At 39.7% G+C, this 144,179-nt stretch overlaps 1 protein-coding gene across 2 annotated transcripts; it reads left to right on the top strand.

The window, feature by feature from the left end:
• The first annotated feature begins 55,415 nt into the window (after window positions 1-55,415).
• RMDN2 (regulator of microtubule dynamics 2) lies at window positions 55,416-138,414 on the top strand. 2 transcript variants are annotated; one of them, XM_057743263.1, is made up of 12 exons: window positions 55,416-55,662; window positions 71,923-72,390; window positions 84,076-84,777; window positions 104,656-104,830; window positions 105,888-105,990; window positions 109,493-109,553; window positions 115,659-115,734; window positions 116,607-116,684; window positions 120,636-120,734; window positions 127,051-127,104; window positions 127,194-127,274; window positions 138,339-138,414. In XM_057743263.1, the coding sequence occupies exons 2-12, from the start codon at window positions 71,939-71,941 to the stop codon at window positions 138,390-138,392; spliced, it is 1,935 nt and encodes a 644-aa protein (XP_057599246.1). In that variant the 5' UTR covers window positions 55,416-55,662; window positions 71,923-71,938; the 3' UTR covers window positions 138,393-138,414. The 2 variants fall into 2 exon arrangements, with proteins under 2 accessions (XP_057599246.1, XP_057599247.1); XM_057743264.1 differs by lacking the exon at window positions 84,076-84,777 and having other exon boundaries at window positions 55,533-55,662.
• Window positions 138,415-144,179: the final 5,765 nt, after the last annotated feature.

Below are 144,179 nucleotides of genomic sequence, written 5' to 3'. Positions count from 1 at the left end.
AATCAAGCCTGAGGTCTCAAGGCAAGCTCCTGAGGGAAGGCACTGCGCCTTTCATCCATGTATTTCCCCACCAAGAGCATGGAGTTAGTGACCAATAAATGCTGCTCAGTGACCAAGTGGATAGGCATTGGCTCGGCAGTTAATACCATCTGCCTTAGAGCCGGTGAAATGGGGATTCAAAAGAGACAAAAGAATTGCATTTGGGAACAGACTTAAAAACTCTTCATACACAGAAACCCCCGAGAGGCTGAGCCCTCCAGACCCCACAAGACCCACAGCATTCTCGCCTATGTCACCCTGTCTTTCTCAGCACTCTCTGACCATTACAGCCAGTGCCACACAGTCCAGGACTGGATTACAGCCTTATCCTGCTTAAGTCAGCAATGCAAGTCTTATGCCCCAGGTAGGGCAAACCTCCAGGAATGCAACAGGCTTGCTGTGGATTACAGAGCTCTCGTCTGCCCTGCGCCTCCTGCCTGGGATGCGGGAGCCACGGGTGTTGCCCTCCAGGATTTGGGCCAGCTTTCTTTGGCAGGAATGATGCCTATTGTTGGAACTGCCGGGCTGCTCAGGGGCAGGAGCCGGTGACGGGGCTCCCGAGGCTGAGTTAGCCTGAGATCCCACACACAAGGTAGCAGGGGATCCTGGAGTCCGTCCGTCCCTGGGACCCCCAAGGCTGTTTGTCCACTTCCATCATTTGCACCTGAACCGTCATTATGCAAAGGAGGCATTTTCTGGTCAAGTCTCACTGGTAAATAGACTGTTTATAAAAGGAAATATTGGTTTACAGCTGGGCGGTGGAGCCAAAGGCCAGGAAAGGCTTTGCAGCTCCAGCTTGTGGCGTCCAGCGCGTGGCTCCTGAGACACAGCCCGGACACACATCAGGATAGGACGGCAGGCAGCCTCTCTGAGGGTGGACGCCTCGGAGGGGAAAGCACTTGCCTTGGGTCCAAGGAGGGCAGATGGCAGAGCCAGGGGGCAAAAGTGTTTCCTCCTTCAGAGTCTGAAACAGGAAAGCAAACCTCTTGGACAAAAACCCTCCATGTTTTATTCACTCTGTTTACAGGCATCTTAAGCCAACAGAGGGATGTGGAAGGTGGGTCAGGATGGTCAGCACAGCCTTCCTTCCCCTAAGCCAGCACCGACAGTGGCCTTACTGGCCGCCTTCCTCCCGTTCCTCCCCATCAGGGGGCATTAATGTCCCCGAGCCCTAGGACCACCTCTCTGTGTAGACGCTCTGCGGATAATTTATAGACAAGTCTCTACTATCTCTGGAAGAGGAAGGGGTCCACGCAAGTTCAATTACTTGGCCAAGGTGTCATGGCCAGGGAGTGCCTGAGGCTAGCAGGAGACCCTGACAGCCGCCAGGACCATCAGGTCAGCGAGCAGCCCTTTCAGACACAGCAAAGGCTATTCTGCCATGCTGGACACTGAGCATCTGTGAAATTTCAAACTCATTTCCTGAGATAAGAATGACATTTAGGAAGGCAGCCTGGAGATGGAAAACAAGCTGCAGGAGCCTCGCCACCCATCAGCCCCCAGGGCTGTCTGCCAAAGCCTGGTGAGCACGGCCCTTTGGGGAAACTCCTCTGCTCCTCTCTCCACTCCTCTCGCTTCCCCCTCTCTGCTCCAAGCCCCCAACCCTGCCCAGGCCCAGAGGAGGTCACAGAACATCTCACCATGATTTGACCACTCCCAGCAGTGGGAGTGATGGCCTGGCCGTGGAGCACCCAGGAGGCCAGCTGGACTCAAGCAGCAGGGAGTCAGGTGAGTGGCACCAGCAGCTGCCTGGAGCCCAGTTTCTCCCACCCATGCTCTCCTCCAGATGCTGCGCGCCCTTCCTAGCCAGTCTGCTGGCCTCCACTCCCAGCCTCCCCCAACCCAGCTTCCATTCTGCAGCCAGAAGAGGCACTTCCAGGCACAAATGCAATCACATGGCTCCTCACCTGAAACCTACAATGGTTCCCTAAGGCCCTCAGACTCAGCCTGTCTTTGAAGTCCTCCTGATCAATCTCCTAGCTCTCTCGAGTCTCTCCCCACGCCTGCCACCTTGCGGCCCAGGCCCCAGGCTTACCCAGCTCTTGGAATCCATTCCACTTCCTCCTCTCTGCCGGGGGCTGCCTGAGCTTGCTCAGAACACCCTCATCAGCATCTTCTCCTCACCCAAACCTGCGGGTTGCCTGACCAAGCCCTACTCATCCTTCCGTCTGTCCTCCCCCATCCTGTCCCCAGGCAGAGTGAGGCCGGGTGCCCCTCTGACAGCACTCTGAGCCCCAACTCACTGCAATGCAGACCAATCACCCAATGCTCATCTCTGTTCCCAGCTAGACACTGAGCTCCCTGAGGCACCATGTTATTTTTTGTTTTTTGTTTTTTTACCATTGCACCGGTACTTAAATGACCAACAAATATTTATTAGATGAAAGATATTTTGAATCGATTAATTAACCAACTGCCCAGAAAACAATTTGGACAAATGCCCCAGATCAACCATGCCAACCTTTTTCTCCCCTCAAGTCTCCCTGCAACCATTACTGGGGGGCAGGGGTGATGCTCCGTCCTGCCACCGCCCACTGTACACCTTCAGGCAGGTCACTGCCCCTCTGACCCTCCTTTTCTCTATCTGTTCTACTCTTCCCGAAACCAAAGCAAACAAAGGCAGCTTGATTGACTGACTCCTTTCTTTACAATGTTTGTTTCATCGTGGTAAGAACACAACATGAGCTCTACCCCCTTAACAAGGGTTTACAGGTACAACATGGTATTGTTAACTCTGTACATGTTGCATGGTTGCCTCCCTTCTGGCTGCTGACTGCTCTGCGCTCTGCTTGTCCTCCTGGGTCCTGGTCTGAGCAGCTGCATTACATGGGGCAGGGGTTCGAAGGCTGGGTGTGCAACAGCTTGATCCAGGGAGAAAGTGTGTGCTGGAAAACAGCCTGGGGCCAGGGGCCAGGGAAGTTTCCCCAGATTCTTTGGAGATGTTGTACTTCTCTGGGGAGCAATCAACCATTTCTGATGGTCCCAAGGATACAGAAAACAGACACCGTGCCCCGCACAAATGCCCTTACAGGACCTGGGGACCAAGGCAGAGGGCTCACCTAGGACAAAAGCAAGACAAGAAGATGGCAGAAGAGATGAGACATTTAGCTGGGGGGCCTGTGATCCAACAAACCGCACCTTTTCCCATCTGGCTTCAGGACAAATAGCGCCGTGCCCTGCCTTCCTGCTCCTCACCCCTCCTAACCTGCTAGTCGCCACAAAACTGCAACCAAGAGACCAGCACCTGTGTGTCTTTGAGCCTCCGTGTGAAAATATATAGGTGCTCATTTTAGATCCAACAGCCAAAAATGGGTTCATGAATCAAAATTCCATTTTAAATTCTACCATCAATGATAATTATTGGCCGGTATTGCCTGAGCCTGGGTCTCTCACACCAAAGGAAAATCAAACCCGTTGTTATTGGCTTATTTGCATTGATGACCTGAAAGTGAATCATCTATCACAGGCTATGAATGGACCTGGAATTCAGGAAGCTACAAATGTTCTTTCCTGATGCTTTCAATAGATATAAATGCACTCATGGAGCTTCCTAGGTGGTGCAGTGGTTAAGAATCCGCCTGCCAATGCAGGGGACACGGGTTCGATCCCTGCTCCGGGAAGATCCCACGTGCCACGGAGCAACTAAGCCCGTGCGCCACAACTATTGAGCCTGCGCTTTAGAGCCCGTGAGCCACAACTACTGAGCCCATGTGCTGCAACTACCGAAGCCCACACACCTAGAGCTCGTGCTCCACAACAAGAGCAGCCATGGCAATGAGGAGCCCGTGCAGCACAACAAAGAGTAGCCCCCACTCACTGCAACTAAAGAAAGCCTGTGCACAGCAAAAAAAAAAAAAAAAAAAGATAAATGCACTCATGGTCAGAAGGTAAACCAAATGAGTTTTAGGGAATAAAAGTCCCCTCTGCCTTGGATGAGGGGGTGATCAGAGCTCTGGGCAGAGAGAAAACCTGCATCGCTTCCTTTCCAGGCTGTGGGGCAAGATTAGCTCAGCCCCCTCTTTGGAACATGCCTTTTTCTCCTCCTGCATTCTTGGCTTTCCAGGCTAGCTGAGCTTCCTAATTTGGAAGTTGCCACAGAGCAAACCCTGACAGTACGTGGGTGTCCCGCTATGAACTCCCTGAGAGGCAGTGGTCCTGGTTACATAACAGGCACCTCGGTTAACCCCTCTAAAGGCCTCCCAAGGCTTCTAAGCTGAGTGGGAGATGAGGTTCCGGGCCCAGCCCACCCCCATTCCCTGAAGCGGTGACAGCCAAGCCCAGGCTCTACACCCATCAGTGGTCTGCTAGCCTTGCCCTCTGCCCACCCTTTCTGCCTCTACCACCCTCTCACAGCGCTGGCTGTGCCTGGAATCTCGCTTCAGGGCACCCCTGAAAGGCAGGGACTTCATTTCCCTTGCATCTGGCCTGATGCTTAACGCACTGCTGGGCTTATCAAGGGCAGACAAGCAGCAAATGTGCAAAGACAGAGAGTGAGCTACAGACAGACAGAGGGAGGTGGAAGAGGTGGAAGAAAGAAGCTTTGTCACTCACCGTTTTTGAGCCCCCTCTGGGGGCTCCTGCAGTTGAGTCCAGGCATGTAGCTGTCCCCAGAGGGGTGACAGATGATGTCCCCAGCTCCTGCTTGGAGGTCTGATCTCATCGGCAGACATCTCTATCAGATGTGGCAGATGGGTCATAGGGTTGCTGGTCACAGTGGATATTATCCAAAACTTATTTTTGAATTTATCTATAAATATTCTTTTATCATTAAAGGAAGTTTTAAATAAGAACATAAACCATCCCTGATCCCCAAAACACGACTGATTTTACTCTTGCCAAATCCTTCTGATAGGCTTCAAGTATTTTATTTTGGGATTGGACTGAGAGCAGCAAATTCTTATCCACATCAACAGGGATTCTTGTAGCTAGCGTGTGCTTGTGCGTTATGATTTTCTGTCTCTTCCAGCCTGAGGGCTCCTTGAGGAAGAGGACATGACTTTCATTTTGGTATCTCAGCATTTAGCCCAGTACCTGATACTTAGTAGTTGCTCACTACACATTTGTTAAAAAAAAAAAAACCAAATTGCCCCCCCAATACTAGGACCTACCCAGAAGTGTATGTATAAATCAAGAGGAGGGCAATGTATTATTTTACTTTTGAATAAATGAAAAATTCTCATAAAAATAGAGAGCATGGCCAGAGTGGGGCATCGGAATGTCAACCAGTGGCACCCAAGTCAACGTTGGGAGGGAACATTGTGCATTGAGTCCTGTGGGAGGAAGGACAGAAGTGGGAGGAAGGACAGAAATGGGAGAAGGAAACTGATGACCTGGACACTCAAAAGCAGGACAGGAAGAAGGAAAATCATGGGTCGAGGCAGGTGCTTGAGAACTCTGCTGGGGGGTTTTCAGTGTTGTGGGGATAAGTGTGGTAGCTTGTAGGAAACTCGCCAGGCTGAAGTAACTGCTGCTCATAGATCTTTAGCTGCTTTATATGCTTAAAATAGAAATCCTGCTTTTGAGGGTAGAGTCATAATTCCTAGTGGGGAAATTATTCTCTGGGGAAAAATAGCAATGACTATGTGATCATAGCATTATTACTTACACAGGGCACAAAAGAAAATCTTTCATCAAGGCAATAGAGTTTCTGTTGCTTTGCACAGATTGGATCAAACTATGGTTCTCTTTCATTGTCACTTATATTGTCTATTTCTTAATACATCCTTACATTATACACACAATATGATCTATTTAATTCACACTTGAAATCTAAATGCCTTGATTGAACCTCAGAGGAACATTCTAGGAAGGGCTCTATTTACCACCAAATTATCTACAGAATAACCATTTCTTTAGTGACGGGATGGCCTTCTTTTCTGGCAGATACCACCCTCCTCTGTATTGCAAGGACAACTTGGATTGCACTGGAGTGATTCCTGGATAAGGCACCTGGGCTTGGAGCTGTCACACACCTTGAGCTGGCCTGCAGAGCAGTGTAGTCTGTCTTTCAGTTGGGCAAACTAAGTTAATATTTAGTTCCCAGTTCTGAGCTTCTCTAGTAATTCTTGACCAAGCCTGTATTGGGGAGTTTGGGGATTCTGTAAGTCTTGGTTTAAAAAAATTAATTACATGTTGTCGTGATCTAAAGACTTTCTTAAAGGGTCAGGCTGATCTATTTGTGAAGACATATAGAGGAGGAGTGAATCTGTGTGATGGATAAAGTGGATGTGAATCTCCAGATTGTAAATGACTTGCGTAATGACACTGGAGAAGTCATAAATATCTGTGAATAAGTAATAAAGTGACATTTTGGAAGTACTTCCAAGTCAACCTTGTTTTGAATCTCATCCATCTCCTAGAACCCTCCTGATCTAATGGAATCCTACCCGATTTAAGCCTAATCCTAAGGAACAGTCCTTCCTAATGTCTCTCACGTCTTTTGTTTCCTTGGGCCCCTGCCACTCCTCCAGTTCAGGTCCTCATCACATCACGCCTGGAATATTGCAACAGCCTCCTCATCGGTCTTCCTGTCCCTGATTTCTCTCTGCCTGTTATCCATTCCCCACGCCCACCAGGCTCAGAGCTGGTTTTTTTTCCTAACATGCTCGGGCTCTGCTCAGAAATCTCTGACTGGTTCCCGTTGCCTTCTGAGTGAAGTCTCCATCCACAGTACAAAGGTCGAGGTCCTCCAGGTTCCAGCCCACCTGTCCAAGCTTCTGCCATTGCTCAAAGGGCCAGCCAGGCAGAGGTGGCCACTGTCTCTCCCCAGCAGACCTGTGCCTCTCTATTCACTGATTCCCGTGGACACCTCCACTTGACGCATCCCTTCCTCTCGGCCCCTTCAGACCCAGACATTCTAAGAGGGTTCCATCCCCTAACACTTCCCCCAACCTTTCCAGTCCATCCTGGTCTAACTGAGTGGCTCTCTTGTGTTACTCATTCCATTTCAATGGAAGCTTCCTGGGGGTGCAGAATAACTTGATTCAAAGTTAAAAAACATAGAGAAATTTCAGGTACCAAGACCTATGGTTGAGGAGCTACTTTAGTGCCAGAGAGGCCTATAGATGACCACAGACTCACCCCTGGCTCTGTGTCCACACTGCCTTTAACTAAGAAAGGTGCCAGGGAAGCTTGTGCCGGCTCCTCCGTTTACCCAAGGCCATGATGCCCCTCCTTTTCCCCACTCGGTAGACATTTATGTCCATGTGTGCACGCTCCTTTATTATGCTTCATTGGATAATTTTAAAACCATCTATTGTTCCTTACTTGTTTTGAGGCAAAGGGATAAGAAGGAGATGGGAACACGTATTTTTTCTTATACAATTCTACTCCAGTGTATTGGTGAAAGTCTACTTAGGAAGACAGAAACCACTCTAGATAGTATTTCAACCAGTGGAGCAGTTCGCAGGTTATAGAGATAGGACTGGAGGAACAGTAGGGGGAAGCAGCTTAACCAGTCCAGAAACTAGGGCCCTCAGGCAGGGGCTACTTAGGGGGAGCTGGGACCATGGAGGGTGGGCTTTCCTGTAGGACCTGGAGCCAAAGAGGAAACACAACCACTGCCAGTGATGCCACAGAAAGGGGGGAGGAGAGTTAGGAATGACCTTACGTCTCCCATTCTTATACCCCGCAGGATTCCACCAGTACCTCTGCTGGTATGAATGCCCCGAAAGCTGGAGGGCGAGGGAGCCTGGAAAGAATGGGAAGGGATCTGAGAGCACCTGGGAGCTCATCTGCTCACAGCCTCCTCAACTCCCATCCCTCCTTCCTCCTCAGCCTGCACATCGCGCTCCCCACACCTGTCAGACCCTCAGCCCTTTCCTGCTGCCAGGCCTCGCTACCTTCAGACGATCATCAGACATCTCTGTGATGTCCTCATGACCTTGGCTTCTGCCGCACCAGCCTTGACCTCTCTGCCCTCCTTCCTAAGCTGTTAGCACCGACAGCAGACAGTCGCAGGGCTGAGCTCCGTGAAGTCACCAGACACAGACCGTTGAGCCTCCGTGTGGCCCTCACAGATATGGGATGATCCTTTGAACACCTTTTACTGATTTTCAGCATCTCTCATCTTGGGTCTCCCAAGTCTTTCCTCAAACCCCCAACCAAAACTCACACCGCCATACACATGAACATATGCGATATTAAAATGTGGTTCCCAGCCTGTGTGCTTGAGACACCTAGGAGACTACAGTGAAATCACAGGAGCACCACAGGATAGCTTAAATTTTCAAGGGCCACCACACAATCTGCTACTTTGGAGTTAGTTGGAGTTTAATAAACAATACTGTTAGGTATTTGGTTTTGTCTCAGGACACTGACAAATTCTCTGAGACATTAAAAGCACTTTGAACTGGGCTTGTGAACCTCTGATACACAGGGTTTCAAAGAAATATATTATAACCACCCATGTGCCTCCAACACAGCACAAGGAATAGAGCATTTCAATACTGCTTGAATGAAGCAAGGGAGGATCCCCGATGGTGACACAGGAGGCTCCTAAACTTTCCTGCTTCCACAGACGCACCAAATGTACGACTGTATAAGGAACAATTTCCTCTGAGAGAAATCCAAAAACCAGCCAAATGGTATCTGCACGCCAGGCGACTGAGAAAATGCCCACACTGAAATAAGTATAAAAGGCTGGACACACACTCATTGTAAACCCCAACCCTGGTGCAGTGCCGTGCAATCGGGAGTGCCACTGGGGGCTGGGAGTTGAGGATTCCCTGCTTCTCCCTGAGAAGCAGAGGGTTTAGACTCCACATCTAGTGCCAAAACTTTTAAGGCTCCCACCCGAGATGGGATGCCAGAACACCTAGCTCTGAAAGCCAATGGTGCTTTCATCCTGAGACCCACTGGACTATAGCAAACAAAGGTAAGAGTCTCTATGGGTTCCCGAGCACTGCCTGAGGCTATCCACCCAGGGCCCAGCACAGAGGGAGCAGGCAAAAATGCCCATCTGCCAGACCTGGAAGGGGACTGACTGCCCGCTTTACTGCCTGAGGGCCCAGCTTCTAATCTGCAGGCATGGAGAGGCTAGCTACGATCCTCCGAGGAATCCAGAGGAGCTGGTGGGCACTTCTACCACCTTCTCCCTCTAACTCATCCCAACTATGAGACCGGGTGCCAACATCTCTCTGCAAGGAGCTCATATACATGCTTGATGCCCTGGCTTTCGTGGCTGCCGTTCAAGGGATACTGTATTATACAATGAAAATTTGCTGAGTAGAACTTGTATTTCCACAAAAAAAAAAAAAAAAAAAAGGGAATATATAAAGTGAAGGATGCGTTAATTAACTTAATTCACTTGATGGTGGGAATCCTTTCACCATGTGTACGTATATCAAGTCATCAGACTATAGGCTTCAAATATATTAGAATTTTATTTGTTGATCATACCTCAATAAAGTTGAAAAATAAAATAAATAAGATAAAAATAAATACTGTTTAAACCCACTGAAATTTCATCCCTAATTACCTCATCCCCCTCTTTCTGTCCATCCTTCCCAGAAGTAACTATTGGCCTGAATTGTTGCCTTGGTGATTCTCTAGCTATTCTTTATAGTTTTTGTTACAGATGATGACTGTTTAAAATATATATATCTATGCACATATTTTTTAGATTTGCATGTCAACCTTCATCACATCTTCCACCAAATGCCAACCCGTCTCCTGGCTGGTTTTCCTACCTCTTGATTTATCCTATCACCATTCCATTTACTTCTTTAGTCTCTGGTCAGGTCATTTCACTGCTCAACAACCTTCAGGGACTCCCCATTCACCACTGCATCAATTCCCTTCGTAACTTTAATATTCTAAGCTTCACAAGTCTTTTAATTTCTCTGAGCCTCAGTTTCATAATCTGTAAAACAGGAATAAAAACACTCATCTTGCAGGATTGTTTTGAGAATCAAATGAGACCACTATGCAAAGTGCATACCATGGACCTGACACATAGTAGGAATACAATTCACTGGAGCCGATCTTGTTTTTATGACTCCTCCCTAGGCTGTTCTTTTTGTAATGACCATTGTCACTCCTCTGTGAACTCCTCCCAGAGCTGTAGCACATAGCCCCGCACAGTGAGCGCTCATGTTTGCCGAGTGTGAAATAAACTAGTCTCAGGCGACTCACACCCAAGTTGATAATACCCGGAGCGGGGATTTCTATTTGTTGGTCTTTGAAGAACCCCAAAGGGAGGTCGAGATTGCCTATTCTGAAAGGAGGAGGGCACTGACAGCTTCTCCTGCTAAGGAGAGTAAATAAGATGTTATAAAATCTTCACGACATTTGCAGCAGCAGTGTGTGTGTACAGGCTTGGGCCAGGCTGCTCCTCCAGCTGGCTTTTGTCAAGCGTTAGCTGGCTGCCCTCAAAGCAGAGCTGCCTGCTCGGGAAGACCGCAGGAGGAGCTGGGCCCCAGCCGGAGGGAGGGAACCCATTCCTCTCATGTGCACGGTTGCCTTGGGGCCTGGAACCCATTCCTTGCTGAGTTGTCAAAGGACTATTTTAGATCCCGTAGAGTTGGCAGGAGTCCCTGGTACACCCATGTCTTTGTGTGTGAACTGCTTGTCACTTGCCTCTTCTCTCGGGCGTTTTCAAAGAGCACAGAAGACATTAATGGCTGTAAATGACGGAGATCCTCTAGTTACGGTTTTATTTATGCATAATTCTGACAGGTTGTCTCCTTACTGAGGAAGGGCATGTTTCTTATCTTTTGAAAAAGATTGTTCTCATTAACCTGAGAAGCAATACTCTGCGTGATGCTGGAGCCGTGCAATGTGTAATCAGTCGTAGCAAAAATACACCCCAAGTGGCCTGTGGTCCCTACACAACCACTTCATCTTTAATTTGGTTTGTTTCCCCAGTAGGTCCTCCTCTTCCCACCCTATCCATCACTACTGCCTGACCCTCAGATTTGTTAAGGGAAGTCACCATTTGTTCTCCAAGGAGTGCCATGTTTTAAAAACTATGTATATACTAAACCAGAAAGGTTTGCATACACGTGCAATTATTTGAACTGAACTGCCTATGTATATATTTCTATACATCATATCAACAAAATAGAATAGTGTTCTATCATAAGAAATATATATTAACTACTCAAAAATGATACAAGTTTATCTTCCTTCTTGGGTAGTACAGAGTGACTTATCAAATGCCAATGGTTATGCTAACATTTACTTTAGCAAAGAGGTAATTACAAGGGTTGAAAAGCCTATTGAACCCATCAGATTGTCCACACATCAGCTGGTTTTCATCCAAACCAGTTTATAATCTAAAACAGCAAAGTCTTTACTTTAGATGCAACCAAGGTCATAACCTTTTGGGGTTTTTTATTCTTAAAAAGGTTCCCTGGCCTGAGTGACCCCAACCAAGTTTCATGCTGTCTCTGAACTTCTGAGTGTGGCTCTGATACTAATGTCAGCAGGGTGAGGGTGCGCGCTGACCAATTGTTCTCTTTGCAGTTTCCACCTGTGGAAATGCGTCTGTGGAGGAAGACCCAGCCTCTCGTGGCTTCCAAGCTCACTGACTTGTAAATTACATTTGTATAGCCAATTCATAGGGTCCAGGTTATCTCTGCTTTTGCATATTTTGTTTGAAAGTCCAGGTAACTCACAAAATAACCCTTTTCTTAAAGATCTTAGCTACTATTTGTGATTTGACCTTGAAAATATAGACAAGTTAGATGATTTGAAACTTCTTGCTGACTTTTGTGAAAAATAACCAAATATCGCTCAGATGGGTTTCACTTTACACAAAAATGTCAATAGTTGGATGCAGAGCCTATGTTCTCTTTCCTCCTGGCACTCATCTCTGAGGGGCTTTGTTTTAATCTCAGACAGAACTCCACTTGGCAGTGACCTCTATCACTGAGGCTGAGCCCTGCCCACACTTGGAATTAGTAAGTAAATAATCGCTGATAGCAACTGGACAACTTCCTATTTAAATAAAACTTTTTTTTTTTTTTTTGTGAGACAATTCTTTGGTGTGCCTAAACATCTTTTGTAAAATACTCTTACTTACCCATTATGTAATCTTGAACTCTTTTTTTTTTTTTTTAACTTTCTTAAAATAGTTTCCTTAAAGCCTGCCTAGGACACCTGTGTAGGTTTGCGGCATAATCATGTTCAGTTTCAGGTTTGGACTTTCGTGCTTTCAGCCAAACTTATTTCCTGGAAAGGGTAGGTGGTGCTTCCATCCTTCATCATCGCTTCATTCATCCATTCGGCTGACATTTGTTGAGGTGCCCCTGTGTGCTGGTCACCACACCGGACTTTGTCGATCTCAAAGTGAAAAAGACCGTCAGTGGAGAAGGTGACTTTGTAAGCAAATCATAGCAACACGGTCAGACAACTGCCAACAGAGAGGCATCAGGAGAAGGGACTGACCACCTTGCTTGAAGGATTCAGAGAAGATTCCACAAAGAGGTGACATTTGAGCTTGATCTTGTAATAGTACGTCAGGCAAAAGAGAAGGAGTGAAGGACTTTGAGGTAAAAAAATATATTTATCAGCAGGAAAATGCAGGGATGATATGAGGGGTGTTTGGTGGTACAAGGTGGGGAGTGACAATTCACGAAACATACATGCACACACAACACACGTAATCAAACGCCAAATACACTGCAAGCAGTGCGCCAGGTGCGTGTTCCTTCATTATCTCAGTTAATTTGCATAACCATGCTACGAGGTTGGAATTTTTTAATCACAATTTTATGAATGAGGAAGGTGTTGTTGCTACTTTACAAATGAGACTGTATGTGGTGAAGGGACTTACCTGAGGTCCTAGAGTTCATTCAGTGTCACTAACACCCAAGCTTTTACTCTTAGTGACTGTGTGAGTAGGTTCAAGCAAGGAGATGAGGGTCCTTCCATGCCATGTAAAGACTCTGGCATTTATTCTGTTGGCAATGGGACGCCATCAATGTGTTTGCAATAGGGCAATAAAGTACAATTAAATTAAGCTGCAAAAAGATAAAAATATAACACTGTGGAGGAAGGGTTGACGTGGGAAGAGACCAGAGACAGGGAAACCGGTTAAGAGGGCAGGAAAATCATCCAGGTAAGGAATAGTGAGGACCTGGACTAAGGCAGGAGGGATAGAGCAGCAAAGATGGAGTTGAGAGACAATTCAGAAATAAAGTAGAAAGGATATATGCAGAGTGATGGGTGGCCAGGGTTACCGGGTTCTTTGTTGAAAGCCATGGAACCTATATATGCCATCTGATTTAAGAAGAAAATGAATTTGCTAAACGATATAAGACAGGGACTTCCAAGGTGGCACAGTGGTTAAGAATCCGCCTGCCAATGCAGGGGACACGGGTTCGAGCCCTGATCTGGGAAGATTCCACATGCCACAGAGCAACTAAGCACGTGTGCCACAACTATTGAGCCTGTGCTCTAGAGCCCGTGAGCCACAACTATTGAGCCCATGTGCCGCAACTATTGAAGCCCATGTGCCTAGAGCCTGTGCTCTGCAACAAGAGAAACCACTACAATGAGGAGCCCGTGCACCACAATGAAGAGTAGCCCCTGCTCTCAGCAACTAGAGAAAGCCCGTGTGCAGCAACGAAGACCCAATGCAGCCAATAAATAAAGTAAATAAATAAATAAATTTATAAATGATATAAGACAGCCTACAGAGTCTTGAGGGGTGGGGGGTTGGGGGGGGCACAGAGAATCAGGTTTACAAGTGCTGCAGCTGAGAGAAGTGCCTGAATTGCATCAAACTGTTCTAGTGGAGACCTTGCTACTGCTGTCACTGGACTTAAGTACTTAGGCACCAATTGCTGCTGTAACAATCTACCACACATTTATAGTCTAAGACAACACAAATTTATTCTCTTCTAGTTCTGAAAGTCAGAAGTCCAAAATGGGTCTCACTGGGCTAAACTCAAGGTGTCGGCATGGTTGCGTTCCTTTCTGGAGGGTGTGGGTGGGGAGGTTTTTTTTTTTTTTTCTTCTTTTTTTTTGCCTTTTCCAGCGTCTAGAGGCCACCTCACTCCTTGGTTCATGGCCTCTTCCTCCATCTCAAAGCCAGCAGAGTGACATCATCAAATCTCTCTGCTTTTGTCATCACATCTCTCCCTCAGCTCCTATCATCACATCACCTTCTCTGACACTGACCCTCCCACCTCCCTCTTATAAGGACTCTGTGGATTACATCAGACCTACCCAGACAATCCAGGATAATCTCCCATCTCAGGATTCTGAGCACGATCACACCTGCCACGGGAGGTCACATACTCATATTCAGGTTCTGTAGATTCAAACATGGATGTCTTTGGAAGGCCATTATTCTGCCTTCCACAGTAGCTTTTCCCTCAAATTCTGGGCTCAGGTCTCTACCCGAAGGACCTCAGCACCCCTGTCTGTGAAATGCTGGATGTCACCTCATCCACCCTTATCAGAATGCCCTCAGCACAGGCCTTCTTTGTGCCCTAAGCTTTCAAATCAGGGTGGGACATGATCAGGGGAGTCTGGACCACGAGCCCAAACCTCCGCTGCAAGAGAGGCTTGGAGAGCAGGTTCTGATTCCTTCTTGGGGACAAGCAGACTCCTAAGGCGGGGCAAGGGGGGAGGTTCAAAAAAAGTTGCTAGGAGGTTGAAAATATGACAGATGCTTACTAAACCCAGCCAAACCTCAGACTGTGGCTTGGGTTGTGTTTCGGGTACCACCCTGAAGAGGAGCATTTGCAGACTGGAACCAGGACAGCAGGGATGGAGAGGGAGCCCGACGCCGTGACTCAGGAGTATTCCTAGACTTGGGACATAAGGCCGGTTGCAAAAGGCAACGATTGAGGTTTCCTGATGGTAAAGGAAGGGCTTGCACATGAGAGGGATGGGACTTGTGTGTCTTCAAAGGCAACGCCAGGACAACAGGGTGATGTAGCAGCAGGGTGCTCTGCCTCTCATCAGTGTGCTCCGAGACAGGTGGATGCGCTGCCCCGACAAGTGATGGGTTTGCTTCCACTTAGAGTTTTAAGGCAGAAGCAGGATGACAAGATATTGGGCCACAAGGAGAGAATTCAAACAGCAGCTGAGAATTGCACTAACTGGCTTCTAAGTGTCCATCATTTTGTTCTTACCCAATAACCCAGTTATTGAGGGGACTAAGGGCCAAATCACAATTTTACATAGAAGTAGTATTTTCGAGAAGAAAATTCTTGATTTTTTGAAATCTTGACCTTAAAGTTAATTTTCTGGTTCCCAATTCCTTACTTTTTTTTTTTTTTTTTAACAGTAAGTAAGTAACATTTTAAAACTGCGTAACATGTTCCCACTGTGACTCCAAAGTCTGGCTTTTATCTCGGGCCTGCTGCCGTGCTGGAGGACTTGACGGGCCTTTTGTGTTTGGTAATATCTTCATCTGAACAACAGGCCTGGAAAGATTGATCCCCTGGTGCTGAAGCCAAACATTGCCTGGATAGAAGTTGATGAATTTATATAGGAACTAAGTGATTTCGATCTGTTTTCCTTTTTCTCTGTATGCAATTCCCGTCTGCATTCCAGCCTTGGTGGAGAGGCCCTGGTTGGCCACCCCAAGTTATCGCCTCTGTACAGAGATGGTGGAGGCTGAGCGTGGGAGCCGTGTTGACCTGCTTCTTCCCAAACCGCTCCAAGGGTTACACGTTTACACACACCCACAAGATGCGTTTTGCAAAGTTACTTTGCAAAACTGAATCTCATGCAGGGAACTACGTGCATTTCTAAGCTAACGGTCAAGATGTTTCTCCTTGGATTTAACATGACCTTCTTTTGTTCTGATCCAAGCTCCACATGGCTTGATAGGAGGCGGATTTTCTGAGTGACCCAGGCATCATGAGTAACAGGCACTTAGGGTTTTGTATTCTTTCCTGTAAAATGGGAGAAACAATTTCTGTTCATCTGCAAAGCAGCACAATGGATAGTGTTTCTGAAGCTGTCACAGATCCTGTGTTCAGAGTGGGTTGCACACATGTACATGTGCACGTGCTTGTGTGCGTGTGTGTGTGTGTATGTGTGTGTGTGAGATGCTGGTGGAGATGAGGGGATGGGAGCATAAGAAACTGCAAAAAAAGATTCTTAGTGCTTTGTTGACCTTCTACCAACCAGCCTTCACCCTCAAATAACAAAAAGCAATGGCATATTTATAAGCATTTTCCCCCTTTGTTCTTAGAAAGCATTCCTTCTGGATTGTTTTGTTTTAGTCCCAAGCAGGCAGTTCTGCTGCATGAGAACAGAGGGACTCTTCATAAGCAGGTGTCGCAATAGAATAAAATTTACAACAAAAGATACTCTGACAGATAATTACGATACGGGTAATACAGCCTGTGCAGTGATTAGCTAGAATGCTGTGCAGCCACTCCCATAAATGACTGTCATTAGTAATCCTTTAACCAACTCCCGGCATCTCTTCGCAGCCGTGCTCTAGAATCTATACATAGGATGTGTTAAGCATTCCGCCACATCACGTTCTCCCTGCCGAGGGTCCTCCCCCTTGTTGCTCTTCCTCCACTCTCCACTCCCTTCCTCTCTTCGTCCTCCACCCAGCCCTCTCCGGCAGGCAATCCAGCCCACACTACTTTTCACTCTCAATTTTTCTCTCCTTTTCATTAGAAGAGAAACGCGCTTTGCATCTGACTGCCCCACCACCACCACCAAGTGGTCAAAGTTCCACGAGTCCTCCTTCTTAAAGACTCCTTGAGGGGCACCCGAGCTGTCCCTTCCCTCCACCTCCCCCCCTCCCCCGCCCTGCAGGAGTCCAGGAGTCCAGGGTGGGAGGTACCACGATGCCTAAACTCTAGTAGGGGGTGAGGGAGGCAGGAAGGGAGGAGGCTGAGCTGGGGATGGAAAACAGAGGGAACCTGCTGCCCGGGAGGCATATGTCCCATCGTCCCATTGTGGCAGTAACCCCATGGCCCCGACGCCTGCTCCAGGACGGTAAGGCTGCAGCCAAGGCAAGTGACCCTGTGCTCTCACAGCACACCTGCTCCACCCATAGCTCCCCCAGGGCTACCTCAGGACAAACAAGCCAGCCGTTCCCATCCCCAATTACATGCAGTTTCAAAATGTTGAAAGGTTTAGAGGGAGGATGAAGTCACTGAGCAATTGAAGTACAGCCCACGGAAGGGTAAGCAGACTGCCTTGCTCCCCCTGGGCAGTGCGGGAGTCTCATCTCCTCCCCTCCACTCCACCTGACATGCCCTTGCTCTCCCCAACCAGCCACAGACACACACACACACACAGACGTGTGAGCACACACACTCAGACACTTCAGATCCCAGAGGTCACATGTCAGAGGCAGTCCTGGGGCTTGGAAAACAATAGGCAGTTTCTGAAACCCAAGGAGGTGGAATAGGGACTTTTCCAGCAGGCTTGCTGTTTACTTGTTTACCGCTCCTGGCCCTGCAGCCACTACACTCCAGCCTCCCACAACCCACCCTCCCTCAGGTTCCCTGAGCCTGAAAGCACAGGGTAGCTAAAGGAGCTTTAAATTCCTGGGACTCTGCCCTCTTCTCTTCGAGGAAGTTGTTTACAGGATAGGGCTTTCTCATCATCCTGGAAATCTCACTTGCTTACACCCTGGCCCTTATCCCTGATTCACCCTCACCTCCCTTGTTGAAATTCCCTAGGATCCTCTTTTGTCGCTGCTGACTTCCTGTCCCTGGTACAGAGCATCTGGCCCTGGGACACCTGTCCGCTTTCTAGCCTTATTAGGCTAGCCTGGCTTGCTTTTGCTTTAGGGGCCGGGGGAGAGGGAGAGGCCTGAAGAGGGGCCAGGAACATCAACCACCAAAACGAAGAAAAATAACACCAACCAGACTATTTAATCTTTACATTTGCCAGCACTTTCAACACAGTATCTGATATTCATTCAACACATAGTTATGGGGAGGGGGTCACCTCTGTGCAGTCACTGTTCTGGGCTCTGGGGAAACAGACAGAAAAAGGCAAAGTCCCCTGACCTCGTGGAGCTTCCATTCTAGTGGAGGAGATAAGCAATAGACAAGTAAACATAGACTAGAAGCCAGCTAGTGCAGTGGACATCTCATTCTTTTTAGCCGCCTAGAATCTGAACGTCCATCCTATGTCTGGAGACTCCCTACCTGATGGAGTCTTGTGGGTATGCAGAGCCCATGGCCCACTACATAGAAATGTAAAATGCCAGATAGGAGTCTGATCAGCCTCCTTTGTAGAACAAGCCAAGACCTGTGGCCAGAGCTTGACCAATCGGACACACTGGCTCATATTTGGGGTCACGAGCTGGTGATTCAAGGATACATGGCTTGCAGAAAATTCTCCCTGATGGTGGCACCACCTGCAGTGAGACGGGGATTCCAGGGCACCAGAGCCAGCGGGTAAAGCAGAACCAGTGCCCAGCTCGGTGGCCTTGGTGATGTAACCTGCCGCAGCAGGGACAACAGAGTTCTCACCGGTTGGTGGGATTCATACACTGTTCTTGGCTACGAGCCATGGAACCTTCCCAACTATTTCTTGAGCTCTCAGAGTCTATGACGAGATCCCTTCTGGACTTAAATTAGCCAGGGTTTCTCACGCTTTCACCTAAAGATAGGTAATACCGGACACAGGTAGTTACAAGTACAGTGATTAAAAACAAATCCACGTGAGACGTTTTCGATGATGGAGGCTATTTTAAGTGATCAAGCACAGCTTCTCTCGAGATAAGACTTCTAAGTCTCTCCAGAAAGCAAAGCCACATAAAGGCCTGGGGAAAATGTATCCCAGAGAGAGGACAGCAGGACAAATGTGAGGCAGTAACAAGCTTGTGAGTCTGAGGAATTCCAAGAGGGCCTGTGTGGATGGAGCAGAGATAGGAGTTGAAGTCAGAAGGATAGATGGGGGCCAGAGCCAATGAAGTTGGCTAGACCATTGCGTGGAGTTTGCATTTTACTCCATGTGTAAGGGAAGCCCTTGGGTGGTTTCAAGCAGGGGGAGGCCTGCTCTGATAGCTAAAAAGATCACTCTGACTGCTGTATGGAGAACTGCGTGTAGCAGGACAAGAATGGAAGCAGAAAGATCGGAGGCTATTGTGATGGCCCAGGAGTGAGGGGTGCAGCTTGGTCTTCATCAACACCTAAGATTTTCGAGGAGGGGGTGACAAGAAGAGGTCAGATGAGGGACACATTTTGAAGGTGGAACTAACAGGCCTACTGTGGATTAGAGGTAGGCTAGGAAGGAAAGAGAGGAGTCAAGGGTGACTGCCCCTTTTGGGGACTGAGCCACTTACTGAGGTGGGGAACATTAAGAGAAAGGCCAACAGGTGCATAGGGAGGACAGAATTAAGAGTTTAGTTTTAGAGAATTCCGTGGCAGCCAAGTGGTTAGGACTCTGCATTTTTACTGCCTAGGGCCTGGGTTCCATTCCTGGTCAGGCAACTAGGATCCTGCAAGCTGCTCAGCCACAAAAAAGAAAAAAAGGAGTTCAACTTTATCTTCTGTAACATTGTGCATAATGCTGTATGAGCTCCTTACTTTTTGATGCACTATAGTTTATTTAGTCAGTCCACTACTGTCCATCACTTGGGTTGTTTTCAGCATTTCCTCTTATCAAAATTTTGCTTTTTATATATCCATGATGATGGCTACATTCTTAGAATATATTTCTAGAAGTGAAATTTCTGGGTCAAAGAGGGCTTAAGGATTTTGAGCATACTGTCAAATTGTCCTCAGGAAAATCACAACTAGTGACGTTCTACCAACAAAGTAGGGGTGAGACAGTTTCTTCACAGCTTATCAATGCTGACAATATTTTAGAAAAAGTTTATAATTTGACTAGCCATATATGTCTCTGCTTTAATTTGCACTTCCTTGATTACGAACGATGCCAAACATTTTTAACAGACTTGTAGACAATTTTTCTTTTGTGAATTGTTTACCCTTTGTCAGTTTTTAATTGGAATTCCACCTTTTCCTTATTTATTTGTAAGAACTATTTATGCATTAGAGATATGAAAATTTGATTTGTTGTATATTTGCAAAGTCTTTTCCTAATTTGTCATTTGCTCTTTTTTTAAAAAATAAATTTATTTATTTATTTATTTTTGGCTGTGTTGGGTCTTCACTGCTGCACACGGGCTTCCTCTAGTTGCAGCAAGCAGGGTCCACTCTTCGTTGCGGTGCACAGGCTTCTCAGTGCAGTGGCTTCTCTTATTGTGGAGCACAGGCTCTAGAGCGCAGGCTCAGTAGTTGTGGCACACAGGCTTAGTTGCTCTGAGGCATATGGGATCTTCCCGGCCCAGGGATCAAACCCGTGTCCCCTGCATTGGCAGGTGGATTCTTAAGCACTGCACTGCCAGGGAAGTCCCTGTCATTTGCTCTTAAGTATAGTTTATATTTAATTTCTTTAATATACATGTTATACTTTTTGAGAAGTTGGTTCTGTGGTGTCACATATTTTTAAAATATCTACTCGTATGGGATCTTTTAATTATATTTTGAATTTGTTACTGCTTAAACAGGGTATTAATATATGTATATTTATTTTCTGAGTATTATTTGATATCTCTTTTATATTATTTTATTTTTCAATAGATTTTCTTTGGTTTACAGTGAAGATAATGATATCATTTGCAAATAATAATTTTCATTCTCCTTGCTTCTACCCCCTCCCTTCACTTTACTTAGTTGGCTGGCACCTCCTGCTCACTGTTCAGGTAGCATTAAGATGGCCAGCTCCTTGCAGTCTTCCTGATCTTTAATATGAAGGCCCCTATTTTTCCACTACTGCACATGCTATAGACTGCACAGGTCTACGTTACTGTTCTGCCACTTACTAAAGAAGTGTCCTTCTAAAAAAAAAGAAAGAAAGAGTTCAGCTTTAGCTCCAGTGATCATGAAACACCTATTGCAAATCCCAGTGGGGAATGTCAAGTTGGCAATTGGTTATAAGATCTGGAGTTCAGGACAAAGCCAGAGCTGGAACTAGGCATGTGGATTTCCTCAGCGCCCAGAGCAAACTCAGGGTGCTCACCCAGGAGTGAGTGTGGCTGGAGAAAAGGGGCCTCAGGACGGAGCTCTGGGGAACCCTGGATGACAGGATGACGAGATTACAAAGAGGAAGAGGATCCAGGAAGGGGACCACAAAGTTGGAAGAAAACCCAGACTGCTGTGTCCTGGAAGCCAAGAAAAGAGAAAGATTCACGATGACCCCAGGGCCTTCCAGAGGATGCTTATAAGCAGCAGGTGAAGGGACCGGGGCCCCGAGACACCAGGCCACCTCGTTTCAGGGCTCAGGCTGCTGCCTATTCCAGAAGAGGAGGCCCTGGAGTCCAGCATGTGCTTCTCGCGGCACAGGGCAGACAGCAGTGTGGCCACACACAGGCCCGGCCCCTGCTCTGTGAAAAGAGCCCTTTGTAACGTCTTTAAGAAGGAAGCCCCTCCATCAGGGGAGGAACACGATTCACTTCCTGTTAGAACAGACTGACTCAGGATCAAGCTTGGTGCCAGCCCCGTGTCCACAGGGAGCAAGGCAGGAAAGAGGGGGAAGGGGCCAGCAGGCGCCTGGCTGGGGGGACTGGGTCAGCAGGAAGGCTCCGGGGAGCTTAGCGCGTGGGGCGCCGCCGGCCACAAACCCGGCCTCTCTCAACTAGAAACTCTCCTCTGCCCTCCATAGGTCTACCCGCTTGAAGGGCTGAGAATGGCATAAGGGCAGCCCGTCTGGGCACTTAGTGGCTGGGTTAGTTTAACCCTTAGATGCCTACCAGCCCTTTGCAGGGGAGGTTAAAGCCAATCATTCTTTCACTCTTTCAGCAACTCCTTGCTGCGTACCTACCTTGTGCTAGGCTTGTGGGACACGGTGGTCAAAAAGACAGACCTGTTACACATCCCCTCCTCCTCCCCGGAACTTAGAGTCTACTGGGAGAAATTAACAACCACACAAACACCTCTATGATCACAAGTTCTATAGGCCTGTATATTCCCAGGGGCATATGCTGGCAGCCCTGATGGACACCAGGCAGACATTCCTGCCTCAGGATGTGCTAGAATCTGTAAAAGCAGGAGGGGGGGGTCAGGGAACAGGAATCTGCCCCCTGTGCTTTTAGAAGCTGGCCAGTGAGTTATGCCAGGGCAGTGGTGCTTTAGGTCCCCAAAGCCCAGATCAAATAGTGGAGCATGGAGGCGGGACGGTTGCTCCTGTCAGGAGCGGAGCAGCTGCATCTGGCCGCCTAGAGCTGCTGGTGTGGACGGCGTTGGCCCCTTGGGGCAGCAACTTGGGGCCCAGCAGACACTGCCATGAGGTGACCAGGGTTCCTGAGGCAGAAATGACGATACTTACATCATCAGCAAAAATGTGTGACTCTTTTGTTAAAAGAAGAGCAGAGGATCATATGGTAGTTCTATTTTTTGAGGAACCTCCATACTGGTTTCCACAGTGGCTGCAGCAATTTACGTTCCCACCAGCATTGCACAGGATTCTCTTTCTCCACAATCTCACCAACACCTGTTATCTTTTGTCTTTTTGATAATAACCACCTTGACAGGTGTAGGGTAGCATCTCCTTGCGGTTTTTATTTGCATTTCCCTGACTATGAGAGATGCTGAACACCTGTTAGCCGTCTGAATTTCTTCTTTTGAGAAGTGTCCATTTTTATACATATTGAGTATATTTCAATAAGCTGTTTTAAAAAAAGGCAGAGGAGCAAAGGGAATGCTTTTGCCTCTCATGAAAGTCAAGGGAGACATTCCACATAGGTTTCTCCAGGGTTGCAACCATCTCTGAAGCTTAAGTATACTCAGCTAGTCAGCTGGATCGGTACCTCACAAACACACACCCCACGGACACGCACCCCTGAAGCTTCCATCCACGGCACACACACTCCTACAGAGAGGACAGTGAAAACAGTTAGGCTACCTCAATTCATTTATATGCTTTGGATTCAAGTGTTCTTTTATTTAATTTTCTGGTTACTGAATATTAAGCTAAACTTTCCTTTGATGGTTGAAAATACCCTAGTCTCTTTTCTTACATAAATCTCAACACTGAATGTTAGTATATTGTTTGTGAACAAATGAGGAAATTGAACCCTCAAGTCTTTTGTTCTGAATTTCAGTTTTCACGGTGTTATGACTGTACCTACAGGAGGTTGCAGTGAATGTATGGAAAAGATAAATAAAGACTTATTTGGATATAGGACACTATCATTCCCAAGGTGTTTACACTACGTTGCTGCATTTGATCCATGCAGCTGTCCTGTGAATTAGGCAAAAAATATTTCACTTTTACAGATGAGGAAATTTATGTCCTGAGATGTTAAGTAACGTACTCAAAGGTCAGATATTTAATTTGTTTGTTTTTCATCTTGGCCACAATATTCCTCTGCACTAGTTTTATGGTTCTGGAATGAAAGTTATGTATATTTTAAGCTAAATTCATAGCTGTCTTAATATTCATCTCTTCCTAAAATTATAGGCAGGAAATAAAATCTGTCTAACGAAGAACTCTAAATTTATTGTTTCTCTGGCTAATTAAATTTTACCGTATTTTGTTTTAATCTTGCTAATGAAATTTTGCAAATAGCCCAGGAGATTTCCCCTAGAGTCCCAAATAAAACACAGATGGATCATATACACATCCAGCTCAATTACATGGCAGTTCCAATCTCTTAATTTCAACCTTTCATTGGAATGAAAATTTAACTTTCTTTTCACATTTTTTTTCTGTTAGTTTCTTTGTTTCTTGTTTTTTTTGTTTTTAGGGCTAAGGAAAGGAGTGGGGGTGGGGAGTATGGTGGCATCTTTGTCTCTTTGGACAATCAGCAGCGCCATCTACTGTCAGTAAACTAAATAATGAAGCATTACAACATAATGAAAATTAAGACTTAATGAAGAAAAGATAATTTTATAACCCCTGGGACTTAACCGATAAAGATTTATATATACACATTTTTTAATTTTAGATTATGACATCCTTAAGCAACTTACAGAAAGAACCAGATGAAATTAAAATGTAGTTATTTATGTAATGCTTAAAAGGACTAACTTTGGAAAAGAATAAAATTGGTGAGTCTCAGCTAAACTACTGAGTAGATATGTGACTTCTCTTACCCTTAGTCTTTTCATCTGGAAAATATGAGCAACTATAAGGTTATTTTGTTCATTAAATGATATATATAAAATTTCCCCCCGAGCTAGCAGAATAAGGTAGCTATTGTTATATGACATTTATTGAGCACATGCTTAGTATCAGACTGTGCTAGAAACTTTCTTCCCAGCAATCCTGTGCGATGGAGAGATTCTGAGATAGGAGGTACCATCCCCAAGATTACACAGCTAAGTGGGAGCCAAGTTTAAATCCAATGTTTCTTCTGGTTCCAAAATTGTTCTCCTTCCTATTAACTCACAAAACACGGCTTCGAACCCCCCCACCAATATATTTCTGTGGATGTTCGCTTTCGGGCCCTCAGTGAGAATCTGCTTTTCAGGTATAGACATGGGTGCCATCCTTGTGGTCTGATTCATGTGTACATGCATTAGGTCTGATGCATTGTATAAATGTGCCGAGTCTGCCTAACCATGCTGTATGTGTGCGTATAAAATATATATATATATATATATATATATATATATATATTTAAGAAAGCAATTTCAGGAAGACTCTTAGAGAGTTTGATATGCAACCTTGGTCCTAACCAAGGATGAGAAGGATGATGAACCTACAATTCCACAAGTCCTCAGAGCATCTTGTACAAACGTCTCTGTTACTATCATCTCACTGTGTTATTAATGGATTTTTCACAGAGCTGTTTTTCTCTCTGCAATAGAATTTCTCAAGGGCAGAACTCATGCTTATTAAATGAATGAATGAATGAATGAATGAATGAAAATGATTACATATCATTTCTCCCAGGATGAAGGGGTGGGACGGGGACCTTAAATTCTCCCCCTCCAGCACATAGTAATCACTCATTTGAGATTTATTGACTTGAGTTGAATCCGGTTGGCTAAAAATGGTCCTCAGGGTATATCCTTACAGACAAATGACTTTACGGTTGCTATCCTTTCCTCTTTTCAATAACTAAATCCAAAGAGGATCTCTTTTAATTTGAATTTCTTCTGTAGGGAATGTGAGATGATTTTACTGAGATACAAAAATATCAACAATTAGAAACTGATAAAATGCATATACAAATCACAAAATTATATTGCCAAAGTGGCATTTAAAACTAAAGGTGTTTTGACACTTATCTGAGAAGAGGAAGGAGGAGGAGGAAGAGAAAGAGGAGACGGAGGAGGGGAGAGGGGGCTGGGGGGAGGTGGGGGAGAGAGAAGAAGCTCACTGCATAGGAGTGTTTTCAGTGAAATAATATATAGAGCAACTAGCACGTACTACTCACTTCATTCTCACTCACTTCATGCTTTCACTTAAAAACGTATTTCCTGAGCTCCTACTGTGTGTTGCATAGACAGTGTTCTAGGCCGTGATGGTACGAGAGTAAACAAAAAAGACAAAATCCTACGGTCATGAAGCTTTCATGGGAGGTGGGGGTGGAATGGCAGGCTGGGAATCTGACAAATAATCGAATGAAGTGCTGTGGAGGAAAGCAAAGCGGGGGCAGGAGGCCAGAGGGCCAGGAAGTGCTGGGCTAGATAGCATAGGCACTGCAGGCATCGCTGAGCGGTGCTGCGTGAACTGATGCAGTCTTATGAAGATCTCTGGGGGAAAGCATTTCAGACAAGAGGACAGGGGCGATAAGGGGCCCTAAGATAGACATACGCTTGGCTCAGGAAACACCACGAGGTGTTCCTTCCCACCCCTGCTCCCACGCCTGAGTGCTTTGGTTCTCCCAGTGGTGGCTCCTGTGATCATATTGATTTAAGGTGCGTGAGGACTGGCCACATCTGTGTACGCAGATGTAACGGCATCATTGACAAAGACTAGTCCTTGCAGGATGCCCCAAAGGTCATAAAGAAAAACAGCCAAGTTGAAGTGCTCTGTGGCAAGACCATTCCTGCATTAGAACTATGTGATTTACCATGCTATAAAGGGTGATGGGTTTCCAGGCTAGACCACAGGACCCTACTTAACGTCTAACGTAGATGGAATGTGGGATATTTGTATTAGAATACAGTGGAAAACAGCTCTGTTACCAGTGTATAGCACAGTGTTCTAAATTCCATTTCAGCTCTGACATTCTGTCCGGCTATGATATATAATAGGAGCAAAGGGAAAATTCATTACCTGTACTAGGGGTTGAATGGGCCTTTGTGGGTTGACCTGGAGACCCAACAAACACTTCTAACATTCTCTCTGCAGAAAAATGAGTTCTGGGTTTCAAATGCTACACTTACAGACCATTCACAAACTGGAGACTTCCTGTGGTGGGTCAGAGCATCCCTGGTGGCAACGGACAGGAAGAGATTAAAAAGCAAAGCCCAGAACTACTGTAGCTGGAGCATGATGGGGGAAACACTAATCATGACAGAGAACCCAGACAGAATCCTCAGAGAGCCACAAGCTGCAGCGCTGCACAGCTAGTGCTGGTAAAACATCAGTCAGGCAAACCACGGTTTGTAGAATACACTGCAAAGCCTTCTGTAGAAGTCAACTGGTCAATCTCTGTAAAGAAAGGGACTGAAAGATGTTAGTGTGTTTTCTCTTCACATGTTGCAGGTACTTGCCCTTCTCCCTAGGCATCCTGAGGCAGCATCTGTCTCTAAGATTAAGATTGTTACAGCAGGGGGACTTCTCTAGTGGTCCAGCAGTTAGGACTCCAAGCTTCCACTGCAGGGGGCATGGGTTCAATCCCTGCTCAGGGAACTAAGATCCCATATGCCACAAGGCATGACCAAAAAACAAAATTAAATTAAATTAAAAAAAGAAAAAAAAAGATTGTTACACTAGGAATGCCAAGTAGGAAAAAATGATATTTGAATAATAGCTTTAGCTTTAGTTATTTAAAATAGAATTTTGCAGCACAACACTAAACTTGAAAACTAGGCCTAATTAATAGCAAGAGAAACTGTTCCAAATTCTTTTTTTTTTTCCTTCTTTCACACATGAAAGTCCATACAGGACCATTAAAGTCCATATAGGAAACTAAAAAAGAGGAGAGGAAAGTCTTTCTCTTAGACCCAGGGGAGGGTAGGAAAGAGAAAAGAGAAAGACGCTGGTTGAGTAGGTTAGACAACAAGTGTGTTCATATCTCCTTGGGCAAAAAAGCACCAAGAAGTTTGCACCAGTGAATGTGAGTCAACTCTCCACTCTATTCATCAAGAAAATTTTATAAAATCTTTTAAAAGTTGGCTGAACTAACACATTGTACTTAATGATACTGTGAAAATAGAATGACATCAAGGTTGATATGTTTGCTTCAAGTCCTTGTCTTTATTATGCGCAAATATGGGTCTGATCCATGACTAACATTGTTTCTTGATGAGGTGTGATGGTTACTGAGGGAAAAAGTTCTATCAAGTCAAGAATGTTTGGCCTATGAAATAAACTCATCATGTTTCTGCAAGATAAGAAACCAGTTTTGTCCCAGCTTTTGTAGATGAAAATTGGACGGCCAGACTTGCTTATGTTTTGATGTCCTCGATATTTTTAATGATCAAAATATGTCCACTCAAGGAAGGCAGCGTGTTCTTCAATGGTAATAACATCCAAGGGCAAACACAAAAGTTGGGAAGCTTAGAAGCACAGTTTTTACATATTGTGATGACAAGCGTTACTGAGGTAGGTGATAATCTTAATAGAGCACTCTGGAGAAAAGTTATCACCAGACACCTTATGCATTTGCACCTTAGAATGTTTTGAATTTTTCCACTGAAAGAAGATTCACGTCTAGGAAATTTATGGATACAGAAGCCATTTCTTTCATTAAAAGATCATTTAGATATTCCACTGTAATGAGTAGGAAAATACTAGAATTTTTCCTTTCATCTTAAATTATTTTTTTAATGTTTAATATTCAAAATATCAGTAGAAGTTCCCATAATTCATAAATATACATGTACCATGTATATAGGCTCCCACAGTTTTTGCTGATTGGGGTACACAATAAAGTTCAAAGTCCACTGGATTAGAAGATAGAAATATCAGGGTATTTTAGCTTGATGAAATTAAAGATTTGATTTCTTTAGTTCTCCCTGTACTGATTCCTTCTGCTTATGTCCTACCAGGTGTGTGTGTCTATATGGAAAGAGAATGTTGATGATACAGACTTTGAATATTTCCAAACCTGTGGCCATGTTTTCTTACACTAAAGCCATAAAGTGGTTTCTGATTATGATTTAGTTTGTCGCGTCGTTTAACTACAGTGAAAATACGTAAATAGTCCAGCCCATTTTTCTCGTGGAGAACCGAGTAGCTGACATTTTGGTGTTTCCTTAAGTCTCTTGAAGTTAGTCTCTCCCTGAGTTAATCTCCCAGCGTCTGAGGAGTCTGAGGCCTTCCTGGTGGGGATCCTTGAATGCGGTGCAGGAGCTATTCGGCAAGATCCCCCAGCCCCCCAAGGGCCTTCTTTTTCCCAGTGGCTTCCAAACTGTGCTCCGGGAGCCCTGCCCTTCCACGGTGTTCTCTGTCCTACCCCATCCCCACTTCACAGCTCTGCTTTAATCCATTTTATATTTTTTCAGCTTCTCATAAGATTTGCTTCTAAGAAAAGTTGGAGAACTGCTGCCAGCATTTGTATCTGCTCTCAATGCTGAATTCTCTGGTTTCATCCAATTTAACCCATAAACCCACAGGAACGTCTTTTCTGGGCTGAGCATTTCTTTCCAGGCTCCGTCTGTTGGCCTCCATATTGGTCCAGGTGCTCTGGGGGGTGCCGGCTCCTCCCCGCTCTCAGCTCAGTGTTTCAGGGATTTCTGGGCCCCCGCCGGTGACACCTCTGTCCACTTCTGCCTGTGGTCCTCTGTAGCTCCTGTGGAACCTAGCCCCATCTGCTGCTTAATAAAGTTTTCTTGATGTGAATTATTGATGAAGGAACAAGAGAAAGTATTAGGAGATCAAATTCCAGGTGCCAATGAAAAGACTTTACTTGATGAAATACGGGGTTGTCCCAGCATAACATCTGTTTATGGTTGCCATAGAAACCAGGCTGCTCTTCATGCTTTGAAGCCCAGATGATTATGGACAATTGGCCAGAGAGGATGCAGGGAAGAGGCCATTCCTGGTAAAGAGGCACCTTGGCCCAGTTACTCAATTTCCTTATCTATGAACCCAGGGGGACAAACTGGATGATGTCTCAGTCTCTGGGCTGGTATTCAGCCTGTGTACCCCTATAAGTGCATTCCAGGTATTCATATATCTAAATACTTTCCTATAGGGTGGTAAATAGCTGTTGGCCCAACTCCCCTAAGGGCTCCCTTTCAACCTCCTCCTCCCTACCCTCACTGTCCAGACTCTCTGTCCTTCTCCATTCCCCCTGGATCTAGCAACTAAAGGGCGAATGCCTGACCCAGCAGGGGACTTCCAGATCCAATACCACCCACCCTGTGGCCTTGGTAAAATACTTCTGTGCTCACCCTCATCAGGCTCCTACCAAGTCTGGCAATCAAGCCCCCTGGAGTCCACAAAAGGAACATGGGCTAGACCCTCCTTGGGGGGTTTGGTTGGATCACTGGTTTGATTTGCTTGGGTCTGAAGGACCCAGCCTGGCTGTCCAGATTGCGTCTCATTCTACACACTAAAACACCACTCAGGCAAGGCCGAAAAAGAAGAAAAAGGAACAACCTACAGGAGTAGGCGTGGAGCCTGCAGCCCCAGAAAGGCAAGCAGATCACTCCTGGACAATCCATGACTCAGTAGGACCTCCCTCCATGAGGGCTGAGTTTAAGCTGTTTGCTCTGATTTATCCCATTGACCCAGGCCACAGCCAATGCATCGCAAACCCAAGGGTACTGCGGGAGATAAAGGAAAGGTTTGTATGAAAAACTGAGCTGGAGCAAGGGATTTGAGGGTCACGTCTACAGAAATGCACCTAAAGACTCAGAGAATTGCCTGGGTCCATGTTTCTTTCCTTTCACATCCTATGAGGTGTGTTGATGGCTAAACCCTGGCTTGATATGTCAATATTGTAAAATGTTTTGCAGTCTGCACAGAAATTTAATATGACCAATCGTATTTGATTCTCACAACAGCCTTAGGCTGGGCAGTAATTATTATTATTCATTTTTACAAACAAGGAAACCAAAGAAACTCAGAGAGTTTCAATAACCTGCCCACACCCATTTTGAAGCCAGGCCCTTAGACTTTAATCCCAATGTTTCTTATTACATCATGTTGCTTCTTAAAGTCCTTTGAATCAAGACAGTGCCCTCTTTTGTGTGACGTAGTAGGAAGCAGCCCGGTGAAGCTTAGTGATTTATGTTCACTTCTAAAGCAAGTAGATGGCAGCATGCTAGATTAGGTGAAGATCGAAAGGAAATATAAGATAGGGTCCTGGGAGCTTGCTGCCTTGTCAGTAAGCAAAAACACATGTACACATGAAACTCTTCAAGAAAAATATAAGAATCCATCTTACTTTTTGTTGTAAGAACTTATTGATTTCTCGACATAGGGTATATCAGATGAGTACGGTTCATTGCAACGTTGCCTTTTCAACAGCAAGTGAAATAAATACAAAACCTAGCAGTATAAATTTTACTTTTTGGATGTGTTCCTATAAACAAGGAGAAAGAATAGAACGATGGATTTAATTAATGGGGAAGAAGGATTTCCCAGGATTGGAAAAGAATGCAGAAGAAAAGCAACCCATTCTGATTGTAGTATTGGGAGAGGCACCTACTTGGATTGCAGCACTGGAAGAGGCACAAAATTCAGGTGATACATGTTTGCTGAACCTGCTAAGGGAAGGAGTTGGTTATGAAGAGAAACCTTTATATGCCCTCACATCGGTCCTCACCTGTCTATCTGGGTTTCTCTGGTGGATTTTTTTCTGTGGAAGATGAGACTAAATACCATTTCCAGTAGTTTTGTGATTTGATGATCATTTTACCTGCCATATATGTAAGGAGATGAAGATATTTTTATTCTTTCAGCGGCTAGTAGGTGAATTCCTCTTCAAAAGAGTCCCATCCTTGTTGGGAAAATACTCGATAGGGCCTCTCAGAGCAGGTCAGTCTCGGGGAGGGGGAGAGCATGGGGGCGGTGACTGGTGTCAAGGCCATGCGGGAAGGGCATGGAGAGCAAGGAGGTGGGATTGTCTGCTCCCTAGGGGAGGGTGGGGGTGGATTAGCAAGTGGAAGAGGGGAGGAGGGGAGGGAGGATGCAGGAGACCGCAGAGTATGGAGTGGTGTCGCACGACCCCCACACGATCCTTCTGTGACATCATTAACTTTGAGAGATGATTGAGGAGAACGGGCAGTTCCAGAAACCTCCAAGGGCCTGAGCGTTCAGGATGAGGGAAGGCAAAACAGAGAAACGTTCATGAATGCGGGAGCTTAGCCGAGCTCCATCAGAAAGTTTTCTAAATCCCCAAAGGGCAAGGAGGTCTCAGCTGACATCTGGGCCCCATAGTTAATCACTTTAAGACATTCTTTATATCTGAACCAATACAAATTGCTTGCTTTACCAGTTTTTAAATTTGGGGGGAGGTTGTACCAGTGTCTTTGCAATCCTCAACTCAAGACATCATGATTCCTTTTATGCTCTAAATTACAGTTTCTGAAAATCTGGCCTTTGAAAGCCCTCCAGGTGGTCTGTGGTTGCCCAAATGCCATGAGTAGGTTTTTTGTGAAGAGTATTTTCTGCTAGAGATTTGAATTCTCCATAAAAGGGTACAAAAATAGATATCTGAAAAATTATAACCACAGAGATGGTCATATGCTAGGCAAACACTTCAAATGGTGTGGGGTGTGTGTGTGTGTGTGTGTGTGTGTGTGTGTCCTGTGGTTGCAAGTAGAAGCTTTGAGATAGGTGGTCCAAGGGATTCCGTCAGTGTGGTTTACAGTCTAAAAATCTCATTTGGGATGAAGTTAAGCCAAACACTTTCAAGACAGTAAGAAATCAAGCCACTTTGTTTGAAAATCTTTAAAACTGATATTTCAACTGAGAAAATATCTTGACCCTAAACATTTGCAATTTCATTTCTGACCATAATGGAGGGTATCTTGGCCACATCACCCTCATATTCAATTTTATTTCTAGTAGTGTAAATAACTACTCAGCTTTGAAGTTCAGTGCTGAGTCACATTTTTAGAGAATGGTTTGTGAAGAGATTGACTAGGAAATCCATTCTTAGAGAGGGTCTTTTGAAAACCTTCATTAATTTTTATCATTGTACTTGTTTTTTTAACTTCAATATTAAAAATGCTGTTCTATCCTTTCATTCAAAATTGTGACGAGTGCAGATCATTCAGATAGCAAGAATTTGGTGACAGTATAGTTTTATTAATCTCCCCAAATCGTAGTAGCAGACTAGAATGATAAAAGAAAAACATCGAGGACATCTTCAACAAAGCTAAGTGAAAACGAATTCCCATAAGTCCAGAATATGGGTGGATGTTTCAAAATATGAGATAGCAGCAGGGCCTGAGAGAGAAAGCAAAGTCCAGCAAGGTCTTAACGAGTAGGGGATCCATAAGTTACCAGCACAACTCACCCCTGAAAGGAGAGGGTTGTACATTGTGTGAGAACCTAGGTGAGCGAATTGAAAAACCTCCAGTGAGAAAGATGCCCAGTTTGGTGGGAGAAGGTTGCTGCATGGTGTGGGGGTGGTAGGCTGAGTCACAACCCCCCAAACACATCAGGTTCTAATCCCTGGAACCTGTGAATATGCTTCCTTATGTGGCAAGGAGTCTTGGCGATGTAATTAAGGATCAATGAGGATGTCATCCTGGATTTTCTAGGTGGGCCTAATATAATCACCCTCCTCATAGGAGGGAGGCAGGAGGATCAGAATCAGGAAGGAGATGTGATGACAGAAGCAGAGGTTGGAGTGATGTGCTTTGAAGAGGGAGAAAGGGGCCACAAGCCAAGAAAGCAGGCAGCCTCTGGATGCTGGGAAAGGCAAGGAGAGGGATTCTCCCCGAGAGTCTCCAGAGGGAGTCAGGTTCTGCCAATACCTTGCTTTCAGCCAACTGAAAATCATGGTGGACTTCTGACCTCCAGAACAGCAAGGAAATAAATTTGCTTTGTTTTAAACCACTAAGTTTGTTAGCGTAGTAATGGGAAATTAATACAGATGGAAATTACGTTTCCCAGAATCCCCTTTACTGTAAGTCCCAGTTAGAGTTGGCCAAGAGAGGAACTTAGACAAGATTTGGGATGTAGGAATGAGTGAAGCAGGAGCCATTCCTCTCTTCGGGTCTTTATGATGAGATAAGGTGCCCTATAGGGTCCTCACTTTCCTCTGCTCCATGTCTGGCTCTTATTCCAGACTGCAGGCCCCACTGGTCCATGGCAGCCCCAGGCCTCCCATCAGATGCTTGGCTGTGAACCTGCAGAGGCCATAGCCCACCTCAGTGCCAGACACTGGGCTTCTCAGATTCCACTGCATTCTTCAACCTGTTCCCTAATGCCGGAGCCTCGAGAGGATTAGTTAGACATTGTTGGAGTGTCTCAAGTGATTATACCATTGACTTTGCAATGAGTGGAAGTTTCTATTGTCCCACAACCTCACACTTGTCATTAGCAGGTTCTTAAATGTTGACCAATCTATAAGCTATGTGTTGATATAAACTTGTGGCCTTCATCTGCATTTCCCTGGTAACTAATGAGGTTGGACATCTTTTAATATTTGTAGTGTCCTTCTGGATTTGCTGATTTGTAAGGTGTATGTGACTGTTGCAAATTTTTCTACTAGGTTATCTTCCTTTTTCTTCTTGATTCACAGTTCTTTACATACTCTGGGTATTCATCATTTATCAATTATATGTATTGCAAAAATCTTGTCCCAGTTTGTGGCTTGTCTTTTCACTATCTTTAAAAAAATTCCCAATTTTGATGTGATCAAATTTTATCAGTGTTTTTTTTTACGGTAAGTGCTTACTTGTGCATACATTAAAACCCAGCAGCTCTACTCCTAGCTATATGCCCTAGAAACACTTGTGCAAAATTCTCCAGTGTAGAAATATTCATAGCAGCATTGTTCTTTTTTTTTTTTAAGAACATTTATTGAGATACAGTTAACAGACAATAAACAGCATATATTTAGAGTGTACAATTTGGTATCCCAATCTCCCAATTCATTCCCCTCCAACCCTCCCCGCTTTCCCCACTTAGTGTCCATGTGTTTGTTCTCTACACCTGTGTCTCTATTTCTGCCTTGCATTTCCTCTTTCATAGTTGTTAGCATTTGCCTTATGTATTGAGGTGCTCCTATGTTGGGTGCATATATATTTATAATTGTTATCTCCTCTTCTTGGATGGATCCCTTGATCTTTATGTAATGTCCTTTCTTGTCTCTTGTAACATTTTTTATTTTAAAGTCTATTTTATCTGATATGAGTATCAGTACTCCAGCTTTCTTTTGATTTCCATTTGCATGGAATATCTTTTTCCATCCCCCCACTTTCAGTCTGTATGTGTCCCTAGGTCTGAAGTGGGTCTCTTGGAGACAGCATATATATATATGGGTCCTGTTTTTGTATCCATTCAGCCAGTCTGTATCTTCTGGTTGGTGCATTTAGTCCATTTACATTCAAGGTAATTATCCATATGTATGTTCCTATTACCATTTTCTTAATTGTTTTGTTTTTGTTTTTGTAGGTCCTTTTCTTCTCTTATGTTTCCCACTTAGAGAAGTTCCTTTAGCATTTGTTGTAGGGCTGGTTTGGTGGTGCTGAATTCTCTTAGCTGTTGCTTGTCTGTAAAGCTTTTGATTTCTCATCGAATCTGAATGAGATCCTTGCTGGGTAGAGTATTCTTGGTTGTAGGTTCTTCCCTTTCATCACTTGAAATATATCATGCCACTCCCTTCTGGCTTGCAGGGTTTCTGCTGAGAAATCAGCTGTTAACCTGATGGGAGTTCCCTTGTATGTTATTTGTCGTGTTTCCCTTGTTGCTTTTAATAATATTTCTCTGGCTTTAATTTTTGTCAATTTGATTACTATATGTCTTGCCATGTTTCTCCTTGGATTTATCCTGCCTGGGACTCTCTGTGCTTCCTGGACTTGGGTAGCTATTTCCTTTCCCATGTTAGGGAAGTTTTCAACTATAATCTCTTCCAATATTTTCTCAGGTCCTTTCTCTCTCTCGTCTCCTTCTGGGACCCCTATAATGCGAATGTTGGTGCATTTAACATTGTCCCAGAGGAAAAAAAACAAAAACAAAAACATTGTCCCAGAGGTATCTTAGGCTGTCTTCAGTTCTTTTCATTCTTTTTTCTTTATTCTTTTCCGCATCAGTGATTATCACCATTCTGTCTTCCAGGTCACTTATTCGCCCTTCTGCCTCAGTTAATCTGCTATTGGTTCCTTCTAGTGTATTGTTCATTTCAGTTATTGTGTTGCATATCTCTGTTTGTTTGTTCTTTAATTCTTCTAGGTCTTTGGTAAACTTTTCAATCTTTGCATCCAGTCTTTTTTCAAAGTCCTGGATCATCTTCACTATCATTATTCTGAATTCTTTTTCTGGAAGGGTGCCTATCTCCTCTTCATTTAGTTGTTTTTCTGGTATTTTATCTTGTCCCTTCATCTGGTACAAAGTCCTCTGCTTTTTCATTTTCTCTGTCTTTCTGTGGCTGTGGTTTTCAGTTCCACAAGACGAAATACTGCTGATACTGCTTGATTCTGCTGTCTGCCCTCTTGCAGAGGAAGCTATCTGGGAGCCTCCTGTGTGCTTCCTGATGGGAGGGACTGATGGTGGGTAGGGCTGGGTGGGCGGAGCTCAGTAAAGCTTTAATCTGCTTGCCTGCTAATGGGTGGGGCTGTGTTCACACCTTGTTGGCTGTTTGGCCTGAGGCCACCTAGTGCTGGAGCCCACAGGCTCTTTGGTGGGGCTAATGGCGGACTCTGGGGGGGCTCACACCAATAAGTACTTCCCAAAACCCCTGCTGCCAGTGCCCCTGCCTCCTCAGTGAGCCACAGCTGCACCCCCCCCCCCCACCTCTGCAGGCAACCCTCCAACACCAGCAGGTAGGTCTGGTCCAATTTCCTATGGGGTCACTGCTCCTTCCCCCTGGGTCCTGGTGAGCACATTTTTTTTGTGTTCCCTCTAAGAGTGAAGTCTCTGTTTCCACCAGTCCTGTGGAGGTCCTGCAATCAAATCCTGCTGGCTTTCAGAGTCTGATTCTCTGGGGATTCCTCCTCCCGTTGCTGGACTCCCAGGTTGGGAAGCCTGATGTGGGGCTCAGAACCCTCACTTTAGTGGGTGGACTTCTGCAGTATAACTGTTCTCCAGTTTGTGAGTCACCCACCCAGCATTTATGGGATTTGATTTTAACGCAGTTGCACCCCTCCTACCATCTCATTGCAGCTTCTCCTTTGTCTCTGGATGTGGGGTGTCTTCTTTGGTGAGTGCCAGTGTCTTTCTGTCAATGATTGTTCAGCAGTTAGTTGTAATTCTGGTGCTCTTGCAAGAGGGAGTGAGCGCATGTCCTCCTACTCCGCTATCTTAATCCTATCTGAGCAGCATTGTTCTTAATAAGAAAAAAATAAAAAACCCAAACCTAGATGCTCCCTAAATGTCCATCAAGAAAGGAGATAAATCCATGTGGCCATATCCGTATCCATACAAGGTAATGAACTACAAACACACACATCCACATGTATTTATTTCACAAACATACTGTGAATGGGGAAAAAAATTATTAAAATCCAAAATCAGCCCAAGTTAAAAAAATATATTATTTGAGGATAAAAACAGAAGTACGAAGCTTTAAAGAAAAGGAAGGGGGCCATTCTCACAATCTCAGGATTAAGGTTACCTCTGGGGAGAAGGAGGGAACCTGAGATGAGAGGGGCACACAGTGCTGGGGCTTCTAAAGTTCTTTTTATCCTGAGAAACGTTTGCATACCTCTCTGCTTTATTATCTTCCTTAAAATGAGAATATGCTTTATATACTCAGTGTTATATTTTTCCAGTAAAATATATTCACAGATATTATTCTCCTAACAACAGTATTTGTCATTTAGTTTAAGGGAGCTGAGTAGAAGATTCTGAGTATTTTAGGGGAGCAGTTCCCCAAAGCCAGCTATGGAGCTGTTGCATCAGAATCACGTGGGCTGTGTATTAAAACTATAGACTGCCAGACCCCACCCAGGCTACAGAATCAGAATGTCCAGGCTGGGGCTGCTTTGACCAGGTAACCTTGTACCTAGGTATTCTGGGCCACCCTGAGCACTTAGTCCTTGGCAATAATCTAAGGGCAACTGTGGCTCCCTACTGCCCTCTCATGGCCAGTTTTCCCACCCAAACTGAGCAGCGTAAGTCAGCCAAAAGGAGCAAGGGAGCAGATCCCGTCCTGGATCCGTGAGTGGTGTGTCCAGGGCTGGTGGTGGCTCTGAGGACCTTGCGCAGTTGGGCTAGATGCCAAAACACAGCACCTAGAACCCACTAGCTTGTCTAGTCCTTCTGCTGAAGTCCTAAGTGCTCTCATCTGGCTTACTTTTCTGAAACGTATCTGTGCTCCTTCTGACAGAGATGACCTCAGGGACCCACAGACTCCTCCTACATGCTCCAGACCCGCCTGCCCACGGAGATGCTCTGACTCTGGATCCTGCTTCCCCACCTGCACCCACCATCCACACACACCTGCCCTGTGTTACCTGGTCGCCTTTTCTGCCTGAACAATCACCTGTGGTCTAACTAGATCCCGGGGGCCTGTGCTCTCCTGCAGGATCCTCTCCTGCCATGACTTCTACCAGACCAGGGCTTTAAAGAAGGTAAGACCCAAAGCCACAGAGAACTGCAGCCCTGAGGCAGGTGAAGGCTCTGAGGCTGCATTGAACATGCTCAGTACCTGCTGCCTCTCCCACCTCCAGCTGCCTTCTTCCTCCTTTTTCCTCTCTTCCTTCCTCAAATGGTCAGTTTCTGATTCCTGACATTGAGCTTGGAATGGGCAGGTTGGCTCAGAAAAAATCATGGAATTGGTGTAACTCAAAGGAGGATCCTGGACCAGACCCCAGGGGCATATTCTAAGTGTATGGAGTCCCTACCAATTTTGCCCCACCTCTGTCTCCAGCTCAGACCCTGTAAGAATCCTGAATTTAGACTCTGTTATTGTACATGCGTGCTGACCTCTCTTGAGTGACTAAGTCCCTGCTTCCTCCCCGGGAGGTTATAACCCACCCAGTAGAAGGGAGTAAAGTATGATGATTAAAAATGGGAATTTAGAATAAGAATTAGATTTGGAATCTCTGCTTGCTTATATGCTGGGTGGTCTTGGGACATTATTTTAATGTCTCTAAACCTCAATTTCCTCATCTGTAAAATGGGGTTAACAATATTTAACTCAAAGTTTGTTGTGGTTATGAAATGAGACAGAATATGAAAAAAAAATCACTTCTGTATCACATTCAACAGAAGCATTTAATAAATATTTGCTATTATTTATGATGAAGTCTAGACCTTTTAGGGCTCAAAGGGCTATATCTTTGGGGTGGAGTTACTAAGAGCCCTGGGCAGCACCTGTTGCCCAAAGGCTCTTTTCTAAGCTGCCAGCTCCCCAGGAACTCTCTAGAGAATGCTCCAGCTTGACTCCCTTCTGTCTCCAAACTCCATCATGACTCTGACCCAGCAGCTGGAATCTTCAAGCAGGGATCACACCTGTCAGTCAAATCAGGCAAGAGCCCTGCTTAGTCTACTCTCCTTCTGCCCTTCTTCCCCTCCTCCTGGCTCTTCCTCTCATACTTTCATGAGATATTGTTTTACCCACATCCATCTACTGTCACTCAGAGTCTGGGAGTTGAGGCTTCTTGGTTCAGAGACCACTGTTTTCTAATAAGGTGTCACATAGTTACAAGCTTCAAATGTAATGGTTGAATCCCTGAAAGAAACTCTTCAGGGTACCCCAGGAAAACAAAGCAAAACAAACAAAACATAAGAAACATGTGACGGGCTTGATATCGCTTTGCTGTGAAACCCTCTTTGTACTTGCTCCGCACCCCACTGCCTCCAGGCCTCTGCTCCTACGTTTGACCCTGACTTGCTTACTCAATGCTGCCCTTCCTAGTCAGTCTCAGTGGTGCGGAGCATGCACCACTCCTTGGACCACGTCCTGCTTGAAGGCAGCAGCCCCGGGCTGCCGCAATGGTTCGTTCCCAGGGACCGCAGATGGACAAATCAACCTTTGCCTGACTCACTGGGGAACGTTCCCTTAAGTCATCCCTCTGTTCTCTAGGACATAGAGCCTGGAGTGTTACTGAGAGTACTGTGAGCATGCTCGCCTTGCATTTAACCATAAAACAAACTCTTTATTCATAATTAGACATTGGAGAAAATGAAAACCTCACAGTAACCTAAGACCTGAGTTATGAGCCCAACTCTGACTCATTGGCTATGTGGCCTTGCCAAGAATTATTTTCCTCCTCCTGGGCTCCTCATGGGCTGGGCTGGATGGTCTAAGAGGCCTCTTCCAGCTCTAATGGGTCAACACCAGATTCATGAGTGCACGAGAAAGTCACGTGAGCTCTTTCTGCAGCAGCGCCCTTCTGAGAAGCTCCAGTCATTCAGCCAACACGTCTTTCTGCTTTACTCCTCAGTGAATGTCAAGGATAGGTCCTTGACTCACTATGACAAAAGTCCTTTAAAGTGACTTGCTTGAGGTCACAGAGTAAATCAATTTCAAAGGCTGAAGCAGCAGCCCAAGTCTCCCTTCCAGGTTTATTCCATCAAGACAATCCAAGGCTAAAACCATCCCAGCCACCACGACCCATAGAAAAAATCTTAATAGGTCGATATCCGTGGAAATTTCTTTTTAACTTAAATGTTAACTTGCAAAACAGTGGGTATTGAAACATGTAGATTGTCATCATTCAAAACCTCCTTTAAACTGCATGAAACATTTAAAAATTGTGGTGAAACTATATCAGTCGCCTTTTTCTTTCCATGTATTTTTTTTAAAAGCAAGAAATGTCAGTTTCATTCCACAGCGCCCATGCCACTCAGGGCCCGCAGCACTGATTAGGTGTGGGGGTACTTAGCATCTCACGGCTCTTCATTTCAGAAGCTGAATGCTTTATACATGAAGCTTATTGGCATAGAAACCCATGCAGAAGTTCAGCTCTGAGTATCGAATCCCCAAAGACCAGTCAGGTTCCCAGGAGGAAAACCACTGAAAGCAAACATCCCCTACCCCTAGCTGCCCAGGCAACATTATCTTATCTCTGACTTTGTTCCCTTATCTAAGAAGAGAGGATCGAATTCTTCCTGCTTTCCCAGAGCAGTTCTTGTCTGTGTGAAGCAATGCTCATTTATTTTCCTCTATCTATATCGCAACTTTCATGCACATTTGCAAAAGGAAATTAGAGATTTTGTAGAATCTCGTGGTCAGGAAGTCTCTTTTGAGATATGTATGCTTAATCGTGTCACCATTATTTTTTATGAATAGGCCAGTTTGTCTCAGAAAGTTCTGCTACCCCACCCAGGTAGAAAAGCAGGCAAGAGTTTCTGAAACCCCTAGGGATGGAGTAGGAGGGGGGAAGCTGAGAGCTGAGAGGGTCAGAGACCAGAAAATGCTTATAATCGGGCCACAAAAGAAACAAAATGCTAGACCTTGAAACTAAAGGCCATGGAAATAACCCAAAACACCAGCTGCTGAAGCCAGAGTATGAATCCAGAGAAAGTGAACAGGGATGGGAAGAATCCCAGACTTAAAATCTGGAAATAACTGAGTTACCCTGAGTAGGCAATTTTGATTTCTCCCATCGCATTGCTAACCTAGATTGAGGGATTAAGGATTCTTGACCTCTTATACTTTTTAGGTCTCTGTTAATGATGTTTCTGGCAATGTAATATGTTGCTGGAACACATCCTCTTTTTTAATACAGGCATTATTCCTTAAAGTGCTAAAGTATTAGTAGAAGAGCTAGCTCAGGCTCATGACCAGTGTTCTATTTTCTGAATGCAGTGAATTATTTAGAATTACTCTCAGAAGATAGGAAATACCTGAGACTGAACTATTCTGATTTGAGGTCAAGTTCAGAAATCTGACTCACCTTTATTGAAACATCTAAGGGAAGATACCAAATCTGTTAATGAAGTAATTTTGTTTTCTTACCCACGAGGTTCTCTGAACAATAGCCATTCCCCTCCCTATTCTTGCTGTTTGACAGAGACTCCCCTACCCCCACAACAGAGGTGCAAATAACAGTTACTAATTTTTCTAAAATAGCTCCCTTTCAGCTATTGCACCAGGATGATCAGTTAAGGCCATTGAGACATAAGGAACATCTGGGGTTATCTTTCTCACTCATAGAAAAAAAGAGATGCATAAGGAGAGATGCCTTCTCTCCTGCCTTTGGAAGCAGTTGTGAGAGGGCGTGATTCCTAGAGATGTGGCAGCCATCTTAAAGCCATGAGGATACAAGCCTAGGATGAAAGTCAATATGCTGTGGGTAGCAGCATGGAAATATGGAAAATATCTGGGCTACAAATGATAGTGTTGGGATGCTGAATCAATCTAACCTCCAGACATTTTAAGATGTGAGGTAATAAAAACCTTGAGTGTTTAAGGCCCTTCAAGTTGGTTTTCTGTTATTGGCAGCGAGAGATGTCCAAGTAATACATTAAAAGTCATAGAGGGCAGAACTAATTCCCATAAGCTGTGAAGATGAAATAAAAATGTCTTAGTTTATGTTCTAATTCTCCTGCTGTGATTCTTTGGATCTAGAAAAATTGTTCAGGGAAAATCAGGCAGATGAGAAACCACACAGTGTGATTAGACATTCATTACAATTATTTTAAACATTTAAAGATAAAAAATAAATTTTAGTTTACCTTTAATGATTGCTAATGCTTTAACTTTCTAGTTTTAAAAATTATATTTCCCCTTTTTCTCAAAAATCATACTCTGCAGGCCCAATTTCTTTCCTTACAGCTTAATTGCACATACCTTCTATAACACCTCCAAGACAATATTCCTGAGAGCGTTCTTTTTTGAAAGTGTTCCTTGTTACTATTTTCTCCTGTTCTTTTTCTTCCAGTCCACCTCTTCCATCCAGCTGAAGGCATCTCAAACCATAGGCTTTAACCTAAACCACGGAATACATAAGAATTCCTATTTCAGAAAGAAATTTTGCCTGCGTCTGCCAGCAATTGGCAGTTTGTATAAAGACATTCTTAGAATCCATAGTGCATGAAAATTGAGCATTACATTGCACTTGAAAATTAGGATACTGTGATTGAAGAGACAATGATATTGCTTCAAAACTCTTCAGTGCAAGAGATCTCTCAGTAGTTGCATTTGTATGTTTTCATATGATATGAAATACAGAGACAGGATTGTACCAAGACAAGGGAGAGCCTGAGAAGACAGCCAGTGTATACAGTAGGAATTTAGATCCCCTGTTGTGTACTGCAGAGACCCCCATTTGGATCTTGACCCCCACGTGGTCAGAGTGGCAGACCCTGTTGGCCAATTTACCCAAAACCATTTGCAGTCTCCTTCACTCTTTCATTCTTCTACTCTGGAGGTTTGGAAAATCCCTTTCCCAGCTTCTCTTGCAACTAGAAATGGCTACATGGGTTCCATTTCCAGCCAGTGAGTTACACACATAAGTTTCAAGAGATGGCTTTTCTTTCCTGACAACTGGCACCATGTCTCTCTCTCCTTTCTTCCCACCTTGAGCAAGACAAGCATTAGGACCAAGAGCCAATGCTGTGGGTGACAGAGCAGAAAGATGGAGTCTGGCCTTTGATGGCATCATTCACTGGTGAATCAATGCCAGTAACTACTTGCCTTTTTTTCTTTTTTTTTAAGCTTCTGTTGGTTGGATTAATTTTGCTGTTGTTACCTCTGGTGAAAAGCATTTTTTTCACCAAGTATGTACTTTCCACTTTTTTCCTTCAGGCAAAAATTCTCAGAGCTCATTACATTTAGGGCATGTGGCCAAACAAACCCACGAAAGCATCAAATACATTCTTTGTTATCACCCTTACACACCCCTTCCTATGCACCCCTTTCCTTCTAGTATCACCACCCTTTATCTAGAGATTTACAACTACTATTGGTGAGCATGTACCTTTCACCAGTGAAATTTCCTGCATATGCAGAATTTAAAGGTGGAAGAAAAAGTACTCTAACCACTGGACTTAGAAGTAGTCAGTCCCACAGGCTGGGAAAAATACATCATTATCTGAACTTTAAGGCACTGGCAGACCTGGTAGGTCCATACAGACAATGAAGTAGATCTATTGACTCAATAATAGCCCAAATATAACCCAAATTTCACCAAGTTACTGCAGAGAGTGAGTACAAGTAACATCACATTAATATTAGCACTCATTTGATAGTTCACTATCCCCAGTTGTTGACATAGGATCTTTTTTTTTTTTTAAAGGAAACACCCCTTGCTTTTTTTTTTTTTTAAATACATTTATTTATTTATTTATTATTTATTTATTTATTTATTTATTTATTTATTTATTTATTTTATTGGCTGTGTTGGGTCTTCGTTGCTGCACATGGGCTTTCTCTAGTTGCAGTGAGTGGGGGCTACTCTTCATTTTGTGGTGCGCAGGCTTCTCATTGCAGTGGCCTCTCTTGTTGCAGAGCACAGGCTCTAGGCACGTGGGCTTCAGTAGTTGCGGCACATGGGCTCAATAGTTGAGGCTCACGGGCTCTAGAGCGCAGGCCCAATAGCTGTGGCACACGGGCTTAGTTGCTCCGCGGCATGTGGTATCTTCCTGGGGCAGGGATCGAACCCGTGTGCCCTGCATTGGCAGGCAGATTCTTACCCGCTGTGCCACCTAGGAAGTCCCGACATAGGATCTTGATTCCCTAAAAATGAGGATGCCTGGAAGACCCCACAAGGCATCTTATATGTTCTCACAAACACATCAGTTCTTCTTTTAGAAAAAGCCACCTCTGAGTATGACCACGTCCACTGATCATCTGCTATTTTCAGCAGACACCCAGGTCTCCCCTAGGACTCAGCCCTGGGTCCTCTGGACCTCACATTACATTCATTAGAGTCTTGGTGGCAAAGTAATCTTCATGCCCTTCATCCAGCATCTCACTTGTCAGCCAGGACAAAAGAATGCTGCTTATGCCTCTTTTACATGAAACCCTTCACTAGAGAGATCTTATTGGGACATCAGGCCACGCTATTCATCTCATTTTCTTTCTCTAGTTCCCTAACCTCATCCCTCTTACTTTGCATGAACAGAATTTTGTAATATTCAAGGCCTGTCCTTTTAGTTCACAAAATGAGCCAAGCCATGCCCAAATCCCAGCACACTCTCTTCATATCACCTGTTTCTTCCCCTGTCCATACCACCATCGCCTCTCCACTGGATGAACTAAAACCCCTCCCAGCTGGACTCTCTGCTTCTACATTTGTCCCCTACTCCATGCCCAGAGTATCCAGGCCAATCTTTTAAAAATGAAAACCAGATCCTTGCACTTTCCTACTTCCCACTGTACTGAGATTGAAATCCAAACTCCTTACATGGTCTCCATCATGTGGCCCCTGCCTACGCCTCCAGTCCGTCCTGTACCACTGTCTCTCCGTCACTGTGGTACAGCTACACCAGCCTTCTCGTTCATCTAGCACACCTAGCTCATCCCCACCTTACCACCTTTGCCCAGCTGTTCCCTCTGTTTGTATTGTCTCACTTGGATCTCAGCTTAGAGTGCTCTTCTCCATAAGGTTTTCCCTGACTATCCAGTCTAAACTTGCCCTTCTGTCACATTCCCCAGTTTCAACCTACCATAGCCCTTAGCTCTGCCAGTATATTTTAAAGTTGCTGGTTTGTCTGTCTTCTCTCCTCGATGAGAATATCATTGCCCTGAGTCACGCTGCGTGTCTTGTTCACTGCATTCCCAGACTCCAGAACCATGCCAAACACACAGTAGGTGCACAGTGGACCCTTGGATGTAGCCTAGGTTATAAACAGACAGCCTCAGTTCATAGCCTTGCAGCAAAATCTTTTAGGTCACATAAACATGCCTTTTTCCTTTCAAGACCCCCTCAAAGGTATCTATAGAACATGTTTATATAAAGTCTTCAGAAAGAAATCAGGAAATGATTTCCATGAACAGAATCCAGTAGTAAGTGACGCTAGATGTAAAGAAAAATGTAAGTAGGTGCCTAAATGATACGATTTCAGGGGTTATGATATGGCCTCTTACCCCTAAAATTCATCTAGGACAGAATTCCTCAACCTCAGCACTATGACACTTGGAACTGACAATTCTTTGTTATGGAGGGCTGTCTTGAACATTGGAAGAAGTTTGGCAGCCTCCCTGTCCTGTGCCTCCTAGATGTTTTTGTTTGTTTGTTTGTCTGTTGTTGTTGTTTATAAATTTATTTACTTTTATTTATTGGCTGGGTTTGGTCTTCATTGCTATGTGCAGGCTTCAGTAGCTGTGGAGCGTGGGCTCATTAGCTGTGGTTCACAGGCTCTAGAGTGCCGGCTCAGTAGCGGTGGCCCGCGGACTTAGTTGCTCCGAGGCATGTGGGATCTTCCCGGACCAGGGATCGAAACAGTGTCTCCTGCATTGGCAGGCAGATTCTTAACCCCTGTGCTACCAGGGAAGTCCCCTGTGCCTCCTAGATGTTAATAGCTTCTCCCCAGGCGTAATAACCAAACTGTCTCCAGAAATGGCCAAATTTCTCCTGGGGGTCAAACTTGTGACTGGGTTGAGAATCACAGGGCTTATTGAGGTGAAAGCCCATAGTCAGGGTTAATTACGTTATTCCTGCGCTGGTTCTGTGCTGTTGTGTCCATTTTATAGTAAACATTAATAATTGGCAACGCTGGTCTAATTTCATTCTTATTGTTCAGTTTTTTTTTTTTTTTTGATTGTTCATACATTTTGTTCTTCCAGTTGAACATTAAAATAATTTTGTAAAGTGCTCCAGAATGGCCTGTTTTGAATTGAAATTTTGTGGATTAAAAGGAGGAAACATAACATGCATAAAATAGTGAATCTTTACATCCAGGAATATAGCACGGCTTCTTACTTATTCCAGCCTATTTTTATGTCTCTCACTAGGGCTTTAACTTTTTCTTCATGTGGACCCTGCTCATTTTCTGTTACCACAGTAAAGCACCATGACATCGTGGCTGTATACGGGGGCTCTGGACTCACACTGCTTGGTTCAAATCCCAGCTCCAGCACTTCCTGGCCATGTGACCTTGTACAAATTGCATAACCTCTAATCACTGCAGTTATCTCATCTGTAAAATGGGAATAACAGAACTTACATCATGGGTTGGTATGAGGATTAACAAGAGTGTTGATAACATGGAAAACAGAAGCGTGTCTGTTTTATTGTAACCAATATTATCGTTATAACAAAGAAAATGTTGCACAACCATAAGAAAAGGCTAACAACTGATAGAAAAACTGCTGGTGAGCATTTAAAACTGAATATTATTCGGAGGGCAATTAGGCAATATTGATCACAGTCTCAAACATTTATCCCTTGGACCCAAGAATTCCAGTTCGAAAAAATGTTACCTACCTATTGATATTTAAAGATTTTAATAATTTAACTGTCAATGCTCTCCAGCCAAACACCACCAGGAGCACACCTGCAGCTGATGACGAGGTGCCTCGTAACAGGGTATTAGGATGAACATATAGGATTTGGGTTTGCGATTGGTAATTTTAGGCAGGGTGTAAGGAATGACCTAGAGTGTGCACTGTCAGAAAAAAGAAGCAATTCTAGGAAGAGTATCTTAATAAATCTTATGTATAAGGAGGGTAGACTAGAGGTAAGATAGAACTGTACTAGTAAAGAATTAGCAGTTACTCATTTAGTAAGAGAGGCATGTGTTTGGCATTTTGTGTTGCAGTGTCTTTGTCTAAGTTGGATGTCCGTGAGATGTTTATGTCCAACAGGAGAAGGCTCTGTCCTCAGTACCATCCTCTTAGTGCCTTGCCTCCAATTCTAGCTCTGCTTCTGATGCGGGTTTCTCTGTTTGCAGTGCTTTTACGTGGCTTTGCATAGTACCATGACAGATCAAAGACTTATTATCAAGAATATTTAGATATTGTAAACATACATGTGACCTCTGTACTATTGTTTTGTGACCCCATCTCCACCTAGATTTTCATTCTTTACATTTTTCCTCTTTCTACCACAGCTCTTAATGAATTTATTCCCGCTGTCGTTTTCTTCAGTGATCTAATTGATGGTCACAGAAACCCAGTCAAATAAGCCTAAGAAAACCATAGTGTTCAGGATAATCAAAAAGTCCTGAGAGGCACATTCCCTTTGGTTTGGAATCATGAGAATGGTTTCTCAGCAATTCGTGTAATGAATGTGAGCCTGCCTTATCTTTGCTGATTATTGCGTAAATTCAAAAGCTGCCAAGTTTTATCACTCTTTTATTCTTGAGATATACGTCAAGAGGCCTCCTTTTTGTAAGAATGGGTGTTAGAAATTGAGGCAATATTGCCAATTGCTCAAGTGTTTTGAACCTGCAAACTTAAATCGTCCTTGCCAGTTATTCCAAGCTTTCATTTGAAAGTGTAAGTGCTTGCTCTATCTGGGTAAAGTGCAACAGATTTCCCCCAAGCTGTGCTGATAAAGGTCACAAGCATACCCACTCCCAGCAAGGCCTCTGACTTTATATGTAGAACCCTAGAATTACTCCTTTAGATGTCACCTAAGTGACCTCCCTAAGTCCCTTCTAATTCTGAGTCTATGAATTTACAAACACACTACAGAAACTTATAGCAAAGAGCTGAATAAGTTGTGCTTTCCACAAAAGCACCAGACTGGAAATAATCTTAGGGAAGCTTGAAATCAGTTCTAGGTGAAGGTAATGAATGTGCTTTATCATCTTTAAGGCCAAGACTTGAAAGACATTTCATAAAAACTTAACGAAACAGCAAACAGTATTTTGCTAGTCACAGTAATAAAGGGTAGCATTTATATTCTTTAATATTTTTAAGTTTTCTTTCCCTGCTAACTAAAATAAGTAATGCACAAGTGGGAAACGTCAATGCACATATTATTTTGTGCATTAAGAAGTAACTAGCGCTGCCGTACACTCATCGTCTGAGCCTACGCTTGCCCTCACAGTTCAGCCAACACTCAGCAGAAATGCACACTAGCAAACTAGTCTTCAGCAGGAGAGGCGAGAAATAGCCCTCCATCGTAAGTAAGGAGCGCTAAGCTTCTATTTACTGTGTGACTTAATCACTGAGAGGCTGTTTCCTCATCTGCAAAGTGAAAATGAAAATCTGTGCTCTGTCTGTCTCAGAGGTTGGGGTGACTATCAAACACAAACTCGTGGGAGCACTATGAATGCTCCTAAGGGCCTCACAATTGCAAAATGTTATGTGTCTGACAAAGGGAACAGAAAGCATTCTCATACCTCTAGCACGAAATCTTTTATTGTGTTCACTGGTTATACACATCCTGGGAATTAACTGATGGGGGCAAAGGAATTTGGCGAGCAGAGAACGATTGTGACACAAATGATTAGTCTGCACGATAGCACTAAACCTGTTGGCCAAGAATGAAAGAGCAGGTGCTGCTCATGTGATCATTGCCTCCTCTCACCTCATGAAGGCTCGCTAGGACACATGGGCTGAGAGCTGCCAAACAGGCCCCAGGGTGCACCTGGCAAAAGAGGCTGGAGAAGCAGGGACCATTTCCTCTCGTGCTGTAAGAAAGGGAACTATATTCTTATTGCTATCTCTGCTCTCTCTCTGGCAAGAGAAATAGCACGGAAAGCTCCTAATGAAGTACTCAGTTTCTGAAACCAGAATTTCATTTGGTTCCTTTCGATATGATCTTTGAACCACTTTTTTGCATAAAAGGCCAAAAGTGAATAAAAACCAGATTCAACAATTGTTTCTCCAGAATAAGGCTGCCTGATCTCATTTTTACTGCAGAAATTCGGCTACCTGCAATGTTTCTCAATGGTGGTCCATGCAACATCAACTCAGGATAATATTTTGAAATGCAAATTCCTGGACCCCATCTCAGAACAAAGAATCTGAAGGTTTGAATCTACGTAATCAGCAAGCAATCCAGTTGATTTATATGTACAGAAATATCGCAATCTTTCAGTTGGAATTCTTAATTACAAATGCTATCTAAAAGATTTAGTGGGCCTTGAAACCAGTGACACTAAAACATTTGAAAGAATATATATATTTTGAAAGAATTCCAAACTCTGGATAGTACAATTCTGAATGGAAAAGTAGTCTGATAAACAGAGCTGGCTTTAGGCAAAATTTAGGTATCTGAGGTGAAGTCAAAAGTTTCTATTTAATTTCAGAAGCTTCATTTCTCCTTTTTCAGCTTCCCTACAATTCCATGTTCCATGGCCAAGGGGACTTGCTCTCTTTAAGCTACCTTACTTGGAATTAGCCAATTAAAATAATTTTTTTAAGCAGTCACATAGTTTGGTCACATATGTGCAAACTTGCCAAACTTCTGGTTGAAAAGTGAAAAATTCAGATACCTAGATATTTTCATTTATCCATCAGTCTATTTATTCATTCAAGATCTAATTACTGAACATCAAGTACTGAAGGTAGAAAAATGAATAAGACATGGCCCATGCTTTTAAGAAAAGTTATCCAAAACTTAGAAATTAAGAATTTACAGCATCTAGATGCTGGGGCATTGTTTAGCAAGCTTTAATTCTCTAGGAAAATGTACTTACATATCAACTTAATTGTGGGTCGAGGCCAGGGATCTGGCTAAACATCCCATAACGGAGAATTCTCCTTAAGACAAATAATTCTCCAAAAAAATCAATAGTACTGAAGTTGAGAAACTCTGTAAAGAGATGAAAAGGCCACTATCTGGGGAAATCAGGAGACCTTGTCCTGCTTGGTGAGAGCAGTTTTAGTGGTTTCTGCAGGGAGCTGATAATGCGTAAGAAACCAAGAAGTGAAGGCTGTGAGTGGAAATTTTTCTCTTACAGTTTTTGATCGTAATGGGTGTGAAATATGGTAGCAACACGAGAGGAGAGGCGGGTTTTAGGAAAGATAATGGGTGGTACCAAAATATTTTAAAGTATTTGGATCAACTGAAATTTTTTTTTTAATGTTTGATGCCTTTGAAGCCATAACTTAAGCCACAGTAGCAATTAATTATTTTGATGAAAGATCTTTATAAATTCTACTTCTTAAAAAGAGGAGAAACTAGTGATACCTAATGATGGCCATATCTCCATAATGGCAAACATTGAGCAAAGGAAAATAATGGAAGTGCCTTTATGTCTAAAGTTGGATTCTCACAATTAAATGCTTTATGAAAAATTTTGAAGCTATTTTAACTCTGTAAAATTTCTGTATGTAAATAACTAAATTATTCAAATTAGCTTAACAGTCTTTCATTTATGAAATACAGACACCTCCTGAGTTGTGTTTCCTGTACACTGTCATTATGTCCAGAAGAAAAGTTCTTCTCAGTACCCTTCTGTGTGAGAAACGGGAGGTTTCCATTACTACCGGAGAGAGTAAACATCATTACTCTCAAAAGAGTTGTCTTTTTTTTGTTTTAAGGAGGATTGGAAGGGTAAGTTTTGCTTCCTGTGAGAAAGTCAAGGAGCCCCATAACTGAATGGGTGGTTCTTTTATTGCTAGAAACCTGGCAGAGTCTGGGCTAGTAGTAGTTTTTTGCATTAGCTGGTAAGCAGACCTTATAGGTGAAGGATGGGTCTCTCTTTTCACTGGACATTTATCAGCTGATATAGCTGGCAAGGTCAAGGTTACTTTTTTTTTAAAGTGGAAACAACCAAGGCCATAGCACAGATAGATGATTTCAGCAGTTCTGAGTTAGAATTCAGCTGAGAACCATACAGCATATTATCATATGGATTATGAAGCATTTTACGAGGTAGTTTAACTTAGATAACAAACCACAGTTTATATAGCATGACTTTCATGATAAGATATGCTCCCAGTTTTAAACAAACTACAATTATTTTTTATTACAATACACATGGCTTTGTCACTTGCTTTATGAGACAAGCTTTCTTCTAAAATCATTACAGTGGTGAATTTCAATTTAATCTTTTTCTAGATTCACTTCTCTGAATGAGAGTCCAAATATATGTCTTAATTATAAAGGCAGGAATACAACTTTTATGAAATGGAAAAAGTTTTAACAATGGTTGATTAATTACTGTCTCTGTTGCATCAGGTGAGTGACTGTCTTTATAGGTTGATTTGCATACCAAGAGGCTGCCTCAACCCACTGAACAATTTCTTGAAAGAGATATTGCTCCTAAAGGGAAAATAACTTTTCTTTGGATAGTCTGAGGACAGTGGGTCTGGAAAACTGCTAACCCCAATTTTTCCCAGGAGAAACTTACACAAAATTGATTTACCATCCAAGTCCTAAATAAAATCTTTTATTCTAATTTTTATATTTAATTAAAACTATTCAGTTATTTTAACTAATTTATACATACATATATTATAAGAATATTTTGTCTAACTGACTAACATTTGACTTTTTTTTCAGTCTGCCACAAACAGTGAAACTGACCTCAGCTTATAAAGTTGACATACATACTGTCAAAGATGTCCCTGAACGTTTTCTCTCAAGATAAAGAAAGAATGAAGAAGGGAGGGGTAAAGTGACTTTTTGCTTTGAATTTGTTGAGTTCCATTTTAGAGTATCTCCAAAGCTGTTCTTTGAACAGGCTGACTTCAGAAACTCAGTGTAAGAATGTGACTTACAAAACCTTCTGCAATATCTGAAGAATCTTCATTCCTATCTTTACGTGTCATGGAAAAACTGCTGATAATCGTTGACCAACGTTAATATCAATCAGGCAATGTATAGCCTTTCAGAACATTACATTGAATAAAAATGTAATTTTTCTAACAAAACAAAAAGTTTCTTATAAGAATTCTATACTTTAATGAGGTAGTTATATTTTTCACAAATTGATTCAACATTGAATTGCTAAATTATATAAATATTGTTTCTATATTCTCTTTTATACATATCTTTTAAAAATGCCATTTAAGATTCGTTCAGTACTGGAATATTGGGTCAACTATTTTACTGTATTTATGTGATTAATAATTTATTACACTAATTTCTTAGTCTTGTGGAAATAATAAACTTATCTTCATACCTTTCTCAAAGAAAGCATTTTTCCCTTGGAAGGTCCAATTTAGTCATAAGCATCTTTTCAGAAATTTGGGGGATAATTTTCTTGTGTTCTAGGAATCCCCTAAAATTAAAAAAAGCCCAAAACTGTTTATATTAGACCCAGGATTGTTTTTCCCCAAACTCTATTCCTAGCTTACACTGAACATGATAGACCCACCATACTTTTATACTCTGTGGTTTAGAGATAACGGCAGACCCCCAAGGGAAGCCCTCCATGGGATAAGTGCTCTGATCTGGAGGTTCCGTCCCTATAGAGAGAGCAGAGAAGGCTGAACCCCAAGTAACTGAAGTAGGAGATGCAGACAGAACAATATCACTTGAGAAGTGCTATGATGTGCTTACGAAAGGTGCTATGAAGAGTCCCCTTCCAATGGTCCATCACAGGCAGCAAAGCCTCACCTGTAATGTAATTCACTTCAGTAGACTGTTAGGAAGATGGAATAAGATAATTCACATAAAGAATGAAGCAGGAACTGGGTGTAAGAGTCAATCCATCTTTTTTGCTGCGACTGTTGCTGCTGGTGGTTCTCCCTCCAGTTTACAGACCTAATTTGGGGAACTTGGCGCTTCAGTTATGCCTGGATGGCTCCTTCCTCTACCAACTCTGTCATTAAATTTCTTCCTGGAAATAAAACCACTTAGATAAAACCCAAGAAATAAAAATAAAACAACCCCCCCCACCACATACCCCTGACAAACACTTCTCATGTTCCTACCATATAAAGGACTGCAGATTTCGTAATGCTTTTCTCTTGAGTGTACATAGTCCTTTCAAAGAATTTTTTCAAATATTTATCTAATATAGAGTATGTGCACTGTGCCAGGCACTGGGGATACAAAGATAAATACATCCTTGCCTTGAAGATGTTCAGTCTCAAGGATGCAACAGTCACTAACCAAGCAGTAATAACATAGTGTACATGAGAACGGGGCACAGAAAACCAGCAGGGAGGGGGTTAGTACTCATGGAAGCTCCTTATCCTTTCACAGAGTTTTAGCAGGGCATGGCGAATACTTCTTTGGGGAAGGAGGAGAATGTGTGGAGTAGCTTCTCAAGGGAAGCAGATTAAACTGGATGAATTGGTTTTTGACAGGTGGCAAAGAGCAGGGTATTCCAGACGCAGAGAGCAGCCTAAAAAAAAGGAGACAGAGACTGGAGAAATGTGTGATTTATGGAAAGAAAAAAAGGTAGTTTGCCTATATCTGGAGTGAAGGGTTGATGTCTGGTGAAAATGGTAGAGAAAAGCTGGAAGAGTGGGTGGGGACAAATTCCGAAGGGCCTGTACACCAGTGGTGCCAGCTGACTAACGCTGTGCTGGTTGTGATGAATGAGAACGTCTTCATCTGGGCTGCTGCAACTGATTACCATAGAATGGGTGGCTTAAATGGGAAACATTTATTTCTCATGGTTCTGGAGGTGGGAAATTAGAGATTATAGTGCCAGAAGGGTTGGGTTCTGGGTGAGAGTCCTCCTCTGGGTTGCAGACAGATGACTTCTTATTGTATCCTCACATGGTAGAAAAAGAAAGAGCTCTGGTCTCTTCTTATAAGGGCATTAATCCCATTCTAGGGGGCTCCAGCTTCAAACCTAATTATTTCCCAAAGGCCTCACCTCCAAATACCATCACACTGGAGACTGATATATTGAATATAACAAATTTTGGAGGAACACAAATATTGAGTCCATGACAAACAGCGTCTCTGAGATTCCTAGTGATTTTTTTTTCCCCTTCAGACATTCCTTTTAGACCACATTCCTAGCAGAGGTGGGTAGAGTCATTCCTTCTTATTTATGTCATCCCTTCAACAGTACCTGGCAAATATAGCTCCACTCTATACTTTTTAATTTTAACTTTACCAAAGATCAATGACTTCCACTATGTGAGTTTCTACCTCTCAGATAATTTTTACTGATCAAGAAACAGTGTCAAGGGGAACAGGTGTTACATGGACATACAGAAAGAGTCCAGCTATTTTACCCCACTTCCTAAACTTGAAGAACAAGTCAGTACCAGCTGACATCTTTCTTTTGGAGCAGAGGGTTGGTAAGGTCCTGTTCTCAGCCCACACTCCACATTTTTATTGCAGACCTCTTCTGTGCTGTGTGCTGTGAACAACTCAATGCACTCCTGGAAAAGCTTAAATCTCAAGGTGCTTCAAGCTTCTTCTAAGTGTTATTGAAGACACAGTAGTTTCTTTTGGAAAGAAATCTTGTTAAAAGAGAAATCTATTATTATCCTGCTAGACAGGTTTATATGGTATTGTTTAAATAAAGCAAACATTAGCATTATATTGTAGTATCTTTGTAAACCATAACAAAGTGTGAATGAAAGTGGTTCTTAGAAGGGAGTGCTTTATAGTTTCAAATCTTAGTGGCTAAGTATGTCTGCTGTCTTCCAACATATAACTTAGTTTTAACAAAATGACTTGGCTAGGCTTACTTATTCTTGAATGCAGCTTGCTTAAAGCTCAAAAAACATTTTATAGTCTTAAAGATCCCATAGAATCTCCATTAGAAAATAGTTTTGTATGGACTGTGAAATTAGCCTTCTGATACTTTATAGAGGAGTTGTTTGTTTTTGTTTGTCTTTTGATAAATAGGAGTGCATCCGTTTTTAATTCCATTCAGCAAACTGGCAGGGAATTTAGTACTCAAGACTGTTTCCTGCAAGCCTAAATTTAAAGCTCAAAGTGAGGACAATACAGAAGGGAGTGAGTGTGCAGTTTTTAAGAGTTCATTTGGCAGAATTTTATTTTCATTCTACAAACCACAGAAAGTGAAGCTGGGTAACCTGTTCAGCATCTGAGAAGATAGTGGTTTTCGCCTAAAGGCAACTCAGAATGGTGGTGCGGGTTTGGGGCGGGGAGGGGACGAGGAGGCTGGGGTTCAGCTCATTAAAAGAGAAAGTGAGTTAAAGTGAAGTTCGGTTAACTTGATTAGTAATTCGTGCAAGACGTCCCCGTTTGACTGCCACACGGAGGGTTCAAGGTCGTGTGTAGAAAGGGGCACAGAAGAAGGGTGAAACTACGACAGGAGCTGGGTTTAGGGCGGGAAAGAACCGGAGTGGGGATGGGTTTGGGTAGCCACAGTGATGGGAGAAAGCGAGCTGGGGGCAAGGAAGAGCGCGCTGGCCGGGGCGGGGAGACGAGCTTTGAGGAAGGCGGCACCCGGGCAGCAAAGTCCGGCGTGGGCCGAGCGCACTCGTCTCCGTTTGTGAAAGGTGCGCACGGGCGCCCGCCCCGACGAGCTGCCCGTCCGGCGGGAAGAGGCGGGAGCCGCGGGGCGAGCGGCGCGGGCTCCTCCCCCGGCTATCTGGGTCGGGACGCGGCGGCCGCGGCGCGGGACGTCGGCACCCGCGGGCTCCGGGGCCACTGTCCGCCCGCCGCTTCACTCCCGACTGCCCCGCCGGCAGGCCCCCGGTGTCCGACAGCAGAGAGGCCGGCACGGAGGGAACTGCTGCGTGCGCAGGTGGGCAGCGGAGCTCTCCACCGACCGGGGTGGGACGCGGCAGAGGGCCGGGGGCCGAGGCGGCACTTCCGGCGGCGGCTACCCCACTTCCGGGTCGTACGGGCGCCCTCGCGGCCGCTGCGTCGCTGCCGGGCATGCTCCTCCGGGCGGGCGCTGCCGTGTGTTCCCGGCGGCTTACCGCCGCGCAACCCTCGCCCAGCCCGCTACTCGGGAGCGTTTGCCGCGGAGGTCGCCAGTATTTCCGCGCGGGCGCCCGGCGTGGGGTGCGTGGGGAGCGGGCCGAGGGCCGCCTCGGCCAGGCGGGTCCCTGCAGACCCCGAGGAGCTCCTGCCGGAGACACTTGCTCGCTTCTCACCTGGGCTGCCTGGGTCTTCTTCCCTTTCAGCCTTCAGCACACGTTTTTGTTTTGTTTTGCTTTGTTTTGGTCAGATTCTCTACCTGTTTTACACAGAATGAAGGCTAGATTTTCAGTGCGACAAACATTTGCAAGTAAGCCAAACATCAGGGACCCCTAAATGAAAAAGAAATTATAAAATAGGAAAAAAAAAAAAAAAAAGAAAATCAAGTGAAATATGAGTACGGTATTAGAATTCACTTAGAAAGTATCACGTTATCCAGGTCGCTGTGGGGAATCTAATCGCTAATGCAAGGTCTCAGAGCAATTCCCTTGGGAAACAAAACTCAGGGTCGTTTGTAACCCCTACTGTGCCCTTCTTGCAAAAATTTCATCCATCTTCCGAGTTTATCAGGGTTCTGCATTTTATGTATTTCTGCCTATAAATCTCATGATGAATTAAGTGAATATATATGCTAAATATTGCTGAAAGCATTGTAAGTACCTTGGTAAAGCGTCATTTCCATATCTAAAAATTATTTTAAATTAAAACTAGAACATGAAAATTAAATGTTCTCTTAAGTCAATTTTTTATGACAGGTTCTACAAAGGAATTTTAATGTAGAAATTTCTGTAGAGTCAACATTTTGATGATTTACCATGTCAGCAGAGTTCTTAGTTCTCATCTCTGTAAATAAGCTTTAATTATTATGCATTAATTTTATGTGTAATAAAATAATAATTTATTATAATTATAAAAATTATAATAAAATAATGCCAATAATTTGTAATAAAATAATGTTTATTATTTTACATTATTGTTAGCACCTTACAAGTTGAAATTTGTGACAAGAATAATAGTATCTGATTATCTTGTCTCTATTTTTTTCTTTAAACCAAGATTCATTCATTCTTTGTTTCTTTCTCTCTCTCTCTCTTTCTCTCTCTCTCTCTCTCCCCCTCCCTCTCTGTCTGCCCTGGGATCTTAGTTCCCTGACCAGGGATTGACCAGGACCCCAGCAGTAAAAGCACTGAGTCCTAGCCATTGGACCACTAGGGAATTCCTTATTCAATATATTTTTAATTACTGTGTTTTTATATTAAAGTGCAAATGTCTACTACTAATGTGATGATTAAATAAAGTTATATAAATGAGGTAATACAACCTTTGAAATTATACTGCAGGCAAGCAGGTGTTCTGATTTATTACTGTTCTCTATACTATTTTTGAGTGTCATTTTTCAAATCATTCATTTTATACTGATATAAAACTCAAACATAGCTTGAGCTATTATTCTCTCATTGTGGTTATTTAAAACCAATACCTGCTCCATTGATTTTAGTTTTTTTCCCAGTTGATTTTCTTAGTTCTGAGGTCATATTTCAGCTCTGAACATCTCTGCTCAGTCAGCATTCTCCTCCATGTCCTTGCTGATGCTTTCTGAATCTTCATCATGCAGCAGTGCATCCAGGAGTTATCAAGGGTAACAGTTCTCATTCCTAATTGGGTGACCCCTGGGTAAATGACTTGACAGCTGTGAGCCTCAGTTTGCTTATCTGCATAATAGAGATAATAGTAGGACCTGCCTCAAAGAGATAATTTGGGATTGGTATAAATCCTAAAGAAAGGGTCAAACAAAATTTGATACTCTCACCTGTTTAAACCTGGTAACATCTCAGGAATAAGATCTTCCTTAGTAGATTTTGAGTTCCATTTATTTACTTATTAAACAAAAAAAATTTCAAACTCAGCTATGTTTTTTTAAAGTAAAGTTCAAAGAAAGCCCAGAAGGAATGAGTCAATAAAGCAATACGAATAGGAAGATTTCTTTTAATAGACCTCAAGATCAGCATGTGAGCATCCTGCATTAATTTTTGTATTGACAAGAAAGGGCCAAGATGGTCAAGCTTGATGCTCAATGATTATTAGATGTGATGCAAATGTTAAATCATGAGCATAGAGTGACTTTTCTTATATCTGTTGCCTTTTTGTAATACTTGTTCAAAATAACTTAGTTTTGTGATATAATTTTTTTGTGGGAATAAAATTGAACAGCTCACAATAATTAGCTCCAACTTTAGCTGAAGTTACAAGTTGTTCTGAATCTATCTCTGACACATCTCCTGCATGGGATGGGAGAGGACAGATGGTTAGACTTAGAGTTCACATTTATACCAAAAAAAATACTTTTTGCTTAAAAAAAAATAGCTCCAGGTAAATTGTATCCTGAGGTCAGGTAGGCCAGATTAAGCACACCAGCTTGCTACTGGTAAACCTTGGCTTCAGGAGAAGGAATTCTTAAGTCTCTTAGATATAATATTCACCAGCACTGGAGTTAATTTCTGGAAGATTATTATTTAAAAATCATTAGTTCTTCTTCTTTTATCCTGAAACCTGTAATGAAATAGAGCGTCCAAATAAGATACTCCCTGTGTTCAACGCGTATAGTCTAGTATATTGCTGAGGGATCCAAAGAGAGACATTACCGATTTCTTGGTAATAGATTCTTGCTTCTTAGTCTTTCTCTTCCATAGGGCATCATTTGAAACATCATATTTATTTGGCCATTTAGAGTATAAGAAACAATAGTGCCTTTAAAAAAAAAATTTTTTTTTAATTTTTTTTTAATTTTTTGACCACGCTGCCTGACTTGTGGGATCTTAGTTCCCCAACCAGGGGTGGAACCTGGGCCACGGCAGTGAAAACACTGAGTGCATTATTGGAAATACCCAATAATGCTTTGCTTAAGTATGTGAGATCATAGGATATGAACCATAGAAAGGCATATTTCAGGTATACAGCTGAATTCAGAATTTGCATCTTTACGATACTACTTCCCCCATTCCCCTTCTCAGCTGTTTATTTTTTCCCATTTCACTTAGAATAGTGAAGCAATCAAAGAGAACTTTCATAAGGTCCCACCATCACATCTACCCACCTTCCTGAATCTGCTTACATAATCTGCCTTTTCTTTCATTACTATGAATGAATGGCTTGTGTTTCCTTCAAAGATCAGCCTCTGTACTTGTGCACTAGAGGCCATCCATCTCCTTTATCTTCTCATGTTTATTGCAGCGATTCTCTAATCTTTCTTTAACTTTCATATATTTAATATTCCTTTTAAAAATTTGGACCTTTTTCATTGGGAAACAGAAATAATGTTATTTCTCCATCTTTTCCAGTACAGTCATGACATTTCTTCTAGTTTACTGTTTGCCTATTTGTTCTTTTTTCTCCCTTTCCTGACTTCTTCTGGACTAATTGAGTATTTTCAGTATTCCATTTTTATTTCCACTATTAGCTGATTATTTATATTTTTGTGGAGTATTTTTGTTGTTATTTTTTTGTTTTTTGAGTGGTTGCCCTGGAGCTTATGACTATGGATCTTTTATTTATTTATTTTTTAATTGGAGTATAGTTGCTTTACACTGCTGTGTCAGTTTCTGCTGTACAGCAAAGTGAATAAGCCATACGTATACATATAATCCACTCTTTTTTGGATTTCCTTCCCATTTAGGTCACAACAGAGCATTGAATAGAGTTCCCTGTGCTATGTAGTAGGTTCTCATTAGTTACCTATTTTATACATAGTAGTGTATATATGTCAGTCCCAATCTCTCAATTCATCCCACTCACCCCCTCGCCCCCTTGGTAATCATAAGTTTGTTCTCTACATCTTTGTCTCTACTTCTGCTTTGCAAATAAGATCATCTATACCATTTTTCTAGATTCCACATATATGTGTTAATAAACGTTTGTTTTTCTCTTTCTGACTTATTTCACTCTGTATGACAATCTCTAGATCCATCCACATCTCTGCAAATGACCTAATTTCATTGCTTTTTACAGCTGAGTAATATTCCATTGTATATATGTACCACATCTTTTTTATCCATTCATCTGTTGATGGACATTTAGGTTGCTTCCATGTCCTGGCTATAGTAAATAGTGCTGCAGTGAACATTGAAGTGCATGTGTCTTTTTGAATTTTGGTGTTCTCTGGGTATATGCCCAGCAGTGGGATTGCTGGGTCATATGGTAGTTCTATTTTTAGTTTTTTAAGGAACTTCCGTACTTCATAGTGGCTGTATCAATTTACATTCCCACCAACAGTATAAGAGCCTTCCCTTTACTCCACACCCTCTCCAGCATTTATTGTTTTTAACTTTTTTGATGATGGCCATTCTGGGTGTGAGGTGATACCTCATTGTAGTTTTGATTTGCATTTCTCTAATAGTTACTGATGTTGAGCATCTTTTCATGTGTTTATTGGCCATCTGTATGTATTCTTTGGAGTAATGTCTGTTTAGGTCTTCTGCCCATTCTTTGATTAAATTGTTTGTTTTTTTGATATTGAGCTGTATGAGCTGTTTGTATATTTTGGAGATTAATCCTTTGTCAGTTGCTTCATTTGCAAATATTTTCTCCCATTCTGAGGGTTGTCTTTTTGTCTTGTTTATGGTTTCCTTTGCTGTGACAACTGTGGATCTTTAACTCATTATAACACTGCTTTATAACCTAAGACCCTTACAACAGTATATTCTCTTTTTCTCTTCCCATCCTTTGGGCTATTGTTGTCCTGCTTTCTTACTTCTACATATGATAAAAACGTCATGATAAGTTATTGTCATTTTTGCTGTAATAAGCGAATATTTTATGAATAAATTTTAAAATGAGAAAAACGACTTTTATGTTTGCCATATGTTTGCTGCTACTGGTGCTCTTCATCCTGTGTATAGATCCAAGTTTCTATGTGTTACTTTCCTTCTGCCTGAAGAACTCTGTTAGCGTTTCTTGTAGTGAATGGCTGCTATGATGGATTCTCCCAACTTTTCTTTGTTTAAAAAAGTCTTTATTTTGCCCTCATTTTTGAAAAATATTTTGCTGGGTATAGAAATGCAAGTTCACAGTCTCTTTCAGCACTTTAAAGATGTCACTCCATTGTTTTCTTGCTTGAATAATTTCTAAGGTGATGCCTCTGAGACAATGTCTGCTGTAATCTTATCTTTTTTTCTCTATATATAATATGTCTTTTTTTGCCCTTCTCTGGCTACTTTTCAGATTTCTTTTATCACTGGTTTTCAGCATTTTAATTGTTTTGCCTTGGTTTGGTTTTTTAATTTATTCTTCTTGGATTATGTTGACCTTATTGGATCTCTGGGTTTATAGGTTTTGTCCAACTTGGAATTTTTTTGGCCATTTTTCCTTCAGATATTTTTTGTTACCCCTCCTTTTCTTTCCTTAACTATATGTTTTAGATGGCTTGATATTACCCTATAGGCTCTATTTGGTTTTTTGTTTGGTTGGTTGTTAGTCTTTTTTTTTAATCTGTGTACTTCATTTTGGATAATGTCTTAGTCCATTTGGACTGCTATAACAAAATCTTGTAGACTGGGCAGCTTATATACAACAGAAATTTATTTCTCATTATTCTGGAAGCTAAGAAATCCAAGATCAGAGCACTGGCGGATTCAGTGTCTTGTGAGGGCCTGCTTCTTGGTTCATAGATGGCACCTTCTTGCTGTAACTTTATGCGATGGAAGGAACAAGGGATGTCTCTGGGGTCTGTTTATAAGGGCCTTAATCCCATTTATGAGGGCTCTGCCTCCTAAAGGGCTTGCATCCAATACTATCACCTCGGGCATTAGGATTTCAACATATGAATTTGGGGGGAGACACAATTATTTAGCCTATAGCAGATGATTTCTATTTCTATGTCTTTAGGTTTGCTGATTTTTTTTCCTGTAGTGTTTCTCTGCTGTTAATCTCATTTAGTAAAATTTTATTTCAGTTATTTTATTTTTTATCTTTAGAGGTTCTATTTGGTTCTGCTTACTGCCTTCTATAACTCTCCTCATCATATTTACTTTTTCTTTTAGCACGCTTTTTTTTAATAATTTTATTTTTTTCTAAACTATTTTTTAAATACATTTATTTATTTATTTATTTATTTATTTATTTATTTATTTATTGGCTGCATTGGGTCTTCGTTGCTGCACGTGGGCTTTCTCTAGTTGCGGAGAGTGGGGGCTACTCTTCATTGCGGTGCACAGGCTTATTGCGGTGTGGTTTCTCTTGTTGCAGAGCACAGGCTCTAGGCACGAGGGCTTCAGTACTTGCGGCACATGGGCTCAATAGTTCTGGTTCACAGACTCTAGAGCACAGGCTCAATAGTTGTGCACACGGGCTTAGTTGCTCCGTGGCATGTGGGATCTTCCTGGAGCAGGGAATGAACCCATGTCCCCTACATTGGCAGGCGGATTCTTAACCACTGTGCCTTTAGGTGCAGGAAGTCCCCCTTTAGCATATTTTTAATATTTATATTAGTGAACATAATGTTTGTAATATTTGTTTAAAACCCTTGTCTGCTAATTACATAACCTCTGTCATTTTTCTGCTTTTTTACGTCTAATAATTTTTTATTGGATGGCCAACGTTGTGATTTTATGTTGTTTAGTTCTACATTTTTTCTATTCCTGCAAAAAGTGTTGGACTTTCTACTGAAGGCAATTAAATTACTTTTGAATCAGTTTAATCCTTTGAAGGATCATTTTTAATCTATTTTAGAGCACATCTAAATAGCCTTAACTCTAGTGTTAATTTAGCTGTGTTACCAAGCCATTACCCTTCTGAAGTCTTACTGAAAGTCTCAAGTAACTCATACACACTCTGCACTCTGGATGGTAAACACTTGAACACTTAGCAGTTCTGTGTAATCTATAGTAATAGTTCATCTTACAGCTCCCTGGTAATTGTTCTTTCCCTTGAAATTGTTTTTTGCCTGCCTCAGTGGTGTTTCACTCTACGCATGTGCAGATTGGCATTCAATTAAAGATTCAAGGAGAGCCCTATGCTTTTTCTGGAGCTCTTTCTCTGCATAACTCCCTCATCTTCAGTACTAAGGCAGCACAAATTTTAGGTGCTTCAGTTTCTCTGAGCTTGATCTCTGTTTAACTCAGTGAGATTACTAGGCTCTGTTTCGTTTTCTCTTCCCTGTGCCGTAATCCAGAGATTGCCTCCAACTGGAAACCTGGGGAGATCATAGTACTTACTTCATCTACCAGGGATTAAAGGTGGCAGTGCTGTAATAATTTACTGCTTGAGAAAGTGTGAGGAAAAACAAACCAAAAAATCTGCAAATTTAATTTCCTATAATGGACAGTTTACCATTATTTGTATCATTTCTCCCAAGTTGCAAACAAAATTTAATACAGGTGTTTACCTGATTATAAAATAGGGGAAATTGATGGGAAAACAGTTTTGGAAACCTCAAAGTCTGTAAAAAAGCCTTATTGTATTTTACTCTCATTAGAAAAATTTATCATTGTATTTATTTCTTTATTTTATTATTTTTTAAGCTCTTTATTGGAATATAATTGCTTTACACTCTTAAACCAGCTTTTGAGGTACACCAAACTGAATCAGCTGTATTTATACATATATCCCCATATACCCTCCCTACCTTCCTGTCCTGGCCCTATAAGGCATCACCCATCATCGAGCTGATCTCCCTTTGTTATAGAGCAACTTCCCACTAGTTATCTGTTTTACAGTTGATAGTGTATATATGGCTATGCTACTCTCACTTTGTCCCAGCTTCCCCTTCACCCCCTGCCCCTCCAACTCTGTGTCCTCCAGTCCATTCTCTGCATCTGCATCCTTATTCTTGCCCTGTCACTGGGTTCATCAGTACCATTTTTTTTTTTTTTTTAGATTCCGTATATATGTTAGCATACAGTATTTGTTTTTCTCTTTCTGGCTTACTTCACTCTGTATGACAGATTCTAGGTCTATCCACCTCATTACATATAGCTCCATTTCATTCCTTTTTATGGCAGAGTAATATTCCATTGTATATATATGCCACATCTTCTTTATCCATTCATCTGTTGAGGGGCATTTAGGTTGCTTCCATGTCCTGGCTATTGTAAATAGTGCTGCAATAAACATTATGGTATATGTTTCTTTTTGGATTATGGTTTTCTTTGGGTATATGCCCAGTAGTGGGATTACTGAGTCACATGGTCGTTCTAGTTTTAGTTTTTTAGGGAACCTCCATACTGTTTTCCATAGTGGCTGTACCAGCTTACATTCCCACCAACAGTGCAGGAGAGTTCCCTTTTCTCCACACCCTCTCCAACATTTGTTGTTTCTAGATTTTTTGATGATGGCCATTCTGACCCGAGAGAGGTGATACCTCATTGTGGCTTTGACTTACATTTCTCTAATAATTAGTGATGTTGAGCATCCTTTCATGTGTTTGTTGGCCATCTGTATGTCTTCTTTGGAGAAATGTCTATTTAGCTCTTCTGCCCATTTGTGGATTGGGTTATTTGCTTTTTTGGTATTAAGCTTCATGAGCTGCTTGTATATTTTGGAGATTAATCCTTTGTCCATTGCTTCGTTGGCAAGTACTTTCTCCCATTCTGAGGGTTGTCTTCTTGTCTTGTTTATGGTTTCTTTCACTGTGCAAAAGCTTTTAAGTTTCATGAGATCCCATTTGTTTCTTCTTGATTTTATTTCCATGTTTCTAGGAGGTGGGTCAAAAAGGATCTTGCTTTGATGTATGTCATAGAGTGTTCTGCCCATGTTTTCCTCTAGTAGTTTTATAGTGTCTGGCCTTACATGTAGGTCTTTAATCCATTTGGAGTTTCTTTTTGTGTATGGTGTTAGGAAGTGTTCTAATTTCATTCTTTTACATGTTGCTGTCCAATTTTCCCAGCACCACTTATTGAAGAGGCTTTTTTCCATTGTATATACTTGCCTCCTTTGTCAAAGATAAGGTGCCCATATGTGCTTGGGTTTACCTCTGGGTTCTCTATTCTGTTCCATTGATCTTCCTTTCTGTTTTTGTGCCAGTACCATACTGTCTTGATCACTGTGACCTTGTAGTATAGTTTGAAGTCAGGAAGCCTAATTCCACCAACTCCATTTTTCCTTCTCAAGATTGCTTTGGCTATTTGGGGTCTTTTGCAGTACCATACACATCATAAGATTTCTTGTTCTAGTTCTGTGAAAAATGCCATTGGTAATTTGATAGGGATTGCGTTGAATCTGTAAATTGCTTTGGGTAGGACAGTCATTTTCACTATGTTGATTCTTCCAATCCAAGAACATGATATGTCCCTCCATCTGTTTGTGTCTTCTTTGATTTCTTTCATCAGTGTCTTATACATTTCTGCATACAGGTCTTTTGCCTCCTTAGGCAGGTTTATTCCTGGGTATTTTATTCTTTGTGTTGCAATGGTAAATGGGAGAGTTTCCTTAATTTCTCTTTCTGCTTTTTCGTTGTTAGTGTATAGGAATGCAAGAGATTTCTGCACAATAATTTTGTATCCTGCTACTTTACTAAATTCATCGATTAGTGCTAGCAGTTTTCTGGTAGTCTTTGGGGTTTTCTATGTATAATATCATGTCATCTGCAAAGAGTGACAATTTTACTTCTTCTTTTCCAATTTGGATTCCTTTTATTTCTTTTTCTTCTCTAACTGCTGTGGCTAAAACTTCCAAAACTATGTTGGAAAGCAACAGTGAGAGTGGGCACCCTTGTCTTGTTCCTGTTCTTAGAGGGAATTCTTTCAGTTTTTCCCCATTTAGAACGATGTTGGCTTTTGGTTTCTCATATATGGCTTTTATTATGTTGAGGTAACTTCCTTCTATGCCCATTTTCTGGAGAGTTTTTATTATAAATGGATGTTGAATTTTGTCAAAAGCTTTTTCTGCATCTATTGAGATGATCATATGGTTTTTATCCTTCAATTTGTTGATATGCTGTATCACATTGATTGATTTGCGTATATTGAAGAATCCTTGCATCCCAGGGATAAACCCCACTTGATCATGGTGTATGATCTTTTTAATATGCTGTTGGATTCTATTAGCTAGTATTTTGTTGAGGATTTTTGCATCTATATTCATCAATGATATTGGCCTGTAATTTTCTTTTTTTGTGACATCTTTGCCTGGTTTTGGTATCAGGGTGATGGTGGCCTCGTAGAATGAATTTGGGAGTGTTCCTCCTTCTGCTATATTTTAGAACAGTTTGAGAAGGATAGATGTTAGCTCTTCTCTAAGTGTTTGATAGAATTTGCCTGTGAATCCATCTGGCCCTGGGCTTTTGTTTGTTGGGAGATTTTCAATCACAGTCTCAATTTCCATACTTGTGATTGGTCTGTTCATATTTTCTATTTCTTCCTGGTTCAGTCTTAGAAGATTGTATTTTTCTAAGAATATATCCATTTCTTCCAGGTTATCCAATTTATTGGCGTATAGTTGCTTGTAGTAATCTCTCATGATCATTTGTATTTCTGCAGTGTCAATTGTTACTTCTCCTTTTTTTATTTCTAATTCTGTTGTTTAGCGTCTTCTCCCTTTTTTTCCTGACAAGTCTGGCTAATGGTTTATCAATTTTGTTTATCTTAAAAGAACCAGCTTTTAGTTTCATTGATCTTTGCTATTGTTTCCTTCATTTTTTTTTTCATTTATTTCTGATCTGATCTTTATGATTTCTTTCCTTCTGCTCCCTTTGGGGTTTCTTTGTTCTTCTTTCTCTAATTGTTTTAGGTGTAAGACTAGGTTGTTTATTCAATATTTTTCTTGTTTCTTGAGGTAGGACTGTATTGCTATAAACTTCCCTGTTAGAATTGCTTTTGCTGTGTCCCATAGGTTTTGGGTTGTTGTGTTTTCATTGGCATTTGTTTCTAGATATTTTTTGATTCCCTCTTTGATTTCTTTAGTGATTTCTTGGTTGTTTAATAGCATAGTGTTTCGCCTCCATGTATTTGTATTTTTTGCAGTTTTTTTTTTCCTGTAATTGATATCTAGTCTCATGGTGTTGTCATCAGAGAAGATGCTTGATATGATTTCATTTTCTTGAATTTGCCAAGGTTTGATTTGTGACCCAAGATGTGATCTATCCTGGAAAATGTTCCATGTGCACTTGAGAAGAAAATGTATTCTGTAGTTTTTGGATGGAATGTCCTATAAATATCAATTAAGTCGAGATGGTCTAATGTGTCATTTAAAGCTTGTGTGTCCTTATTTATTTTCTGTTTGGATGATCTGTTCATTGATGTAAGTGGGGTGTTCAAGTCTCCTACTATTATTGTGTTACTGTTGATGTCCCCTTTTATGGCTGTTAGCATTTGCCTTATGTATTGAGGTCCTCCTATGTTGGGTGCATAGATATTTACAATTGTTATATGTTCTTCTTGGATTGATCCTTTGATCATTATGTAGTGACCTTCCTTGTCTTTTGTAATAGTCTTTACTTTAAAGTCTAATTTGATATGAGTATTGCTACTCCAGCTTTCTTTTGACTTCCATTTGCATGGAATATCTTTTTCCACCCCTTTACTTTCAGTCTATGTGTGTCCCTTGGTCTGACGTGGGTTTCTTATAGGCAGCGTATAGAAGGGTCTTGTTTTTGTATCCATTCAGCCAGTCTGTGTCTTTTGGTTGGCGCATTTAATCCATTTACATTTAAGGTGATTATTGACATGTGTGTTCTGATTACCATTTTCTTAATTGTTTTGTGTTTGTTTTTGTAGGTGTTTTCCTTCTCTTGTGTTTCCTGCTTAGAGAAGTTCCTTTAGCAATTGTAGTAAGGCTGGTTTGGTGGTGCTGAATTCTCTTAGCTGTTGCTTGTCTGTAAAGCTTTTGATTTCTCCGTCGAATCTGAATGAGATTCTTGCTGGGTAGAGTATTCTTGGCTGTAGGTTTTTGTCTTTCAGGACTTTCAGTATATCCTGCCATTCCCTTCTGGCCTGCAGAATTTCTGCAGAAAGATCATCTGTTATCTTTCTGGGTTTTCCCTTATATATTATTTGTTGTTTTTCTCTTGCTGCTTTTAATATTTTTTCTTTTTTCTTAATTTTTGTTAGTTTGATTAATATGTGCTTCAGTGTATTTCTCCTTGGGTTTATTCTGTATGGGACTTTCTGCACGTCTTTTACTTGATTAATTATTTCCTTTCCCATGTTGGGGAAGTTTTCCACTATAACCTCTTCAATATTTTCTCAGACCCTTTCTTTTTCTTCTTCTTCTTCTGGGATGGCTATGATTCGAATGTTGGTGTGCTTAATGTTGTCACAAAGGTCTCTGAGACTGTCTTCCATTCTTTTTATTCTTTTTTCTCTTTCCTGCTCTGTGGCAGTTATTACCCCCTTTCTATATTCCAACTCATGTATTCGTTCTTCTGCCTCAGTTATTCTGCTGTTTGTACCATCTAGAGCATTTTTAATTTTGGTTATTTTGTTGTCCATTACTGTTTGTTTGCTCTTTCATTCTTCTGAGTCCTTATTAACTCTTTCTTGTATTTTCTGTATTTTGTTATTGAGATTTTGGGTCATCTTTACTATCATTACTCTGAATTCTTTTTTAGGCATTTTTCCTACGTCCTCTTCATTTATTTGGTCTTGTGGGTTTGTTTCCTGCTCCTTTGCCTGCATGGTGTTTCTTTGTTTTCTCATTTTGTCTAATTTATACAATTTGCTATCTCCTTTCCCTATGCTGCCTAGTAGTAATTCCTCTTGTTTCTGCCCTCTGCCCCCTGTGGTGGGGTTTGTCCAGTGTCTTGAGTAGGCTTCCTGGTGGGGGGTTCTGGTGTCTGCTTTCCAGTGTGTGGCTCTGTGTCTTTTCTCTCTGATGATCAGGGCCAGGTCAGGAGGTGTGTTTTAGGGTATCCGTGAGGTTAATATGGCTTTATGTAGTCTGTGTGCTGATGGGTGGGTTTGTGTTCCTGTCTTGTTTGTAGTTTGGAGTTTGGTGTGAGGTGTCCAGCACTGGCAGTTGCAGACAGTCGAATGAAGCTGAGTCTTAGACTCTGATACAGGGCTCTGTTGTCTGCAGTTAATCTTCCCTGTGTCTGAGGACTCCCTAGTAGTCTAGCATCCTGGATTCAGTGCTCCCTCCCCAGAGCCTCCTACTTGACTGCTGATGGAGTAGTCCAGACTTCAGAGGTTACTTGTCCTGGCAATAAAGGGGTTTAAAGAAGACTGTCCAAGCCCCAGACTAATGGCAGAGTGTTGAGTCAAACAAATACTAAGTCAGGAAACACATACATGTATAAGACACACAAATACTGAATCCAATAGAACATAAAGCACTAGAAAGACCTGATAGAATAATCCCAGTATGCCATCAGACAATCTAAGAGAAAACCAACAGAAATTCAAAACCAAAACCAAAACAAAACAAAACAAAAACCACACATACACAAACACAAATCCAGGGAGATTTTGAAAGCTAGGATCAAAAATAATAAAGAGCAAGAGTACCACCAGACAGACTGAAGATTCTCAGAATGAAATCAGACAATTATACTTAGAACTAAGATAAAGACAAAACCTAATAATAAAAACCAAAGCAGTGTGTCATCTGGAGAATAAAGCAAGGAAACAGAGCAGATCGATAATATTGCTTGTAAGTGTTTTAAGATAAAGTAAACTAAAAAGGAGAGAAGACAGGGCAACAGAAGATCGTAGTGTGACTGGAAATATGAAAATAAAAAGAAAGAAATAGAAATGTATAAAAGATAGAGATGAAAAGGAAGTAGGAGAGATACAGTCAGCACTACAAAAAACTTAGCTAGAAACAGAAATATATAAAAAGGCTAAAAATAAAAATAGAAAAGAAAATTTTATATAACATGTAGATCCCTTAGGATGAAGATCGTAATTAATAAAAAAAAAAAGAAAGAAACTAGAACTGAGCCCAGAATGGACCAGATCAATAGAATTAATACTTATATTTCTGTTTCCTTGGGGTCTCAGCTGTAAGTGTCCTTCTACCTGCCTTGGGCTTTTTGTATTACTCCGCGACCAGCAGAGCTTCCTTTATTGTCCGTCTGTAAGCACTGGTGTTTGGGGAGAGAGAGGGTACAATAGTGGCTCCTTCCCCTGGGGGTGAGTGAGCAGTGGCGCCCTGCCTGGGTCTTGGCTTGGGCAGCTCAGGCCGAGACAGTGACTCCAACCATGGCTCCTCCCCCCTGCTACAACTCCACTGGGGCACCCTGCCTGGGTCACAGTGGCTCAGTTGGCCATGACGGTGCCTGTTGCAGAGGGACGCTGGTGGCTCAGGTGTAAACAGAATGTCTCCAGAGCTGGGCCACTCTGCGGACTTTTGGCTCTTGGCTGCAGGCACTCTAGGCCAGCCCCGCGCAGGGGCCTTTGTTATCCCTGAGTGCATTAGCCAGGCCCAGCGGGGTCCTTCCTTTGTCCATAGCAGGCTACACCTGCAGCTCCTCCCCCCTGCTTGTGAGTCAGCAGTATCAAGCCGCCACCATGGCTGCCCAGCTTTCCACAGTAGGCACTCTCTGCTGTGGATTTCTTCCCGCGTGTCCTCTCAGTCCATCTCCCCACTGCCAACAATATTTCTCACCCTGAACCAGTTCTCCAGTCTCCACGTTCCAGCTCCCAGACCCCCTGTTCAGCTGTGAACCGACATCTCAGTCTGGACACGCTGAGCTCTGGTGCAGACCCTCCCGTGTGTTTCTCACTCTTTCCCATCTGCCACAGCTCAGCTGCTTCACCTTCTTTGAACAGTCCCAAATGCCTCCCTTCTGACCCAGGGAAATTCCCCATTGCAGAAGGGTTTTCCCTGTCAGATAAGGGATGTTTCCCCTGTTTCAGATCCCCCCACCCCAGGATGTGGGACCCATCCCTTTCCTTTTTTCTCCCCCTCTTTCTCCCCCCGCCCCTGCCATCCTACCCAGTTATGTTGGGATCTTTGCAGTCCTTTCTGGTGTCTGAGGTCATTTGCTGGTGTTCAGCTGGTTCTCTGTGGGAATTATTGCATCTTTTGGTGTGTTCCTGATGCATCTGTGGATGCATTCCACGTCCTTCTACTTCGCCACCATCTTTCTTCTTCTATCATGTATTTATATACACATTGCCATTTTAAAGTCTCAGAAGGAAAGGGGGATTTATGTTATTGTTTTCTTTTAGTGGCCATCTGACTTTAAGAATAGCAATAAGAAATAAAACTATTGAAGAGGGGATAAAGTAAAAAAAGTTTATGGTGCATTTTGTCAAAGTAGCTAAGTTTATATGGAATAAGTTTATAAGTTTACATGCAAGTTTATAAATTTATGTGGAAGCTTAGGCCCATCTAGACCAAAGCTTGGGTCTTTGATGCAAAATGGTAAAAGTTCAGAAGGAGAAAGGAGTCAAAGAAATGACTTTTTTGTTACTTTAAAAATAAATGAGCATTTGAAAGGAAGTAAAAACATTAAAACCTCAGACAGAAATAGAAATGTGAGAAGCAGAAGAATTCCAGGTCAGAAGAAGAAAGGAGGTGAAGCCTGCATGTGTATTAACATCTCTGCTTTCCATGTTGAATAAAACAGAGATGAGGTGGTTACAAACTTGCCTGAACTCTCTGTATATTTTATATCTCAAAGCCCATTTAAAAATGTTGATTATCACTCTGAATTGGAGTACAAAATGTGAACTAGCTGCCAAGGAAGAGCTTTTCTTGGGCTTTCCTTAAAGATTAGATAAAATCCAGACATTAGCACACTAGTTAATTTTATAAAAACAAGAGGTTCAGACACAGTTAAGCATAATTTGAATTCTTAAATAGTTTTTTGAGAAATTTATAATGATGCTTTTTCTCTATCATACCCTTCAAAAATATATGGTAAAGAGTAAATTTTAGATCAGACATGTAGAATACAAATTCTGAATTAAAGTTGATATTTTACACTGGTTGTCAGTAATGTCCTTAAAGGTAATATTTCCACTCAGCCACATACACTATAGAGACAGTTACTCATAGTTTATTTTAGTTTGTGATTTATCAAGTGTTCTTAAATTTTTTGTGTGATGATGTAGACTTGGTTTTTGTTGATTGAAAAATCTCTAATATTTTTATCTTAGGCAAAGACAGAAACAATGTCCATTTACATTTATGCTTTTAATTTTAGAAACAAAAACCAAGAAATGCCTCATTCCACAAACAAAGAAATGATACTTGGCATCGTGGTAGGAACTACTGGAATCAGCTTGCTGCTTTTGTGGTACCACAAGGTTCGTAAACCAAGGACAGCAATGGATTTACCTAAATTTCTTTCTCTGGGTAATTCACTTGATTTGATGCCTTTGCAAGATGAAATGCCTGATGGCCAAGGAACAACAGCTATCTTTCAAGGAAGGCAACTTCAGATATTGGAGAAGTTAAATGAATTACTGACAAATATGGAAGAACTCAAAGAGGAAATCAGAGTTCTTAAAGAAGCCATCCCAAAGCTGGAGGAATACATACAAGGCGAACTTGGAGGAAAGGTAACTGTTCACAAGATAAGTCCTCAGCACAGAGCTAGAAAAAGAAGGCTTGCCACAGTTCAAAGTTCAGCTACAAGTAATAGTTCAGAGGAAGCGGAAAGTGAAGGAGGGTAAGTTTCTTTAAGATGTTTCCCATGTTGAATTGATTATTTATTGCATTATTGCTATTACTTAGGTACTTTCATTATACATTCCGAGTCATATATTCTGTTATTAAGATGGCATAAAAAGGAGTGATTGTTTTGGCTTATGTTACAATTAAAACCATATTCAACAGAGGTCAGTATTTTAGTTTAGACCTCAATGACAAAAGAGAATGTAACTTAGTAGTGCTAGGTGGCATCACGTGAGTATTGAGGAAGACAGTGATTGTTTGCCAAAATGTGTAACCTGTTTTTGTTTTTGTCTTTGATTAATTTCTTTGTTTGTTTTATTTATTGGCTACATTGGGTCTTCATTGCTGTGCTCAGGCTTTCTTTAGTTGTGGTGAGCAGGGGCTACTCTTCATCGCGGTACACATGCTTCTCATTGTGGTGGCCTCTAGTTGTGGAGCACCGGCTCTAGGTGCGCATGGGCTTCAGTAGTTGTGGCACGTGGGCTCAATAGTTGTGGCTTGCAGGCTCCAGAGCACAGGCCTAGTAGTTGTGGTACACAGGCTTAGTTGCACCATGGCATGTAGGATCTTCACGGAGCAGGGACTGAACCTGTGTCCTTGGTGTTGGCAGGCAGATTCTTAACCACTGTGCCACCAGGGAAGCCCTTAACCTGTTTTTATATGTGGCCACTATGTGACCCCTTACATAAGAACTGTCCAATAAGTACTAATAAAACTTTCTGTGATGATGGAAATGGTCTAAATCTATGCTGCCCAATATGGCAGCCACTAGCCACATGTGGCTATTAAGCACTTAAAATGTAGCTAGTGAAACTGAGAAACTGAATTTTTAATCTCATTTCATTGTAATTAATTTAAAATTAAATTAAATAGCCACATAGGACTAGTGGCTATTGAATTGCACGGTGCAAACCTAAAGATTTGAAAACGTACAAATGATTCAGTTTCATCCTTGCATGGGGTAATTCATTGAATTCTAAAATCAAGAACATGAATAATGTTCTTTTGGGGAAAAACAAATGACTTATGAATAATTGTGCTGACTAGTGTTTCTAAGGAGTACAATAGGCAAGTAAATAAAGATGCACTAGTGAGTGTAACATGGCCTGAAATTCTCTAAGGCTGGGACCCTGTGCTTTCATCATCGTTTTCCTAATACCTATTCTTGTGCCTACCACCGAGGAGATGCCAATAGCTATTTCTTGAATTAAAATGAGTGATCTGCTGAATAACTTAGAATGGAGAGAAGGAGAAGGGATCTGGAGAGAGGAAACAAAGTATAGGGATTTAAAGGTAATTTCATAGATAAAGAAATGTAAATGGTTGATCAGGTCTTTTGAAATCAATGCTAGGACTGAAATTACTTAGCATCATTATATAGAACTGGAGAAATAACTTTATGAAAAATCTTACAGAGAGAGAAGAGCCACAAATGCTAAATCTAGATAGCAAGAAGGTTTTAAAACCTTGTGTTCCTGAACAGCAAGAAAAGTTGTAGACTGGTTTTAAAATAGGCAATGACATGTTTAAAAGGAATCTAAAAGTAGTTCTAAATAATTCAGAACTGTCAGTCAGAAAAGACACTTGTTAATTATTATGGGTGTGGGGAACAGCAGCTTAGGACTCTGATGACAATAAAAATTCAAGCATAACATTGAGCATCATTGAGAGTTATTGAAGACAAACCGATGGTTATCTTACCTTTATGTAAATCTGTGATGTTTCCTCACCAGGGTCCTATGTGCAGTTTTGGCAGTCACATCTTAGGAGGGACATAATGGAACTGAAGACTAGCTGGAGAAGATCCACTAGACTGAGGGGAAAGATGGCAGCCCTGATGAAGGAGTTAAAGACAAAAGGATCAATGGCCCTTAATCTTAAAAGACCCTGGTTAAGCTGAGCATAGGCTTGCTCAAGAAATTCTAGTATTCTAGAAAGACAGGCAGTCTTTGATAAGAGTAGGATAAGTTTAGGGCAAATAAGAAGATAATAATGGGACTTAATTAACTTCAAGTAATGGTGTAGGCATACATTTTTTATGTGGGTTCAAGAAGGATTTGTGAAATTTATGAATAGTAGTCACATACCACTAATAAAAACTAGTCATATCAAAATTTTAAGATTGATATCAAGTAAGACATCCCCTCCTCTTGCTTGATCCTGGGTGCCTTTGTTAGCAAGAGTACTAGAGAAGATGTAATAGAGCCCTAATGATGGACTAGATTACAATGAATGGCACTGCAAGTAGAGGGAGAGTTGAATGGATAAAGAAGATATGGTACATATATACAGTGGAATATTACTCAGCCATTAAAAAAGAATGAAATAATGCCATTTGCGGCAATATGGATGGACGTAGAAGTAAGTCAAAGAAAGACAAATATCATATGATATCACTTATATGCAGAATTTTTAAAAAAATGATACAAATGGACTTATTTACAAAATAGAAACAGACTCACAGACTTAGAGAACGAACTTATGGGAGAAGGGTGGGGGGAAGGGATAGATTGGGATTGACTGTACACACTACTATATTTAAAATAACCAACAAGGACCTACTGTATAGCATAGGGAACTCTGCTCAATACTCTGTAATAACCTAAATGGGAAAAGAATTTGAAAAAGAATAGGTACATGTACATGTATAATTGAATCTCTCTGCTGTACACCTGAAACTAACACAACATTGTTAATCAACTATACTCTAGTATAAGATAAAAATTAAAAAAGAAATAAAGTAGAGGGAGAGAAATTGTTTCCTGTTTAGCTCTACTTTAGAAAAATAAACAAAAGCAAAGGAACAAAAACAATGTGTTTTTTATTTAAAGGAATAAGATACAAAAAGATCTAACACATCTTTCTAAATAAACATCTAGAAACAAGCTTTTTAAATAAGGAAAAAAATTTTTTTGAAAATAGGATTTTATAAAGTATATTTGTTTAAATTTTAGATTGTCCTCTTATAACCTCCCTGAGACAGAAACAACTTGTCATTGTGAGATACAGTCATAATCCCATTACCACATTTAAGATGGGTTGTAGCCTTGACACATAGTGTCCTTGATAGCAAAATTAAAATGGCAAATGACAATTACATTTTCCATATGTAAATTTTATCCTTTGAAAGAGGCACCTAGAGATTTTGACTTCTTTTAGTAAAATACATATTAATCATAATTGCTTGATACTATTCATTTTACAAAAGAAATGAAAAAAAATCTGATTATATTTTTAGTTGTTGACAAAAACTTGACCGGGTAGATCAGTAGACTGCATTTTCTGTAAACATTATTAGAATCTCTGCATGCCTCTCTTAGTATCACAGTGGACTTATGGATTTTTGCCTTATTTGGTCTCAGCTAATTTCATTTAATCAGCTGCAGAATGATGATGACTAAGGCTCAAAATCTCATGATGTGGCCATCAGTGGGCCTGCCAGGGTTCTTCCTTTCCCTTCTTAGAACTAGCATGAACATCTTGGAAAGCATCTTTGGGTCTTGGTAATATTGTTTCGAATGATTTTGTTTGAGCCCCTGCTGTAAGACTTCCAATCAGCTACCGTCATGGCAGCATTGGTTCCTCTCTGTGAAAAATAGTACTAGACTCCAAAGTGGGGGGTGTAGAGGAGCCTATCAGTTGTAATGCTTTGGGTCAGGTGAAATGAGGACTGAAGTGTGTTTCCTGGGCTTGGGTCTTAGGGAATCGTTTATTGATGAGCTTTGCAGGAGCAGTTGCTGGGTAGTGATGAGTACAGAAACCTGAACTAGACCTGGACAAATGCATGAGAGGTAGGGATATGGGCACCAGAATGGTAGACCCTTATTTCAGGGAGGTTGATTTTGAATGGGAGGAAAGTACATAATGCAAGAAGGGGATAGCAGCTTTGGAGGGAATTTATTTTTTGCTTTGCTCTGGTTTTTGGTTTTGTTTCAAGCCGGGGCCAGGGTTGGGGTAGCGGGGAAAGGAATTGAGCATATTTTTAGGCTACAGAGAGGAAGCCAATATAGAGAGTGAGTAAAAGTACAGGAGAGGACTTTTTTTTTTCAAGTCAGAAACAAAAACAAAGGGGAAATACAGGAAATAAATAACCAGTGAAACAAGCTGTGGCCTGACCCTTTTAGCAGCAATACAGCTTAGGGATTGAGCTCGCATGTTGAAGAAAGAAAACAGTATCACTTGCAGACTCTAGGGAAATTTTGTTAACCTTAAGATAGTATTTTGGTAAAAATGGGAACTGACAATATAAAAATCTCTAAAACACCCACTCCAAGTAAGAGACTTCTAGCTTAGAAAAAACGTTACATAGCTGAAGCTGTATTCTACATTACATTCTCTTCCTGGTCAGTGCTCCTATTACCATAACACTTATATATGTATAATAACCAGTGGGTTATTAAGAAAGATAGGAAGAACAAGCTTGCAAAATCATTCATTTCTAAAATGAATGTTTATTGACCACTGACTAGGTGGTGCAGTGGTGACAGAGTCCCTGCACCCATTGAGTTTGCATTCTCTTGGCTTTTCCCTCCAGTTTGGAGACATTTGTCTTTGAAAGCCTCATCTAGTGATCTTGCTTCTTGCAATTTGTTCACAACTTGAAGCTCACTATGTTCATTCCTCCTACTAGTGAGTCCACAAGTGAATCTGGGTCCTAATTCTTGGGACCAACAATAAAACTTAGATCCCTACATGTCCTCTCCAATGCCCAGGACCAATAGATGCAATGCATTAAATATTACAGTAATTCTATGTGTCATATAAGGGAAAGAAAAAGATCCCAGTTCTGTACACAAATATTACATAAGAAAATGAAAGTCGACTCCATCAAAAATTTGTTCCAGATCCTGTCCTAAATGTTTTATATTTATCTCATTTAATCCAGACAATAACTCTCTGAGGAAGATGATACTATTATCCTCATTCTAGAGATAAGGAAATGGAGTCTGGGAGAGATTAGGTAACTCCTTGGTGAAAGGCAGAGTCTATACACCATGCTACACTACCTCTTTTCTTCCTCATCTCCAGTTAAGGAAGTGCAAGGTGTCAGAGTGCCCTAAAAGCGTTATCCTAGGAGATAAAGGGAGGAGGGATAAGGCCAGGGTGTGTGTGAAATGCCTGCTGAATTCAGACTTTACCTCCCAAGGTGCCTGGCTACCTAAGTTCTATAACACTCACCTCAGTTCCATCTGAGTGCCCTTGAAGCCTAACCTAACTAAGGAGGACTATGTGGGGTCAGACATACTGTATGTCACTGATTATAAGATGAACCTTCTTTCACATTTTAACATCTCCTAAATCAAGATGTATCTTACCACCAATTAATAGCATCATATCACTGCGTCATAGTTTAATTGGCAACATTTTTCCTTTCCCGATGGTAGTCTTTTTTTTTTTTTTCCGATGGTAGTTTTGATTCTATGAAATATGGGGTAGATACCTTTGGGGGTGTAAGGGCCAGAAGCTGAAGGATTTCCTGCCTCATCACCCTAGTTTTCTCTGTGAAGAAGGACAGTAGGTCATCTTCTAGAGTGGAGGTGAAAATACACTGAGGCATGTGAGGAAGGAGAATGAGATTCTTGACTTCTCTCTTCCTCATACCACCGTCCTCTCCCATCCTCTGTCAATTTCCAAGTCTTAGGGCTTTGGCCTCCTCAAGAGCGTGCACGGATGTGTTCACTGTGGTGTCCCCAGTGCTTAGCACAGTGCCTGGCACATTATAGATGATCATTACATATTTATATTAATAAATGAATGAACACATGGCCCAAGAAAGTATGGAAGAGCCGAAGTGGAGAGTGGAAGAGGGCATTAACTAGCAACATGAGTAAGGATTATCCTGCAGACTGTTGCTCCAGCTGAGGTTCAAGACACTGGACCAGTTTGTACTGTAGCGTGCTTTTTTTCACTAGTTCTTGGCACTTCATATATAGAAATGGAGGAGTCAGAGGGCTTAACTGATTCAAATTAGGAGATTTGCAGGGTGAGTTCGATAGAGGCAAAAGGCTGAGAATGTCAAGAGTACAGATAAGGAAATAAGTCTTCTAATGTTGCTAGAGCACATCTGTGTTTACTTCTTGAGCTAAAATATGTATTTTTTTGCTTCTATTGTTTTAAAAATTACTTCCAGTTTGTTATTAGATCAGTTCAAACTCTCAACTATGTATTATTTCTTTACTAGACTGCATTCAGTAACTACTGTCTAGTGAATTAATTTTATTAACCTTTCTTTCAAAAGAAACTAATAGTGGATAAGGAAATTCTAGAAATAACCTATGAAATTATTTGGTGGTCTTCAAGCCATATTTTTTTCTACCTTTCAAATCACATACAGATAATCATGCTATCTGAGTAACTACAAACAGTGAATTTATGTGGATAGAGTTTAATATTGTAATGGAAGAAAATATAACAGTTAACCTGGTGCTAATTTAGTGATGAAGACTTATCGTTATTTTGCATAATTAGGTGTTTTTGGTAAATATACAAATAACTATCATCAATGTAATAGACTGAAAAATTTACATTCACTACACTCAGATCAGCTAAACATGCAACTATACTTCATAACCGAATGCAGAATAGCTCACTACCACTGTTTTGGCTGATGTGGGAAAATTTGAATGTACCAAATTAAGTTAACACAGTCAATTCTAGTTTAGAGCTAGTTTTTTGTGTGTGTTAAAGATTCAGTCACGTTCAGGGTTCCGCCTTCTTCCTCCCTCTTCTCCTCAGGTGTAAGCTAGGTCCCTGAAAGGACTTATTGTCTAGGCATCAAGAAAGGAGGGACTTTCAGTCCTGATGCCATTCACTGTCCTTGTCCTTACTGGACTCCAGCTCAGGTAGGAAGCTTCTGTGAGGTTCCATGTAGCCGTCATTTTGGGGTTTGTTTATTACCAAGATGATCTAGAACAGAGCTACTCAAAGTGTGGTCTGTGGACCAGCTGCATCAACCTCCCACATAGTCTGGGAGCTTAATGGAAATGTACATTCTCAAGACTACCCCCAGACCTAGTGAATCCGAATCTCTGGGATTCTGCATTGTGCCCAGGAATCTGCATTTTTAATTGCTCTCCTGGTGACTCTGATGCACCCTAAAGTTTGAGAAGCTTTGTTCTAGAAGATTTTCTAACTTTCAGCTGAGATATTATGACAAGATTGTAGTTTTAATTAGTAGCAATTATAATTATAGATAAACGAAATGTCCCTGAGGCATACAGAGGTATATAACAAGGAGGTATTAATCTTGATGCGAATAGAGTGGCTGGGGTAAAAAAAAAAAAGAGGTTTAGATGACCACAGGACGTGATGAATGCAGAAGGTACCTGGGAACATGGGATTGAAAGAATAAAGAGAATTGGGAATGGATCGAAGGAGAAGCATGTTTTAGATGCTTACTATTATAACAGTTTACTAACTTCTTTTGGGCTGTGTCTAACTATGGTTCTCTTAAAAATAAGCAATGAGGGGGTAATTTTAGGATTAGAGATTTAGATAAGTACTCTATCCAGAGAAATATTACACAAACTTTAGATATTACTTATGCTAGTAGGCAAATCTGGACCTTATTCTCCACTCGCCACATGCACACCTAAACACTTTGTTTTTAATTGATAATCATAGATTTATTCAATGGGGCAAGGAGGGGAGTGATCTGACCTCGTTCATTACCTCCTTTTGGCAGAAGTGTTTGTCGGCATTGAGATCTAGTCATAACTTCATTTCCTTTGGGGTAGCTCAGTGGGCAAGTGCTTCTTTTAGAGGCCTTTAGTGGGAATATTAAACAACAAACTGGTCTACTTTTGGAAAGAGAAGTTTTTAATAGAATCTTTATAAGCATTATATAATCTATTGTTTCAGTTTGCAAAGATGTCCTTTTGCAAAATGTACTCACAGATCTTAGTGTGACTTAGGATCAATAGACAATAATCTCATGAGAAAGGGAAGCAAATAATAGATTGCTATAGAGAGAGACAGTCCTCCTTGGGCTCCCTATTCGCTTACACATCTTGCTAGGTGTGCCAAGAATCAAGAATGTAAGGCCCTGACCACCCTTTTTTTCCCCCATTTTTTTTAAACTGAGACTTTACATTTTTAGAGCAGTTTTAGGTTCACAGCAAAATTGAGGGGGGAGGTACAGAGATTTCCCATTTAATCCTCCCCCTCACAGATGCATAGCCTTCCCTGTTACCAACATCTCCAGCCAGAGTGGTACATTTGTTGCAACTGATGAACATACACTGATACATACATCATCATCACCCAAAGTCCATTGTCCACATTACGGTTCACTCTTGGTGTTGTACATTCTGTGTGTTTGGACAAATGTATAATGTCATGTATCCACTATTACAGTATCATACAGAGTATTTTCACTGCCCTAAAAATCCTCTGTGCTCTGCCTATTCATCCCTCTCTCCCCTCAAACCCCTGGCAACCTCTGATAGTTATACTATCTCTACTCTTTTGCCTTTTCTATTATGTCATATAGCTGGGATCATATGGTATGTAGCCTATATTGCCTTCTTTTACTTAGTAATGTGCATTTGTTTCCTCTATATTTTGTCATGGCTTAATAGCACATTTCTTTTTAGTGCTGAGTAATATTTCATTGTCTGGATATGCCACAATTTATTTATACATTCACCTACTGAAGGACCTCTTGGTTACTTCCAAGTTTTGGCAGTTATGAAGACAGCTGCTATAACCATCCATGTGCAGGTTTTTGAGTGGACATAAGTTTTCATCTCATTTGGAGAAATACCAAAGAGCATGATTGCTGGATAGTATGGTAAGAGTATGTTTAGTTATGTAAAAAGCCTCCAAACTGTCTTCCAAAGTGGCTGTACCTTGTTGCGTTCCCATAAGCAATGAATGAGAGTTCCTGTTGCTCCACATCCTCACCAGCATTTGGTGTTGTCAGTGTTCTGGAGTTTGACCATTCTAATAGGTGTGTAGTGGTATCTCATTGTGTTTTAATTTCCATTTCTCTAATGACATATGATGTGGAGGATCTTTTCATATGCTTATTTGCCATCTGTATATCTTCTTTGGTGAGGTATCTGTTAAGGTCTTTAGCCCATTTTAAAATGAGATTGTTTATTTTTTATTGTTAAGTTTTAAGAGTTCTTTGTATATTTTGGATGACAGTCCTTTTTCAGATGTGTATTTTGCAAATACTTTCTCTCAGTCTGTAGCTTCTCATTCTCTTGACATTACCTTTCACAGAGCAGAAGCTTATCAATTACTTGTATCATGGATCATGCCTTTGGTATTTTGGGGGGGGGGGTTCTTTAATGAAAATTTGTATTTTGAAATAACTGTAGGTTTTCATGCAGTTGTATGAAATAATAAAGATTCTATGTACCCTTTACTCTGTTTCCCACAATGATAACATCTTGCAAAACTGTGCTATAGTATCACAACCAGGGTATTGGCATTGATACAGTTAAGATGCAGAACTTTTGTATCACTGCAAGTATTCCTTATGCTTCACTCTTAAAGCCACACTCCTTTCCATCCTGCCTTCAACCCCTCTTTAACTCTCTGCCTTTGGTATTTAAAATGTCATTTCCATATCCAAATTTATCTAGGTTTTCTCCTATGTTATCTTATAGGAGCTTCATAGTTTTACATTTTATATTTAGGTCTGTGATCCATTTCGAGTTAATTTTTGTGAAGGGTATAAGGTTTGTGTGGCCACTCTTTACCTGGGCCATTTCTCTGGTTTGTGGTGAGAAACCTTGAGGAATGAGGTAATGTTTCCTTTCTGGATGTACAGCAGACTTAGCAGATTTGGTTACTGCTTGCTATAAAAGTAAGGGATTTCCTAATCTCAGTGCTGCTTTCTTTGAAATGCAGCTCACTTGAATGTAAGAGTCTCTGGGCCCTCTGCATTGCCCTTGTGGGTCCTGAGGTCAAGGAGAACAAGAACCAACATAAATAAGCTGGTGATCACATTGCTTAATTTGCTGTGAGTAATAAAGTCCTCTGTCTCTTATGCAAGAATCATGTGTCTTCTGCCAGCAACCATGAAACAGGAACAGATTAATTCATTAGCTCGTATGTTGGGTAAAATCAAATAATAAAATGACAATTGTATGGTGAGAATTAGAGAGCTTTCAGCCTCTGAAAGGGGATTTTTTCAAGGGTTTCCCAAAGAAGGTTGTTAGAAAGGGAACAAAAACAGGAGGTAGTAGTAGGGTATAGAGGATATTGAGAAGTTAAAATATAAATATTTGAGGGGGTGTTTTATGTCGTAGATGGCTATACACATACATCTCTTATACAGACAGTTCTCTAAGTTGTTTTGGAAAAGGAGAGAACAGTATTCCTTTTCTAATAGTTTCTTGCCTTTAAATCGGTTTCAGTTGTTTCGAGGGGTTATAAACAGTGGCACAGCAGATCTCCATAATCTGTACTCGTGGCCCGTGTAATCAGATCACACACTTTACTGCCAAGGTAAATTTAGCTTGTTTCATTTGGGGAGCAGTAACATTTGCTATTTAGGCTTTCTTTCTTTTTTTTTTTTTTTCTTTTTAATATAGCCACAGATCAAAGTCTATAACAGTAACTTTTCCATAACACTGGAGGGTATAAACACCTGGGGTAAAAAAGTGTTCAAGTGAAAGAAGAATGAGTTAGTAGGCTAGGGGTGTGGAGGGCAGCTACTTAGAGAGTTCCAAGTGAAGGACTGTACAGAGATCATATATGTTACTGCCTTCATCCTGCTGTTTTCATGTCCCTTGATTTGTTGGCTGTCTCCTCGAACATAATGAAGTTAGAATACACATTCCACAGTCACATGATTTGCAGCTTTTCAAAAAGAAGAACCACTGAACAATTTTATTCTAAACTGATGTCATTAGATTCTAGAATCTGCTATCATCATATACTGTGTTATTGCCATGTTAATTCTACATGCAGCTTAAGCATTCAGCTTCTAACCTGTTCCACCTACACAGGGCATTTTATGGCTCAAAGATGATGGCTTAGAAAAGAAGAGAGAGATTTACTTTGGATTAAATTCAATATGGGAAAATGCTTAAGGTAAGCCTTTAAAAAGAAAAAAGCACTTCTCCATATGTTTCATGTGCTAAAGAACATTGAAATACTCATAAACCAAGCTCTAATGCTTCCTTTAGTTTCCCACAATAACTGAATATCTGGACTATCTGGATATTTATCTGAAATATTCTCTCCAGAGAGGTTCTGCTTATCCATGGTTAATATTTTAAAATGCATTAGTCAGTAGGGTATACATTTATTGTACTTATTAACTCCTTTAAATATAGTAGTTTAATAGTCTCCAACAGACATTATGACAATTATTTTCAAAACAGGGAAGTTCTACCTTTTCCTTCAGGGAATCCTTTTGTTTTGGTGCCCCCTCATATGTTTTCCCTGACCTTTCTTTGTGCCTGCTTGCCTGAGTCTTTCAATTTATCTTCCCAAGGTTTAATAGAGTGGGCAGGTACTGTGTAGGTAGTTAACAATAATCTTTTAGACTTACGCATTTTTTGGGGTACATCTGTGTGGCTATCAACTTCAGCTGTCTTAATTTCTTATTCCCTATTGTTTCCATATTGCTAAGGTGGCTATTACTCTACAGGAGGCTTGGCAGGTTTCCACCTGTGCTCCCTATTTTTTTTTCCTCATTTGACACTTTTTCTCACTCTAGCCGCTGCCAAGAGGACCAGAGCTTCCAACCAAAATGTCCTGCAGTTCAAGTTACTTCAGACCTCCTGCACCGTGGAGCCTCTTCTATTACTCAATCAACAAAATCTCTTGATTTTAAAACAGCTCACCCTGCAATGCGTAGAGGCAGTTCACCTAGAGGAAGTAAAATTTCCTCTTCTTCATCAAATACATCTTCTTACTCAGCTTTCTTTGGAAGAAGACATTCTTTATTTGCTAAATTTCAGAAAAGCAGTGTTTTCCTTCATTCTGGACAAAGTAGAGCTAACTTTGATTCTGAAGAAAAAAGAAGCTTCAGTGATTTAAAATCACCCTCAGAACATTTTCGTTTCAGATCTGGAAGTCTTTTCTCTGCCCCGAAACTAAATATAATTTCCTGTTATGAGAGTACTAGTACTTTCTTTGATCCTCAATCAAGTAGTCAATGCATATTTAATCCAAATGAAATTGAAATCATTTCTAAAATCTCAAGTATTAATCATGCTAAAAAATATATAAGCTCTTATTCTCCTGAATATAACACTAAATATTTTATGAATTCTGAAACAGAAGCTAATTCCTCAGCCTGTCGGAACACTGTTGCTAGCATCTGTCAAAGCCCAACGACCATGCTTACTCTTCCAGCTATCATTTCCTGTTCTTCTCAACAACATGGAGTTGCCAGTGATATTCAAGAGAGAGACCAGTTAAGGAGCAATTCTTTTCATCCTGCTTCTCAAAGTCACAGTAGAAATAATTCTCCAGCTATGGTTCAACAGCATGCCTCTCAAAGCGTACTCTTCCCTGTTCTCCATAATGCTGGATTTACTTCATTTTATAAAAATGCTAGTAGCTTTACCCCATTTCAAAATGAAGTTACCTCAGATCCCTTTGAAGATGAAAACAAAGCTATCTCGTCTAAAGATGAAAGACAAATCTTCACCTAATGAAATTCCTAAAATAAGATCACCTGAGACTTTACCGTCTCTTAGAAGGGCAGCTCAAATCAGAAGCTTTCCCACCAGGCATACTATATAGCCTGTAGAAATCACACTTAGTTTTCATAGATGTCTCCTCCCTTAGTAAACTTCACTGTAGTAAAAGAGCTCTACATTACCGTCTAAATTTAACTTTAATTTTTGTATTTTTTGAAAGATAGTTTACTAACATTGTTGGGATATGGAAGTCAAAGATTATTCATGTTTCAGGCTTTTAACAGATTTACTGCTTATGGATTGACTAGTCCCAAATTTTTGAGTGACTATTATAATACTTTTGTGGTCTGAAAATAATATCAAGCTTTGATATATAGGTCTTCTTAATGTATTACATTCTTTGAGAGTTTAACATCTTCTTTCATTCTACTCTAATCATTAAAATGGTATTCCTCTGTAATCTATAGAGCTATATTAATCAGTTCACAAATTCCCATTTATATCAGCTTTGCTAGCCATATTTCTCATGCCAAACATCCCACTCACTGATAGTGTTTTTACTAATACAGGGATCAAATCATAAGTAAAAACATATTGCAGTTGGAAATAGGCAGAATATATTGAAACCAGATATTTTAATTAGTTTTAATACACAATTATATAGGTATATGTCTCAGAATTCAGAAAACTCTGAAATCAGAGATTTTTATGTCTTTTTATTTTTTTATTTTCTTATTTTTTAGAACTTTTATTGAGATACAGTTAACATATAATAAACTGCATATTTTAGAGTGTACTATTTGATATCCGAATCTCCCAATTCATCCCCCCCAACCCTCCCTGCTTTGCACACTTAGTGTCCATATTTTTGTTCTCTACATCTGTGTCTCTATTTCTGCCTTGCAAACTGGTTGATGTGTACCATTTTTCTATAGTCCACATATATGTGTTAATATACAATATTCGTTTTTCTCTTTCTGACTCACTTCACTCTGTATGACAGTCTCTAGGTCAATCCATGTCTCTACAAACATCCCAGTTTCATTGCTGTTTACAGCTGAGTAATATTCCATTGTATATATGTACCACATCTTTTTTATCCATTCATCTGTTGATGGACATTTAGGTTGCTTCCATATCCTGGCTATTGTAAATAGTGCTGCAATGAACACTGGAGTGCATGTGTCTTTTTGAATTATGGTGTTCTCTGGGTATATGCCCAGCAGTGGGATTGCTGGGTCATATGGTAGTTCTATTTTTAGTTTTGCAAGGAACCTCCATACTGTTCTCCATAGTGGCTGTATCAATTTACATTCCCACCAACAGTGCAAGAGCATTCCCTTTTCTCCACACCTTCTCCAGCATTTACTGTTTGTAGATTTTCTGATGATGCCAATTCTGACTGGTGTGAGGTGATACGTCATTGTCGTTTTGATTTGCATTTCTCTAATAATTAGTGATGTTGAGCAGCTTTTCATGGGCCTCTTGGCCATCTGTGTGTCTTCTTTGGAGAAATGCCTATTTAGGTCTTCTGCCCGTTTTTGGATTGGGTTGTTTGTTTTTTTGATATTGAGCTGGATGAACTGTTTATATATTTTGGAGATTAATCCTTTGTCTATTGATTTGTTTGCAAATATCTTCTCCCAATCTAAGGGTTGTCTTTTCATCTTGTTTATAGTTTCCTTTGCTGTGCAGAAGCTTTGAAGTTTCCTTAGGTCCCACTTATTTATTTTTGTTTTTATTTCCATTACTCTAGGGGATGGATCAAAAAAGATCTTGCTGTTATTTACGTTGAAGAGTGTTCTTCCTGTTTTCCTCTAGGAGTTTTATCGTGTCTGGCCTTACATGTAGGTCTTTTATCCATTTTGAGTTTATTTTTGTGTATGGTGTTAAAGAATGTTCTAATTTCATTATTTTACATGTAGCTGACCAATTTTCCCAGCACCACTTATTGAAGAGGCTGCCTTTTCTCCATTGTATATCCTTGCCTCCTTTGTCATAGATTAGTTGACCGTAGTTTATCTCTGGGCTTTCTATCTTGTTCCATTGATCTGTATTTCTGTTTTTGTGCCAGTACCATACTGTCTTGATCACTGTAGCCTTGTAATATAGCCTGAAGTCAGGAAGCCTGATTCCACCAACTCCGTCTTTCCTTCTCAAGATTGCTTTGGTTATTCGGGGTCTTTTGCGTTTCCATGCAAATCATAAAATATCTTGTTCTAGTTCTGTGAAAAACACCATTGGTAATTTGATAGGGATCGCATTGAATCTGTAAATTGTTTTCAGTAGTATAGTCATTTTCACAATGTTGATTCTTCCAATCCAAGAACATGGTATGTCCCTCCATCTCTTTGTGTTGTCTTTGATTTCTTTCGTTAGTGTCTTATAGTTTTCTGAGTACATGTCTTTTATCTCCTTGGTTAGGTTTATTCCTAGGTATTTTATTCTTTTTGTTGCAATGGTGAATGAGATTGTTTCCTTAATTTCTCTTTCTGATCTTTCATTGTTAGTGTATAGAAATGCAAGGGATTTCTGTGTGTTAATTTTGTACCCTGCAATGTTACCGAATTCATTGATTAGCTCAAGCAGTTTTCTGGTGGCATCTTTAGGATTTTCTATGTATAGTATCATGTCATCTGCAAACAGTGACAGTTTTACTTCTTCTTTTCCAACTTGGATTCCTTTTATTTCTTTTTCTTCTCTGATTGCTGTGGCAAGGACTTCCAAAACTATGTTGAATAGTAGTGGTGAGAGTGGACATCCTTGTCGTGTTCCTGATCTTAGAGGAAATGCTACCAGTTTTTCACCATTGAGAATGATGTTTGCTGTGGGTTTGTCGTATATGGCCTTTATTATGTTGAGGTAGGTTCCCTCTATGCCCACCTTCTGGAGAGTTTTTATCATAAATGGGTGTTGAATTTTGTCAAAAGCTTTTTCTGCATCTATTGAGATGATCATGTGGTTTTTATCCTTCAGTTTGTTGATGTGATGTATCACATTGATTGATGTGCATATATTGAAGAATCCTTGCATTCCAGGGAAAACCCCACTTCATCATGGTGTATGATCCTTTTAATGTGTTGTTGGATTCTGTTGGCTAGTATTTTGTTGAGGATTTGTACATCTAAATTTCTCAGTGATATTGGTCTGTAATTTTCTTTTTTTGTAGTATCTTTGTCTGGTTTTGGTATCAGGGTGATGGTGGCTTCATAAAAAGAGTTTGGGAGTGTTCCTTCCTCTGCAATGTTTTGGAAGAGTTTGAGAAGGATGGGTGTTAGCTCTTCTCTAAATGTTTGATAAAATTCACCTGTGAATCCATCTGGTCCTGGACTTTCATTTGTTGGGAGATTTTTAATCACAGTTTCAATTTCATTCCTTGTGATTGGTCTGTTCATATTTTCTGTGTCTTCCTGATTCAGTCTTGGAAGGTTATACCTTTCTAAGAATTTATCCATTTCTTCCAGGTTATCCAATTTATTGGCATATAGTTGCTTGTAGTAGTCTCTCATGATCTTTTGTATTTCTGTGGTGTCCATTGTAACTTCTCCTTTTTCATTTCTAATTGTATTGATTTGAGTCCTCTCCCTCTTTTTCTTGATGAGTCTTGCTAGAGATTTATCGATTTTATTTATCTTCTCAAAGAACCAGCTTTTAGTTTTATTCATTTTTGCTATTGTTTTCTTTGTTTCTATTTCATTTATTTCTGCTCTGATCTTTATGATTTCTCTCCATCTACTAACTCTGGGTTTTGTTTGCTCTTCTTTCTCTAGTTCTTTAGGTGTAAGGTTAGATTGTTTATTTGGAATGTTTCTTGTTTCTTGAGGTAGGATTGTATTGCTATAAACTTCCCTCTTAGAACTGCCTTTGCTGCATCCCATAGGTTTTGGATCATTGTGTTTTCATTGTCATTTTTCTCTAGGTATTTTTTGATTTCCTCTTTGATTTCTTCAGTGATCTCTTGGTTATTTAGTAGCGTATTGTTTAGTCTCCATGTGTTTGTGTTTTTTACAGTTTTTTTCCTGTAATTGATTTCTAATCTCATAGCATTGTGGTCAGAAAAGATGCTTGATATGATTTCAATTTTCTTGAATTTACCAAGGCTTGATTTATGACCCAAAATGTGATCTATCCTGGAGAATGTTCCATGTGCACTTGAGAAGAACGCGTAATCTGCTATTTTTGGTGTAATGTCCTATAGATATCTATTAAATCAAGCTGATTTATTGTGTTATTTAAAGCTTGTGTTTCCTTATTAATTTTCTGTGTGGATGATCTGTCCATTGGTGTAAGTGGGGTGTTAAAGTCCCCTGCTATGATTGTGTCACTGTTGATTTCCTCTTTCATAGTTGTTAGCATTTGCTTTATGTATTGAGGTGCCCCTATATTGGGTGCATATATATTTATAATTGTTATCTCCTCTTTTTGGATTGATCCCTTGATCTTTATGTAATGTCCTTTCTTGTCTCTTGTAACATTTTTTTATTTTAAAGTCTATTTTATCTGATATGAGTATTGCTACTCCAGCTTTCTTTTGATTTCCATTTGCATATAATATCTTTTTCCATCCCCTCACTTTCAGTCTGTATGTGTCCCTAGGTCTGAAATGGGTCTCTTGTAGAAAGCATATATATGAGTCTTGTTTTTGTATCCATTCAGCCAGTCTGTGTCTTTTGGTTGGGGCATTTAGTTCATTTACATTCAAGGTAATTATCAATATGTATGTTCCTATTACCATTTTCTTAATTGTTTTATTTTTGTTTTTGTAGGTCCTTTTCTTCTCTTATGTTTCCCGCTTAAAGAAGTTCCTTTAGCATTTGTTGTAGGGCTGGTTTGGTGGTGCTGAATTCTCTTAGCTGTTGCTTGTCTGTAAAGCTTTTGATTTCTCCATCAAATCTGAATGAGATCCTTGCTAGATAGAGTATTCTTGGTTGTAGGTTCTTCCCTTTCATCACTTGAAATATATCATGCCACTCCCTTCTGGCTTGCAGGGTTTCTGCTGAGAAATCAGCTGTTACCCTTACGGGAGTTCCCTTGGATGTTGTTTGTCATTTCTCCCTTGTTGCTTTGAATAACATTTCTCTGTCTTTAATTTTTGTCAGCTTGACTACTATATGTCTTGGTGTGTTTCTCTTTGGATTTATCCTGCCTGGGACTCTCTGTGTTTCCTGGACTTGGGTAGCTATTTCCTTTCCCATGTTAGGGAAGTTTTCAACTATAATCTCTTCCAATATTTCCTCGGGTCCTTTCTCTCTCTCTTCTCCTTCTGGGACCCCTATAATGCGAATGTTGGTGCATTTAACTATGTCGCAGAGGTCTCTTAGGCTGTCTTCAGTTCTTTTCATTCTTTTTTCTTTATTCTTTTCCATATCAGTGATTATCACCATTCTGTCTTCCATCTCACTTATTCGCCCTTCTGCCTCAGTTATTCTGCTCTTGGTTCCTTCTAGTGTATTTTTCATTTCAGTTATTGTGTTGCATATCTCTGTTTGTTTGGTCTTTAATTCTTTTAGGTCTTTGGTAAACTTTTCTTGTAACTTTTTGATCTTTGCATCCAATCTTTTTTCAAAGTCCTTGATCATCTTCAGCATCATTATTCTGAATTCTTTTTCTGGAAGGGTGCCTATATCCTCTTCATTTAGTTGTTTTTCTGGTATTTTATCTTGTCCCTTCATCTGGTACAAAGTCTTTTGCCTTTTCATTTTCTCTGTCTTTCTGTGGCTGTGCTTTTCAGTTTCATAAGTTGAAATACTGCTGATACTGCTTGATTCTGCTGTCTGCCCTCTTGTGGAGGAAGCTATCTAGGAGGCTCTTGGGTGCTTCCTGATGGGAGGGACTGATGGTGGGTTGGGCTGGGTGGGCGTAGCTCAGTAAAACTTTAATCCAATTTGGTGGGAAGAGCTCAGTGACGCTTTAATCTGCTTGTCTGCCAATGGATGGGGCTGTGTTTCCACCCTGTTGGATGTTTCGCCTGAGTCTACCCAGCACCGGAGCTTACAGGCTCTTTGGTAGGGCTAATGGCGGAGTCTGGGAGATCTCATGCCAATGAGCACTTCCCAGAACCCCTGCCACCAGTGCCCATCTCCTCGGTGAGCCACAGCTGCCCCCCACCTCTGCAGTCAACCCTCCACCACCAGCAGGTAGGTCTGGTTCAGTCTCCTCTGGGGTCACTGCTCCTTCCCCCTGGGTCCTGGTGAGCACACTTTTTTGTGTGCCCTCCAAGAGTGGAGTCTCCGTTTCCCCCAGTCCTGTGGAGGTCCTGCAATCAAATCCCACTGGCTTTCAAAGTCTGATAATCTGAGGGTTCCTCCCCCCGTTGCTGGACCCCCAAGTTAGGAAGCCTGACGTGGGGCTCAGAACCCTCACTTTAGTGGGTGGGCTTCTGTGGTATAACTGTTCTCCAGCTTGTGAGTCACCCACCCATCATTTATGGGATTTGATTTTAACGTGATTGTGCCCCTCCTACCATCTCATTGCAGCTTCTCCTTTGTCTCTGGATGTGCGGTGGTTTTTTTTGGTGAGTTCCAGTGTCTTTCTGTCGATGATTGTTCAGCAGTTAGTTGTAATTCCAGTGCTCTTGCAAGAGGGAGTGAGCGCATGTCCTCCTACTCCATCATCTTGATTCTTCTCTGTCTTTTTATTTTTAAAAGTGAAAATTTTCAGAGTTTTTCCAAAATTTTTAGTTTTAAAAAAATTTAAATAAAATTTTTATTTTAAAAAGTGTCTCCAAAATTTTCTTTTTGAAGTATTTAAATTTTTTCCACTATATTAAACAGTTTATAAATATATTTATCAGAATAACAAATGGAAATGCATTTAATAGTATTTAAAATATAATTGGTTTTTGTAGAGGAAAGAAATTTGTATTATTTTCAATTATTTGTCATAATAAAATGCCCCCTAAATTTATATCATTGTACTAAGATATTTTTACTTTTGTGTTTTTCTCCTCCTTTTAGCATCTATCATAAAATTTTTTTTTGCTGTTTTGATTTTTCAGTTCTGGTGAAATACAACAAAACTTATCATCTTAACCATTTTTAAATTCAGTGGCATTAAGTACATTCATATTGTTGTGCAACCATCATTATCATCTATCTTTAGAACTCTTTTCATCTTGCAAAAGTGAAATTCTACCCCCATTAAGCAATAACTTCACAATCCTCTCTTCCCCCAGCCTCTGACAACTGCTATTCTGCTTTCTATCTCTGTAAATTTGATTCCTCTAGTTGCCTTATATAAGTGGAATTGTATAGTATTTGTCTTTTTGTGACTGGCTTATTTCATTTAGCATAATGTTCTTAAGATCCATCCATATTGTAGTATGTGTCAGAATTTCCTTTTTTAAGGCCGAGTAGTATTCCATTGTATGTATATACCACTTGCTTATTCATTCATCTGTTGATGGACACTTTGGTTGCTTCTACCTTTTGGCTATTATGAATAATGCTGCTATGAAAATGGATGTATAACTATCTCTTCCAGATCCTGCTTTCAATTCTTTTGATTATATACCAGAAATGGAATTACCAGATCATATGATGATTCAATATTTAATTTTTTGAGGATTATTTGATTGATTCTTCTCTCCTCTTTTCCTAGTCAAGCTGGCTTAAAGTTTGTCAATTTTGTTAATCTTTGAAAAACCAGCTCTTGGTTTCATTGATTTTCTGGGGTTTTTTTCCCTCTCTACTATGTTTATTTCTGATCTAATCTTTATTATTTCTTTCCTGCTAGTTTTGGGTTTAATTTGCTCTTTTTCTAGTTCCTTAAGGTGTAAATTTAGGTTGTTGATTTGAGACCTTTCTTTTTAATGTAAGCATTTTAAAGCTGTAAGTTTCCCCCTTAGCACTGCTTTCACTACACCTTATATGTTTTGGTATGTTGTGTTTTCATTTTCTTTTGACTCAAGATATTTTCTAATTTCCCTTGTGATTTCTTCTTTGACCCATTGGTTGTTTAAGAGTGTGTTGTTTAATTTCCACACATTCGTGGATTCTCCAGTTTTCCTGCTGCTGTTGATTTTTAGTTTCATCTTATCACAATCAGAAAATATACTTTGTGTGATTTTAATCTTTTAAAATTTATTAAGACTTGTTTGTGGCCTAACATATGATCTATCCTGGAGAATGTTCCATGTGCATTTGAGGAAAAAAAATATGTATTCTGCCGTTGTTGAGAGGAGAATTTCATATTTTTTAGGTCATATTGGTCTATAGTAACATTCAAGTCCTCTGTTTCTTTATTGACCTTCTGTTTGAGTGTTCCAACCATTATTGAAAATGAGATACTGAAATTGCCTACTATTATTATGTTGCTGTCTATTTCTCCCTTCATTTATGCCAGTGTTTGCTTCATATATTTGAGTGCTAATGTTTAGTGCATATTTATTGTTTTTATATATTCTTGTTGAATTGGATTTTTTGTAATTATAAAATGTTCTCCTTTGTCTCTTGTAAGTTTTAGACTTACAGTTAATTTTATCTGATATTAGTATAGCTGCCCCTATTCTGTTTTGGTTATTATTTACATGGAATATTTTTTTTCAGTCTTTTACTTTCAACACATATGTGTCTTTAGTTCTAAAGTGAGTCTTTTATAGACAGCATACAGTTGATCCTGATTTTTTTTTAACCTATTCTACCAATCTGTGTCTTTTGATTGAAGAATTTAGTCCATTTACATTTAAAGTAACTACTAGTAGGGAAGGACTCACTATTGCCTTTTTGTCGTTTGTTTTCCATATGCCTTATGCCTTTTTATCCTTCATTTCCTCCCTTACTGCCTTCCTTTGTGTTTACTTGATTTTTTATAGTGACACTTTTTTTTAATTCCTTTCTCATTTACTTTTGTGTGTATTTTATAGATATTTTCTTTGTGTTTAGCATGGGCATTATGTATAACATCCTAAAGGTGTAGCAATCTGTTTTAAACTGATACCAACTTTTTTAAGCTCTTTATTGGAATATAATTGCTTTACACAATTTGTGCCAGTTTTGCTGTACAATGAAATGAATCAGCTGTATTTATACATATATCCCCATATCCCCTCCATCCTGTTAAATTGATACCAACTTAACTTCAACTGCATATAAAAGATTTCTTCTTTACAGCTCCACTCCCCCATTTATGTTATTGATGTCACAAATTACATCTTTATATAATGTATAACTGTTAACATAGATTTATCATTATTTTTATGCTTTTCTCTTTTAAATACTGTAAAAGAATAAAAAGTGGAGTTATGAACCAGAATTACAATAATACTGATTTTTATGTTTAACCATGTATTTACCTTTACCAGAAAGCTATATTTTCATATGGCTTCAAGTTCCTACTGCCTAATGTCCTTTTGTTTCAACTTGAAGGACTCACTTTAGCCTTTCTTATAAGGCAGGTCTAGAGGTAATGAGCTCCCTCATTTTTTTGTTTATTTGGGAATGTCTTAATTTCTCTATCATTTTTTCAAGGACATTTTTCCTGGATATAGAATTCTTGGTTGTCAGTTTTTTTCTTTCAGCACTTTAAATATATCATCCCACTGCCTTTAGGTCTACAAGGTTTCTCCTGAGAAACTCGGTGGTAATTTTATTGAGGGTCACTTTTTTGTAATGACTTGCTTTGCTCTTGCTGCTTTCAAGATTTTTAAGATTTGTCTTTAATTTTCTTCAGTTTGAGTATGCGTGTTGGTGTGAATCTCTTTGAGTTTATCCTATTTGGAATTAATTGAGCTTCTTGTATTTGTATATCCATGTCTTTCCTCAAGTTTGGGGCATTATTGGTCATTAGTCTTCAAAATAAGCTCTCTGACCTTTTCTTTCTTCTCCTTCTGGGACTCTTATAATATGTACATTGGCCTGCTTTATGATGTTCCATAAAGTCTCTTAGGCTTTATTCACTTTTCTTCATTCTTTTTTCTTTTGACTCTTCAGACTTAATAATTTTAAGTGCTCTGTCTTCAAATTTGCTGATTCTTTCTTCTGCTTGTTCAAGTATTTTGTTGATCCTTTCTAGTGAATTTCTCAAGTAATTGCTTTTTAAGGTCCAGAATTTCTGTTTTTTTTAAAAATAATTTCTAGCTCTTTGTTGATATTCTCATTTTGTTCACATATTTGTTTTCCTGATTTCCTTTTGTTCTCTCTCCATTTTTTCCTTTAGCTCTTTGAGCATATTTAAGACTTGTTTTAAAATTGTTGTCTCAGTAAGTCCAAAGCCTGTATTTCTTTAGAGTCAGGTTCTGGAAGTTTATTTTGTTTATTTGAATGGGTCATCTTTACCTGTTTCTTTGTATGCTTTGTGATCTTTTGTGGAAAATTGCACATTTGAAAACATAGCCATCTACCCTAGCCTTTGTAGACTGGCTCTATGCAGGGAAGACCCACTAATCAGCCCAATGTGAAGGTTTAAGGGCTTCTTGGGTCTTTTCTAGGCATTGATTTTCCCTGGACTTGTGTATGTGCTTTTCCCCCAGTTCATATGTTTTTAAATATCTTTTTTGTGTGTACAATTTGATTTTTTTTCTTATTAGTAATGTATATATGGCAATCCCAATCTCCCAATTCATCCAACCCCAGCCCCCTCCCCATAATCTTTTGCACCCATGAGTCAACAGTCCCCTTGTAGTTCTCACATGCCACAGTGACTGCCACAGCTTTCAGTGGCCTCCAATCTGATGTCCATACTATGCCTTCATTTCTGTCTGAGCTCTAAGTCAAGCTAAACAGAAACCAATTTCTTAGGAAGCCCCTCAACATGCCAAAACATTGCAAACAAGATCCATTCTTTTCCTTCTGTCCCAAGGAAGGAACCAAGAATTGCATGACTTCTTCCCAGTGATGCTGTGCCATGCCAGGGAAGGGTGAGGCAAGGGTAAACAAAAATACCATGAAGTTTTCTACCATTTTGAATATGGATTTTTCTTGATTAGGCGTTTACTTGGCTGGTGAAAATCCTTGACTACTTTTTAGATCTCCCACAAAGCTATTTCAATCTGTCTATTGTTGCTCATTTAGTCTTTCCATGGAGGAATCAGGGCCTAGAGTTTCCTAGTCCATCATCTTGCTGACATCAGTCTCTCTTATCTCTTAATATGTATCTTTTGAGTAAAAAAAAAAGGGGGGGGAGGAGTGAGGTGTTAGGTAAAGCTAGGTAAAGGAAACTAAATCAGGGTGCCTGATATGGAGAGAGGCCACAGTACTGTAGTCAGGCATGCTTTTGCCTATTCTGATGCAACTCACTACCAATATACTTCTATAAAGACGCTATTTTCACAGTAAACAGGTCATTTTCTCTTTAAATAATGCAACTATGCCTGCAGATATGCTATTTTTCCTATTAAAGCAACGAATTTATTGTGCAGCAGTGAAGAGCTATGGAAAATGGCACAGTTCTTAGTCAAATTTGGAGGAGAAAATAACCCAGAGAAGTCTATTAGGAGATGAATATTTGTAAGTATTGATAAATTTGAGATTTGAGGATGAACTTTTCCAGGCCTGCTTAAAGAATGTTGGAAGATTGTTTGACCTCAGATAACCTATGAAATGTCTTTTTTTTTTTTTTGCCCCAGTACAAATCTAAGCTCTAGCACAGAGTTTATACATATGTTGTGAATTTTCCCAGGCATATTTAGATATGCCCTATTTTTAAAGTTTGCTTTTAAAACTTTCTCATAATTTTGAATAAATGCCCAATTGTAAGTAGAAGATTCCTGTTCAAAGTAGGAAAACAATTTTTCCACACTTGGGTGTTTTTTTTTAATGTGGAGAAGAGACTAGGCTCTTTCTCTTTCATTTTGTTGGCCAGATTGTCTATTGTTATGCCAATACTACACTCACTCACCATTGCTTTATCCTTTATACTATAGTCCTGATATCTGTTCTTTAAAATTGTCTTGGCTCTTCTTTTATTTCCCCCTTTTAAAAAAAAATTTTTTTTGAGGTATAGTTAACTTACAATGTTATGATTGTTTCAAGTGTAACAGCAAAGTAATTCAGTTTATATATGTGTGTGTGTGTGTGTGTGTGTGTGTGTGTATTCTTTTTCAGATTCTTTTCCATTGTAGTTATTACAAGATACTGAGTATTGTTCCCTGTGCTATACATTGGGTCCTTTTTGCTTACCTATTTTATATATAGAAGTATGTATATGTTAATCCCAAACTTCCTAATTTACCTCACCCCACCCCCATCCCCTTTGGTAACTTTGACTTTGTTTTCTATGTCTGTGAGACTATTTCTGTTTTGTAAATAAATTCATTTGTATCATTTTTTTTAGATTCCACAAATAAGTGATATCATATGATATTTGTCTTCCTCTGTTTGACTGACTTCACTTAATATGATAATCTCTATGTCCATCCATGTTGCTGTAAATGGCATTATTGCATTCTTTTTTATGGCTGAGTAATATTTCATTGTATGTATATACCACATCTTCTTTATCCACTTTTCTGTTGATGGACATTTAGGTTGCTTCCATGTCTTGGCTATTGTAAATAATACTGCTCTAAAGTTTGGGGTGCATGTATCTTTTTGAATTAGAGTTTTCTCTGGATATATGCCCAGGAGTGGAATTGCAGGATCATGTGGTAACTCAATTTTTAGTTTTTTAAGGAACCTCCATACTGTTCTCCATAGTAGCTGCACCAATTTACATTCCCACCAACAGTGCAGGAGGGTTTGTTTTTCTCCATACCATCTCCAGCATTTATTATTTGTAGACTCTTTAATGATGGCCATTCTGACTGGTTTGAGGTGAATATCCTATTGTAGTTTTGATTTTCACTTCTCTAATAATTAATGGTATTGAGCATTTTTTCATCTTCCTATTGGCTATCTGTATGTCCTCTTTGGAAAAATGTCTACTTAGGTCTTCTGCCCATTTTTTGATTAGGTTTTTTTTTTTTCTTAAGCTGTATGAGCTGTTTGTATATTTTGGAAATTAATCCCTTGTCAGTAGTATTGTTTGCAAATGTTTTCTCCCAATTCATAGGTTGTCTTTTCTTTTGTTTATGGTTTCCTTTTCTGTGCAAAAGTTTTTAAGTTTAATTAAGTCCCATTTGTTTATTTTTGTTTTTATTTCCATTACTCTAGGAGACAGATCCAAAAAAATATTGCTGCAATTTATGTCAAAGAGTGTTCTGCCTATGTTTTCTTCTAGGAGTTTTATAGTATCTGGTCTAACATTTAGGTTTTTAATCCATTTTGAGTTTATTTTTGCATATGGTGTTAGAGAATGTTCTAATTTCATTCTTTTACATGTAGCTGTACAGTTTTCCCAGAGTCACTTATTGAAGAACCCTGTCCTTTCTCCATTTTATATTTTTGCCTCCTTTGTTGTAGATTAATTGACCGTAAGTGTGTGGTTTATTTCTGGGCTTTCTATTCTGTTCCATTGATCTATATGTCTGGTTCTGAGCCAGTACCATACTGTTTTAATTACTGTAGCTTTGTAGTATAGTCTGAAGTCAGGGAGCTGATTCCTCCAGGTCCATTCTTCTTTCTCAAGATTGTTGGGGGCTATTCAGGATCTTTTGTGTTTCCATACAAATTTTATAATTTTTTGTTCTAGTTCTGTGTAAAATGCCCTTGGTAATTTGATAGGGATTGCATTGAATATGTATATTGCCTTGGGTAGTGTCTTGGTTCTTCTTACACTTGTCCTTCCATATTAATTTTAGAGTCAGGTAAGTTCCATAGGAAAACAACATTGTGGTTTTGTTTTTTGTTTGTTTCATATTTATTGGAGTATAATTGCTTTACAATGTTGTTTTAGTTTCTGCTGTAGAACAAAGTGAATCAGCTATATATATACATATATCCCCATATCCCCTCCCTCTTGAGCCTCTTTCCCACCATCCCTATCCCACCCCCTAGGTCATCACAGAGCATCCAGCTGATCTCTCTGTGCTATGCAGCAGCCTCACACTAGCTATTTTACATTTGGTAGTGTATGCCAATGGTACTTTGTCCCAGCTTCCCTTTCCCCCTCTGTGTCCTCAAGTCCGTTCTCTACATCTGCATCTCTATTCCTGCCCTGCCACTAGGTTCATCAGTACCTTTTTTCTAGATCCCATATGGAATTCCGCATATTCCATATGCGTTAGCTTACGGTATTTGTTTTTCTCTTTCTGACTTACTTCACTCTGTGTGACAGACTCTAGGTCCATCCTTGGAATTGTATTAAAACTGTAGATTAGTTTGGTGCCATATGAAATTGTTTTAATGTTTAAGTTTTCCTGTCAATGGATATAATATCTTTTTCCATTTATTTAGGCACACCTTAATGTTCTCAGATGATATTTTGTACTTTGCTATAGAAAAGTCTTAAAAACCTCTTGTGGGATTTTTCCTAGTTACTGTGTATTTTTCCTATATATATTCCTATAGTATATAAATGCTATATTTTACAAAATTACATTTTGTAACTTGTTCTATATAGGAACATAATTGATCATAAATGTTAGTTTTATTTACTTATATGTAAATTCTGTTAGATTTTCTTTCTTTTCTTTCTTTTAAATATTGAATAGTGTCTTTGTTTGAGCTGCTGTATCCAAGTACCATAGAATTGAGTGGCTTGTAAACAACAGAAACTTCTTTTTCACAGTTCTGGAGGCTGGAAAGCCCAAGATCAAGGTTACAGCAGATTTCATATCTGGTGAAAACCTACTTTCTGTTTCATAGAAAGCTTCTTGCTGTGCCCTTGCTGGGTGGAAGGGCAGCTATGTTTTCTTTCTGTTGACAAATAATAACAGTTCTGTTTCTTCTTTCCTAATTCTTATAATTTTTGTTTGTTTTTCTTTTAATATTGTGTTAACAGGACCTGCAGTACCATGTTAAGTAGAATCAGCAATATTGGACATCCTTTTCTATTTCTGATTTTAAAGAGAATGCTTATAATGTTTCATCATTACATGTGAACTGTATCATAGTTTTTGGGTTATATTCTATTATAAGAAGTTCTATTCCTTGTTTATGGGTTTGGTATTTCTTTTGTCCTGAAATGGGGTTGAATTTATTGAAAAAAAATTTTTTGGTAACCACTAAAATGATCAGATAGTTTTTCTCATTTCATCTTTTATGCTAGAGAAATTTTCTAATGTTAATTGTGCTTTTAATTAGTGAGATAAGCTCAATTTGGTTACAGTGCATTCTCTCATGTGTGTTGAAGTTTTTTGATTGATATTTTAGAGGATTTTTGCATCTATATTTATATGTGAAATTGGCCTATAATTTTCATTTAATTATACTATACTTGTTTGGTTTTGGTATTAGTTTTACTGGCTTCATAAAATGAGGTGAGGGATGTTTCCTCATTTTTAATTCCTTAGAAGAATTTGAGTAAATCTAATTCTTTGCATATGTTGATAGAACTCACTATATAGCTATCTGTGTCCCCTCCCCTTTCTCTCTCTCTACTAGAATAGATATATAAATTCTGATTTAATTTATTTAATGGCTATAGGAATATTCAGTTTTTTTCTTATAAAAATAACATCTTTATTGAGATGCTATTCATATACCATAAAATTCACCCTTCTAAAGTTTACAATTTGGTGGGTTTTAATTTAAATAATATTGTCTGATAGTAAACCAGTTACTCACTTTTAGTTATTGTTTTCTTACTATTTTTCAGGTGCATAGAATTGGACTAAAAACTGTCTTTAGCTCATGCAAACACTGATTATTGGCCCATGCATATGCCACTTTTACTCATTTATTTAGTTTGTTATTATAAATAATGTGATAAACATCTATGAAACCACCTCCTACAACAAGAGACAGACTAAGACAATAGTCTCTATCAAACCATTTGGCTCCCTGCCTCCCCTCACCTGACTCTATAATCTATATTGTTCATTCTTTGCTCTCCTTTTTATATAATTTTATTCCATATGTGTGTATTCCTTAAAAATAACATTTAATTTTGATTGTTTTATAGACAGGGGATCATGTTGTATACAATTTTAAGAGCTTATTTTTCCACTTAATATTTTAAGAGTCTACCCTATTTTGCACATCACTGTACTTCTTTCGACTGTTGAGTAATATTCATCCACTCTCTTTTTTTTTTTTTTTTTTGGGGGGGGGGTACACCAAGTTCAATCATCTGTTTTTATACACATATCCCCGTAATCCCTCCCTCCCTCAACTCCCCCCCACCCTCCCTCATCCACTCTCTTGATTGGGCATTTCGTTTGTTTCCTGGTGTTTGCTGTTGTGAAAGTACTATCGTCTCTATTCTTACACCCACTTCCTTTTGTGCATGTGCAAGAGACTTGGTTACTGAGTCCTCGGATATGTGAAAGTTCAGTATTAATAGATGATGCCAAAGCACTTTCCCAACTGCTTTCACCAGTTTACATTCACATCAGATCCTGTGGATTGACTTCCTCTCCAACATTTGGTATTGTCAGATTTTTAAATTTTGTAAATGAACCAGGTGTCAATAATATCTCTTTGTGGTCTTGATTTGTATTTCTCTGATCGCCAGTGAATTCTGAACATCTTTTCTTATGTTTATTGGCTATATATATTTTTTCATTTGGGAAAACCTGTTTATATCTTTTGAGCTTATTTCTGTTGCATTTATGGTTTTTCTTCATTGAATTTTAGAAAGTATTTCTCTATTATTGATATTAATTTTCTCCAGTTGTACATGTTGTAAAATATCTATTCCTGGTTTTTAATTTGTGATTTTGCATTTTTGAAAATACCTTGTGATTAGCAACAGTTTTTCATTTTAATATAATCAAATTGGTTAATCATTCATAATTAATAATCATTTATAACTAATGCCTTTGTATTTTGGTTAAGAAAATTTCTGGCCCCGAAGACTAAAAGTTATTCACATATACTTTCTATTTAGAGTTTAAAAAATTATTTTTAACACTTAACTCCTTATACCATCCTTATACCTTAGAGTTATTTTTCAATATTATAAGACAGATTCAGTTTCAACTTTTTCCATAAAGATAACCATTTTTTCCCAGCTCAGTCTGTTAATTTCTCACTAATCTGACATGCCATATCTGTCAGGTACCATACTTTCATTTGTGTATGAGGCTGTTTCTTGTCTCTGTTCCGTTCTGTCAGTCACTTATCTATCCTTGAACCCATAGCATACTGTCTTTAATTACTGCAACTGCATGATAGGTCCTAATATACAGTGAGGTAAGTCTTCTCTCCCTGCTCTCTTTCTTAAGAGACTATTAAGACTATTGACTATTAAGACTATATAGACTATTGACTCTTCTCGGCTGTTCACCTCTTCATGTAACTTTTAGAATCATCTTAAATTCTATGAAATTTCTTATTAGGTTTATAAAACTGGAATTATATTGAATATGTAGAGTTATCTGCAGAGAATTTACTTATTTATAATAACAGTTGTTTCTAGCCAGGAACATGATATATTTTTCTCATGAATTTAAATTCTTTTATAAATAGCTTTTAATGTGTCTTTTATAATATTCTCCATAAAACTTTTACATATGTTTTATTAGATTTATTCCTAGGTGTCTGATATTCCCTAAGATCGTTTGAAGTATTTTATTTAATTTTGATTTTTAGGCTTTTTGCTGCTAATATATGAAAAATGAAACTGACTTTCATATTTTAATTTATATGCAGCCAACTTGCTAAACTCTATTAGTCTCATGATTCGTAGTTTTTAAATGTGTTCTATGTATATAATCATATCATCTGCAATAATATGAAGGTTGCATTTGAATAAGGGTGTGAAACAGGTTGAGGAAGTAAATTATGTGGATATCCAGGGGAGAGCATAACAGGCAGAAGAATCAGCAAACACAAAGATGTTAACACAGGAATGTGACTGATGCGTTCAAGGAATATCAAGGAAGCCAGAGTTCCTGGAATGCTGAGCAAGCAGGAGAGTGGTAGGCGACGACGTCAGAGGTATTGGACTAGATTATGTAGAGTCTTGTAGACAACTCTAAGGACCTCGGTTTTTTACTCTGATTTGGTCGTCAATTGGAGAGTTTTGAACAAAGGGCGACATCATCTGATTCAGCTTTTTAAAGGACCATTCTGGCTTCTATGTTGAGAATAAATTACAGCGGTCAAGGACTAAAGCAGGGAGACCTGATAGGAAGCCACTGCAATAATCCAGATAACGTGACGGTGGTCTAGACTAGGGGAGTAGTGGGTAAAGGTGGTGACTGGATTCTGGATATATTTTGAAGATAGAACCAACAGGAATTTCTGAATGTTGCTTAGGATAGACAAAGAAGTCAAGGATGATTCTAAGTTTTTTGGTTTGAGCAATTAGAAGAATGAAGTTGCTGTTAATAAATGTTGTTGAAGAAGTTGAGTATCATTTCATATAGTGTCTTCTTTATAAGGACTTTGAAGGAAATTTATTTGAATATTAGTATTGGAAAAAGATGCACTTCTCTCAAGAACTTGCTTCATTTCTGTCTTTGGTAGTATCTTCTGAGGACTGTAACTGCTTTAGCTGCTAGAAGATGTAGAACTATATCTGTGTGCCTTGTAGCAAGGGTGTAGATATCTAAACCATATATACTTTTTTACTGACCTCATTCACGTTTGGTCTTGTTTTTGTTATATATCCTTATATACCTCCTTAAAATCTTTTTAGAACTGGATAGTGTGTGAATAAATGAAAATAAATTGTTTGCGTTGTAAGCCACCAAAAAGGAAATGTGGGAGGTAGCATGAATTTTTAAAAACTAAGAGTTAGAATATCATCTTGAATTGAAAATTAATATATATATATATATGTGCATGTGTGCATATGTATATATATATAAATGCATACATATGTGTGTCTGTGTGTGTGTGTGTATATATATATTTAATTTATATACCTGAGTGCCTGCCCAGTTCCTACAACTCTGTCATTCATTCAGCAATATTCAGTGAGTATCCTCTATGTGTCAGGTGCTGTTCTAGGCACTTGATGACATCAATTAATAAAACAAAGCATCCTGTTGTCAGGGAGCATCCATTCTAGTGGAGAAGATATTCAAAAAATAGTACGTGTAGTAGGTTAGTAAAGTGTATAGTATATTAGAAGATGATATGTAGTACAGAAAAAAAAGTCAAGCATGATAAGGGAGATTATTGGAGGTGAAGGAAATACATGTGGGTTGGAGTGTGGTGGTAGCAGCATTAAATAGAATGGTCACATTGAGAAGATGACATTGAACAGAGACTTGAAGGAGGTGAGGGTGTGAGTTAAATCCCCTTCTGAAGGAAGAGCCATTCCATCAGCGGGAACAGCAGGCAAAGGTCTTGAGGTAGGAGTGTCCCTGGCTTGTTTGAGGAACAGCTGGACAGCCAGCACACAACTGACTGAGAAACATGGTGGGAAACAAGATTGAGTTGGGAGACAAATCTCATCTAGCCTTGTAGACTGTTATTAGCACTTGAGCTTTTTCTAAGTGAGAGGGGGCACTATTGCAGGGTTTCAAGCCTGAGAGTGGAATGATTTGACTTAGGAGGGTGAGTCAAAAATTATCCGCACTCTGGCTGTAGAATTTATAGAAGTTTTAATGTAAACAGAGTGTGGATAATTTTGAGTCACACCCGTACATTTTAAAAGGATCCCTCTGGCCATTATAGTATAACTTTCCAGAGAACTGATGCTTATTTCTGCGATTTTAGGTATGTTACAGCTAATACTGATACTGAAGAACAGAGTTTTCCAGGCCCCAAGGCATTTAACACTCACATAGAGGAATTAAATTTAAATGCTCTTATTCAGAGGGCTGATAATTTACGTATGAATGAGTCCAGCAAAATGGAGAGTTTTGAGCTACTTTGTGACCACAAAGAAAAGGTAAGAAATATGTGATAATAACATGTTTGTATAGTTGCAGTTTTTTATTTAATCTACTATCCTATTTGTGTTATGACTGTAACAATCGTGTCACAGTTTACACAAGCTAAGTTATTGATGTAAGTTTTTTTATAATATTACTAAAATTTTTTTAAAGTAGATAAGAGTTTATTAGGCTCAAAGTTCATAAAGATGAGAACTAGAGATATGATTATACAGATTGACATTGGTTTTATGAATTTGATATATTTCGTAAATGTTTTGTAACAGACAAAGAATAAGACATACTGCTTCTCTGGAGGAGGAAAAGCTACATTTTAAGTTCCCTCTCTTACAGTTGTTAATGTAACAGCCATTAGTATTTCATTGTATTTCTAACAGTAATCGTTTTTCAATGTTTAATGTTGGGCTGAATTGGGAAAGCTCATCCTTCCCCCCCACCCACCCCCCACCCCACCACCACCAAAGGAAAAAAAAAAAGCATGGGTTTTGCAGTATCACAAAGATCAATAAATCTTTTTCTTTCCCATGAGAGATTTAAGTCTAACCTTTGAAGATTTAGCAACTCTAAACTCATTATCTAAAAGTTTTTAAATCTCCAGGATTGTATTTAGGTACTTTAGGTAAAAAAAAAAAATGACTGCTCCTTTGAATATATGTAATCTCTAATAACATACATTCTGATGGGCATTTCAGATAATGGGCATTATCTGAAATGTCCATTGAGACATCATATTAATAGTAAATAACTTAGAAAGGAAAACAAGGAGCGGATACAGCACAGAGAACATTTATAAATTCTGACACCTATCAATTTTCTGTTCTTTGTAGGTGTGGAGCTGGTATCTGCTTAGTAATATTCATTGGTTGTAAGATCCAAATATAACACTACATTAAATCACATTTTGTAGCCACGAATGTTTGAATTTAAAGTATGATATGCGCATGAATAGATACAGTCATTTCTAAGTACCAGTTTACTTACCTAATTTTTTAGATGTTGCAGTAGTCTGGTCAAGTTACTGAATTTATCTAATGTGCAGTTCTGTCTATTCAGTTTAGAGATGAAATAGAGTTTATTTGGCGGTTTGCTCGTGCTTACGGAGACATGTATGAGCTGTCTACAAATGCACAGGAAAAGAAGCATTACGCTAATATTGGTAAGTATTTCGTAAATAATAACTATCCTCAAGTAGTAATCATTATCTATAGCAGACCACTAATGAAGTTTAATTAATGCTAAATTATTTTCGCTAAAACCAGTATGTTTAATTGCAGCATATCCTAGTACTTACATAGTCTAAGGACAGAAAAGTTTCTTAGGATAAAAATATATGTTCTTTAAAAATATTTGAGCTTATCAGAATAGCCAACTGAAAAACTCAAATTCCAGCTTTTAAAGTTTATAAAATCATAGAAAGATGAGACATTAATTGGTAATAATTTGAAAGGCAATAATAGCAGTAGTCTTTCACCACAATTGAAATAACCCTTCTTACTTCCTGTAACACAGAACTCCAGGTACCACAAAGAAATAACTTCTCAGACTCTAATGTTTTTTCAAAATTTATCTTGATTAAACAAGATTAGCCTTGAGTTGATAATTGTTTAAGCTGAGCAATGAGTCCACAGTTCTTCATTATATCGTCCTCTATCTTCCAAAGTAACAACAGCAAAAGGAAAACAGCCAGAATCTCAAATCATTTATATATGTATATATGAGAGTGTGTGTGTGTGTGTGTGTGTGTGTGTATAAAACCTTGGCTCTCACTGAGTATCAAACTCTGTCTTGCAAAAAGCCCCTGAGCTTCAGGATAGTAATTTGACATCAAAACTTTTTAAATTTTTTTTTTATTGCAAAGTCTTCTCTTTTCCAAGCTTTCCTTCTCTGAAATAGCATGAGGAAGAAATAGCAAGAAGATAATGATACTGCCAGTCTCCTTCCAGTCTAGTTCCCTGTCATTTTTATTTCTAAGAAGACAATATTTCCAAGTTCCTTGAATTTACATTTCTTCTGCTTGTGGGTTTCTTTGCCAAGTGACCTCTATACTTTAATTCTTAGTGGGAGGAGGATGGGAGAAATTTCCCCTCTAGTTCTTTAGATGTTCCTCATCAGCTTTGTGGCGCAGTTTTTATGTAGCAATCCTTCTTGCAGGCCATATACAAAATGGAATTCTAGGGAAGAGATTTAGTAACTTGAAGATAAATAAAAATTTAGCCAAAGAGAACAAACTGACATTTTTATATCTACTGAGAAAGTCAAAGTATATCTATGTAAACTGTTCTAACATCCATCAATATTAAATATGTATTAAATAATTTAAAAATATATATTAAATGTATTTTTTTTCTTAAGTACTTGCCCTACATGGGCATCAAGGCTCCTCCTATGTTAGAAGCTAGAAATAAGATAGTAAAATAGGTATGTTCTCAGACTGCAAGGAGCTTATGGCTTTATGGAGAATTATTTGAGTGTTACTCAAATAATCATACATATAGAGAAACAAACTGAAGTAAGTTGTTAGCAAAGAAGAATGTGGGATATTAAGAGAGTGTATAACAGAAAAGAGGATGTGATGGCAGGGGGCGACGGTTGATGCAGGGAAGTCTTTCTTCTGGAAGTACGTCTCACGTAGTGAAATTACTTGGGATCTGTATTTTTAAATGGAGTGAGAGTTTGAGTTAATGTATGAGACAGTGAAAATGGAAAAAGAGAGAGGCTGGAGGAAATCCAAATTCTCGTACCCAAGTTTGAAAAAGTAGCATGGGTTGGGATAGGATATATTCAAAAAAAAGAAAAATTTATAGTATCAAAAAAAAAAAAAAAAGAGTGATGCCTCAGATGTGTTCATTCAGATATAGAAATAAATTTAAAAGGATTCCTTTTTTGTCATCCCTTTAGGAAATATTTATGAGAAATTTTTATTTATTTATTCACAATATTTATTCAAAACCACTGTGTCCAGGAACAGTGTTAAAGTGAGGGGTGAGGGAAGGAGAGAAGGAGGGACGTGAATTAATCAAGACAGTGTTACGCTAAGGAACTTACTGATGGGATCAGAATGGAGACAGGCAACTGTAATTCAGTGCACAGGCAGTAAGTGCCTGGCTAAGGTGATGGCAAAGAACACGGGAGCCGAGAGACTGGAGACTGGAGTTGAAGGGCATTGGCCCCCAATATGAGGGAGGAAGAGTGCTGACTGTTATACCTCATAATAGTGTATTTGAACTTGCTATGCCAAGGGAAGATTTGATCACTGGAGGGCACAGAATTCTTTCCTAAACCTCCAGCTGGGGTATACCAATATGCAGTATATCTGTTGAAGTACTATGACTGATCATACTTGTCTTGCAAATAAAATATGAATCATATATCTAAAAGAACACTATTGTAATTTTCAGAATTAAATGACTGATGCCACAAATAGATCACATGCCACAAATGCCACAAATGGATCACAAAATACAATTTTATAAGGGAAATAGCTTTCCTTTCAGGCTGAAGCTGCATAAATGAGGCTGCAAACCCAGTCTGTATACTACCCAGCTCCATTTTATACTCTCAAAACGATGGAATCACCTCTATTTTAAGCGAGTGGCGGTGCCCTAAAAGCGATTTTTGTTCATTTGGCAATGTAGGAAAAATGATTTAGTTTTTGATGTTCATACATTTAAAACTATTTATGTTTTTTGATCACTTATTACCAAGTTACTCTTTTAATATATGTCCACAATGTACTATCAGTTATTATTTTAAAATACTTCTTTTTAACCGTTTCCAGTGTATGTAGAGTTCTACGCAGGGTCGTTCTCTTAATGGATAGAGCTATAAAGCAAATTAACAAATAGGATAGTGATTTTAGAATAAAAGACCTTTATTTATAAAAAGTATCTAAACTACTTATTTAGAAGGACATTTTGCAGATCATTGTTTAGTCTCTTCAAGCAAAAAAAAAAAATTAGAGCAAAGAAAAGAAGATGGTATAAAATAAAACAACCACTTTTTGAGAAAGATTTTCAGAATGTGGTTGAGACAAACCTCTATCCCAAAATTAATAGGTTATTAACAGTTATTCTAAAACTAAGTGAAATTATTTAGGGGAACTGTTTGGTACTGAGCCTGTTCATTATTGTGAAAGATTAGACAAGAGCTTCTCTGGGAACTTTAGATAGAGTTGCTCTCTCTGTTCTCTGCTATACTCTCTTTTACCTTGTATTTATTTTTTGCACATATTTTGTTTGTTTATATACCTGGTGCCTACTGAACTGTGAATCCTTGGACATCAAGAACTGTGCTTTATTTGACTTTTTATTCCCAGAGGCTCACATAATATGATACTTAGAAAGCACTCAGTAAATGTTGGTTAATTACAAAATGATGTCTAGTAATGCTTCTAAATAATGATTGAATGACTTCTCTTGCACTTGGTTAAATCACTTAGCCCAGTGAGTCTCAAACTTGAGCATATATCAAAATCACTAGAGGCTAGTTAACGCAGATTGTTGAGTCTCAGAGTTTATTATCAAGTCTCTCATGTGGCCCAAAATTTGCTTTTCTAACAAGATTCCAGGCAATGGCTTCTGGTCTTGGGAGCATACTTTGGGAACTACCTCCCACCAACTCACATGAAGGTACTAAGTGTCAATACATTTATCTTTCAGGAAAGACATTAGGTGAAAAAGCTATTACTAGAGCACCCATGAATGGACATTGTCATCTGTGGTAAGTACACAGAATTTATGCAGTCTTTAAAAAATTCTAATATGCCTCTTTATAAATTGCAATGCATTTTTTAAAATAGTATTGACCCATTTAACCTTTCTGTCAAATTCTCTGAAAAGTGTATTTAGTATATAGCACAGTGACTGTTCTTGTTCTGTTTATTCTCATGTATTTTTCAGTATATATATTTTAAATATATTTAAGATAAACTTTCATTGAAGAATTCGTAACTGAATCTACCAAGTCCAATAACTGTGAGCATGATAAATTGTCATTAAATCTAATTTAATATAACATTTTGTTTGAAAACAAATACTAAAGTGATGCCATGTTTCTAAATGAAATGTAGAGAGTAGAATAAAAGAATAAAAGTACATCAGCCATCATAACTTGATGAGTCAAAGTATACAAATTCCGCAAGTCAAAGGAAAGGCATTTCTAATATAAGAAAGCTCAAACAAAGGAAATCTAATTAGTTGGGTGGGTATAGGTGGATATCCTTGGGACAAAAAAAAATTTATTCTTGAGTATGTTTTTTTTTGGATCCATTGTATACTTAGAATTATAAAACACAAATAAGAAGAAATATATTGTTTTTAATTAACACTTCATTTTACTCATAGTTGCATTTTAATAACATTTCTTAGTTTCTTAGTTATTTTTTCTCCCCAATAATATAAGTACTTTAGGTGCTAGGAAGACATAGTAATAAATTTATTTATGACCCTTCTCTGAGACCTAGGTTTTCAGAAATCCACCCTTCTTTGGGATTATTTTATTTTTCTGGGATACTCTTAGGAAAATCTCTCCCAAAATAACTTCTTTTCTGCAGGTCCACATTTATCCTCCAGGAAATTCATTTTTGTCCCACTGACTCAAAAGTGCAAACCATTTTTCCAAAGCAGACCTGTTTCTTTACACTGCCACCAGCAGGGGGAGCATGACTCACAAACTCTCATCCTAAAACTTCCCTGGGCAGGAATCAGATAACACTTTTTCTGTCACCCAAATTCTAACGGACAAACTGTAAAGGACATGCCAAAGTAAGAATATGTCTTTTGAAGCTGCCATCACTTAAAATGAGATACAAGCCTACCCTCTTCCCTCTCCCATGAAAAGGTGGGAGGCGGAACCCAAGTACCCTCACAATTTCTATTTGCAGAATTCCCCCCTCCAGATCTCTTTCTGCCTCAGTGAATTCTTTGCCTTCTCTTTTATAGCCTGGAGATGGGTGAAGGGCTAAGCCTGGCAGAACCTGTGTGTCATTTCACTAATGTGTCATGCATGAGTAGTAGAGTGTCTTGCTTTAGCAACTGGAGTACCTAATAGATAAAGTATTGTCCTGTGCCCTTAGTGCCTCTGACAGAACTCTAGGAGAAGGGTAATTTTGCAATTAACATCTTGGTAGATATCTATAAGATCATTTCTCCAGTATATAAGGGTCTTGGCTATTATTTCGATAGCCAACTCATTAACCTTCCTCACCTAATTTGCATACTACTAATATTAATAAATTAATATGTGTTAAGGTGCTTTTGTTCCTCCATTTTTAGTATAACTGTAATGAACTTATACTGATCAAGCTGCACTCACTTCATCTCTTTTGATATGGAGATGTTTGGGTGCTGGTTAGCCAGATTCAGATGCAGAAAGAACAGCCAAGCCCTACTCTCAACCCTGAGCCTCCCCCTCCTCTTGCTCTGCTGTCCTCTTCCTTCTCCCATACCTGCATCTGCATCCATGAAGAATCACATTAAAAATGTACATTTGATGTTAATCCTCAATTTGAGGACACATCAGTGTGAACTTCCAAATTTCCATAAAGGAACAATGTTGAACAAGGTACTTCATAAGCACCTTGAAATTTACCTTGTGAGGATAGGTTATGCTTCACCCTTCCTTAGTGGGTTTCCCCGCCTGTCTTCCACTAATCTGGTTATTTCTCCTTTGTTCATCATTTTTCACTTTTTGTTGTGTACTAATTGCCTGTGGGACTAACCCCGAGGGTAAATCTTTTTCACATACACACAGACACACAGAGTATACTGATCCAATTGTGTTTCACATGATTTTTTATTCAGTATCAATTTTTAATTAAAAAGAATTAAACATCTGATCAGTTGCTGAAATTTAATAAATTCAAATGTCAATTTGTAAAATTTATTTTATCGAGGTATAGTGGATTTACAACATTGTGTTAATTTCTGTTGTACAGCAAAGTGATTTTATCTTAATTCGTAAAGTATATTATGATGTACCTACTGAATACAAGAATTCTCGCGCAATTAAATACAATAGTAGAGGTTGAGGTGATGAAAAAAGAAAAATTAAAACCTTGACTTGAGAAGAAATGTGTGAAATTTAAGTTAACTGATTCTATAATTAATTGTAATAAAATGTCATGAAAATGTCTTATTCTGCTGGAATTTTTTTCAACATGTTAAGGCTTTTTCTCATTCATTCAGCATAAATGACAAAACATGGCCTCTAGACCAAATACAGCTGCCTGCTTTTGTAAATAAAGTTTTATCGGAGCACAGCCACGCCTGTGCATTTGTACATAGCAATGAAGTTGAGTATTTGTAACAGAGACTCTCTAATCCCACAGCCTTAAACGTTTGCTACCTGGCCCTGCAGCAAAAGTTTGCTGACCCATGGTTTACAGGGTTCTGTGATGGTTTATAAACCTTCGGTTTGAAATAAAAGATGCAGCCATTAGAAATAATTATCATAAAGGGTTGATATTAAGGGAATAATTGAAAAACAAATATTATTTTAAAGACTTGTTTTTCCTCTTCATCTTTTCCAAAATGAAATTGCTTTGTAACTTCCAAGCTACATAAGCTTTCTATATAATTCTTTTGTTTTTGTTGTACCAGCCTGAAATACATCTAGAATCAAGAGAGCAAAATCACCAATGGATTTGTAGTTTGTTAGCCAAATAGGCCTGACATTAATTATAAATAATGTCTTACATATTTGTTGTGCTCTACTGTTCACAAATTATATCCACATGCCTTCTAGCATGTGATTCACAGAACAACCTGTTTCCATTTTATGAAAGGCGTAAGCAAGGCAGTCTGTGTGTGTGTGGTGTTTGTGTGTGTGGTGTGGTATATGTGTGCGTGGTGTAGTGTTGTGATTAGTAACCAAGGGTCACATGATAAGTGGAAAAACAAAAATCAGATCTTATATTTCTGTATACTCAGTATTCCATCTATTATATTACTCTTCCTCTGCTTTTTGACAGTATAAATAGCACTGATGCTAGATCAGAAGTGCTACTGGGAAACTAATAGAGTTGCTTTAGTAGTCGTTTACTAGTTGTTGAGACAGGGATGCTTGTCAATTATTAAAATATTCACTATAGATACAAAGAAAATACAGAATTTTTCTCAAAGCATAAATGGTTAGAACAACCTCTAGATGGAGGTAATAGACCATATTGTGCATTAACTTTCTTCATAGTTCTCATCAACCTGAGTTTACAAAATAAAACTTTAAATTTCATTTTTCAAGATAAACAGTGTAAAAAACAACAACACATACATGCAGATATAGATGGGATTGATTGCCAGAAAAGAAACGATGATCCTTTGGGGAAAAGTGGTCTGGTGGCCTTTGAATTTATGATGTGTAAGAAGATAAGTAATACTTTAGACTTTAAAGACCAGACTTCAAAAAAGATTATGAAAAACATAAGACTCTAGTGACAGATTATTTATAAGGGAAAATATACATATTTCATATAATGGTTTTCATAAGTCATGTTTTTTTTTTAATTTTCGTCACTCAGTACACTTGGAAAGAACGTGCTGTGAGAGCTCTGTAAAAGCTAGAGATGTGCAGAAGTCATTCTTATTTTCAAAAAATAGAAGATTGATTCCACCACTTTAGATCAGCGAACATAGAATATTTTCCTTTGATTCCAGGAGAAATAGTTGAGTTTTCTGTGAATGATGACATTCAAGTAGACTCAACATAGATTTTTCTAAAAATGTAACCTGATCTGTTTTTTCTTTGCTAGTAGACAGAGTAGGGAAATTGAGCTAATATATCTGGATTTATGGAAGGCATTAAGACAAGTTCGCTCGTAATATTCTTGGGGACAAGATGTTAAAATATGGGCAAGATTCTGGGTTACCCATGCTGGCAGAAGAGTTTGAGCTTCAATTGTGCAACAGAATAACTGTTGGCAATATCATGATTCCGAATTCCAGGTCTAGATCTGAGACACTGGTGTGTTCAGTATTTTTTTCCAGTGGGTGAAAACATGGAAAGTATGCTTATAAAAGTTGCAACTGACACAAAATTAGGAGGAACATACATATTGTATGATGGATGGCAATAGTAATCTAAAGATTTTCACGTGTTAAAAGAGATACTGAAAAAGGTGTGAATTAATAGGGATAAATATGGAAGGAGGGTTGGAGAGAAAAGTGTCAAGATTTAAGGACGCAAGGGAAAAACAAATGGAAATTAGAATGAAGCATGGAGTTTAGTTAACAATAATGTATTACTGATGAACTCAGTGACAAGAACAAGGACATAGATGCAGAGAATGGACTGGAGAACTCGAGGTTTGGGGGGGGCGGGGGGTGAAGGGGAAGCTGAGACGAAGCGAGAGAGTAGCACAGACATATATATACTACCAACTGTTAAATAGACAGCCAGTGGGAAGTCGTTGTATATCAAAGGGAGTCCAACTCGAGGATGGAAGATGCCTTAGAGGACTGGGACGGGGAGGGTGGGGGGGACTCGAGGGAGGGTGGGGGGGGAGTTGAGGGAGGGAGGGAATATGGGGATATGTGTATAAAAACAGCTGATTGAACTTGGTGTACCCCCCCCAAAAATAATAAATAAACTAAAAAAAAAAAGAATAATGTATTAATATTGGTTCATTATGAAATTTTTCAATATTGTATGTCAATATTATAACAGTTGTGATAAATGTATTGTAGTAATTTAAGGTACTATTTAAGTACAGTAATTTAAGTATTATCTTCTAATCTAGGTAAGTTCTCAGATCACCTTTAATAGGTTGCTTTTGTTATAACTCTTGCTTCTACTGTTAGGAGATTATTGATTTTCAAATGAAAATTAAGAGGTCAAAAAAGATATAACTGAGAAGTGGCCATTTTATTGGTTGTACATAGTTGTGTGAATTATGTGATCTTTTGTGTCCAGGAATGGTCTGTTCCAAATTAAGAAAATTATTCACTTCAATTTTTTATTTGAAAGTTATATGTATCCACAGAAGCAATCAAGATATATAACACCCAAAATTACATTTTTCATTTCAGTTATGACAACACAAGTGAAAATTAAGACCTACTTTTGAATTATTTAGGTTAATAAATATTTTGCATCAGACAGAACACTCTGAATACTTTTGCACAGACAGAAACAGTCTGAATGTAAAAAGTAATGTATGCCCAATTTTTAGAGGAAGCAATTTGCCGAACAAATATTGTACCCAATTTATAGTCAAATAATTATTTCTGTAAATTTTATATTCCCAGGGAATGGGATGCACTATTCTAGTAATAAATGCAGTGTTTCCAAGGAAGGATTAAAGAACATGGGGAATTTTCAGAAAAACGTATTCTAAAATTACCTTTGATTTTATTTGTCTTTAGTCATGATATTTATTTTAATTTTCAAATGACATTAAAGGGGGCCTTGAACTTTTTATTTTTAGGAAAGAAAACAGGAATCTGTTGATACAGTGTATCTTTCAGTTTAATACTTACATGGTTAGACTTTTCTGAGAGTCTGTTTGTGACCTTGATGTTGATGAAGGTGATGGCAGCAGACAGTCTTTCTTAGAACTCACTCCCAAGCCAGGCGCTATTCTAAGCAGTTACATCGTAGATATTTTACCCTCACAGCATAGTAGAAGATAGATGGTGTTAGTACCCCCAGGTATAGGTGAGGAAACTGACCTCGTGTTAATGTCAAATATTTGTTATTTTTAGGGCCCTTGCATTTATGTGAATACTTTTGTTTATATTAATGAATGGTTTAGAGATATTTTTAAATGTTAAATTTCATGGTATTTGATTAAAAGTTTAACACAATGTCTGCTGTTTTTATCCTTTTCAGGTATGCGGTTTTGTGTGGCTATGTATCTGAGTTTGAGGGCTTACAAAACAAAATCAACTATGGATATCGCTTCAAGGTATTTCTTGATATTAAAAATATTTTACTGTAGCTGTATGTTCCAGTAAGTATAAATCAAATTATTCAACAGATTTATCTCTAAGGAATTTGTTTTTTTTCACTTAAATGAAATGGCAGTCTTTAAATAGTGTTGTGCCAAAAGAATCAAACGCTTCGGGTGATTAAGGATTATTATTATTATAGATCCTGAAAGAAGTCACATAGTAGATGAGTATTATTTTTTTAAAGGTAGAGGCTTAGCCTTTTGGTCATGAGCTCACCAACATCATAATTAGTTAACATTTTCTATATATTGATTTGCTGGGAGGAGAGGAATTCACTCTAGGGCTTAAATTTGCCATGACAGATGAATAAAATAAGTAATGAACATATTCATTATTTATAATGTGCCTACAGTTATAATAGCTCAGTAAATAGCCCCTCAGGGTCAAGAATTATAGGGATGGGCAGAGAGGTCTTTGTTTTCCAGCTCCCTATGACCATTTGACAATGTCAAGGAGAAGAGTCCTCTGCCACCTAGTTCTGCTATGCTTGTCTCTATTATACCCACGTCACTTGACATTTGTAAGTTTGCCTCTCAATCAGTAAGTATTAGCTAGGCAAGTCATGAACAGACAAAAATGTGACTTGGATGTTTTCTATTTTTAAAGTAACATTTTCTGTTGCTTTATTAAATCATAGTCACAGTTCTGGTTCTAGTTGTGAGCATTTTGATGACTGAGTTATTGGTGAGCTTCATTGTATTAATGATAAAGATTGAGGAGGGGGTACAAAACAACATTATAAAGTCCCTTTGAATTTACTAGGCAGAGTTCCATTCAACGCTACCTGAAACTTGGGAGATGATATTTCTTTGGGATTTTCTTTCAGGAGCATCTAGATAAAGCAATCGAATTTTTACCCGAAGAACCCTTTTTGTATTATCTCAAGGGAAGATACTGTTACACTGTAAGTCGAAAGATTTTATCTGTAAATCTGATTTGAATATACTATGATGATATGATATGTTTTCAGTGATTTACTCTTTTATTGTTTTACCTAGTGCCTGCTGCAGAGAAAATGATGAAATCAATACGTTTTATGTTTATAAACATATATTTTATAATTATATATTAAATTACATACAATATATGATTTTTTAAATGCATGTATTCTTTTCTTTACTGCCTTTCCATTTCCCCTTGCAGCAGTCATACTGTCTCCCTTTAAAAGTTCTTTCTCAGGTGGTGATCAGCTACCTCTACCCGTGCACCCTGTACTGGTGCACTACTCTCTGTTTTTCATTTATCAGAGTTTATTGAGCATAAATTATGTGCTCACTGTCCTTTTCTTCAAGAAACTTAATTTATAAGGGTACATAAGACCTACATAAATAAATAAAGGCAGCTGGTAAGTCTAAGACCCAATGTGTTAAATGACACGTGTTTACAGAAAGTTAACAGAATGTGAAAGTATATCTTAACAACTGCATAAAAAAATTACCCTGAAAAGAAATGCTATTTCCGAATGAGAAAATTGGGGTAGGCAAAAGAGGAAGCTTTTTAATTGTGGCTTATAGAGGATTAGGGATGAAGCAAGCTGAACACTTGCTGTATGTGTCGGATGTGCATTTTATACTTTATACTTCTCATCACATTTCATCCTTTTAACAGCCCCGTAAGCAGTTTTTTTTTCTTTCTGCCAGTTTTAAATATTAAGAATCTGAGTCTTCATGAAGGTAGGGGACTCCCCTAAGATTTAAAAACCATTGACCCAACCTTATATGAGTCAAGAAGGAAATTTTTTCCTTTTTCCAAGAAGGAAATTTTAATTCCAAATGGAACCTGATCTTTACATCATAGACAATGGCAGAAGCTAATACTAATCCTCCCTGGAGAATTGTACCTTCACACACAAGCCTTAGAACATTCTTGCAGAGTTGAGCTCACAGTCAAAAATAATAGAATATATACAGGGACTTCCCTGGTGGCGCAGTGGTTAAGAATCTGCCTGCCAACGCAGGGGACATGGGTTCGATCCCTGGGCAGGGAAGATCCCACATGCTGTGAAGCAACTAAGCCCGTGCACCACAACTACTGAGCCTATGTGCTGCAATTACTGAAGCCCACGTGCCGCAACAGAGTAGCCCCTGCTCACCACAGCTAGAGAAAGCCTGCACACAGCAACGAAGACCCAACACAGCCAATAAATAAATTAATTAATTAATTTTAAAAATAGTAGAATATATACAAAGAAAAAAGCCATCATAAATGACAGTCAACAGAAACAAAAAAAAGAATAGAATTAGATCTGAAAGAACTTCCAAGTTTGGAAACATGGAATATGGAATGTTAAATAGCTACCTGCGTAATATGTCTTTAAAAACAAAATAAGTCAGGGGAAAAATTGATGAGGAGCATGAGACTACAAAAATGACCACGGAGATTTGAAAAAGATGGAACAATTTTGAATATAAAAAGTATGTTATTTGTCATTAAAAGAAAACTCAGTGGAAAGATTTGGTAGTAGACAGGCACCGCTAAAGAGAGAACTGAAAGACTTTAAGACAAATCTGAAAATGTTGCCTGGAAGGAGTGCAGAGGAACAAAGAGATAGAAAATATGCAGGAGAGATAAAAAGACATGGAAGGGCAATAAGGATACCACGTAGCGGTGAATTTTTACCCCCTTCTTTTGGGAATTAATAGAACAAAAGACAAACAAAAGTATTAGTAAGTATGTGAAACATTGATTGGAGCCTAACATTTAATAACCTTGATCTAATAAACATAGATGAAAATATGTATCCAGCCATTAAAGGATACACATGTTCAAGCCTGTGTAGAATGTTTACAAAACTGACCATATATGAGGTCATGAAGCAAGTCTTAATAAGTATCAAATATTTGATGTTGTACAGGTTTTCTAATCATAATGCAATTATATTAGAAATTCAGAAACAAAACATAGTAAAAATGATAAATCTTGAATTAGAATTAATAGGAAATGGCAAACAAGATGCCATTTTATTCCCACTCATTTGATAAAATTTTAAATTATCAACATGAGATGTTGTAAGAACATGGAGCAACAGGAATTCTTACATTGTAGGAGCACGAATTGGCACAACCATCTTGGAAACAACTGGGTATTATCCCTTAAATCTGACTGCTTGTCTACCCTAGAGAAACTCTTGCAAATGTGCTTTAGAAGGCATGTACAAGAATGCCTGTAGCAGCCTTGTTTCTAAGAGCAAAACATGGAAAAGACCCAAAAGTCCACTGAAAAAAAAAGTGGATGAAAAATCATTGATGTCTGTTTAAATGGTGGAATATCTCAGAGTTGTTTAAATGACTGAACTTCATTTACTCTCATCAATCTGGATGAAATCTTAAAACTATAATGCTAAGTGAAAACAATAAATCAAAGAAGGAAATAAACAATATATCTTTTTTTTTTCAAGTTCAAAAAAAGCAAAAATAAACATAGCAATAAAGTAACATTATATAGAAAAGACAGGAAATAATTTGGGGGGGATCATATTTTTTTTTTGAAGTATAGATGACTTACAACATTATCTTAATTGCAGATGGAGAACATAGTGAATGTAGTTTTTACAGATTATACTCCATTTAAAGTTATAAAATATTGGCTATACTCCCTGTGCTGTAGAGTGTATCGTTGTAGCTTATGTTATACGTAGTAGTTTGTACCTCTTTTTTTTAATTGAGCTATAGTTGATGTACAATATTATGTAAGTTTCAGGTGTACAACATAGTGATTCACAATTTTTAAAGGTTACACTCCATTTATAGTTATTATAAAATATTGATGGAATAATTTTTTTTAAAAATAGAGGTTAATGGCTGCCTAGAACCCTAGAAGATGGAGTTTGGAAGGAAGGCACTTGATAGGACTGGGGAGAGCATAGTACCCTTTTAAGAATTCATTTCTGAATCCTTTTAATCTTTTATGTTACATATCTATTATTCATATTTGGGAAAAGTGAAAAAATTTAAAAAGAAAGCAGAAAACAAATGGTGATATGAGGTTTAATTTTGGTGGTTATTGGTTTTAAAAAAAATCTCCTGAATTATAAATATTTATACCAGGCCCTCACTGTACACTCCTCCTGGGTTGAAGATCCTTTGTTCTGTTTACATTTCTGAGACACTGCGTTCTGGGTCAGGTTGGCAGCATGGAGAGGGCAGGAAGAGAGCAAAGGTAGGGTCTTGTAGCTACTACACTCTGTGCAAAGAAATACTATGTGTCATCTCAGAATCAAGAAGCACATGGGGGACTTCCTAGGTCGCACAGTGGATAAGAATCCACCTGCCAAGGCAGGGGACGAGGGTTCGAGCCCTGGTCCAGGAAGATCCCACATGCCATGAGCCACAACTATTGAGCCCGTGTGCCACAACTACTAAAGCCCACACGCCTAGAGCCCGTGCTCTGAAACAAGAGAAGCCACTGCATTGAGGAGCCCACGCACCACAATGAAGAGTAGCCCCGGCTCACTGCAACTAGAGAAGGCCCATGTGCAGCAATGAAGACCCAACACAGCCAATAAATAAATTAATTAAAAAAAGAAAAGAAGCAAGTGAAGAAACAGCATCAGCATTAATCCCTACCCCACCCCCTTTTTCTCTCATTGGACACAAACTTTATGAGCATTTCAAATTGGTTTGGTAACCAGTGCTTTTAGAGCTCACAGTTTGTTAGTTATGAAATAGGAAGGCAAACTATTAGTATGATAAAGGTGATATCTCTGCTGTATGTAATTTATGGATGTGTTTTTATATATATATTATATTATATGCTTACCCATACATGTCTACATACACACGCTCATCTACTGAGGAGAGATTATTTATTCAAAAGGGGAACAACTTTCTAACAGTGATTTGTTCTATATTTTCAGGTCTCAAAACTGAGCTGGATTGAAAAAAAAATGGCTGCTACTCTGTTTGGAAAAATACCATCCTCAACTGTAGAAGAAGCTTTGCAAAATTTCCTTAAGGTATATTTTATCTATCCATTATTTCAGTGTCAAACTGACTGCTGTCTGCACCAGGCTCCCCTGCCCTTGCTGTCAGGGAAGCCTTTCTCTTCTCCGTGTGTGGATCTCTCACTGAAGCTCCAGATTGCGTCCTCATTTTGGCATGTCCAAACTACTTCTTTGAACGTAGTTACGCCCTAGGTCCTAGACGTGGCAGCCCTTACTGCCAAATCCAGTGTAGCTCTCCAGGTCGTGTGAGTATGTGCAAAGCATTCATGCCCTGATTATTAGACTTGGTCCTAAATACTCCTTGTTATCCTAATATAGAACCAGTTTCATCTTAAAGAACTAAAAGTTGCCAAGAAGAGGAGTTATTTCAAAAATCACTCTATGAATTGCAGACAGTTCTATGGAACATTCATGGAACATCAGACCAAGCCAGTATTTTCATTCCTGTCTTAAAATGTACAGTTGCTATGCTGATAAAACCCTAAGTAGTAATACATGTGTGTGCACACATGAAAATATGTAATGTATCCACCCATTTAATCAACTTCCTGTCAGGCTAATCTTGTCATCTTTCTCTGGAACCAATTATGGAATCTTATAGACACTAAGATTTTTTTTCTTTCCCCGCCTGCCTACCTCAGATGTGTAGCAATATAGACAAAAGCAGGCTTTGATTTTGGTATTGTCCAACATATTGTACAGGCTAATATTTTTTGTTATATTTTAGGGATCAATTTTGTATAACTGAGAGGGAGTTTAGAGCTCATATAATCTAAGATGCCAAATATGCTGCATTGCACATCTCTTCTCTGAACAGTGGCTAGTGGCTTTGTGAAAAAATAAGTATTCTGAGATCAAGCATGAGCCCAATGGAGAAAACTATGGGACTACAAGTACAAAGGCTGTATGTTTCTTATGTTTTATTTAGTGTGATCTTTTTTGTTTTATAAAAAAGGAATCAAGACCTCAGGAATGCAATTTTTCCAGCATCACACAATGGCAGGTCAAAGATACAAATGCACTATCACTTCACCTTTTTTCTAACATCAAGAATTAGTTCTCCCATGTTAAATTTTATAAGAATATAGATCATGGTGCAGTAAAGATAAATGATTTATAAAAGGTGCTATGTTCATTAGCAAAAATTTCATTTGAACTTGAAACACATTTTTTCATAGTATCAAAGTTATAATTAGAGGCCCAGGTTTTCAGGACACTGCACAAAGTTCTTAACATGGTTATATGCACCTGAAGTATTACACAGATAAAATCAAAAGTAGTAAGAGGCACAATAATGTAGAGGTAAGGATTGCAGACTCTAGAACCAGACCACCTGGTTAAATCCTCGTTCTACTTCTTACTGGCTGACTAACATTGGGCAAGTTACTTTCTCTCTCTCTCTCTCAATTTAATCAATAACATGGAGGTAATAGTACCTGATTCATAGTGTTGTTGTGAATATTAAAGAAGTTAATACAAGAAATTGCTCAGAGAGTGCCTGGCACCTTGTAAGTGCTCAATAAAAGCTCACAGAATTTTAACTTCATTAAAATGTAAACACCTTGGCAGATCATCTTGGGGACCTCACCATTCAGTTATGACTTAGATTCTGTCTGAAATGCGTTCCATGGTGTTGTCAGGAGGGCAAGAAGGCATCAGGAATGCTTCTCCCTGCAACACCTGAGGGTCCTGAGGAGCCTAGGGTGCTGAGGGCTAAGGCTGTGGAGGAACGAAGAAACCTGGGAGGGAAAGGGGAAAAGAAGAAAACAGGGCATACCTTGGATCCCACACCCCAGGAGAGTCTGCAATGCCCTGGTCCCAATGGGGAGTCACGTTGTTGGAACCCAGACTGAAAAACTCCTGCACCCGCTCCATGACTCCAAAGAGGTTGACAGGAATGCGTCCCCAGAGCCATCCAGTTCAGTCCTGTAGAGATCAAGGGCACTGGCTTTGGAATCAGACAGTCTGAGACCCGAGCCTTTTCCTATCTGTATGACATGGGCACATTTATTTATTTCTCCCAATCGTAAATTCTTCATCTGTGACGTAGGCATAGTAATACCTACTTTATCTGGTTTTTGTGAAAATTACATAAAATAATACATGTAATTTTCTTGTCCCAGGGTCTAGCACGTTAAATGCTCTAACTAAAAATAAATGTTGCTATTATTTTGCTCACATAACAGGTAAAATCTGGTCCTCCACAGCCTCAAAGCATCAAGGGAGGTGGTTTTAGACCAGGAGTATCCCTGTTGGAATTCTTTCAAACTACAACATGCTTCACACCTCACCCAAAATGATGACATGATTCCCTCAGTCTGTGGTTTTTAACCTCGTCTATACATTAGAATCATCTGGAGAGTTTTAAAAAATGCCAACCCAGGCCACAACCCAGACTAGTTATTTCAGAATCTCTGAATATATTAAGGCAGGGGTCCCCAACCCCCAGGCCACAGACCGATACCCGTCCGCGGACTGTTAGGAACGGGGCCCCACAGCAGGAGGTGAGCGGTGGGCAGCGAGCGAGCGAAGGTTCATCTGCCGCTCCCCATCACTCACATCACCGCCTGAACCGTACCCCCACCCTGTCCATGGAAAAATTGTCTCCCATGAAACTGGTCCCTGATGCCAAAAAGGCTGGGGACCACTGTATTAAGGAATAGTTTATATACAATCAAATATACCCATTTTGTGTGTGCAGTTCAGTGAAATTTGATGAATTTGTATACTCACATCACTACCACCATTTAAAGGTATAGCACATTTCTGTCCCCCTAAAGAGCTACTTTGGCCGTCTGCTATCAGTTACCCCTGCCGCGTGCCCCAGGCAACCTCTGATCTGCCTTCTGTCAGTGTAGCTTAGTTTTGCCTATGCTAAAATTTTGTGTAAATGGAATCATAGAGTTTGTACTTTGTGTGTATCTGGCTTCCTTTGCTCAGCACATTTTGAGATGCAGTCATTTTACTAAGGGTATCTGTAGTTCTTTTTGTTTGCCTAGTAATATTCTGTTTTATGGATATACCACAATTTGCGTATGCATTTACCTATTGGTGGATATTTTAGTTTTCCCAGCTTTGTACTGTTGTGAATAAAGCTTCTATGAACATTCATATGCAAGCTTTTGTGTAGACATGTTTTAAATTTTCTTGGGTAAATACCTAGGAGTGAATTGTGGGGTCATATGCAAAGTGTTTTTAAAGCTTGATCTATGTTTTTAAAGTTCTCAAGGTCTTTCACATGCAGTCTGTGGTGTGATTGAGAACTACCGGATGGGTGTGTGTAGCAGATGACAGGTGTGGCAGTGTTGGCACACTACATGCTCACTGTTTGCAGTCACATGATCCCTGAATCTTCCTTAGTGGTTTCGCCAGCTGCAGAGCTGTCTTCTGTGCCCTGATATGACAGAGGGCTGCTGCATAAGGTTATGAGATGTTTTAAAACAAAGCTAATTTATTCAGCAATGTTTATTAAGCACATTCCTAGTACTAAATGAAGGGAACACAGAGATGACCAACACAGCTCCTACCTCCAGGGAACTTGGATGACCTAGATGAAGTAAACGAGTACAGTATTCTCTGCCAGGTGTTGTGAGAGTGTTCTAAGAGCATCACTAGAAACTGCCCCTTAATTAGAACACCCTATTGAGTAACACTACCTTCCTTGTTATTCAGCTAAGACCTTTAGCAAAGGTCAGAATCTGCTCCATTTTAGGAGTTAGGTGTCGCTAGTAGCCTGCCTGTGTTCCTTTGGACTTCCTGTTGTTTTTTTTAACCATGAGTACAAAAAGAGATGCTCTGATTTATGATCGTTCTGGTTAGACATAAATGTTAAGGTGTATATGCAGAATTAAAATGCCAACATTAAATAAGAAGCTGCTTATGTGCATATGTTGAGGCAAGTTATCTAGATAGGAATTGGACAGAACTGGGGCAGCTACTGGACAGAGAAGGTACAATCAAATAAAGTTTACTCTAGGTCCTTCTCTTTTTCATCCGCCTCTATTGAAGTATAATTGACACACAGCACTGTATAAGGTGTACAGCATAATGATGAGACTTACATACATCGCAAAATGATTATCACGATAAGTTTAGTGATGTCCATCATCCTATGTAGATACAAAATTAAAGAAATAGAAAAAAAATTTTTTCCTTGTGATGAGAACTCTTAAGATTTACTGTCTTAACTTTCATATATAACCTAAGCAGTGTTAACTATATTTATCATGTAGTACACTACATCCCTAGTACTAATCTGTCTTATAACTGGAAGTTTATATCTTTCGACAGCCTTCATCCAGTTCCTCCCCCACCGCCCACCCCCACCTCTGGTAACCACAAATCTGATCTCTTTTTCTATGAGTTTGTTTGTTATGTATAATTGACCTATTATACTATGTTAATTCCTGGTGCACAGCAGAGTGATTCCATATTTCTATACACTTCAAAATGACCACCACGATAAGTCTAGTTACCCCAGATCTGTCACCATACAAAAATATTACATAATTATTAACTGTGTTCCCCACACTACACATTTTACCTGTGACTCATTTATTTTGTAAATATACAAAAATTGTATTAGTGTGGCTCAAGAAATGCACTTAGTAAACTCAAAGAGTTACCATGGAAATAACTGGACAAGAGAAAGGAAGCTGGAGGACTAGAACCCATCAGCCCCAGGGATGGCTCTATAGGACTTTCCAGGCTCTGGCCAGGGCTGAACTTCTTTCAGTCTGTCAGCAGCCTTGCTGTTTCACTAGCAGGTTCTAGGCCAGATCCACACGCTGTTCTCTACTTGGTCTGAAAGAGTTACACTCAGTCTGGCTTCCCAACCCAAGAGACTTTGTCCTCCTCCTCCTCCCAGGACCCTTCTCTTTTGGATTCTGTAGAGAGTAAATGTGGGATGTGCTCTCATAAGGTATTGGAGCACTCCTCAGAACCCTTGGTCTTGCTTTTCCCTCCATTAGTATCCATCCTTAAAATCTGTGTATTCTTCGATTCAGCAATTCAACTTCTGGGAATCTCTCCTACACGTGTAATCACATGCACACAAGCATATAGGAACAAGTATGCTCATTGATTAGTAATAGTGAAAAACAAGTCTAAATGTCTAATGGAGAATGCTTAATTTAATTTTGGTATATGTGTAAGATGAAATACAGCTCTTAGAAACAACGAGGTAGAGCTGTGTATGTAAACACAAAAATGTGTCTGTGATACATTGTGGGGGAAAAAAGTTTTGGATCAATATGTAGAAAATGGTCCCATTAAAAAAATTTTTTTTCACAAATAGGTTATCTTGGCAGGGGAGGGGGCTGGTTTCCTCTGCTTTGTAAAAGGTTTGTGGGATGCATTTGTCCAATTGCTGTTGACAGTGGTTACCCCTGGAGAATGAGATTGTAATTGAGAATAAAATTAGAACAGAGGAACTCTCACTTTTTAATTTTGGAAATGTCTGCATTGTTTGTATGTTGTAAAACAAGCATATTTTTATAAATTTTTTGAAGTATTCTTCTCTTGGGTTCTGCATCCCTCTGTGTTGGGGTCTGGGGTCAGGTTAGGAGCTTCCTCGCATAGGCCTTTACAACAGCAAAACCTGACTCCTATGCAAAGATCAACTTAGGTTCTAAGAAGAGCTCTCTAGTAGCAATACCATATACCTGGCAGAATTCTTATTTACCAGAGATAAAGAAAAGGAACTGGTATATAAGACACTAGTAGATGAGGAGTTAAGTACCTTTATAATACCCACTAATTAAAATCTACAAGGAGGTCTGCTACTTTGACTATTTACTTTAAGCATCTGCCCTTTTCTTTAAAAGAACTTGATGTAATGGACCTCAGTTATTATTCAGTTCATATGGAATGTGCTGAACTCATAAGAAGTCAAATATTAAAGTAGTGGAAGATGCTTGCCATGGGATACCAGTCATGCTCTACTCTTGCTTCCCAAAGAGATTGTAGGGACTTGTCCTGGGGAGAGTGTATCACCAGTTGTTTTGCCCCTGAAAGAAAAAAGGCAAAGGATAGATAAGGGGAAGTCAGGAAGATGGTTATACAAAGGAACCCCCAAAGTATCTCATTGCTTTGTAAGCTTTATGCTGACAATAATAATTCTGTATTAATGGATAAACTCAAAAGCTGTATTTCCACCCAAAGGATACTTGAGCTGAAAATGATTCAGATGTGACACAACCAACCTTAATTCTTAGGGCCATTTGGTTAATGTTTGAAATATAGCTTGATTAATTTATTGAAATATATCTTCTGTACTTGTTGTTCGAATGTGTCCCTGTTATTCTTTTCTGTTTTCTCTTAAAACCAGGTCGAAGAACTACACCCTGGGTTTTCTATGTCCAATTACATGTTCTTGGCCAAGGTAATGAAGACCACTGTTTTAAGATCACTTTGATTTCATTATGCAAAAATGTGATTACCCTTCACATTGATTATTTTTTTCATTTCTAGTGTTATATTGATCTTGAACAAACAGATAATGCTGTGAAGTTCTGTAATTTGGCAGTGTTGCTTCCTTGTGTTACCAAAGAGGTAAGTCCACACAGTGACAAGGAGTGCTGTTATTTTATTAGTATGATTCCAGCTTCAAATATGAACATCTGGCTTAAATACATCTGGAGTTTTTTTCTATCCTAAAACATTTTGACTTGGATTTAACATGTACTATGAAGTTTTAAAAATTGCTGTAGGTAACCCTTCCCCAGGAGACCCCTTGTATCTTTAAGGAGCTCCCAAATCGTGGGCTAGCGGTTAAAACTTTGCGATGCTTGTTAGGTGTTGCACAGCAGAGGGTGGCATAAGCCCCGTGAGGAAGGATGGAGGGCGGCGTAATTCGGGGGAGCTGGTGATTCAACTGGGCTAAGCAGCAAACAAGCTAGACAGGCTGCCCACCTTACAGCAGGAGGAAGGGCCATGCAGTTGCTACCACCGGTGGCTGGCCAAGGCCAGGAAGAGGACTGAAAATATGTACTAACATTTTCTTGGTCTTTGAACACCATTAATGAAAAAGAAATGGTTGCATTGCTTCTTGCCTTTTTTCTGCTAATTCAGAATTCTGGATGTGCTCTAAGTTTTAGGAATTTCACAGCATTAACAACTCAGTCTGTGTTCCTGTGTACTGGTATTGTGAGACCAGAACGAAACAGATAAATGTTTTCCTGCTCCCTTCTCATAGCACATAAACAGTATCAGCCTGTGCATTGCAACTGAAAAGAACTGCCTCAGAAATAAGTGCTCCCCCTCAGCTCTGTTGGAGCAAACAGGCTTCAGCGTTTGTTGTGATCTGGAACATAAACACGTAAGACCTGCCCACTGCCCTCTAGGAGCTTGTAGCCTAGCAGGGAACCTAAGGTATATATATCCAAATAAAGGGAGCTCAAGGTAGAAAGCATGAAGTGCTCAGAGAGGTACAAGTAATTGGTTCTGGAAATATGGAAAAGGGAGAAATAATTTTCGCCTAGAAGACATCAGGTAGCATCACAGGTGCACCTTGAAAGATGTATATAACGTGGAGGTGTGAGCGAAGCACGTCGCAGGTCGTGAACAAAAGCACAAAGGTGGAAAAGCAAAGGTGTGTTTGCCTGGAGCGGAAGCAGTGTTCAGGGCAGTCATGAGAAATGAGGCTGGAAAGGGCAAGTGGAACAGACCTGCCCAGGACCCTCCGGGTTCAGGGATGCCGTTGTCTCCACACAGGGCGCGTCAGCAGCCGCCTGCACAAGGCTTGGCCTGCTTCTGCGTTTGGGATTTCCTACGGGGTTCGTTATCCTTCTGACTTGCACCCCTCGTTGGCTCCAGTGGTTAAGAGGAAGTACAAGACAGCACTCTTTATCTAGAAGACAGTTTGTGTAACTTTTTCAGCAGAAAACAGATTCTGTCCCTCTGGTTGCTTGCTCCGTGTTAGTGGTTGGGACCCTACTGTCTTACATCTCCCCTGAACCATGCCAGTTTGGGTTACGTGCAGTCATTTTAAACTGAGTGTCTATGCATTCTTATTAGAACATGAGACTAAAATACAATATGCGGGTGAGGTGTGCGACGTGGCTTGGTATGCCGATGTTTCTGCGTGACATTTAGTGCTCTCGCGGGAGGGCTCATATTGACGAGCTTCGGGGTTTGATCCTTGTTCCCTAAGTCTTCTCTCCCCTCTCCTCCCTACCCCCCAAACCTACCCTCCATGGCTTCAAATGCTACGTACCTGCCAGGGGTCCTCAAATCTGTGTCTCTAGACCTCTCCCCTGAGCCTAGACCTGCTTGTCCAACGTCCAGCTTGACACCTCCGCTTGGATGGCTCACAGACATCTCACACTCAGCTCATCTTCAGACCTTTGCATCTTCTCTTCCCCCATCTGCCCCTCTTACTAAATGGCACCTCCACCCACCCAGTTAGGAAAGCGGGGAGTGAGCCTTGACATCTGCGTATCCCTCAGCACCCCCAACCCAGACACCCACCCAGCCACTGCTTTCTTGAGTCATCCAGCTGCTGTCTCTTTCCCTCTCCAGCCACCACTCCAAGCAGGGCACCACCCTCTTTCACCTGAGCTACAGTCACGCCAGCCTCCCAGCTGGTCTCACACCTTCTTGCGCCCTGCCTGGTCATTCTCGGCTCTCAATATCAACCAAAGCCACAGGTTAAACATAAGCCTCCCATGTCACTTCCCTGCTTGAAAACACTTTGCTTTTAGGATGAAGTTCAGAATTTTTAGCATGGCCTTGAGGACTCTGCTCTAGCTCCTGTCACTCTCTCAAGCTTCATATGTTCCCCGCTCTCCCCTCCTTTGGACTGTGCTCTTTCCTACCTTACATCCTTGGGACATAATATTCCCTCTTTAGGAAACATTCCCCTACAAGCCCTCCACTCCCTTCACCAGCTCTGTTCCTACTCATCCTTCAAGCCTCACCGTAAATGTCATTTCTTTGGGAAAGATTCCCTTGACACTCCCAGGCAAGGACGTACCTCATACCTTTCCTTCAGGTCATTTAGCACAGGTGTGATTATGTAGTTATCTGTGTGGTTGTTCCATGAAAGTGGCAGCCAGGTGTGTTTCACTCATCACTCTCTTCCCAGTGCCGAATATAGTGTCTGGCACATAACAAGGACTCAGTAAGTATTGGTAGGAAGACTCCAAAGACTAATAGCATACAAATAAGAATAATAGTGCTAATAATAAGAAGAAATAGGGCTGGTAATAAACGTGTAGAACTATTTATATGATAAGCAAAACAGCTGTAGCAAATATTTCCCACATTGCTTATTTTCTCCAAAGATGTGTATTCCTAGCAGGTTTTTTTATTTTTTCAAGTGGTTAACGTACTGTCAGGAATATCTCAACTTCTTTTTCAGTTAGCAAATAGAATGAGTCAAGTTATCTGCAGTACCCACTCTCTCTGTAAAGGTTTTCCAGATTGAAGTATATCCCATTAGTGATTTTGCTGACCCACTTATTTATTTCCAAAATATCTGGCACTGGAACTCATTGCAATGAAGGCCCCCAGCCATAGGGTCTCGCTCCCTCCTGTGAACTTGCATAACGTCTGTGCTTTCTTCCGTGGCACTCGTACCCTCTTCCTGGCATCGCAGTCGTTTGTGAACATGACTTCTGTCCTTATGAAGAAGCCTGGAGCTCATCACACTGCACTTAATATTGGGAATGTCAGTCCTTGGGCCTCTAGAGCCCAGATTTGTGCATGTAAGCAGCTTTACAGTTCTAGAATCTGAACTTACAGTATTTTATTATTCATGTGGACTTTTCTTGACCCTAGAAAGGTAATGTCAGGTCCTGAGAAACAGTCCTCCTTTTAAAATTAAAAGAGATTCTTATGTCTAAGGCAGTGTGAGAATGATCGCCAAGTGAAATAGTGACAGCCCTGGCAGCCTGAAAGTTGTTTGCCTGGAACAAGTGTCAAAGTCATTGACTCAGAGCACACTGAGAAAGCTCAGATATAAAAAGCATTGTGTAATATTTTGTGTTATCAGTACAATGAGGGATGTGCTAATCCAGTAAAGAAAAAAACTATTTTAAAATTGTTATAATATTTTGTAGTGACATTAATCAGTCTTCTAAGACAAACTCTTAGATTGGACAGTAAATACAGTGTACCAGAAACAACCACAGGAAGAAGATGCCTCTGGGAAGGTAGAAAGGAAAGAACTTCTTTATACTTAGCAAGTGGTATAATTGTCTTCGAAATTACCTGTAGTTTAAAGTTCTGGGCTGCATTTCCAACCTGTTCTATAGATTGAGAATCATCACTCTCCTTGGTAACCACTCAGTAATAAAATCCGAAATCCTAATTTTTTTTTTTTTTTTTGGCCGCACTGTGTGGCTTGTAAGATCTTAGTTCCCCAACCAGGGATTGAACCCAAGGCCCTGGCAGTGAGAGCGCCAAGTCCTAACCACTGGACCTCCAGAGAATTCCCTGAAATCCTAATTCTACCTTAAATGTTCTACCTTTATTAAGACCTCATATTTGATTATCTTAATTAAGGCATTGGTTTTTCAGATAAGTTTAGAAAGTTTGGTTAGTCCCAAACTGTTCTCCTGTCTTCCTGTTCTAGTGATGCTACATCTCAGAGGGGTGGGTGGATCACTTACCAAAATCCAGCAATGTTGTCCAAGGTCTCATTTGTTAGAAATTTGTATTTGCCTATTTCTTTCTGGTTAAATGTGTTTCTTGTACATTAACTCATCTGTGCTATCCATATCTGAAGAATTAATTCTTCCTTGTACATTAAAAAAAAAAAAAACTTTAAGCCTTTTCAGAGTGGACAGACTTTCCCACCATCTGCAAAGGCATTTCATGAATTGTAGGCAGGAAGTGTTACTCTGTTTACACCCTCCTATTTCTACTCTTTGGTCTCTTACCTTCTATTCATCTGAATTCAAAATATATTATTTCTTAGCTTTCTCAGTGTATAATGGCCTTAGCTGTATTCTTTAAGTTGATCTTAAAAACACCTTAAAGAAATTTCTTAGCCTTCCTTGTAATTAATTTTCTAAAAATAACTGATGATGTAGCATCAGTTTGGGATCAGTCATTTTTAACCAGTATGCAGTCTAGTAAAGTTTATGTTTGACAAATCATTACCCAAATGCTCAGAGTATAATGACTTAATATAAACGAGTCTCTCTCTTATTTATCCAAAGTGTTTAGCAGAGAGCATTGATGTATTTTCTCAAAACATAGTATTTGCCAACACTTTCAGATCAAATAAATCTATATTTTCGAATGTGTGTGTTTGAGTGAGTGAAAAAAATAACCTTTATTCATTTATCTTGCAAATATGGTGGTACTCTGCCAGAGGCTTGGGAAACAATGAGGAAAAAACAGATCCTGTCTTTGCCACGATGAATTCTGTAGTCTAATGGGGAAGGCAGGCACTGAACAAGTGATAGCAATAAAGTGTGGTAAGTGTAATAGAAATGAAAGCACAGAGATTTATAAGAAAATAAAACTGGTACTGCAACCTGGACTGAGGGGCTAAGAAAGGCCTTCCTGAGGTTTTGATAGGTAACCTGAGATTCTAAGGAAATTAGAATTTAAACCCAGGGGTTTAAATCTTTAAGACTTTCTTGAGTGTAGGGAGCTTGTTAAAAATACAGATTCCTGGCCTCTTCCTAGAGAGAGAAAGAAGCTCTAAGCTTCAGAGTGTAGTGACAGCAACCTCACTACCAATATGACTCACTCAGGTTTCTGTCCCTTGGATTCTGTTCTGCCGGCTTAGTGCTCAGACTGTCCCTGGATAAGAAAGCAGAGGGAGGCAGGTGACAGCTGGGTTCTTGGCATTGCAGCCACAGGAAACGATGACCTTTGAGGACGTGGCTGTGGACTTTACTCAGGAAGAGTGGGCCTGCTGGACCCATCTCCAGGGAAGCCGTACAGAGACGTGATGCTGGAGAACATCAGTCATTGGGGCTCCCTGGGGTATGAGCTCTGAAAATCAGATGTGACTTCCCAGTTGGTGCAAGAGGAATAGCTGGGGTAGGGGGTGGAGAGGATTTCCCCAAAGCCAGAGTCTAGGCTGGAAAGTTTCAAAAACTAGGACATAACTTCCCTGCAGAATATCTGCAGGAAGGAGCCATCTAAGGGCATGGTAAGTTCGTGCGGGTGAGCTCTGTGTCTCTACGTTAGAACTGATCTGCGAGCGGGGGAAACGAGGAATGCAGCACAATCACATGACTTCAATGTGAGGTGAAAGAGTGCTGTCTCAGCAGAAAGTTTGGATAGTTTGAATCTGGGGAAGAAAGGAGTAACCTGAGCTGACAACCGTAATCCGGGTTCTTATAAGAGGACATTTGCATAAATATGGGCAACATCAAATGCTTGAAATATAATGAAGGTCTCAAAATGACTCAGATAACTCTACAGTGGACATGCTACAAAGGAGAAAACTTCGGTCCCTGCAGGAGAGTGACACACCCTGTGAAAGTAACCAGTGTGGTGAAGACTTTAACTAGAGGTTATCACTGAATGATCAGCATAAAATTCATATGTAGAAGAAAGAACAGATGAACGGATGTGGGCACACCTTCAACAGCCTTCCATCGCCTCCGTAGTAGAGATTTCACCCTGGAGAGGAGTTCTTTGAATATAATGAGAATGGGAGATATTCACTCACAGCTCCACATTGACTCAGCAAGTGTTAACTCACACTGGAGAGAAACCCCATACATGTAACAAGTGTGGGAAACACTTTAACCCGGGAGCTACCTTTCATTCACACCAGAGAACTCACACCAGAGACAAGCCCTTTGCGATCATTATGGAAATGCCTCCAGTAATAATTCATCCTTCAAAGGACAGGAGTGAATTCACGCTGCAGAGAAACCATATACATATCACCTATGTGGTCAAGCTTTCCGTTGGTGCTCTGTCCTTAGCCATCATGGAACCATGTACACCAGAGAGGAGCCCTCGAGATGTAATAACGGTGGAGGAACCCTCTGTCCCAGCTCTAACCTTTATCGATGCCAGAGAGTTCACACAGGGGAGAAAGCCTGCAGCCAACACTCAAGCCTTGGTCTGCACAGAAAACAGAGTCAAGCAGGAAGGGAAGCAGCAAGTCTTTACCAGGAGGAGGAAGCCCTTTGGGAAATACCAGATAGTTCATGCCAGAGAAGCAAGTCAATGAAATAAACGTGAGAAACCCATTACTCATAAAGCAACACTCCAGGGCACGTGAGGATTTTCACTGTATCAGACACTCTCAGTGTCATGAATGAAGTGATCACACCTTAGTCAGCCCTGAAGTTCTCACACTTGGGAATTCCTCAGGCCTCAAGTCAATGTAGAAATGCCTTCACCTGGATTTTATATAAGAAAATTCATACCCAGGGGGAAAAAAAACTCTATCAAGAACCCTTTAGTACACAATTCAACATATAATTAGACTTTTGCCAAATGGCATATTACTGAAAATAATGCCATGTAAAGGTGTAGAACTGTGATGCATTCTTCGAAATGTTGATTGAAGATTTTGGTGAAATGTGATAATAAGATAACCCCTCTTCAGTAGATTAATAAGAGTTGTTGATGAAAAATCTAATACATGGGTATTTGTCTTTTAAAAAATCATGAACCATTATGCTGAGTAATTGAGGCATTTTTCTTCACTGCATGGCTGTTGATCAGTTGATCAGTTTCAATTTTTTATGCAGCTCTAAATATATTTGCAAGGAATTTGTTTAATCAGAAAGTACCTTTTATATAGTATGTGAATTATACCTCAATAAAGCTGTTACAGAAAAGAAGACAATCAAGAGATGACATAATTAGATTCCTCTGATTAGTTCAGCTCTACTCTTAAAGTCTGAGAAGGAGCGAGATTGTTGAAGCAAAGAAAACTCTTTACTTCTAAAGTGAACGTAGCCCTTTGCTTCCTTTAGGAAGGGAAAGAAATAGAACAGCCACGCAATGGCTAAATCCCACCTGGGCAGGTTCTTACCTGCCCATGCCCCAGCCTCACCTCCTGTTGTAGAAATGGGTCAAGCCTGTTCTACCCTTCACGCTCTGAGACATTTCTCTCACCTTCTTCCTCCACATCTACTAGAGAACAGAGGAAAAAAAAGAAAAAAAGTGCCTTTTAATGTAAGTGAAAAATGTAGGATACAAAAAATGTGTTCTAATTATTCTATTAGTGTTTAAATATGTACCCACATGGCAAGGGTGAATGGAAACATGGACAAATAAGCACAGTTTATAAGTGATTCAAATATCCCAGGTGATACTGATGTGGGTTGTATACACACCATATTTCATTAAATACTAGAAAGGCTTGGAGTTGAGAAATATAATGTGAAAAAGCACTGTATCAGGTGTACGAGCTGGCTGAAATGTTGAGTTCTTGAAAGAGAGAGAAGTGATGAGAGCCTTTTTCTTAAAAGCAAGAGAAAACCGTGAGGGTCTTAAGCAGCAAGTAACACAATGAGATTTTTAGAAGGACACAATAGCTACCATGTGGAGATTGACTTGGATGGGAGGGGAGCAAAACTGGACGTTGGAATACCGTTTAAATAACTTCTGCAGTGACACAAACATGAGGCGATGACCTGGACCAAGATGATGGCAGTGAGGAATGAAGAGGAGAGAACAGATTCAACAGATTTGTAGATAGTATTGTCTACAAGATTTGGATATCCAGGAGATGGAGGACTCAAGAATGACATGGGAAACTGGTATGGGAAACTGACAAGGGCAGGTGGCAGTACCCTTTACAGACACAGGGAACATTGGAGAACCAGATTTGGTAGACAAGGAGAGTTCGGTTTTGGACATTTGGAGTTTGTGTTTATGAGATTTTCAGATCCATTAAGTGATTGAATATTTAGCAAATAAATATTTGAAACCACAAGTATGGCAGAGATTATCCAGAGAGGTTATGTAGTGTGTGAAAAGCAGAGGGCAAAGGGTCAACCCTGAGAAACTCCAGTGTGATGAGAGGAAAAGAAATCTACAAAGGAGGCTGAAAGAAGTGGCCAAAGATGACGGGACCCCAGAATCCAAGGGATGGTGGAAGAGGTCAGCTCTGTCTGACACTCTGGGGAATCAGGACTGGAATGAGCAGATGAAGTCCATGATGCTTATGTAATTGGTGATCTTAACCCAGACTGTTCCAGTGGAACAGCAGAGGTGGTGACTGAGTGCAGAGCACTAGAGGTGAGAAAATGCAGTCAGTACGTGTAGACACCTTCCAATAATTTGGTGGGAAAGAGAAGAGAGATGTAGAGTACAAGTTAAAGCAGTGCTTGAATTGAGAAATAGTTTTATTTTGGGTGGAAAATGTAGGAGCATATTTAAATAGTCATGAGAAAGAAGCAGCAAAGAAGGAAGTGTTCCAGAAAGACTAGAAAGGGAGGAGATAACTGATAGAATTAGGTCACAAGGAAACCAGAGACAGTGGGATCCAGAGCACATTAAGGTCCTGTCCTTTTGTCACACGTTAGATAGAGGAGTTGATGGGTGTGTGGGTTTACAGATTTGCATTGAACCAGGGTAGGTGCCCCAAAGGGAGAAAGGGTTTTAGTCTTTTAATAAGAGAGTAGGCAGATGTGGAACCTAAGGTGGGTAGAAAATGAGTCAAAGCAAGAGAAAGCTGATAGAGAACAATAAGGGGAAAACTGCTTAATGAACCTGTTAAAGGTTGAAAACTTGACATATTGAGAGTAATTGGGTAAATGACCCCCAAAGATAGCAGCGTTCAGAAAACAGGATGCCTGTTTCAGAGGTGGAGCAGTTTGCGGTCCAAGCCATCCCAAGGTGTGCTCATGGGGATGGTGGGGAAGATGAGGAGGCACCCTTCTAAATGGCTGGCATACACGGTCCATGGGAACAGTGATGTCTCCAACAGTGGTGGCAGAACTCACTGTGAAGAGAGTGACCAAGTCTCCAAAGGCATAAAAAATAAAAATAAAAGCGCGACCAGGAGTTTGTTAACATTTATAAGGAATGGTCCAGGGCAATGATCCTCTACTGTTGGCTATAACCACCCCCTCATTCTTTTCCCAAGCCCCCCCAAAATATTTTCTTAGCAAATATATTGCTGGTTATGCAAAAATGACTTCAAAACAAGTCTTCTAATCGGGGTTCTAGGGACCTCTGTCTGGGAAAAAGGGGAGGAGTGGGAGGTTGAGCCAGGGAAGAGAGAGCATGGAAGAGCGGTATTGGGGTGAGCACCAAAGAGGGTTAATGGTCTGAAGGGGGTACATTTTGGGCAGTGACAGAGGAAAGCATGACTAGAGGTGGTAGTTTTAGTTGCGGTTTTTTCTTGTTTTGTTTGTTGTTGTTGTTGTTGTTGTTTTAGCTAAAAGACCCTGCCAGTGTCCTCTACATATAAAAAAAGTAAATTAATGAAAGACTTGGGCGGCAGCCCTGGGAAGGAGGTAAAATGGGAGGTGCGCACGTGTGTGTGTGTGTGTGTGTGTGTGTGTGTGTGTGTGTTGGCAGTTGGCAGTTGGATCGCGGTGGACGTCAGAGGAATTCTTTGTGGTGTCTGAGGGCAAATATTGCTAAGCCATGATCTTAATTTTAAATCTTTTGTTGTAGTTTGAGCATATTCATTTCTTTAGGCATCTAGTTGAAATAAGACTCCCATCTACATCTACATCGTCTGTAAGAAATTGGTTCCTAGAGTTGAGTAATTGTTACTGAGCTCCAGTGTCTTAACTGCTTATTTAACAGACATTTATTTAGGGTCTTCTAGGAGCCAGGCACTGAGCTAGCCCTAGGATTACAAAGATAAACATGAATTATGGCTTTTTAATAAATTCTTTTAAATCATGCATCACTATCATAGGTTCGTTAACTATATTTTCTCACTGCCTTCAAAAATACTGACTTGATAGAAGGTAGACTTCTAGGTGGTCAGACACTGCAGTAGAATCAGTGTCTTGATGTTTATGATTAAAACTATTGAAGAACTTCCAGATTTTTAAAAAAAAATCTAGCTAACAACTACTTCCAAAATCTACTCTGTCCAGTTTTCCTCATCTGTGTACTTTAAATGGCGTTACATTCCTTAAATCTTTTCTGGTAGATGTTCAGTGTCTGTTAAACACAAAACGCATAGGAGTGCCCTACCATCCAAGTTTGTTTCCACTCTTCCTAATGTCCACCCTTTAAGTTTTAAGGAAATAACAACACACATGGAGTCCTACAAAACATATTACATGATTTTTAATCTTAAATATAAACACCTGATAAAGTAGGTAGTTTGGATCTTATAGTGGAATCTTGTTTGAATCTTACGAGGAATCTCAGATTTCTTCCAATTCTGCTGCTGGGGCTGTGACCTGTTCCACATGTTATAGCTGAAAAAGAAAACAGTGTTTCCATTAAGACTGTTTATGGATCCAGTGTGTCAGCTAACGTGGAAGGGACTCCCCTTCCTGAATACACCGCTCCAGACCAGCCTGGAAGTCGCTCTCCCCATCACTTACGTTCTCAGAGATCTGAATCATGCCTGGTCCTCAGAAATGCACAGTTTCTTTGTAACGGTCTTTCAAAAAGCATTCCCTCATTCAACAAAAGTCTATTTCAAAGCACCTAGAGTATCAGGATGAATGTGTGAAATTTTATTGTATATTTGTATTTTCTTTATAGGATAAAGATGCACAGAAAGAGGTGAAAAAAATAAGCACTTCCTTGAAGACGTAAATAAAAGAACTTGCTCTTCAACCAATCAGATGTGGTCTACTAAAATTTAAACTGATCAAAGTTGTGGTTTTTTTATTATCGTTTTTTCTTTTTTGACGTGAGGGTAATGTGCTCAGAGTTGAGGGTAAATCCACGTTTCTGCCGAATGCATTCCACTAGTAGCGCTACAAAACAAATCATGTTACTTGGAGAAATCAAGTTCCTATAATGTCACTACAAAATGATCTTTAAACATGTATGCTTTATATTTTTCCTATTAATAAACTATAGTTTTCAGGATATTTCTTTAAATAAAATACTTAAATCATTTCAATAAAATGAACTCTAGTGAGTGTTTTATTGCTGCTTCAATGGAGACTTTACAAAACAAAATAATTTCATTAACGTGGATGAAAATGGGGAAAAGGGCAACGGACATGAATACGTTATTGATGGGAGAGGAAAAACAAAAGAAGAAATATAACCAGCAATTTAAAAAATGTAAAGAAAATTACAGTCAAATTAGCAAGGATTTTTTTCTTTAAAGAAATTCACTGCTAGCAATGATGATGTGAGGTGGACCATTCTCATACACTGCTGCTGGGAGGGCATTTTGTGACACAAACGTTTGGTAAAATGTATCTAGAACCTTAAAAATATATGAACTCCTTAATCCTATAATTTCATTTTATGGAAATAATCTTAAAGAGAAAAAGTAAACTTATGCACAAATGTTCATAATAGCATTTTTTTGCAGCAAAACCCTATGTCCAACAGTAAGAAAGCAGTTAACCATATTAGAATAAAAAGACAATAGAATATTATTTTGACATTAACGATACTTTCAAAAATGACATAGGGAAATGCACAAAGCATCTTAAGTTCAAGTATAAGATAAAATAGTATATGCACATGATCTCAACTATATGAAAATGTGCATAGAAAGTCATCTGTTGGAAATACACTAAACTGGTAGTTGTTCATATTTGTGGAGTTGTGTTTGATTTCTAATGTTTCCCAATTTTCAATAATTAAACTAAAAGGATTTTTAAATTTAACTAACCTAGCGGTGATTTATAGATTCCCACTACCCTTTAACCAGCCTTGCCCTGGAAATCCAGTCAAAACTTAAATTTCCTGCTTGCTATCCCAAATGCATGGACACACACACACACAAACACACACACACACACACACTTATACACTGAGTTTCAAGCCTTGACCTAGTGATACCAGTTAATCAAACTGAGCTAGTTTCTCCCTTTTGTCTTTTATAATGGCCCATCGCGATACCTAAATCAATGCAACTGATTCTTGCCCAAACTCTGACAACTGGTCTAACACTGAAACTACCAGCTGGAAGGGACAAGAGTTTTGCAGGTACCCTGATGGATACACAGTATCCACAAGGCCATGGCTTCCTCTGGCTATCTCTAAACAGCTAGGTGAATGTGCAAGTCGAGACAGGTGATTCTAGCAGCAGAAAATAACATAAAGTCAACCACCTTGTCGGCTTTGTAGGAGCAGTTCATTCCAGCAAAGAGCAATAGGAAGCCTTCCGCTAAGGATGATGAGAAAAGGCAAGAATGCTCTTTGGTAATGGTGGGACTTGGGATCATAACTGACACATAAGATCTAATCAATCTTATCTGTTTTAACAAAATTCCTGTTTGGTCCCTGTAGTCAATATGTCTTCAATGGACAAGTTGATGTCCTTTGATTGAGTGATCAGTTTCTGAATAAAGACTTGACCCAATAAGAGTGTAACATTTCTAAACGTTACTTGAATCTTTAAAATATTGTGAATTTCTGACACACTAGAAAGATTTTTCAGTAGGATGTTAATGGAGGAAATCTCCCTCCTCATCATGGTAATACCATATCACCTTCAAATTAACATCAAAGCCCTGCTGTGTGCTCCATTCCAGGGTCACACCTAGTCATAGCTAGTCTTCATCAGATTATAAAATCAAAGCATCTATGTGTGATGAAGCCAGCTAAAGACAGTTTCCACATTAAATCCACCTCCCCCCCCCTTTTAAAAGCTGGGTGGTGTTATAGAATGGCAGTGTGGTATGTAGATTATTGCACTTACTCCAGGGAATTTCACACAAACTGAACCACTGTGAACTCTTTCCTCTCTGTAGTTGCTTCACTCACCACTCATTCTGCTGACCTGGGAGAAGACAGAATAGCTGCCGTGTTTCTGAGATGATCTCTCCTGGTGGTTCACTAAGGCCAAGCCAATGGTACAGCCTCCACCACAGACAAAGGACTTTCAAGAGACTTCGTGCACAGCTTTGGAAAGGGGGAGTTCCAATCCAGAGTTTTTATGTGTTTGATTTCAGAAGATAATAAGGTGCATGTTAAAATTTCTCACAGAACATTAAAGAAGTAACTTAGTGTTCCACTAAAATTTTAACAATTGTCATGTCCATGTAATTTGCAATGTTAGTTATCTTTCTTGCTAAGTACTGAATATCCTTCATTGTAACATGAAAATATCTGTTGTGCCTGAAAGTTGTCAAAAAGCTTTTAATTTGATAATTTTTGCATACTTTTGAATTATAAAAAGCCATGTAAACAAGTGGATGGGACCATAGAGACAATTTTCTAGACCAGCCTTCTCGTTTTACCGGTAAACAGTTTATTCTCTGATGTGTAAGAGAACTGGTGAGTGGCTGAGCCAGGAGCAGTTCCAGGTCTTGGAATCTCATGCCTTCTGCACTCTTCTTTGAGCTCAGGGCCTTTTCCATTTAACTGAGTGGAGTCCAATGTGTTTGGCATAAACGGAGGGGGATGGGAGGGAGGGAAAGAGGTCTGAGAATGGTGACACTTATATGCTTCTACCTGTTCTAAGTGTTTTACCTCCGTTAGCCCTTTTAATCCTCACAGCGACCCTATGAAGAGGGAACTTTTGTTATTATCCCATTTACAGATAGGGGAGCTGAAGCACGGGATATTAAATACATGCCTAACACAGCATGAGACCGGAACTTGGATAGTCAGCCCCAGAGTCCGAGCTGTGATCTGAACAACTGTGCAATCCTGCCAACAAATGAGGGGATGTGGGGAGTAGAAGACAGAAGGTGGAAGGAGAGCAGGAAAAAAAAGAAGGAAGGGAAAGGTAGAAATGGTATTTTTATAAAAGGGCATAGAGAGGGATGGTAAGGAAGAAGGAAAAGAAGAGAGCAAAGTAAAGAAAAATCTTTCCTTGTATTTATTTTTTGGATATTGATACCCACTTTCTGGTTTCACATCATAAATTCCCAACAACCTGTTGTGTATCTTACCTATATTAAATCTGTTTTTATATTTCCACCTTCTCCCTACAAGGTAAGCAAAGAGAAAAAAGGGGGGATGGTGAAACCTGTTGTAAACGACTTGTTCCACTTGATCTGCTGTGTACGGAGAGCCTCGTTATGGACTATATGACCTATTGATTGGGCAATTAACAAGAATATTTCACGTCACAAGGACAAGGTCACATTTTAGAACTAAATATGATTAATATCTTGATGGTCTATGATTTTTGCAGCTCCCAAACCTGTATTTTGCTCGAGGTGACTAAAATCAAATCGTTAAGTTTTTAAAATAGCTTTGTTGAGGTATAATTGGCATACAAAAAATATACAGTTAAAGTGTACAGTTTGATATACATGTATATATCTCCATGAAACCATCACCACAAGATAATAAACACAGCAAAGTTTGCCACTTTTCAACCCCTCCCTCCTGACCCTCCCTGGACCTTCCATCCCCAGCCATGGATCTGTTTTCTGTCACTAACAACTGCATTTTCTAGACTTTTATGTAATGGGATTGTACAGTATATACTCTTTTTTGTCTGATTTCTTTCAACAAAATTATTTTGAGATTCATTCATGTCATAGTGTGTAATAAGAGTTCATTCCTTTTTATTTCTGAGTGGTATTTTATTACATATGCCACAGGTTTTTTTTTTCTCCTTTCACCTGTTAATGAACATTTGGGCAGTTTCCCGTATTTTGTTATTACAAATAAATCTATGAATATTCATATAAATTATTTCAAATGACTGTATGCTTTCATTTCTCTTGGATAAATACTTAGGAGTAGAATGGCTAAATTATGTCTAGCATTTTTAAAAACTGTCAAACTGATTTCCAAAGTATCATTTTACATTCTCACCAGCAGTGTATGAGAGTTCCACTTTCTCTACCTTCCTAAAAACACTTGGTGTTGTCAGTCTTTTTTTTTTTTTTAATTGAGGTATAGTTGATTTACAATATTGTATTAGTTTCAGGTGTACAGCAAAGTAATTCAGTTACATATTTTCCACTATAGGCTATTAGAAGATATTGAATATAGTCCCCTATGTTATACAATAAAGTCCATCTTTTTCATTTTAGCTGCTAGTCTAGGTGTGTGGTGATATCTACTTGGGGTTTTAATTTGCATTTCCCTAATGACGAAATATGTTGAACATTTTTTCATGTGCTTATTTGCCATTCATATATCTTCTTTGGTGATAAGTGTCTATGGAGTTTTTTGCCCATTATTTTAATTGAGATGCTTGTTTTCTTTTTTGTTGAATTTTGAGAGTTCTTCATATATTCTGGATAGAAGTCTTTTATTAGATATGTAATTTGCCAATGTTTTCTCTCCCTGTGATTTGTCTTCCCTAACAGTGTGTTTCACAGAACAAATGTTTTACATTTTGATAAAACAATTTATACTTTCACATAGCTTATTCTTGGTGCTGTATCTAAATATTTTGCCTAATCCAAGATCATAAAGATTTTCTCCTATATTTTCTTTTAAAAGTTTTATAATTTTTGGTTTTACATTTAAACCTGTGACCCATTTTAGGTTAATTTTTGTATTTGATGTGAATTGTGGATTGAAGTTCATCTGTTATGTATATGGATATACAGTTGTTCCAATACCATCTGCCAAAAAGCCTATCATTTCTCCAACTGAATTGCCTTTGTATCCCTGTCAAAAATCAGTCTTCAATATATGTATGGGTCTATTTATGTACTTTCTATTTTGTTCTGTTGATCTGTTATCAGTAATAATGCCAATACCACACTCGATTACTTTAGTTTTCCATTGTCTTGAAGTCAGATATTCCTCCAGGCTTGTTCCTTTGCTAACTCTTCTTGGCTATTCTAAGTTCTTTGCATTTGCATATGAATTTAGAATCAATTTTTAATTTCTACAAAAAAATTTATCTGGGATTTTGATTGGCATTGTGTTGATTAATTTGTCTCCTCAACTCAAGGAGATGGTGGGACTCCTTTAAGGTTTCCCTGCTGTGAACCGTTGCCTGGAAACTCTCTCCAGACAGTGATCTGGGGTAATTGTAGGGCTTAACTTTGTTCATTACCCGTCTCTCAGGGATCACTGTTCTTTCTTTCCTGCTGACCAATATCTTGAAAACAATTGATTCATATATATTGTCCATGTTTTGGATTTTGAAAGATAGAAATTGTAACTTGGGGAGTTGTAACTGCAGCACTTTCCAGTCCCATAAACCATGATTTTGTATGTAGCAAATTCTAACATATTGAATTTATTTTTTAAACAAGTTTCTATAATATTCAAATATATCCATTCTTTATAATAAAACAAGTTGAGCAATTGCACTATGAAATTAACTACTTAATTGGACTTTGGTTAGAACTCTGAGATAATTTTTTTGTTTGTTTTTATATAACATTCTTAAATTTTGGCCAATAAAGTTTGCATATGGAGAATTAAATTATATCTTTCCTCCTTCTTAAATAATTTATATTTACATATCCTAATTTAAATTGGGAAACC

Source organism: Hippopotamus amphibius, chromosome 7 (assembly GCF_030028045.1).
Source record: "Hippopotamus amphibius kiboko isolate mHipAmp2 chromosome 7, mHipAmp2.hap2, whole genome shotgun sequence".
NCBI classification, from domain to species: domain Eukaryota; kingdom Metazoa; phylum Chordata; class Mammalia; order Artiodactyla; family Hippopotamidae; genus Hippopotamus; species Hippopotamus amphibius.
This window is presented reverse-complemented; position numbering and strand designations above follow the sequence as displayed.

What these genes read in the sequence shown, in the direction of transcription:
- RMDN2 (XM_057743263.1), top strand. Translation starts at nt 71,939, where the DNA reads ATGCCTCATTCCACAAACAAAGAAATGATACTTGGCATCGTGGTAGGA. An exon ending in GATATTCAAGAGAGAGACCA is followed by an intron (nt 84,778 to 104,655) that starts GTTAAGGAGCAA and finishes CTGCGATTTTAG; the next exon opens with GTATGTTACAGCTAATACTG. An exon ending in GAAGCATTACGCTAATATTG is followed by an intron (nt 105,991 to 109,492) that starts GTAAGTATTTCG and finishes TTTATCTTTCAG; the next exon opens with GAAAGACATTAGGTGAAAAA.